This window comes from Dryas octopetala, chromosome 8, assembly GCF_963921425.1.
Source record: "Dryas octopetala chromosome 8, drDryOcto1.1, whole genome shotgun sequence".
Taxonomy (NCBI): domain Eukaryota; kingdom Viridiplantae; phylum Streptophyta; class Magnoliopsida; order Rosales; family Rosaceae; genus Dryas; species Dryas octopetala.
In genome coordinates, this window is record NC_141373.1 from 11,483,253 (window position 1) to 11,625,020 (window position 141,768).

Sequence of the window (141,768 nt, forward strand, 5' to 3'; positions counted from 1 at the left end):
TATTGCAAGCCAACCAATATGACTCATATAAAAAGTTGGATGCTCATCACATGCATATGACTCACCCGAGGCAGCAATGAGAAGGAAAGCGATTAGCAAAGCAATTGTGGTAGTGAAGCCAGCAACAGATTTTGCCATCTTTGGGTTGTTATTATTTCAGGATAATGAAAATGAGGAATGACCCCCAATTTATAGGCAGAAGTTGTCCATTTATGACTTTATCTATTATTTTTTAGTTAACCCTCATTTCCATCTAGAATTGTTCTTAATGGATATCCTAGCTTTTTTATTTTATTTGCAGTTCTTTTATTTTAACTTATGAACATCCTAGTTAATTAAGGGTTTTATTCTTCACTGGATCGTTCAATATGTGACAGGTAGAAATTTGTATAGTACTATCTCTATTATTATAAAGTCAAGTCCACACTTTAATATTAGAGCCTTCATATTCGAAATTGGATTTACCTAAAATACATTTTCTTATCCTTTCAAAAAATACCTTTCCTTATCCTTTTGAAATATGAAGAAATTACAAAAATGGTCCACTTATTATTCGCTAAGTTTCATTTTGGTCGACAAATTTTTTTAAGATCTATATTGGTCTATAAATTGTCTGATGTGTTCTATTTTGGTCCAAATAGACAATTTTTTCCCTCAAAGTGAACTCATTGGTACAAAATTGAGGGGCAAAATTGTCCGATTTTGTCCAATTTGGACAAAAATGGAACACTTCAGACAATTTGTAGACCAATATAGCACTTAAAAAAATTTGTGGACCAAAACAAGACTTAGCGAATAATAAGGGCCCATCTGGTAATGTTTTACAAAACAATTTTCTAAAAACTGTATGGTAAAATGAAAATGACAAATTAAATTTTGCATTCTCAAAACATGAAAATGCTTCTGATAGCGTAATTGAAAAACAATTATATAAAACAAAAATAATGAAACACATTTGATATTAACCAATTATTACAACCAAATAATTATACTCACAAAAGATATTAATTATAAATTATTATTAACCAATTTCATAAAATATATAATTAAAAAAGAAAGAAGTTTCATAAAATCCTACCCACCTCGGCCGGCGCGACTACCTTGGAGGTGGAAGAGTTGTTGGTGGCCGTATTATTAATGGAGATAAGACTGCAAGCACATGTGATCTAGTTGAACGAATGTATTTTCTCTATGTAAGGGTTGTTAAGTCTCGTGAGCTTCCTACCATGAATGTTACGGAGAGTCTTGATCCGTTTATTGAAGCGAGAATTGGAAACTATAGAGGGATTAAAAAGTATATATTTTGAGAGATGGATAGAGAGAGAGAGAGAGAGAGAGAGAGAGAGAGAGAAAAAGAAAGAAAGAAAGAAAGAAAGAAATAAAGAAATAGAGGAGAGATGAAGAGATCGAGATAGGTGAGGTGGGCAACGGCGAGGGGTAGGGCTGCTGCCGGAGGTGGGTCTGGCTAGGTGGGGAGGAGGTGCATATCACATGTTTTTTCATTTTTTCAATTTCTTTTTCAGTTGTAAATTTTTTTTTTATTTGTATCTGTGTTCTCTATATTTTCTAAATTGACTGAAAACATCATTTAGTCGTTTTCTGAATTTACACTGTAAACTAGAAATTTTATTTTGTATTTTTCAAAAACTGTTTTCTCAATATGGCAACCAAACGCATTTTTGTCATTTTTTGAATTTGTAAAATGAAAATTCATTTTGTAAAACATTACCAAACACACCCTAAGTGGACCATTTCTGTAATTACCTCTTGAAATATATATTTTCTTAAGCAAATTATTAAAAGAAACAAAACATTCATATAAAAAAAATTAACATTATTATAGAGGTTTAAAGAGTAAAGTCATTTATGTGAAATTAAAAAATTAATTCAGCAACTAACTACAGTTTTATGATGTTATCCACCACTCTCTCTCTTTCCATGTCCCTCTCTCCTCTCTTTGACCATTACTCTCTTGTACTTTTGTTTCTATTAGTAAAAAAAAGGTTAAATAATAAATAATTTAGTTATATAATCATAATCAAATAAATAAAAATCACACTGTTTCTATTACACTGAAGTAGCTGTAATAAATGTTATATGACTAAATAATTTTATATCAATTGGCCGGGTCAATTTGTAAGAATGATCTTCGAAAAAGTACAAGTAGGAATAACTAAGCATTTAGATACTAAGCCATGACCTTGCACGATTCTGATACCTGTGGGGCATTCTAAATTGACCTTTCACGTCCTTAACAAGTGTCGAAGGTATATACCATATATTTAAATTTCATTTGACTTGTAAAGATTGGAAGAATATTTAGAGTTCTTAGATGTAATTTTTTACCAAAAATATTGTATTCGTTTATTTATTTGATCACAGTTAGATGACTAAATGAATTTTAATTTGGTTAATTTTTTTTCAAAAATGATCTTTAATTAAAGTGTTACTTAAAAACTAAACAATTTAATTAGATTATAAATTACATGATATGATATGGTGGTTCCAAAAGGTGATTAACTTAAATTACTATTGATCCCATTTGCTTTATATATATTAAAAGGGATTGATTTTTATAAGTTTGTTTGGAGGGGTGGGATTTGAACTTGAGATCTCAGAATTACCGATTTGATTGATTAATTTTGTGCCAAATGATTGATTTCATCCCAATATTTTGACCAATATTTCAATTTTCACCTTGTAGTTTCAATTTCAACAATCATACATGCACCTGTAGTTTGTGTTGCTCAATTCATGAAAGAATTTCATTTTCCATCAAATTTATTGACGTGCGAAATAGCCGCATATATATATAGTGCGAACGTGCCTTTAAGTGCATGACTAGGAAGCACCGATACGCCAATTTTTTGAGGTATGCCGTATCGGATACCTTGATAGCACCGATACTCACTAGATACGGGGATACGCGTATCCAAAGCATGCTATACGTATCTGTTGACTTTGACTACTCGATACGGCTACGATACTCCAGCGATACTTCTCTGATACGGTCAAGATACGGTCTCGATACGTCTAGGGTATTTTTTCAAATTTTTTTGTAAAAATGGGGGGTCTAATTAATCGCAATTTTAAAAATTTTACAAAGATCAGATCATTAGAGCCCTAATTCAAGTATTCAACGTAGCCATCACTATTCATGTGCGAAATAGAAAAGGAAGCAGAGAAACCTGTTTTCGAGCAGCCATCGTCGTTGCGATCTGTGTCGTTGTCGTGGAGGTTAGCTTGCTGCTTGCATAGTTGCGTTGAATAATCTGGTTAGCTTGCATAGTTGGGTTTGCTCTGTTTGTTTTTTTTATAACTCTGAAATCTGAATAGTATTGGGTTTAGATGATATTTGATTTATTTTTTTTTTAAGTTTAAATATGTATATATATATTATTTTAATATCCGTATCGGAGCCGTATCGGTACTCTTATTTTTTAGAAATTTGCCGTATTGCGTATCGGTGCCGTACCCGTATTCGATGCTTCCTTGCATGATAAAAAAAAGTTGGATATGATTAAGGATACTTCTAGGAACGTTCCCCTGCACTCTAAAGGCACCCTCGCAGCAGGTGACTGTTTGTCGACAAATTTGACAAAAAATAGAATTTGCCTGGAATTGCAAACGACACAAACTACATGGGTATGGTTGTTGTAATTGAAACCTATGGGAACAAAATTGAAATATTGGGTTTAGATGATACTCACAGTTAAGTTGCGCCTTAATTGAATTTTTTATAGAAAAATTATAAGACAATATAGTATAAATAGAGGTCAAAACAATATTTTTACTCAAAATAATACATAATATAGTAGTGTGAGTTGTCTATTTCAATTTACCAAGACAGTCAGTTAAGTTGTGACTGGATTGATTTTTTTTTTAATACAATATAATATAAATTAATGGACTATTTGTGATGTAATATTTTTTTATTTTTTTATTGTAGTGGCATGTGATGTAATATTTATAAATTCTAGTACCTTTTACTTGTTTATTTTGTTTGACTTTTCAACTAGTACCTAATCTAAAATGTTATTTAATTTTGGTACCTAAACTAAAAAGTTATTGAAATTTAGTAGTTAAAATCAATGGACCTTATAAATAAACCCCCAAAATAAATTAAAATAAAAATATAAAATAAAATAAAATTGTAGTTTTAAATCACTAATTAAAATTTCCAACAGATATAAGGCTGACTCTGGTAATTAAATTATAATATATAGAGCAGCCAAGTCATCTTGTGCCAATACAGGTGGGAGCAAAGCAAGAGCGGAGTGATCATACCAAGTAGTTGTTTCTGATCCATCCATTCATTCTCAAAATAAACATGTATAATACATATTAATTAATTAATTTATGTCATATATATTCAGCACTGCCTGTTCTCCTGCTTGATTAATTCCCTGGCCTGTAATTTTCAATTTAAAGTACTACGTACAAATCTATTGCTTTCTTTATTTTTTTTCTTTTAAGCAAAGGTTTGTATAGCCTCCAAAAAAGATTAATTGCAATATTGCACTCAGTCCTGCAACTGTATAATTAATGCATATACTATATACACATGTAAATAGCATGCACATTTCCTTCATTCCTTGGCTCGCTTTGTATAATTGAACCCCGCCCCTCTCTTTTATATTACAGTGTTTTCTCTTTTTGGGAATTCAAACTTTATAAAATAGAAGGAACCAAAACAACAAGCCTCCAAATTAACTAGGCTGAAAATTAAACAGAGTACAAGGGGAATGAAACAAGAAATTAACCAATTCAACACAAGCCACATGTGACAAGGCCAAACAAACTACAGTACGTACGTAGTACTTCTTGATGCACAAGAGTTCATTTTCGGCAGATAGATATAAATTAAGGAATATATATTTTTATATTTGATAAATTAAGAACAACAGAAAATAATATTTTCTTTTTAAAGATCTATTAGAAGCATAAGACAACGTGGTACGTTATTAATAAACGTCGAAAGCACCTAATGAAACATGCCTGCATTGAACTTGATGGTCATTGTCTCATTGAGTTTTGGATTAAAAAAAAAAAAAATCGCCTTTTTAATTCTTTTTGCTCCCCTTTGAAGATATACAATAGTTAATTACCTTTCACATGGTGGCAGCGTCTTTAAGCTTCTCTGTACGTAATAAATTATTTATTATTCTTGACTTGAACTAAGTTTGATTTAAAAAGAAAGTTTCTATCTTAGTTGACTTTTTGGATTATATAGATAATGAAGTTTTTTCTGTTTTTTCTTTCCATTTTTGGGTAATAGGGGATATCCGGCCCATTGAGGTAATCCTATACTCAAAAAAATTTAATTGTTAGGCAAAGAGACCTAATGGATTTGGAATTTTGGATATATGTTTTTCCATCCTTCAAAGTTCGAAATTAAGACGTCCTAGTTGATAATTTATCTCACGCTTAGTCTTGGCTAATTAAGTTTGAACTTATGATAATGTGACTTAATCTTGAGCTATATGTATATATAGTTATATACACTTGGTGCAGTACAGGTTCATTAATGAGAAAACAATCAATTTGAGTTAATCTGTTTTTGGAAAAAACAATTGTGCACCACAGAAATTAAAAGTTGAATAAAGTCAAACTCGGGAAATAAAAAATAATAATGTGAATGAACTTAATGTGAAAGAAATATTGTATATATTTTCTCATTGATTTATTGAAGAGAGGTGATATTTAAGAAAAGAGAGACCGAGACAGAGAGACAGAGAGAAATATATAATAATTAATTAAAGGTGAATTAATTGATGGTCTAAAAGTCATGAGAGGACCGTACAATTCACAAGTGGATAGAAGGAAAACCAGCTGCTACCCATGTTGGGTGTCTCAATTTTTAGGAGCATCAGGAGCAGTCACAGATTTAAGCAATTTGCAATCATTGAGCAACTCTTCTTGTTGGTGACTGTTGATGGCTTAATGTTGGGCGACTACTCCGCCAGATACTCCTCCGGGTTCCCTCCACGTGCAACGTGGCAGAATTTAAATAGAGAAATATTGCTTGGTGGCTAGCTAGTGTTGCTTGTTTGATGATCACATTGAGTGCAGAACAACATGAGAGTAACATTTAAGTTAAGCACCGACGCATATTAATTAGGCAAAGTACTGTCGATCCAAAATATGTAGTATAAATGATCTAGAGATGATGATATAGTTAGCTACATATGGTCCAATTGGTGAACCAACACACAATTATACGATCACAAATATATTAACTAATTAATCTCAAGTAGATATACGTACAATTAAGATGGCGCCTAAGCCTAATGTTGGTTTTGTTGATCTGATTTTGTTGATGCTGATGATAGCCTCCTGGTTTGAATCATCATCAGCTGCAGGTACATCTTACAATGTGGTGAGCTATGGTGCAAGAGGAGATGGGAAAACTGACTCCACCCAAGAATTCCTCAAGGCATGGTCATTGGCATGCATGTCAGTTAGGGCAGCCACCGTGTACGTTCCTCGGGGCACTTTCTTGCTCAAACCTGTGGTTTTTAGCGGGCCATGCAGAAGCAGCAGAGTTGTGTTTCAGATGGATGCAGGCACCACTCTGCTTGCCCCATCCAATTATTGGGAGCTTGGAAACTCCGGAAATTGGATTTTGTTCAATAAGGTCAATGGCCTTTCTGTCTACGGGGGACTTGTTGATGCTAGGGGAGCCGGATTTTGGCATTGCCGAAGATCCGGTGGCAGGTGCACAGCAGGAGCAAAAGTACGTATTAGTCTGTTTGTTCAATAGCAGTTACATGATTAAACGATTTTCGATTTGATTGATTTTTTACAGACATAATCTTTGAAGAGTAATATAAAAATTAAACGGTTCTGATCATAATCTTACACAGTAAAACGGCATAGTTTAATTCATTAGTATAAGATTAGCAGAGAATTCAATCCTACGTAGTACTATTACATATATATATAAGTTCAATATTGAATATTCTTCCTAAAAGTTTATATAATTAATCGATGAGTATGCATGTGTACGTGCAGTCAGTGTCGTTGTTTTGGTGTAATAACGTGGTGGTGAGTGGATTAAGAACCCTCAACAGCCAGACAATTCATATGGCGATTCACCATTGCAACAACATAGTGGTTAAAAACGTGAAGATCAGAGCCCCAAGCTCAAGCCCCAACACAGATGGCATCCTAGTGCACTCTTCCACTGGAGTTACCATCCGTGCCAGTACCATTATGACTGGTGATGACTGCATATCAATCGGCTCCGGCTCTAACAACGTGTGGATTGAACGCATTGCCTGTGGCCCTGGACATGGAATTAGGTAACAGTGTAACACCACCTTATTAACCGTTAATTTTATTCGTTTTACTCGGATTCAGATTTTTTACTTGTTTTTGAAAATATATGCAAATATAATTGATATATGATAGATATCTGCATGGATAGTGGTAGCTTTTAATTAATTTAAGTTAATGATCGATGAGCTTGGTGCGTACACATGCAGCATAGGTAGCCTTGGTGATTATGCGAATGAAGAAGGTGTGCAAAATGTGACAGTAACAAGTTGTGTGTTCACTAAAACTCAAAACGGGGTACGGATCAAGACATGGGCCAGACCTAGCAATGGTTTTGCAAGAAACATTGTTTATCGCAACCTTATCATGAAAAATGTCGATAACCCCATCATCATTGACCAAAAATACTGCCCTGGAAACCAAGGTTGTCCTCATCAGGTACGCGCGGGAGTATCTTAATTAACCAATTTTAATGTATTATAATTAACTTTAATTTTGTTTGGGCATTAAATTAAAATGAATATATAATTATACATATGATTGACTATATATTAATTTTAATTTTAAACTTTAATTTGTTGATTAAGCAGAGCTCTGGGGTGAAGATTAGCAGAGTGACATACAAGAACATAAGGGGAACATCAGGAACTCCAGTAGCCATGAATTTCTACTGCAGCTCTAGTAATCCCTGCTGGGGGATTAAACTCCAAGATATAAGGCTGACCTTTGGTAATAGAGCAGCCAAGTCATCTTGTGCCAATATAGGTGGGAGCAAGAGCGGAGTGATCATACCAAGGAGTTGTTTCTGATCCATCCATTCAATATTCTCAAAATAAACATGTATATATATAATACATATTAATTAATTAATTTATGTCATATATATTCAACATGCACTGCCTGTTCTTCTGCTTGATTAATTCCCTGTAATTTTCAATTTAAAGTACTACGTACAAATCTATTGCTTTATTTCTTTTTTCTTTTTAAGCAAAGGTTTGTATAGCCTCCAAAAAAGATTAATTGCAATATTGCACTCAGTCCTGCAATTGTATGTATACTATATATATATATATATATATATATATACACATATAAATAACATGCGCATTTCTTCATTCCTTGGCTCGCTTTGTATAGTTGAACCCCCCACCCCTCCTCTTTTATATTACATGCAGTACTACTTCTTGATGCACAAGTTAACTTTCGGCAGATTGTTATAAATTAAGGAATTGTTTTTTTTTTATATTTGATAAATTCCATGGGGCCTATAATTAACCTGTTTTTATTCATCTTTGCCTTCATGGAGGACAAGGAGCAGGTGATCGATAATATGTGATGCCAGCAGCAGACTTTGCCATCTTTGGATGTCCTCTTAATTATTTCCTTCTTGATATATATAATATTAATGCAAGTGATCCAAGACTAAGGGCCAGTTTGGTATTGATGTGAGAAAAAACAGTTGTGAAGTAAAACAACTGTCAAATAAAGTCAACTGTAAAGTAAAACAATTGAGTGTTTGGTAAACTATGTTTTTAAAAGTGTTGTGAGTGCAAAAAACAGTATCAAAATGTTTGGTAAATGTTAATATAAAAATGTTGTGACTGTAACATGATGTTGAAAGTGCATTTCACTTATTTGTTTGGTAAAAATAAAATATTTTTTTACTTGTTTTTGATATTTTTTACTACAAATTTGTATTAGCATTAATTTTTCTAAGAACAACATTATTAAATAAGTATGCCTATTATTTTTTTAGGTATATTATAATTTTAATCGTATAAATAAAATATCATAATTAATTATCACGATATAAAATATAACTAACAATGAACATATATATTTTTTAATTTAAAATAAACAAACAAAAATTATAGAAATCAATGAGGGTATTATAGGTAAAATAAAATATTTATTGTTGTTGTGAATCACTGTAGCTTTCAAAAGCACCTAGAAACCTACTTTATGTTTTTGTTGTGGGGAGTTGAGAATTGTGGAAACAAACAGTTTTTTATTTTTTTACCAAACACCAAAATTGTTATAGGTAATTGAGAATTGTCATGCACAGCAGCTTTTGGGTCCTCCACCGCAATTCCAAACGGGGCCTAACTACTATTTTATAGCCACAAATTGTCCCTTACTTTCTACTTAATATTATTTTTTATTACATATTAAGATTATTAATTAGGCGATATTCTTATTAATCATCTTGAAATTTAGAAATTTATATGCCGATATTTTAATACAACGACAACAATAAAAACTATAACGTACTATGGCTAAAAGTAGTACACACATATATAGTTTGTAGTTCTTAATATTTTGAATTGTAGAAACATAATATGCACATATATATTATTTTTTTGATAAAACATTCATTGCATTAGATCAGCCAAAAGGCAGAGTAAATACAAAGAATTAAAGAGCCCAAAGGCTTACAAGAAGGCAAAAAGCCTACAAAAGTGGAGTATCAAAGCCTACAAAAATTCTAAGATCTCATCACAGTAGTGTTGAGCAGACATTATAGTCACCAAACGGAGCCAGAGAGGCGCCAAAGGACTTAGTGAACTTGTCGCGTTAGAGTCCACGATCCTACCAATAACTCTAAATCGAGGCCGATAGTAGCTCATAATAGCATATCAAGCAATAGTAATTGTGGAAACATGACCGGTACCGATGAAAATAGCTAGTGTCAACCAAACAATTATGAGTATATTAAAAAAAAGTAGGAAAAAACTTACGCATTCCTATGTTGTAGTGATCTGGCATCCTTTGAAGAGAGAGATAGAGACAAGATTGATGAGAGAAAGAGAGAGAAAGAGAGTGAGAAAAGAGAGAGAGCCAATGAGAGAGGAGGAAATGTCATGTGATATTACATGAGGGATATAAAAGTTTTTTTCAAAAAAGTACTATGCCCTTATTAGTCGTTACCTCTTTTATTAACTAAACTTCTGCCCTTTTGCAAAATGATTGGAAAGGATATATGTAAACTTTAAAAAGAGGTTCTTTAAAATTAATAAATAAAAAATAAAAAATAAAACTAAAGATAAGATAAATGAAAATAATGCAGGCTTGTAAATACCTAGATTTTAAGAAAAATAATGATTTGTAAAATATAGGGAGCTTCAAGTAAGAATGTTCTTACTTTAAGAAAAGTAAAAACATCTTATCTATGTACCACCTATGTAATTAATGAAGTTTAATAATCAAAACTATTAATTTTTTAGGTCCCTCATCAAGGATTGTCTATGCAAAATATTTGATCTTCTATGTTGTGTAGACAAATACAGTCTGACAAATAAAATTGAAATACTGTTAACACTAATAAACTGTTGAATAGAGTCATAAATATTGATTAGATACATGTATGTATTTATGGGAATGTTGTAACAGCTCAAACCTGTATAATTATGAGTAATTAGGAGTAATTAGGTGTGTTTATGGGAATGTTATAACAGCTGTATAATTAGGAGTAATTAGGTGTATTTATGGGAATATTATAACAGCTGTATAATTAGGAGTAATTAAGAGTAATTAGGTGTAATTATGATTCTTTACGAAACCTACTTGTAATCACATTATATAAAGCCCCATAGAGGAAGAATAATAGATGAAGAAAAAAAAGAATTACTAAAAACACTTATACTGTTTATCATGGTATCAGAGCACAATCTCTGAACCTGTGGATTGTGATAAGCTTTACCATACCTTACCTATAATTTGTTATGGCCAACGAAGATATACCCAAAAATGATGCTTCAAACTCCAGCAATTCCGGAGGGTCCTCTACTTATGCCCGTGATTCATCTGCTCCAATCACCCCAATGAAGTTGAATGAATCCAATTATCTATCATGGTCCCGGAATGGCAGAATTTCCATTGTTGGCCGACGTATGGGTGGCTTCATCAATAATACCAAACCTGCTCCTGCCATCTCAAACCCTGAGTACAACCCCTGGGATGAAGATAACTGCCAAGTCCTATCATGGTTGCTCAACTCCATGACAGACTCGGTCCGCCCTCTCTTTGAGAACCTGGAAACTGCTCAAGGTGTGTGGCACTCTGCCAAAGAGACCTACACAGTCACTCAAAATAGCTCCAGACTCTTTCAACTCCGTCGTCAAGCCGTGACCACTATGCAGGGAAGTGATTATGTTCCCAAATTCTATGAAAAAATGACTTTGCTTTGGCATGAAATTGATCTGTTGAATCCTAATAAACATACATCTGCTATTGACATTGCCCTTCGCAAGACAGAAATTGACCGCGACCGTGTATTTGATTTTTTGGGAGGCCTGGAACCTCAATATGATAATGTTCGCAGCCGTGTCCTGGCAACAGATCCTATTCCTGATATTAAGATAGCCTATGCTCAGGTTATGGAAGAAGTAACTCGTCAGGATTCCATGCTTGGTGGTGCGAGTGCCATGGCAGTTAAGACTCATAAACCGCCCCACCGTACCGGCACCCGTCCTGTATCCTCGCTGCCCCACCGAACAGGCCCAACAAATCCCCGCAAAGACCTTGCACCAGGTGAAAAGTGCACTCATTGTGGTGGCAACCATTTGTTTGAAAAGTGCTTCCGTGAACATGGATACCCAGAATGGTGGGATGACTACAAGGCCCGTAATCATGTCCCAAAATCGTCATCCTCCACTCCTAAGGCCTCCTTAGCAGTTACTCCAAGAGATGACTTCATCCCTCCTGAGTCAGGTACCTTTAAAATTGCTTTGAGTACTCAAACTAATACTTGTGATAGATATGGATGGATTATTGACACAGGTGCATATGACCATATGACATGTAACTCTAGCTTGTTTAGTGATCTAAAACCCCATACCCGTGCTCCATATATTACAAGTGTCAATGGCATAACTTCTCCAGTTATCGAAGAAGGTACCATTTCAATATCCCATGATTTGCCCCTGTCTAGTGTATTGCATGTTCTTTCTCTCAATGGTAGCCTCCTATCTGTCGGAAAGTTTTTAGACCAGTTTTATTGTTTTGGTACTTTTTATCCTACTCATTGTTACTTTCAGGATCTCACAACCCGAGAGAAGATTGGGCATGGTAAACGGAGAGGGGGGTTGTACTACTGGACGTCACCACTTGATAAAGCTGGTAGTCATAGTTGTCAAGTCCAAAGTGGTGGTTCAAGTCAGGAGCAAGAAATTTGGTTATGGCATCGTCGTTTGGGACATGTCTCTTTCAGTTATTTGAAGAAATTGTTTCCTTCATTATTTACGGATTTATCAAACAATGATTTCTTTTGTGAAACTTGTGTGATGGCCAAAAGCCATCGTACCTCTTATCCGCTGCGTTATAATAAAGTTGCTCTCCCATTTGAGTTAATTCATTCTGACGTATGGGGTCCTACTAAGGTTGCTTCTCATGGTAACAGATGGTACATAACTTTTATTGATGATTGTACCCGAATGACTTGGGTATACCTCCTGAAGCACAAAAGTGATGTCAGTAAAGCCTTCAGGAATTTCCATGCCATGGTCTTCACTCAATTCCAGATCAAGATTAAAACATTGCGCTCTGATAATGGCACCGAGTTTGTCAACAATAGCATGTCTCAATTTTTTCAGGAACAAGGCATGATACATCAAACCTCATGCCCATATATCCCACAACAAAATGGGGTTGCTGAACGGAAGAATCGCCAACTCCTTGAAATGGCACGGGCTCTTATGCTTGACAAGAATGTTCCACACTATTTGTGGGGCGATGCCGTGCTAGCTGCAGCTTATTTGATCAATCGGATTCTTAACCGATCCCTCAAATTTGAAACACCACTTCAAGTTTTTTCTCAACATATCAATGTGTCGTCTGTATCCAAACTACCCCCAAAAATGTTTGGATGTGTTGCCTAAACTCATATCGATCTTACTCATAGGAGTAAATTGGATGCCTGCGCTACAAAGTGTGTGTTTATGGGGTACTCACCTACTCAAAAAGGCTACAAGTGTTTTCACCCACCTACCCAGAAGACCATCGTGACTCTTGATGTTCAGTTCCGGGAGGATGATGCATATTTCCATTCACACTCTCCGGATTCTCCACTTCAGGAGGAGAGGGGGAGTAAAGTGCCGAATCACGAAGTGGTTGAAAACTTAGACCAAGTGGTTGATTTTTTGGAAGATTCGCACTTTGCATCATCCGAGCGCCCTTTTGCCAGTATCGAATCTACACCCAATACATCCGAACCCAACACATCCCATATAGTTGATGAAGACATTACTGAAGCGCCATCTCATGTCATCGTTGATGAAGAAACTAACCCCTCTGCCCTGCCAATGCACCAATCGACACTCGAGAACGAGGTACTACTTAACTCTGATAATGAACATGTTGATTATGACCTAAATGATTATGTTGAGAATGTTGAGAATGATGAATCTGTGTCTAAATACCAATTACCACCTCGAACTACTCGAGGCAAACCAAAAACCCAATACTCACCTGACATACATGCAAAATCGAAATATCCCATTAGTAACCATGTGTCTACCCATAGATTGTCTGAGTCTCATGATGCATTTGTTCGTCATCTATCCTTTATATCTATTCCAAGTAAAGTACAGGATGCTCTAGCAGATGAAAAGTGGACCGAAGCCATGAACAAAGAGATGACTGCCCTAAAACAGAATGAAACTTGGGATATTGTGGCACTACCCAAGGGGAAGAAACCTGTTGGTTGCAAATGGATCTTCACCATTAAATACAAGTCAGACGGTTCTATTGAAAGGTACAAGGCACGACTTGTGGCTAAGGGGTACACCCAGACATACGACATTGATTATCAAGAAACTTTCGCCCCAGTCGCGAAGTTGAATACAGTTAGGGTACTACTATCACTTGCAGCAAACTATGATTGGCCTCTATTGCAATTTGATGTCAAGAATGCCTTCCTTCATGGTGAACTTAAGGAGGAAGTATAAATGGATTTCCCCCCTGGCATGATGACTATTTCAAACCAAGGGAAGGTATGTAAACTGAAGAAGTCTTTGTATGGGTTGAAACAGTCACCCCGAGCCTGGTTCGGGAGATTCACACTTGCCATGAAGAAATTTGGGTACAAACAGAGCAATTCTGATCATACTCTGTTCATCAAGAACAAGAGAGGAAAAATAACGGTCTTGATCATTTACGTCGATGATATGGTAGTGACCGGAGATGATAGTGAAGAAATTTGTCTACTAAAGAAATACCTATCTTCTGAGTTCGAGATGAAAGACTTGGGTGATCTGAAATATTTCCTTGGAATTGAGGTTGCCAGATCCAAACATGGCATCTCTTTATCTCAAAGGAAATATACTTTAGACCTACTTGCTGAGGTTGCCATGTTGGACTGCAAGACATGTGATACACCCATAGAGATGAACCATAAGTTGGGTATCTTTCCTGAACAAGTCCCAACAGACAAGGAGAAATACCAACAGTTGGTGGGAAAATTAATATACCTATCACATACGAGACCAGACATTATGTATGCAGTTGGAGTGGTTAGCCAGTTCACTCATAATCCCAGCAATGTTCATATGGATGCAGTTACCCGAATTCTGAGATACTTGAAGACGTCTCCAGGTATTGGTGTTATGTTTTGTAAGAATAATTCTGATGAGGTTATGGGGTATACAGATGCAGATTGGGCCGGATCAATTACTGATCGGCGATCCACGTCAGGATACTTTACATTTGTAAGGGGTAATATTGTTACGTGGCGTAGCAAGAAACAAAAAGTCGTGGCCCGATCTAGTGCAGAATCAGAATACAGGGGTATGGCACATGGAATTCAGGAACTATTGTGGCTGTGTAGTCTCTTGCGTGACCTGGGTCGTAAACCCAGGAAAGCTATGAAACTCTTTTGTGACAATAAAGCCGCTATAGACATTGCGCATAACCCGGTACAGCATGACCGTACTAAACATGTTGAGATAGACCGACACTTTATCAAGGAGAAATTGGAGAATGGTATCATTGAACTTCCTTTGGTGAAGACTGAAGATCAGCTTGCAGATGTTCTTACCAAAGCTGTCTCCAGCAGAATTTTCTATGACTCTATTGACAAGTTGGGCATGCGAGACATCTATGCACCAACTTGAGGGGGAGTGTTGAATAGAGTCATAAATATTGATTAGATACATGTATGTATTTATGGGAATGTTGTAACAGCTCAAACCTGTATAATTATGAGTAATTAGGAGTAATTAGGTGTGTTTATGAGAATGTTATAACAACTGTATAATTAGGAGTAATTAGGTGTATTTATGGGAATATTATAACAGCTGTATAATTAGGAGTAATTAAGAGTAATTAGGTGTAATTATGATTCCTTACGAAACCTACTTGTAATCACATTATATAAAGCCCCATAGAGGAAGAATAATAGATGAAGGAAAAAAAGAATTACTAAAAACACTTATACTGTTTATCATGGTATCAGAGCACAATCTCTGAACCTGTGGATTGTGATAAGCTTTACCATACCTTATCTCTAATTTGTTATGGCCAACGAAGATATACCCAAAAATGATGCTTCAAACTCCAGCAATTCCGGAGGGTCCTCTACTTATGCCCGTGATTCATCTGCTTCAATCACCCCAATGAAGTTGAATGAATCCAATTATCTATCATGGTCCCGGAATGCCAGAATTTTCATTGTTGGCCGACGTATGGGTGGCTTCATCAATAATACCAAACCTGCTCCTGCCATCTCAAACCCCGAGTACAACCCCTGGGATGAAGATAACTGCCAAGTCCTATATATCTATAAATTCGTTTATAGTGATTTGACTAAATCTAATTTTATTATGAGAACCAGAGAACTATTGCTACAACGGATTTTGGTTTTAGTTTAATTGTACTGTTACTCAAGTCTTCACTCAAACTGTTATGTGCACTTTTTCTATAATAAAGCCTAGTTGATTTGGGTAAAAGAACAAAACTCTGTTTTTACATCTATTTATTTATTTGTACACATATGGCAGTCACATTAGGTAGGTTAATTAACAAACCTCTCACAGATATGGCGAGTATTAACTGCAATAAAATACCAACAAAATAAACCAAGAATTAATTATGGGCCGACTGACCTCTCACAATTTAAGAAGATTCAAGCTTTGTCATTATTATCGTACAATAGAATTAATGCAGAAAACGTATACAGAATATGAAGAAGAAGATGATTAGAATATAATCTTATTCTCTGAAAGAAAACGATAGATGCACATAATGAACAAATTAATGATGCCTCTAGAGCTAGCCTTTTAATATTACAATTTACAAGCCATGCTTCAACCGAATGTCAAATGTATATATAACTACTAAAACTAATATGACTTCACTAAATAACTAGCTAGAAGCTTAATTATAACCATTAATTAATTATTTGTTACAACAATAATAATAAATATATATATAGTTAATGTTAAAAAAATACACAAAATACTTTACGACGTTAAGAAAACTCATATTTTGAGTCTGTACCAATGTGGTTCATTTCTAATCCAGCGCTCGAATGCTAATACTCACAAAGGGAATTTGAAGGTGGTTGTTCAAGCGTACATTCAGTCGCCTTCTTTTGAAAGTTCAAGCGCTCTTGTAGTTGTCTATCAATAACATTCAATGACTAAAATTACAATTTATATTTTAATGATTAGGAGTTTTTTTTTTCTTTGGATTTGTGTATTAATTTCTTATAGGTGTAGATCAACATTCCACAACTAAATAGAACAAAAAAATATCATGTAAATAATTATTATTTTGATGTAATTTTCAATTGTAACTGAGCAACAGTTACAAGTTAAGCGTTCATGAGCACTACACAAATCCATACGACACTCAAAAATGAATCGAATTGATTTCTTTTAGAGTGGTGGGTTGTTTTGTGCTTGATATATTGCTTCTATTTGGATTTTTTTTCTCAATAATCCTAATAAATAAAGAAGATTACGGTTGAATTAGTTATTTTACTATATAAAACAAAGAAATTGATTAGTCAAATTTGTTTTCCCATTTTTAAAAGGTCAATAAAATGTTTTGCAATAGGGAAAAGCAAAAATAAAAATTATTTCATATAAGATTTGGTCCAAAGTTGAAAAATCAAATAATTTAAATTAAATGACCAAACAGCTTAAGCCAACCATCCAACCATCCATCCTGATATATAGAGGTGTCAAACAGGCCGGCCTGGTCTAATCATATCCATTTAAGATGGACTTATTTGTGCTTTCGTGCAGCACTCGTGCTGGCCCATATAATTTTAACCTCGGCCCGACTAAGCCCATGCGTAGTCCATTCGTGCTTGTGCTGGGCCTTAAACGGGTCGGCCCATAGGCTTTTACTTTGTTTTGTTTTTTAGGGTGAAAAACTAGTCTTATAATATTTGTTTTTCTTTCTTATAATTAAATATTAACTTTTTTTGCTTGTAAAATTGAATTTCCTTGTTGAAAATGGAAAAAACAATGTCAAACGAGTCGTGCCTAGTTTGGGCCAATTTCGTGCTTGTGCTGTGCTTAGCCCATGTCGTACTTGTATCGTGCCATGTCTGATAGGCTAAAAACTTCTGCCCAGCACCCATTTACTTGTGTCATGATGTGTTGTGTATGTTTTAATCGAGTCATGCTTGTGCCTACCCAATTCGTTTGACACCTCTACATCTTGTACTCTGTTGGCCACCTGTCATTGGACGACCATCACTAGAAACTTGCAAGCTAGGTAATATTTAATTATAAAATGGTCATTTTGGTGAAACTTTCGAAAACCAAAAAATAACCTTTTTAAAATAAAATGCTAAATGAAAAACCATATCATTTTAAGTATGGTAAACTACATATATCCTTGGTCCCTGTACTTTAGTCGAAATCATATTTGATTCTCGTGGTTTAAATTTTTACTAATTTAGTCCTTGTGTTTATATCATTTGCACTCTTAGGACATTTTGCAGCAAGCATGAAAATTTATACTCTTTCAATCTTCTGAGAATGTGGAGTGTTGTCCCACATTGGAAAAGTATAACTTTGCCTAATAGCTTATAAGGGTTTGAGCTACTTCTCTCATATACTGCCAATTAATTTTGAGATGAATGTTTAGATTTTTTCATCCCCCAACAAAAATTTTCTCCAAAACAAACAGATAATTTATTTCCAAATTGAAATTTTAATTTTTGTTAAAATTTTTATTAAGATTAAAAATAACATAAAACACAAAGATTAAATTGGCAAAATTTAATTAGGAAGACTAAACGTGATTTCAAACCAAAAGATAGAGACTAAAAATATAGTTTACCTTTTTAAGTAGGCAAAACACCGAAGAAATATTGTAGAATAAAAATTAGAAAAGACAAAAGTAATTAAAAATGAGAAATTAGCCATTTTGAACTTTTTAGTGAGCCAGGTACTTGGTGCCCATAGCCCCCCTATTAATAAACCGAGTGTTTGGTGAGTTTCTTGCCTACCACTCTTTTTATGAACAGTAATGCTACACTTGTCACATTTTTATATCACAATTTTATATCATTTTACATGATATTCATACATTGAATACTAAAAATTAAAAATAAAACCTAGAAAAGAGAAATACTATGTTCAATAAAATAATAACACATAAAGTGGAATACAAATATTAAAAAAAAAAAAAAAAGAGACAATTAGCATTTTTGTTCTACGAAGTATTGGTGGAAAGACCTCATTCTTTGCTGGGTGAGTGGTTATTTTCTTTGACATCAATCATGTGACTTACTTGAGACTTTGAGAGGCAATATTTTTCTTTTGAGGTGAATGGATCGTCCTTTTAATTACTAAATAATCACTCGCTCCCTATTTTTAAATCAATTCATGGTTAACGCCTTAACCGGCGAATAAAGCAGCTATCAAAGCTATGCTTGTCAATCGAGAACGTAAGCAACTTATAGTTATAGGCGGCGTTTGGTTTTTTCTATAAAAAAAAAACTGAATATTGAACAGTTTTCCAAGAATAGAGGCAACTAAATTTTGTAATAATAAGGATAATTTTTGCACACATCACACAAGTGTGTTAGACGAATCTTATACCGTTAGTTGATCGGCGTAGGTACTAATTGATCAGCAATTGTAGCTGCAACTATAATTCTAGGCTTCTAGCTACAAATCTAGATCGATTTTGTTTCTTTATTTTCTATTTGAATATTAATATTAGTTAGGTTAATTAGAAATTTTTATAGTGTTTTTAAGTATGTTTTAGGAGATTTATTAGTTTAAGATTTAAAAGTTTAATGTTTTTTATTAAGGATATATAATATATATACAATATTATAATTGCAGTTGCAGTTGAAATTGATGTGAACCGAGACATTAAGCAGTGACCAATTGGTACTTTTTTTTGTCTTGAAATGTAAAGTTATAAGCACATGTACCTTTTGAGTAACAAAATTTGTGGTCTATCTTTTTTTTATTATTATTTGGGGAGAGGGAGAATAGAACTTGAGTACAGAGAGGCAAAATTTACGCCTCTTCCAATTGAGCTGCCCGGCCACCAACTACAATTTGTGGTCTATCACTTACAGTTAACTGACCCTAAAAATAAAACAAACTATATAATAAAAAGTTATTAATTCATTGCCATATGGATGCCTTAGAATTTTCTAATCATCCACAACATTTTTCCTTTTTTTTTTTTCCAGCCAGTGACATTTTTTTCCCTTTTATTCCGCCCTTGTCCGTGTTTTTGTTTCTTTTTTGGCTCATGATACAAATAAGACAGTTACACTTGAATCGTAACAGGTACTCATGCAAATTGTGGCACAATTACGCCATTAGGTTTTCATTTTTACTTATTTCTTTTTAGAATCTTGCATGTTCATCGCTTATTGTTTGAGATTATGCTCTCATATTTTAGGCTTCCTAAACAATAAGCTTTAAAAAGAGGATGCGATACACTTGATTATGTATAGTAAAATTATAATTCCTACTATTATATTAGATAGCAATAGTAAAATTATAAACCTAATTCTTGAAATAAGCCCAATCATCTAGCAATATAAAGAAATATGTTTATGTGTACGTACACAAGTCGAGGGGGCAAACCCAACCAAAAAAAAAACTATATATGATGGGTTAGACTTAAGAAAAAACCTATTTCATAGGGGTTAACCTAAATTTACTATAAAAAATATAATGATTCTTCTATTACTAGCTAATTGAGGCTATTATACATTTCGTATGACAATGGTGTTGCTCACCTTTTAGATCGTTTTGATTTACAAGTAGGTGTGACTATACTTGGTTTGAGGAACCCCTAATTTTACTCAAGATTCCCTCTTTGATGATTGTAACTCTCTTTGATTAATAAAATATCATTTTTCTTCAAAAAAAAAAAAAAAGGAATTATTAAAATAACATTTGTGCTTTTTCAAGTGTTAGTAAATACTTTATTGTCAACGACGATAGTACAAAAACAATTTACTTGACTATGTAGAAGGAACATATTATTTTTGGTAGATGCATAATTACAAAAGCCTTTACTTTTCAATTTGATACTCAAAAGCAAAGCATGAACATAAACTCTTAATTTATTAATTAAAGAAAAACTCTAGTGAGATGGTCATACTACATCATTATATTACTATCCGTATTTACAAATATAGCAAAAGCACGCAATTCCAGTGATCCCACTCTTGCAAAAACCGCGCTTTGCGCCCTCTTTCTTGCATTTGCTCCTACAATTGGGGGTTTGAGTGTAAGGCCAACACAACCCACTATATGTCTTGCTCGGCACAATGCATTCTTTTTTGGCTTCTGTCGGTGGCATTACTGTGGCACAAAAGAAAATGTATATACATGTCCTATTAGAATGCTTGCACAAAAATGTTGTTTCTTCTTTTCGCGTCGTCTTTGATCGTAAGACAACTGCTAGACCAAAAAATTTTTTTGTTAGATTACCTACTTTAAAGTCCATATATGCCAACACAGATTACATATTTTTGATAAGTCCCTAAGAACTTTTGAAAAGATTCAAAAGTATGTAATTGGTTTCGGCAGATATGGACTTTAGAGATCAAAGTATTTTAAGCATACCAAGTTTCTGAGATGGGTTGGAAGAGTAGAATTTATATTTTTTTAAGATTTAGTGGAGGTGAGAAAATAGAGATGAGATGTGGGAATCGTAGCACTCTTTTGGAATTGCATTTGTGAAAATCTTTATATTTAGAGTTTTTGTTTTTCAATTTTATTATTGTAGGGTGTATTGGCTTTTAATTAGAGCTTAAGATGTAGAGTTTAGCAGTAAAAATATGAGAGTAAATTTGAACCGGCGAGTTTTTAAAAAATATGGGCCTGGCTACCCCATCTGTACTCCTTATCTTCTTGGCAATTCTTAGTTTCTAATTTAAGTTGTCTACAAAAACTACAAGCATTCTACCATCTTGTTTATGGTTGATAGTAAAACTCAAATTAATTAAAATACATTAATATAGCCTTTTGAATTTCTAATATACAACTTAGGTTGAAAAGTAAGGAAGATTCTACACACACACAATTAAAAAGTAAGGATTGTCACGAAAATGAGAGGATAGGCACTTCAAGATACCTAACAGCACTTCTTATAGTGAGATGAAATAGGCAAAACTTCTCTTTGAGATTAAAGACTTCTGGAAAAACACTTGATATATAGGCAAAACACTTGCTTATCCACATTGTTCTCATTTGAACCTGCCTGAAACACTTGTGTCTTTCATGAAAATTATATTATGGGATTGTAATGAAAATGCTGCTAATAAAGTGTCGGACAAAAGTTCTTTATACATAAACACTTTCAAACATATATATCCTGAGAAAGATCTGAGATAGAGAAAGAGAGATAAAAATAATATATTTTTAGTGAAATTAAATTCTGATGATCATATGTATGAAAATTAGTTGTTGCAAGAAACGTTGAAACCATTTTGAGTTGATAAAAGTTGCATACTCACTCACCCAGGGAAGCAATGACATGGAAACAAATTAGGAGAGCAATTGTAGTGGAGAAGCCAGCAAAACCCTTTTCCATTGTTCTATATTAATAATTCAAGTGAAGACGAACCTGCTATTTATAGGCAGAAGTGCTTCCTTTTTATTTATTTTCAAATAATGTAAGATACTAAATAATGTGTCAGTTCAAATTTTAATAAATAATATTTAAAATAAGCTGAACTTCAAAAAAAAAAAAAAAAACTATCTGGTGAGTTACTTTATTTCATCCTGAGTTAGTTAGGTGTTAATGTGTTATGGCCTCAACAACTCAATACACAAAATAATTGAAATTAATTATTTGTTAGTAATATTAAGAAAGAGGGGAAATAATAAATTAATAATAATAAATTTAAAAAAAAGCTATCAAAAAGCGAAAAAGAAAGATGATACATCCGTTGTGACATTTTTGTTGCAGACGGCCTAGATTTAGATTTATAGGCTAAAGCTCGGCTGTATTTATTAATCATCTTGAAGTCTACGGTCTACCAAATCAAAACAATTGAATTCTAGAACTATTATATGCAAATTCATTTATAGGTTTATGCTTGTATGTGTTAATACAATATTAAATTCTAGTCGGTCCAACCCAAAAAGTTCCAGTTTGGACCATCCATTGATCAAGAGTCAAGTGTGATCAAGAGTCAAGATCAAGGAATTAAATTTTTCGAAGAAATATAAAATTAGACAAAAATTGTGAAATAAATAAAGAAATTTGAATGAAACTTTAAAGGATATTTATGTAATCAATTATCTACTGAATTGAAAAAAAAAAAAATCAAATAAAAACCCCAAATCCTTCCCATCTCCCCAAAAATGGTGAAATTAATGGAAATAAATTTCTCTGTTAATAATCAATTTTCTGCTCATCTTTTTTCAAGTTAAAAAACACCTTTCACGTTCTTATTTAAATACACATAAATTTAGCCAATACCTTTCATATTTTTCTTTAAATACATATAAATTTAGCTAATCTAATCATATCCATCAAACAAAACTATACATATTTGAGTCTCCTTAAGTTTGTAATAGACATGTCTACGTAGGGTTATCCAAGCATTCTAAAGCAACGCTAGTGTCAAATTTCACAAATTGACCCAAAAAAAAAAAAAAAATTTTTTAGTTACAAAAGGAGGCCAAGGAAAGATGCCTAGAGGGGGAAGGGGGGATCGAAACCAGCTCAACTGCTGTCTGCTCGGCCAACTGGCCTACCCAAGTCCAACCTCATACTCAACGAAGATTAAAAAAATAAAAAAAACCTACATGAGCTAGTATTGCCTCCATTGAGCAATTCAAGTTTAACATTGTGCACACAATACTACATTTTTCAGACAGGAACCTATTGGGAAACAATATAACCCTCAGCAGAAGAAAATAACAAAATCACATTTGTAAAATTATATATATTAATATATCGGCAAGAACACCATGCCTTAAATGGTCTGGCATCAAACATAAGACAAACCTATTTGATCAAGCGAACCAAAGAAATATATTCATGCATATATTTAAAATCTATCCAACTCTCTAAGATCACACCATCCACCACTTCAGGATTTAGACAATGAGAGGGAAATTTGCAGTAAACATCGACAAACTAGAAAGCTGAAATCATTCATATGCAGCTCGGGCAAAATGAATCAGTAAAGAAAATCGAGTCATCTTCAAATTAGCTTCCCTAAAAGCCTGCTTCAGAAGATAGAAATTGGAAAAATCACCAAGTGCCAGCGAAAAATATATAGGGTAGAAATGCCATCTTGAATGGCTTTTTAACACAATGGTGTCATTTATTAAATAGTAGCACTTGGGCACCTGCCCAAAACACATTAATCATTACTTAAAAGCAATCATTATTTAAAAAGTGTAATGGACATGGATACTTAAAAAAACCAAACACCAAGTTCGTTAATATAAGAGGTGAGCTACTTAATGCAGCATGTTTAGTACCGTCCAATAAAGATTAATCCTCTTCACCATAAATGAACTACAAATTGACCATCATGGGAATAATAGGAGCAGATACTTCATTGCAAAGCAAGGAGGTAGTGCTTAGGCATTCAACATGCCAGAGTTCTTCCTACACTCAGCCAACATGTCCATGTAGAACTGGCACTTGCTGATATCACTTCCAAAGTTGTTGACGCACTACAAGAAAAGCAAATAAACAAAATTTAGTAGTGAAGCCACTTTCATTTCAACACATGCTAATCCAAATGCATTGCAAAAAAAGACGCACGTATGTATATATTAGGCTTATTTGCGAATTTGCCCCTTGAAACTAACTTTTTTTCTCACTTTGCCCCCCGAACTTTACAAATGACTCTTTTCGTCAACTCCATCTATTAGTCCGTTAAAAAAGCTGACATGGCACCTACTATTGATGTGCCACATCAGCTCTTTTAACAGCAAAATGGATGGAGTTGGACGGAAATAGTCTAATGAGAGTCATTTGTAGAGTTCGGGGGGCAAAGTGAGAAGAATTAACTTTAAAGGGGCAAAGTGAGAAAAAAAGTTAGTTTCAGGGGGCTAATTAGTGAATAAGCCTATATAATATTAGAAGAGGAAAAAAAGGTCTTATGGCCAAATAACCCAAAATGTGAACCATATCAAAATTAACTCATTTGTTCAGAAGTTAGAAAACTAAACCTTATCCAAGGATTAAGACCATTAAACCCTCATCTTGCCTATGGAAAAAGGTATAATAGTCCTTCACCATTCTCAAAGGACTTGGTTTTTTAACTTCTGAAAGAGTTATCTTTGTAAAACAGTTTCCATTTTGGATTATCTCGCCACTAAAAACTTAGAAAAGAAAATCCATGCCAAACATCAGAGCACCCTTCTGAAAATAATTTGTAAACTAAACCTTATTGCACGGAGAAAGACTATTATACCCACACCTTGTCTATGCAGAAAAGGTATAATGGTTCTTCACCATGCCAAAAGGGCATAGTTTTCTAACTTCTGAAAGAATAATTTTTGTATAAGTCTCCGTTTTGGAAAATTTCACCATCGGAATAAAATGGAAAATCCATGCAAAACATCAGAGCACTATTTTGAAGAGAAATTGTTTTTAAAAAAAAAAGAACATTGAATGGAAATTCTAAAAGGGATTCTGTACTCAGATAATGGAGTAACAAATAGAAATTAATTCCAATTCCAAAAAGAACATTCAGTACTACAACATTTTAGAAATGGTTTAAAATAATTGCTAACTAGCCATTCAATTCCAAAAGCAGTATTCATGCCCTAAGAATACAGAAATTCAACAGAAAATATGTGACAACCAAGAGAGAATGAAGTAAACAAAATGTATATATGCAAGAGAGAGAGGAACGGGTCAATAAAAACTGGAAAATGTAGGAGTGATTTGTCTCCACTACTCACCCACATACAGAACAAAAAACTATATATTTAAGTTTAGTGTGCATGAAAGAGAAAGTAAATGAAAGTTAAAATAAACAGAATTTTGCGTACATCTTGGAATGCCTTGGAGTGGATATTGCATGCATCAGAGCCACCCATGCTGCTAGAGATGGGTGATCCAGAAGCAGCAGCCTCAGAGACTACAGTTTCATGTTGAATAGTGCGAGGACCCATCACAGCATCCACAGCCCTGTGTGCCACAGCACTTCCAGTTCCAAAAGCCATTCCTACAGCAGGGGAGGAGAAAAAATATGACTTCCAACACGAATTTGAATGATCATACATGCACCATCATTAAGAAACCAAAAGCAAATGTAAAAGCAAACACAACAAAACTAAATTTTTTTTATGTACCCTGAGCTATGGTTGATCCAATCCCTCCTAGCATAGATCCACCACTTCCACTCTGAGCAGGAGCTGGAGGAGGAGCCTGGCGAACTGCATCAAAACAGAGAAATAACATAATTAGAGGAGAAGAGGTCAATATCATATCAGCTCAGGGAAATCATCTTATTACAATATAAGCAAGCTTAACTATAACATGTGATATTAGTACCTGGCTGAGGAGGGTTACGTACTGGACGAGGAGCTGCACGAGCAGATCGACCTGAAAAAGGAGTCAAAGCATATTAAAACTGTGTATCCACCAACAATAAATTGAGAAGACGAGTGTATATCTGAATATAAGAAGAAATGAATACATCCAACATACACAGCTACTATTAACAGGAATCAGGTCTGAAATTGCTTGGCTAAATCAAGATAAACAAAAGACAAAAACAAATGAAAACTCTAAAAATATTTAGGATTTATCCGGTACATACAAGTGTCCAAATTTCATTACCATCAGATTAACTGTTACAAAATACTCATTAAACCCCCACCCCTTCTTCAATACATTACAAAAGAACTCAGCTAGCATAGCACATAATCAAATAACATAGGTTCATGTTGTGTTATTTCTCACATGGGTATTCCATTCCTGTGAACTTTGAAACAACAAGCAGAGTATACAAAGAAAACATTCAACACTAATGCCCAAAATATACAACTTATATGTACATAAATGAATATGCATTAGTATTTCCATGCCATATTATTAGACTACTCAACCTGAAAATTTAATCCCAAAAAAATGACAATAAATTGATCATAAGGAAACCAAATAAATCAGAATCGGATAGCTCATCACTAAACCCCTTGTTCAATTCTAAAAAAAATGTATAAAATAAATTACTTATGAAAAAAAAAAAAAAAAAATCAAACCCTAAAAAATTCCCATTCCCTTGGAAATTAAAAACCCAGAGAAAACTCTAATCGAATAACAAAACCCAATCAATCATATACAAGAAAGAGACTTAAAGTTCCTTCATTTCATGTCCTGACTTTTCAGGACAAATGCAAAACCCTAGAAATCAACGATACTGAATGGAAAGGATCTGAAGGAAGAGAACGGAGAGCACTGACCTCCTGCGCTTCGGCGAGCCATGGCGGTTGATTAGGGATTTGAGGCGGCGCGAGAAGAGAATGCGAGGATGAACAATAATATGAGGAAGAGACTGGAAAAAAGCTATCTAGGTTTCCCAAAAGTCCTCGAGATGCTAATTTTATACGCAAGAGATTCGAATCAGGTGCGGTCGAGGCTAGGGCGATTAGAAACGTGTCGGTTTCTTAGTGGTTGGAAGTTGAAGGTCTTCGCTTGGATTTTGACTTTTAAATACGATTATCAGCGCTAACTTGTTTTGACTGATTAGGAGATCCCGGCCGTGGTTGTGAGATTAGGTCGACCAAACGATTGGAACTATCTAGAGACAGAATCATAAAATTACTACGTATTAATAGGGGCATATTGGATATTCCTCAAGTTGGTGCTATACTATTAATAAAAATCCTTTTATTGAGGTATATCTCAACTTATTTATGTTGAAGTATATCTTATTGAAGCCCACACAAGTCATTTTGTGGCGATCCGAACCATTCATTTTTTACATCTCCATTGATAGATCATCCTTGCAAAAAATTAGTCAAATCGAAAATTATTTGCCTATCTAACTTTGATAAAACAAATGAACGGTTTCATCGAAAATATTTGGTTCGTCTATTATTTAATCAAAGTTTGATAGGCAAATGATTTCCGATTTGGCTAATTTTTTGCAAGGATGATCTATCAATGGAGATGTAAAAAATGAATGGTTCGGATCGCCACAAAACGACTCGTGTGGGCCCCAATAGGGTATACCTCAACATAAATAAGTTGAGATATACCTCAATAGAAGGAGCCTGTATATATACATATATACATATATTTTATCGGAAATAGGAAGTCTGAAAAGTTGAGACCTCTTCAGCATAAAAAAGAAAAGCGTCATTACACTAATAGCTAATTTGTATTACAAATATATAATCTTTAGTAAAATTCTACAATGCATAATTAGATGACATGCCAATGTTTCTTTGATTTTTCAATGTTAAAATTATATAAAATAAAATGCAAATAAATCGTAGTACTCTTTGGGTAAAATTGAATTACATTAACTTTTTTATTTATATTACACAGTTATGATTGAAAAAAAAAAAAAGACAAGTAAAAATCTAAGGTGGGTTTATTTAATTAGGATTTAAAATTTGGTGGTATTCAATCAAAACTTAAGAGTTTATAAAACTCTGGAGGTATTTAATTAAGATTTTTAAAAAGTCTATGGTATTCAATTAAGACTTTTAGAGAATCTATAAAAGTGACATGGTATTCAAAAACTTATTGACTTTATTAAATGATAGACTTTAAAAGACTTTTATGGACTTTGAAGTGTAAATTATGTTATCTCAAAGTCAATAATTTTCCAGCATTCCCCCTACATATTTCAAAGGATGTCAAATATTAAAAAACTATTAAAAAGTGGTTTTTTTTTTTTTTACAGAGTGATGCTAAACTCCTTAATCTTATTTATTCACCCGGCTTTCTCCCTTCTCGACCAGACGAAGGAGATATGAATTCAATTCAGGCGGGTAAGGGCTTGACTTGACCCTGTGTTCTCCCGGTCGGAGGCGAAGATTGGCAAAGTTCATCATTCAATGGTGGGGTGCTCATAGAAAAGAAGGCGTCACCCAACAAGTGGCAGATTTTGATGGAGTCTCGCTTTGACGCTGGGGAGATCCATAGATCTGGATAGAGTCTCGCCCATAGATAGAGGAAGAGTACGCGCGCTAGCGCGCACCTCTTAATTCATTTTTTATAATTACTATATCCTCTTATATTAATTTTTTTTTTCTCTTATATTAATTGACTCTTCATCTTGGGTTGAGACCAACAGCGTTGCCACAATGCAATGTAACAGCAAGATATTCAAACCAACCATTTTCCAGTCTTTAAGTACTCAACACAAGATTATATATGCATAATTTGAGAAATAATGTTACCACTGAAAGTTTAATTTAGGTGATCTGTTCACTTAATAAACTTGATTAATTTCACTTTCAGTGATCGGACCCCAATTTTTGGTTTATGTGATCACTCACGAACTAGTCAAACAAACACAACTCAGACGGTTCAGTAACGAAAATATGAAACTCCAGATTGACTTCTAAAAACCAAAAATCACTTCTGTAAACAACACAAATCAAACACACCAAGGATCAAGTGACATCCTATACACTCAGAGGACCCATCACAATAGGCATCCCAGTGTTATCCACAACTACAGTGGTGTGTGATTAGCTAGACAGTTATATAAGGCATATATCAATTTCAAGCATATAGCTACAGTACAGATTTGTGTTTAAAAGTTGAGTGAGTCAGTAAGCATAACAACACAAACAAGAAAGACAAATGCACACAAGATGTTCACCCAGAAAAACCACAAAGGGTAAAAACTGGGGATCTATCCAGCTGACCAGGCAATCCACTAAATAAGAAGTTCAATACAAAGGGAGCACACAGCACACAAGCTCAATCACTAAGTCCTAGACTAAGTGGCAGCTTTCTTACCCCTTTGTGCAACTTCCATAAGCAAGGCAATCGGTCATTCATGAAGAAGGCAGCTCCACTCCAAGCTCATCAACCCATGGCACCAATTCGCACCAAGCCCAGTAGATTCATCAATGCATGAACATGATATGCCAATGTGGGATTCTAAAACAAAGATCAACCTTCTCAAGGTATAGACGTGAAAAGGTTGATATTGAATCCTTCAACTAAAATCTAAAATGAATGTGTTTGAAGAATGTATGAAAAGATTTAAGCACTCAAGCTCATTTAGAATTTTAGATGAAACAAAAACAAGTTCAGAAAATCTCTTTTTGATTTTTCAAGAATTAAAAGACCATATTCTGAAAATGTTAAAGATGAGCATTTAACCTCAAAGATACCCAGGCATAAAACCCGAAAAATACACACCCAAAATGCTCATACGCCCACCCAAAAAGATCTGAGCAGAATGCACCTTATACCCGTACACACCCACGCAACTTTCATGTTTGCCCGAGCCACGTGGAAGCCAATGGCTGTCCACAAGAGACGAATGAGGGGCATATTCTCTTTGTCCTAGAGGGGTATCCTAGTATTACTAAGGATAGGAATGAGGAGCTGTAAAAAGGAATTTTGCATTATTTTGCAGAAATCAGAATTGTAGAAGATGATGAATAGTGCTGATGTGTGAAGGTGTGTGGCGTGAATGGCAAAGATGCAATCAGATCTGATTGCTACAGTAGGGGAACCAAGCCATGTGCAATGCACATGCATGTTTAGTAAAAAACAGAACATGGGCTTTCAATGAAATGGGCTTAAAAAGCAAAACCCGAAATGGACCCACTGTAGTGACTGTGACTTAAATATCAACCACTGTACGTGAAAAACATTGTTCTTTATGATCAGTGAATGACTAGTCAAATAGACAAAAAACTGTTAATTTCATGAAATGAATGAAGTGCAGTATACCTTGTGTCTTTGTTCATTCTTGACTTCTTCAATGCAGCTGAACTTGTCCTTAATCTAGCCTAAAGCTTGTGAGTGATTAAATACAAATTAATACAATTGTTTTGACAAGGAAAATAGCCAATATAACAAATCCTAGAAACTAACAATCTCCCCCTTTGGCTTTCCTTGACAAAACATCAACCCATTCACCTCACAAGACTCTCAACACTCAGCCCAACACTGTGTTATAATGTACCTGCAAGAAGAAGTACTTGCACAACACAAAGTATGATAGTACAACAACCAATGCAATTTAAACACAGCAAGCAATGTAGATTAAACAAATACATTCTCCCTCTTTTTGTCATGGAAAGACAAAAGGTCATACATAAAAGGAAAGTTCAGTTCAAAAGCACAGAAAGTTGGAGAGATATGCAAGAGAAAAATACATGCTGAAAGAGTAAATTCCATAAAAGTCTGACTCCCCCTAAATTCGAACTCCCCCTAAAGACTAACTCCCCCTAAAGTTGATAATCTGCAGTAGCCGCAACATCTCGATACCGGGCTTGCAGAATATAGACATGTAATATGAGGGACAGCTAGAGAAGAACATAGGTATGCAGAAAAGTCTGAAATGCCCTTTAATGAACAGTAACCCAAAGTGCAGACTGGCTCTGTGAAATTGACTGTATTTGACGATTGTTAGACTAGTCAAAATGAACAAACAGCGTACTGGAACATAAAACAGCCATGTGATTTGACAAAAAGATAGAGGAATCCTTAAAGAGTTGGAAGCAATGACACACAAAAAAAATCTATGAGTTAGATGTGCTTCAAGGATTTTATTTTTGACAAAACAACAAACACAATTAAAAAGAATTAACCACCAATGTCAACACTCTAATAGATATGGAAAATGAAGATTGCAAATTTTGTGCAAGTAAATAAGCATATTTGGGATATAGGGAGGTCAATGCTAGCATTCAAGACTTGTTCAAGATGGTAAAACAATGTCAAAGACAACCAAAGAGGTTAAATAAGTTTCATCCACAACAAGAGATTAGAATTTAACCACTCAAGAGAATTTCTAATTTGGGAACAAATTTTGAAAGCAAAGTTTTTCAACTCATGACAATGGCTATGAGAAAATTATTTTCATTTGTTTTGTTTAGGCACATCCCAAGTTAAGTGCAATGAATTTGTCCAATTTTGCGACTCTTTACCCTAGAACACCATAAAAACACCTTGTTTCTCCCTAGGGCCGTGACTTCTTTGGTCACACTTCTTTTTTTTTTTTGTTATTTTGTATGGTGCACATTTGTTCAAATGAGGAAAGTTTAGCTGAAGATGGGTCACAAATGAGAAATTATATTGAAGGGCTAAATTGCATCCTTAAACAAATTGTCTTTGAAAAGCATTTAACAAGTTTGATTGACTATGACAAAGTGTTAAATAGGAAAAAAAATCTCAAGGCTAACATTTGACAAGAAGGAGGGATTATGCTTATTGACATGACTCATGTTATGCAAGAACCTTTTTGAATATCAAAGAGAGTGTGACAAATAATGTTAAGACCTTTCAAAGTGGTTATTTTCTGTAAAAGAAAAACTACTTAACCAAATAAAAGAAACTTAAACAATGAAGCACATTTAACTACAAAGACTCATGCATGTGTACAAATGCCAATCGACTTCCGAAGACTAATGTGCTTTGGATTCTCTAGAGCTTTTGTAAAGATGTCTGCAAGTTGTTGTTCGGAAGGAACAAAAGTCAAAGTAAGAGTTCCACTCTCCACAAGATCGCGAATGAAATGATGTCTTATGTCAATATGCTTGGTTCTAGTATGTTGCACCGGGTTCTTGGAGATATCTATAGCACTCATGTTATCACAATAGATGAGAAAAGTTTTCTCATCAATTCCATAATCGGCTAACATTTGTCTCATCCAAATGAGTTGTGTACAACAACTCCCTGCTGCTATGTATTCAGCTTCAGCAGTCGACAAAGAGACAGAATTCTGCTCCTTGCTATGCCAAGACACTAAGTTATTCCCAACATAGAAAGCACCACCCGAGGTGCTCTTCAAATCATCACTACACCCAGCCCAATCGGAGTCACTAAATCCAACCAATTTAGTGTTGGTATCATGGGTATACCACAACCCATAGTCAAGAGTTCCACTTACATATTTGATGATTCTTTTTGTTGCAAACAAATGGGATTCTTTGGGATCACTTTGGAACCTAGCACACACTCCTACCGCAAACGATATGTCCGGTCTACTAGCTGTGAGGTAGAGGAGACTTCCTATCATGCTTCTATACAAGGTTTGGTCCACTTGCTTACCACTTGGATCCCTATGAAGTTTGGAGCTTTTACTCATTGGAGTAGTAGCCACTTTGGAAGACTCAAGCGCAAACTTTTTGACCAAGTTTCTAGCATACTTAGATTGGGAGATAAATATTCCACTATCTACTTGCTTAACTTGCAGCCCTAAAAAGAAATTCATTTCACTAACTAGACTCATTTCAAATTCACTGGACATTACATCAATGAATCTCTTAACATGAAAATCTGAAGTTGAACCAAAGACAATATCATCCACATAAACTTGAGCAATCAAGACATCATTTTTCAACCTTTTTACAAATAGGGTCTTGTCAACCGACCCTCTTTGATACCCATTGGACAACAAGTGATGAGAGAGTCTCTCATACCAAGCTCTTGGAGCTTGCTTCAGCCCATACAAGGCTTTCCTCAATTTATAAACACCATCTCTCATGTGAGGATCCTCAAAACCTTTTGGTTGTTCTACAAAAACTTCCTCATTCAAGTAACCATTTAAAAACGCTGTTTTAACATCCATTTGATACAATTTGAACCTAAGATGACATGCAATGGCACAAAGCAACCTAACGGACTCAAGTCTAGCAACGGGTGCAAAAGTCTCATCAAAATCAATACCCTCTAATTGAGAGTACCCTTGAGCAACAAGCCTAGCCTTGTTTCTAACAAAACTACATTCCCAAATTCATCAGATTTATTTTTGAAGATCCATTTGGTTCCAATGACATTTGTGTTGGCTGGTCTCTCTACAAGAGTCCATACTTGGTTTCTCTCAAATTGGTTCAATTCCTCATGCATTGCACTCACCCATTCCTCATGATTGAGTGCTTCTTTGACATTTTTAGGTTCAACAATGGACACATAGCACACATGAGCAAGTTCATTTGCCATTTGTTTTCTAGTCCTAACTGGCTGGTCTAAAGAACCTAGAATTACATCTTCACCATGGTTACACCTCACCCATCTTGGTTTTCAGATCTGTCACTCAAGGTTTTGTCATTTTGTTCGCTCTCTGACTTATCAAACTCAACAATTTTTGAGTCATCAGTAGGTTCATCACTACCTGACTTGGACTCTTCTTTAACCAAATTATCCTCTTTAGGATCAGATTGTGGGAACAATCCATCCTTATCTGCAGCCATTTCAATAGATGCATCATGATCATCTATTTTCACATTTATGGATTCCAACATAGAATTTGTTCGCAAATTGAAGACTCTAAAAGCTCTACTTTTGGATGAATAGCCTAAAAATAGACCCTCATCACTCTTAGAATCAAATTTCCCCAAATGTTCTCTATCCCTAAGGATGTAACATGCACTCCCAAACACTCTAAAGTGTGTAACCTTAGGTTTCCTACCCTTCCACAGTTCATAGGGAGTCTTTTTGGTTCCCGGCCTAAGGTAGACTCTATTTATGATGTAACATGCTGTGTTTACCGCCTCAGCCCAGAAATGTTTAGCAAGATTTTTGCTATTCAACATCACTCTAGCCATCTCAATCAAAACCCTATTCTTTCTCTCAACGATTCTATTTTGTTGGGGTGTTATTGGAGCTGAGAATTCATGTTTAATACTCATTTGACAACAAAACTCATCGAATTGAGAGTTTTCAAACTCAGTACCATGGTCTGATCTAATTCTGGACAGGGTTGACAGACTCGACATACCTTCACTTTTCAGCAGTTTCACAATCTTGACAAAATGATGAAATGTCTCCGACTTGTCCTTAAGAAATGACACCCAAGTGTACCTAGAAAAATCATCTACCATGACTAGAATGTATTTCTTTCCACCTATTGACAAGGTTTGGACAGGACCAACTAAATCCAAGTGAATTAGTTCAAGTGTCCTAGAGGTGCCTATGTCTTTGACTCTTTTGTGTGGTTCTTTGGTTTGTTTCCCCATTTGACATGGACCACAAATGAAAGTTTCGGGCTTTCCTATCTTTGGAAGACCTCTAACAACCTCATGCTTAGACAACTTGTAAAGATCATGAACATTAATGTGGTCTTTGATGCCAAAGGGAGCTAGTATCATCAATGGCTCTATTGCAAGTATTCTCAATTTTTCCAACATTGCCATCAAACACATAGCAATCATCCCTAGACCTAGGGGCATTCAAGATCTCCCTTCCTTGGGAGTCAACAATTCTACATCCACTCTTGGACATACACACTTCACCACCCCATTCATCACAAAGTTGGCTAATACTAAGCAAATTAGAATTCAGCCTATCAACAAATCTTACATTTTTTCAATTCGGGTATACCGGGAATGTGTACAACCCCTTTTCCACTCACATAGGACTTCTCTCCTCCTCCAAAAGTCACACTACCACCATCATAAGAAGCAAGTGAGGTAAAGACCTCCTTATCTCCCGTCATATGTTTGGAACACCCACTATCTAGGTACCAAATGTTCCTCTTGGTGGCTGAAAAAGCATTCAAGATTACTAGACATTTAGTGGAGCTCTTCACAACCCATCTTTGATGTGGACTTGGCTTATTTTTGGGAAGTGGGGTGACAAGTAAGGCAATTTTGGTTACCTCTTTGAGTAAATTGTTCACTTGCTCTTGTAGAGAAATATTTCTCTTTGGTTCACTTGATTTCTTTCCTCTAAGTTTGTTGCAATTTGGTCTAATGTGACCCTTGACATGACAATGATGACAAACCGGGACAAACTTTGGTTTTCTAAGTGAAGTAGAACAATAAATTTGTGTGACACTTGGTGTAGCTTGACTTGACTTAGAATGAGATGCATTTTGACCAATGTCAATGAAACCTAGACCCTTTTTGACACTATGATCAGATTCTGACTTGACAAAAATGGTCTTTGTGTTGGATACACTATGACTATTTTCACTAAAACCCAAACCGGTTTTGTCCCCATGATGCTTTCCAATCCTAAGTATCCTATCAACCTTTTCAGCTCCAATGGTGAGCTCAACAATGCTCTCATTTGCTTCATGTACTTCTTTTTGAAGTTTCTCATTCAAAGATTTAAAGTAGATGTTGCTCTCCTTGAGCACTTTGACTTGACTCTCAAAATTTTGTTTCAAGATAGCCACACTTTCTAATTCACTCTCTAATGACTCAATCTTCTCACACAATTTCAATTTAGCATTCTTTAGTTTCTGATTTTCTTCCTTTATGCTAAGAGTTTCGGTGAAAAGTAAGTCATACTTATCACAAAGTGCAGTGTAAGACTATCATCAGGAGCAGATTCTGAGTCAGACCCACCATCAACTTGTTCAATCTCCTTGATTGATGCAACAAATGCAACTTCATCACCCTCAACATCGGAAGAAGACTCACAATCATTTGAGTCATCACTCTCACTATCACTCCAAGTGATTTTCATGGCTTTATTCTTACTTGAAGGATTATTCTTTCTATTATTTGCACATTCAATTGCTATGTGACCTATTCCACCACAAGTGTAACATTTCACATCTCTCTTGGTTGTTCTTCCTTCTTTAAAGTTAGACTTCCTCTCTTGTTTTCTCTCAAATGAATTCTCTCCTTGAGGTTTGAATTTGAACTCCTTAAAGTTGTTACCACTAGTTCTAGCTTCTCTCCCTTTATTTCTAAGAATTCGTCTAAATCTTTTGACAAAAAGGGCAACCTCATCATCGGACATGGATGATTTTTCACTCAAGTTTTCACTCATCTCTTTGACACTTTGCAAAGCAATATCCTTTGACTTCTTGCTGTCCCTTTCATCCATTTCAAGTTCCATCTCAAAGGTTTTAAGTTTTCCTACCAATTTACCAATTTTGAGTTCATCCAAATTTTGGACTTCTTGTATTGCATGCTTCTTAGATTGAAATCTCTTAGGTAGAGATCTAAGAACCTTTTGGACAATGGTAGACTCCTCATAAGGTTTACCTAGGGACATGGCTTCATTTGTGAGGGCTTCCAACCTTTCATAGAACTCGGAAAATGACTCGGACTCTTTCATCCTAATTTCTTCAAATTTGGCATGTACCATTTGAAGCTTAAGTGACCTAACTTGTTTGTCCCCTTCATGAACAACCCTAAGTTTGTTCCAAGCTTGCCTAGCCGTGACACAATGTTGTATGTGTGCAAATTGTGAGGAAGACAGTGCAGTGACAATAGCATTTCTAGCTTTCTTGTTGGAGCTAGAGGCCGTGACTTCGGCAAAAGACCATTCGGACCTAGGCTTAGGAGTTTCAATCCCATCAACAATTCGTGTGGGAGGAATCCACTCAACAGTGAGATACTCATATGCCAACTCGTCATAGGCATCAAGAAAAATTTCAAATTTTTCTCTCCAAGCAGCGTAGTTGCTGCCATCAAAGAATGGAGGAGAGTTGCAAGATCCTGCAACGCGATCTCTTTCCATCTAGACACACCTAGAAAACAAACAACACCCTAGGATCTCTCTATTTGCTTTTAGAGTAGCGCTCTGATACCAATTGAAAGTTTAATTTAGGTGATCTGTTCACTTAATAAACTTGATTAATTTCACTTTCAGTGATCGGACCCCAATTTTTGGTTTATGTGATCACTCACGAACTAGTCAAACAAACACAACTCAGACGGTTCAGTAACGAAAATATGAAACTCCAGATTGACTTCTAAAAACCAAAAATCACTTCTGTAAACAACACAAATCAAACACACCAAGGATCAAGTGACATCCTATACACTCAGAGGACCCATCACAATAGGCATCCCAGTGTTATCCACAACTACAGTGGTGTGTGATTAGCTAGACAGTTATATAAGGCATATATCAATTTCAAGCATATAGCTACAGTACAGATTTGTGTTTAAAAGTTGAGTGAGTCAGTAAGCATAACAACACAAACAAGAAAGACAAATGCACACAAGATGTTCACCCAGAAAAACCACAAAGGGTAAAAACTGGGGGTCTATCCAGCTGACCAGGCAATCCACTAAATAAGAAGTTCAATACAAAGGGAGCACACAGCACACAAGCTCAATCACTAAGTCCTAGACTAAGTGGCAGCTTTCTTACCCCTTTGTACAACTTCCATAAGCAAGGCAATCAGTCATTCATGAAGAAGGCAGCTCCACTCCAAGCTCATCAACCTATGGCACCAATTCGCACCAAGCCCAGTAGATTCATCAATGCATGAACATGATATGCCAATGTGAGATTCTAAAACAAAGATCAACCTTCTCAAGCTATAGACGTGAAAAGGTTGATATTGAATCCTTCAACTAAAATCTAAAATGAATGTGTTTGAAGAATGTATGAAAAGATTTAAGCACTCAAGCCCATTTAGAATTTTAGATGAAACAAAAACAAGTTCAGAAAATCTCTTTTTGATTTTTCAAGAATTAAAAGACCATATTCTGAAAATGTTAAAGATGAGCATTTAACCTCAAAGATACCCAGGCATAAAACCCGAAAAATACACACCCAAAATGCTCATACGCCCACCCAAAAAGATCTGAGCATAATGCACCTTATACCCGTACACACCCACGCAACTTTCATGTTTGCCCGAGCCACGTGGAAGCCAATCAATGGCTGTCCACAAGAGACGAATGAGGGGCATATTCTCTTTGTCCTAGAGGGGTATCATAGTATTACTAAGGATAGGAATGAGGAGCTGTAAAAAGGAATTTTGCATTATTTTGTAGAAATCAGAATTGTAGAAGATGATGAATAGTGCTGATGTGTGAAGGTGTGTGGCGTGAATGGCAAAGATGCAATCAGATCTGATTGCTACAGTAGGGGAACCAAGCCATGTGCAATGCACATGCATGTTTAGTAAAAAACAGAACATGGGCTTTCAATGAAATGGGCTTAAAAAGCAAAACCCGAAATGGACCCACTGTAGTGACTGTGACTTAAATATCAACCACTGTACGTGAAAAACATTGTTCTTTATGATCAGTGAATGACTAGTCAAATAGACAAAAAACTGTTAATTTCATGAAATGAATGAAGTGCAGTATACCTTGTGTCTTTGTTCATTCTTGACTTCTTCAATGCAGCTGAACTTGTCCTTAATCTAGCCTAGAGCTTGTGAGTGATTAAATACAAATTAATACAATTGTTTTGACAAGGAAAATAGCCAATATAACAAATCCTAGAAACTAACAACCACCATATCATATAATGTTCTCAACCTGTCAATTCAATTAGACAAATTCTAACAACTCATTAAAACATAATATTTGACAGTTTAACAACATAAAAATATAAAGTTCATAACACTTATAATAAATTATGGAACAAAACAATTTTCGTCTCTACGTTTTACCCCGAAAACATATTTAGTCCCAACGTTTTATATTGTTTCCAATATTAGGACTATAACACATGCATCTCAGTCTTGAAGGTTATCCCTATTCCACACACTCACAGAGGACAAAAAAATAAAAAACATATTGGAGATATCCTAAAATAAACAATAAAAAATTATATCAAAGTTATTAGAAGTCTATAAAAATCCATCAAAATCTATGAGAAAAGTCAAGGAAACTCTAAATAGAATTATGTCAAAGTCTATGTGAAGTTTATGAAAGTTATTAAAAATTCATCAACTCTACCAAAGTCAATGACTTTTAAAACTCTACAAAAATTCATTAAAATTCTAATTGAATACACCCCCTTAAATCTTTTAAATTTTCTACCATTACATATGTTTGTATGACATACAAATAAGATAACAAAACAAAACAAACTCAAAGCGCTTCCAGTTATGGGCTTATTGGCTTATGTGCTTCTAGTAAAAATGTTATTAAGTAAAAATGCTTGGAAATGTGTTATGTGGGGCATTAATATATTTTTTATCCCCTTTTGGTCCTAATTTTCAATTTGCAAAAGAAAGGATAAAATTCCGAAGGTTCAAATTTTTGTTAGTTTTTCAAAAATTTCCTTTCTTCCCATTCTAAGAGGGTAAATGATGTCTTAACCAAAGTGTTATTTTTACGGGCTTTTCTTTTCTCTCCTAAGCCTTACAAAATGTTTTAACAATCTTGAATCGATTAACTTAAAAAATTGTCGTGGAAGAAAGTTGAGGGTAATTGGGAAAATAGGAAAGAGGAGGAAGAAGTCATTGAGGTTAGACTAAGTGGTGTGGGGTTATTGGTTAGATTAGGCTAAGTCCACGATTCAATTCCTTTTAATGTAACAAAAAAACTGGAGGACGCTCAAGAAGGAAAGGGTAGGTTCAGTTAATTGAATTGGTAGGGTCAAATTGATAACCAAATTAGTGGATCGGTATGGCATATTTGCAATTGTATTCTATCCAATGGGTTCGTTTAATCAAAATTCTCAATTTGGATTGTTTTGGTTTCGATTTTAACTAGTCCTATTAACTTTTAAAAAATCCTAATGTATATGACCCAAATTTCAAAAGATTTAAGGCCCAAAATTTTAAAAAACTGGATTTTGGCAAAATTTAGTTCTAATCTAAACAAAGTCCCAAGTTTATAGGCTTTAACATACAATTAAAGGTCAACCTAATAGCAATATAACATGATTAATAAACTAAAATTTGGGTCGATTTGGATCACGATCTGGAGTTTTGAAATTAAATCATTTAGTTTGGTAAGTATTTAGCCGAAACAAATAAAATAAAATAAAAACCAAACAGGATCCTAAGGCTTGATTTGGTCAATTTTTCAATGTTTCCGGTTAGGAATGCTTACCCTACAACTCTACAAGGAGAGGGAGAGGGGAGATCGAGTGTGAAAAAAATGTCTATGAAAAAGTTGTGTCCTCGTTACAACTTCTAGGTTTTTTAGTAGTGTCCTCATTAATCACAACTTCTAGGCTTTTTAGTTGTGTCCTCATTAATCACATTCTAAAATTAAAGACAAACTTGTAAGAGCATGTGCATTGGTTAGCTATAAGCAATAGCTAAAGCTAAAATTTAGCTAAAGGTCATAAAAATCTTCTATATTGGTTGGCATTTAGTTAAGCTAAAATTGCAAAAGATATTGCAAGCTCAAAAGTCAAGAAAAAACAAGGATGTGACGCACGCTGATTGGAGAATGTCCTGCAACTGAGTCTCATGCTGAAAACTAAAGCTAAAAGCTAAATATATTGATCTTAGTTATAACATTTATCAATATACATTATACAAGTTTGTGATTTTAGCTGAAAGCTATAGTTAAATATTATTTTTAGCTACAGATATAGCTACAACCAATGCGCTTAAACTTTGTAAAGTTTAAGAACCAAAAGTGTAGTAATTCCTAAAATGCAAGACCATTATTGTAATTAACCCAAAAAATTCCGCCTCCTCTCGTCCCCTCACAGTACGTGCCTTCTAACTAATTCTATTGGACTAAAACAGCTAAAACTCGAAGGCTCCAGGCCTCCAGTCACACGAAAATCAAATCAAACTCTCTCTCTCTCTCTTGACCAAAAAAAAAAAAAACTCTCTATTTCTCTCTCTCTCCAAGAAATTTCGAAAACCCTAGGACTTCACCGTCCAGTTCGATCCAGTCCAACCATGGCTGAAGAGCCCTCAGTGGCGCCACCTCAACCACCTTCTTCTTCTTCCTCGTCTTCAGCTTCGCCCCTCGGGAACTCCGTGATCCCAATAGTGAACAAGCTGCAGGACATCTTCGCGCAGCTCGGTTCCCAATCCACCATCGAGCTCCCTCAGGTGGCCGTGGTCGGCAGCCAGAGTAGCGGCAAGTCGAGCGTGCTCGAGGCCCTAGTCGGCCGCGACTTCCTGCCGCGGGGTTCCGAAATTTGCACGCGCCGCCCGCTCGTGCTCCAGCTCTTGCAGACTAAGCGCAACCCCGATGGCACCGACGAGGAGTACGGCGAGTTCCTGCACGTGCCCGGAAAGCGCTTCCACGACTTCTCGGATATTCGGAGGGAAATTCAGGTGCCCTTTATTCCTTCACAGTGTTCTTTTTTTTTTTTTTTTTTCAATTTTGATGTTTGGTTGCCGATACAGTGCAGACAATTATGCATTGCGATTTGAATTTGAATATTGTAAGAATTAACTTCATTCGGTTTCTCAGTGTATATGGTTGGTTTATTTATCTGTTTCTTTGTGAAACTTTTTGAGGAAGTATAGAGAAACTTTTTGCCGTAAGATATAGTATAGTTTAGTATGTTAATATTGTGCAGATAAAAATTCAATGGTTTGCTAAGTAAGTGCAATAATCTGGACATAACAGTATGTCTTCCTGGTAAGGAGTCTACACAATGCTATTTTGACTTCACATTTGCCTCTACTATTCAGTTGTTGAGTGTTAAACCTGCCACTATAGCTTTGGCATTTTGGGTGGTTAAATGTAGCTACTTCGATTTGAAGTCTTTATCAGAACCTTGGCTTCCTTTTCTAACTCCCACGATGACTTTCATTCTGCTTCTGCTACCAAGATTTTATCTTTCTACTTTTGACCTTAGGAAAGAGTGATGAAACTAAGTTATTTTTATAATTCATTATAGAAATTTGAACACTCTCATTTACCTCTAGACAACCAAGTATGACGAAAAATAATTGACTTTATTTTTTCGTTTCTCTTATTTATTCCTGATGTTCTCATGTAGAAAACGGACTAAAAGAAGTGTAAATATATATAGATCCAATTGTTAGCTGAAGCTATAAGTGTTATATATATATATTCATTATTCCTTTTCTTAATAAACACCTATTTGACATAGGCCGAGACAGAGAGAGAAGCAGGGGGAAATAAAGGTGTCACAGACAAGCAGATTCGTTTGAAGATATTTTCACCTAATGTTCTTGATATTACTCTGGTAGATCTACCTGGTATAACAAAGGTTCCTGTTGGTGACCAGCCCTCTGATATTGAAGCAAGAATTAGGACGATGATCATGTCTTACATTAAAGTTCCAAGCTGTTTAATTCTGGCTGTGACAGCAGCAAATTCAGATTTAGCAAACTCGGATGCTCTTCAGATTGCAGGAAATGCTGATCCTGATGGTAGATTCTGAACTTCTGATATTAGCATTCCTGGTTGAATTGATATATATTTATCTGACGAGGGTGAGTCAATTTCCTATCAACAGGTCTGCGAACCATAGGAGTTATCACAAAGGTGCAACTTTTTTGGACTTAGGATTTCTTTTGCAGTTCTAATTCATTGAAAAAGTTTCAAGATTTTTACTTTATGCTGATTATGTTTCATCTTATTTTTTTAATGACCTCAGTTGGATATTATGGATAGAGGTACTGATGCCCGTAATCTGTTGCTTGGAAAAGTGATTCCCCTGCGACTTGGTTATGTAGGTGTTGTGAATCGTAGTCAGGAGGTAATCTATCTTAAACCAGAAGATGCTTGACCCTCTGCTATATGTGAGATGATGGTCATAAACCAGTGATACTTTTGTGGAAAATAAGTATGAATTTGTTGAAAATCTATCTCTGTTTTTTTTTTCCTGCCCTTTTCGTACCTTCCAAACTCGTGTTTAATATTGTTTTGAATGTGGTGTTGCCTTTTTCTTACCCAAATATGGATAATTAATGTCAAGCAGCTGATAATGGAAAGCTGCTTTTCTTTCCTTTTGATTTTCTCAAATTGTATACAAAGTCCTGTTTTCCTAGGATGCTTCTTCTTGTAAAACTACATGTCTCTTCTTGTTGCATTGTTTATTTGGTGAATTCCCCCCTTTCTTCTTTTTCTTTTTTCCCGTATTTCACATTATGTACATGCATATCTAGGAGTGTTTTGTTTGGCGTACATTTCATAGAATTGTTCTAACTGATGTGTTGGGTTTCCTCGTAATAGTGGTTATCAAAATAGGAAGTCTATAGGAAAGGTTTCCTCAGATTCTGATAAGGCTGCTCAATCTTATCCTTTAAACAGGATATCATGCTGAACCGGAGTATCAAGGACGCACTTGTGGCTGAAGAGAAGTTTTTCCGCAGCCGTCCAGTATGATCACTTTTCCTTTAATTATTAATATATTATACATCTCTTGGCATGTATTTAGCAAATATTTTATATTATATTTTCTCTGATGGTGTTATATAGGTATATAATGGTCTAGCTGATCGCTGTGGCGTTCCTCAGTTGGCGAAGAAGTTGAACCAGGTATACAATTTGTGGAACTGAATCCCTAATTCAGTAAACAACTCTTACAAATTTTGTCTCATGGTAACAAGATGTCCCATTGTTCCATATGGACTATATGTGTGTGTATATATATATTCCATTTTAATTTTGCTTAGATTATTGTGATTGTATGGCATTTTCTTGGTAATTTGGCTCATCAGTTGGAAGATAGTTATATGAATCCAGATAGCCAATGAAGTTAACCCTTGGAATTCATTTACAGATTCTAGTGCAACACATTAAGGCAGTACTTCCGGGGCTCAAATCACGCATTAGCTCTGCACTAGTTTCTGTTGCCAAGGAACATGCAAGTTATGGGGAAATCACAGAATCAAAGGTGTGCTTATTTGTGGTGAAAACTGTCTTGATTTTTATGGTTGATATTATTGGGCAATGAAATGTTATATTGTATTGAGCCTTGAGGTTATTGTTTTTGTTCTATTCACAATAGAGGATGTGTGGCATTTAATTTCTGTTTGTCTTTTAGTCCTGAATGGTGATTTCTTAATGTTAATCTAAATATTTGTCTGAATTTTTGTTACCAATAGGCTGGACAGGGAGCCCTTCTCCTTAACATTCTTTCAAAGTACTCTGAAGGTAAATATGTTTTATCTGCTCTCTCTCTTCTTTGTCTTTCCTGAGGAATGTTAAAAATCATGTCTTTTACTTGTATGTTTCTGAGTTATGTACATGTTTAGGCTGATCAATGGTATTCCAAATTTCTTGTTGAAAACAGCATTTTCTACAATGGTTGAGGGGAAGAATGAAGAAATGTCAACATCTGAGCTTTCTGGTGGAGCAAGAATTCACTATATTTTTCAAAATATCTTCGTGAAAAGTTTAGAGGTTTGAACTCTGCGATAACTATGCACTCTTTCTGGGAGAGATTTATATAGTGAACGTTTGTGGCATTTATTCATTTGTGGCACATTATACCCTTAACATATACGTTTAGCTTTGTATCTCATCAAATAAATTGCAATTGTTTGATTCCATCTTTAAGGGTTCCTTATTATTTCTTCATTTTCCCAGTAAGATTACAGTATGCTATATTCTAATTTTATGTATCATTATCACTTACCAAAAAACTGTTCTATATTTTAATTTTTCTGCCATTATAGGCTAATCGCTCATTTGAAGGCTGGAAGAACTGCATATTGTAATGTTGATACATTAAAAAAAAAAAAAAAAAAAAAAAAAACAGAGATTGTAATATTGATATTTTACAACTCTTCTTCACTTCATCAATTAAATGGATTTTTTTTTTTTGTGTGAAATGATAATATTTGAACCCTTGGAAAACAAATGCAGCTTTTTGTACATGGATATTGCTGTGACAGTCAAATGTTACATGGATATATTGGTGCTATGAGTTCAATTTAATATAATTGTGCTCTTTTAAGGAAGTGTATCTAAATGTTTAAAATTAAGGTTCTTTATGATGAAAAATATGACCTTTGTACTTTGCTACATATTTTTGAAGTATTTTGGGGTTTACATTTCTTTAAATTTTAAGTTGTCAGACATTGTTCTTGTTTGTAGATTTAAATTTTCATGTGTGAGATCCTAGCCCTTTACAGGAAAAAGTAGCTAAAAGAAATTTATATGGAGAAATGAATAATGAGGTCTAAATACTTAAATCAATGGGTTATCCTGCCTAAGTTCTCTCTCCCTCCAGCTATGATATTTTGTGGTTTCTTTGGTAGAAACATCTGTAGACTAACCGTCTGTTTTCATATTATATTATATGATGTGATTTGATTTGTTGTGTAGGAGGTGGATCCGTGTGAGGACCTGACAGATGATGACATTCGAACTGCCATTCAAAATGCCACTGGTCCTAAATCTGCATTATTTGTACCAGAAGTAGGTCTTATTGCACTCTTTTCAGTTTCTGATTTCTTTTGTTTTCTCTTACATTGTTATGTCATTTGTTTTCTTTTACATTGTTATGTCATTTGTTTTCTTTTACATTGTCATGTCATTTGTTTTCTTTTACATTGTCATGTCATTTGTTTTCTTTATTATTCAATCAAGAGCATGTCATTTTAACTTTCGTGCATATAGGTGCCTTTTGAAAATCTTGTCCGGAGGCAAATAGCTCGTTTGTTAGATCCAAGCCTTCAGTGTGCTAGGTTCATATACGACGAGTTGATGAAGGTAGGAAAAATGCTACTTGTATTTTTCTCTTTCCCGGTACTGCTCAGTGCTCATATTCCTGATTGATTTCCAAACAAAATTGGTCTGTGTTCAGATTAGCCATCGCTGCCTAGTAAATGAATTGCAGCGATTCCCTGTTCTGAGAAAGCGGATGGACGAAGTCATAGGGAACTTCTTACGAGAAGGCCTTGAACCATCTGAGACAATGATTGGACACATTATTGAGATGGAGGTATGATGATGAAGTACTTTGCATTATATTTCTATTGCATTATGTGAATGAAATTGAAACATAAATCATTTCAGGACCTGCATCCCACTCTACAAACCAGCATGAATTTTTCTAACTCCAGTTACTTTCTACTCTTTTTTTTTTCTTTTTTTCCTTTGTTGAATCTCTTTCTTTGGTGTTGCTGGGTGTACTCCCTATTATATTCTGAATGCTCTAGTTGGTAATGCTAATTGTTTTTTTTTTTTTTTTTAAGCTGCGGCCTTTATCTTTATTTGTTAACATCTTTGATGAATCATGTGTTCCTCTGTACTTGTTACTTGTTCTTTTGTACTGTTCTGGCTTGAGTTGGGAACTGGCTTTGCTTTATCTTCTGCATTGGGCTAGTTTTGGTCCTTATGTTTTATGTTTTTTCTGGCCTTGCCTGCTGTATTATTTTCATTGGGTGCATGTACAGTCATGCCGTTGGTTGGCATGGGTGTTAATGCCTTGATTTTAGTTATAATTTTCACCCGGGAGCAAATATGATTTTGAACAATCCCCTTATTGCAATAATAATTCAGTGTCACTTTCCATAATTGCTAGAACAATATTATTTATATTGTATTGCTTTAATTTTTTCTCATAAATGTTTTTGAATATATTTGGATCTTATTCTAATTAAATTGTGCAGATGGACTACATAAATACTTCACATGCAAATTTCATTGGTGGGAGTAAGGCTGTGGAGATTGCATTGCAACAGGTGAAGTCCACTCGGATTCCTCTGCCTCTTTCCAGGCAAAAGGTATGCTGTACCAAGGGTCATCATTATATGTATATTAGTTCACTGCAATCTGTTAGCCATTCTTATCTTATTATGTCTTTTTTTTTTCTTATCAATTAGGACAGTGTAGAACCTGATAAGGTACCAACATCTGAAAGAAGTTTGAAATCCAGAGCTATTCTTGCCAGACCAGTAAACGGTATTGTGCATGAACAGGTATGGGAAAGTTGTTCCTTTTCTGGGGTTCAATATTTTTCCGCAAACAACTCATGCTGAGTTGCTGACACTATGCCTTTAGTTTTAGCTGTAATAGCTATAGCTTTGAGAGAACAATGTTAAAATTTGCTATTTTTAGTCACTATTAAGCTGGTTTTGTTGTATTAATGATTTTGTTTGGATGACTGGCAGGGTGTTCGGCCCATGGTAGAAAGTGAAAAAGTTGCACCCGCTGGTAATATATTACCTAAAATATCATTTTCAACTTTTTTTCTTTTTTTGGGATCTAAAATAAAATGATGGTACTTCAGAATTTGAGGTCAACAATATCTATATGATAGATTTGTATCTCCTGGTGAGATGATAGGATCTTGTGTGCGTGCATGTGCGTGCATGTGTATTATTGCATGATTCCACGTAGGAACTGGCATGCAGCATTGGAATTTAATTCATTTTATTTTGTCGCCCTTTGTAATTGATTAGGAGGCACCAGTGGTTCAACTTGGGGGATTTCATCAATTTTTGGTGGGGGTGATAACCGTACGCCTGCCAAAGAGAGCATAATAAACAAGTCATATAATGAAACTATTCACAACATGGAACAAGCCATCTCTATGATCCATTTAAGAGAGGTATTTTCTAGTTTCTAGTATTGACTTCGGCTACGTGCTTCTATCCGAAATTTTCTATTTTAAATATCTTTTATAATATTTATTTCTGTTTTTACCCTAATGTATGGTTTTCTTTAGCCCCCGACTGTCTTGAGGCCCACAGAGAATCACTCAGAGCAGGAGACAATTGAAATTTCTGTCACAAAACTCCTGTTAAGATCATACTATGACATTGTTAGGAAGAATATAGAGGATTCTGTACCAAAAGCAATAATGCACTTCCTGGTAATATTGACTTTCTTAAATGTGCCCAGTTATTTTTGTTGTTTCTTACACTGTTTTCCCTTTTCTTTTCCTCTTTTACTTTTCTTTCAATGATTTCTGTACCATATACTTAGAACTCTAATGATTATTAAGTATTGTGTTAAACTAGGACCTATTTGAGGTACAAGCGGAGAAAATAAATTTAAATTAGGTCAAATATAAACCTTGTTAAATGATGAAACTTCAACTATTCCCTTGTGACCTCTTAAGTCTGAGGGCTTCCTCTATCATACACACAAAATTCATATTTAAATTGAACAAGTTCATTGGTTTGAAACAATTATGGATATTATGAATGTTGGTTCCTGAGACCATTTTAAGCCTTGTGAATGAAAGAACTTCTCTCTCTATATATTTGAGCTATGAAGCATCATAGCTTTCTTGTCTGCCTTGCATATTCTTATGTAATTCTTATTATACAAAAGCATATGTCATTAGTGCTTTATTTGTGGTCAGAGTTTTATGTAATGTGTTTCCAAGATTGATATTATATTATTATATTCAGTTCGTGTTGTTGTGTGATGGATATATTGGTGTTAATCTGAACTCTTAGCATGTCATAGATTTTATTAACTATTTGTCTTTCATCAACATGTACTCAGGTAAATCATACAAAGCGTGAGCTGCACAATGTTTTCATTATGAAGCTTTACAGGTAACAAAGAAACTGTCTTGTCAGTTGTCAAGTTTACATATAATGCTGTTGTATGTACTAGTTTACTAGTTTGCCTGTATTGACTGTTGATTGTGCTATCTCTTGGTTTTTTATGATTTCAAACAGAGAGAACCTGTTTGAAGAGATGCTGCAGGAACCTGATGAAGTATCAATGAAGAGAAAGCGCACCCGGGAAACCCTCCGAGTCCTGCAACAGGCTTTCCGGGTTGGTTTTTCCTAATTTCTTATGCTCTAGAGTTTCAAGGATCAACGATGGCTCAAGATATATCTTAATTTATACACAACTGCACTTGGATTTCCATAAAAGTATTGGCTCTGTATGTATTTATGCACACATGTCATACATGCTGTTGTGTACATCTTACCCTTTGTTTACATGTCATATGTATGTAATTTTGACGCATGGTTAATTAGCACCTGAGTACTAAAAAGGGAAGTCACTGAATGCCCATAGGTTCCAAATTTGCACTATTTGCAATTACTGTTTTTAGATTTGCAAAGAAGATACAGTGGGAGATCTTCGGTTATATACTTGTATTAACTACTGTTTTTCTTTGTTGGCAGACATTGGATGAACTGCCTTTGGAAGCCGAGACAGTAGAGAAAGGTTACAGTTTGGGTGCTGATCCGACGGGGTTGCCAAAGATCCATGGATTGCCGACATCATCGATGTACAATACAAGCAGTAACAATGATTCCTACTCAGCTTCACCAAAGAACCCAAAGTCAAGAAAATCATCTCACTCAGGGGAGCTTCACTCACCATTTTATGCTAATGCCGATTCTAATGGAAGTGGACGCATGTACATGCCTGGTCTCTATCCAACTGTTGATCTATAAGCCATTCAAGACTTAAAGTAACTCCATGTCTTTCAAAATGGTGTCGAAGCGTCATTATATTCATTTGATTTTTCTGTCCAACTCTGGATGTGAATGGAATTTCACCTTCCATTGCCAGCTTGTTGGGGAGTTGGTATTTTGTTCCAACCGATTAGTGCAAGTCGCGTATCTGGCATTGCTATTTCCTCTGCTACTTTTTCTTTTTGCCCCTCTTATATAGTATAGGTTGATAATTGTATTTTTTGTACGAGGCTCCAAGAATAACAGGGAACAGAATCACTTATTACCATCTTTCCCTTTTACCTGTCTTAACTATTTTTGTCAGAATCAGATGGCTCTCAGATATGCATATATCTTTTGTTTTACATTCGAGACTGTTCAGAACTTGGTAATGAAATTATGCACGTTGCAACCATTTGCCAATTGTAATTAGCATCTAGTGTATCTAAACAAAGTTTGAATGGATGTGTCGTGCTCCATTGTTAATCGATAATGCAATAACAACGAATGTGTTGCATGTTTTGTTCCTCCAGAAGTATTTGCCTCCATAGGTTTAAAGCTTTCTAATATGCTGCATTTCCAAAATTTGCATGGACTTTCATTAGGGTTTAATATTTTAGTACATAACCCCTTACCCTTTCAAATTAATAAAAAGTCTAAAATACGTGTTATATGAAACATACGTGTATGACATAAACAAATAAATGAATATATCAAACGTCTAAACTTTAAAAGTTCTAAGCCAAGTTTTAAAACTTTTTAAAAATATTTTTTAAACAAAAAACCTCCACACTCCCCTTCCTGATTTTTGATGGGAGGACCAGACTAGAGGTGTCAATTTATGTTAGTGGAATCGTGTTTGTGTTTGTGTCAAAAGGCTCACTATAACTCAACACATTTATAATCTTGTTGTGTTCAGGTTGACTCGATGTATCTTGTGATTTAAAAACTTAATAAAATTTCTTTTATGCTTTAAACAAAAACTCACTTGTGGATCACTTGAAAAACAAAAATCTAGTTAATTATGATACTATCGAAGGCACAAAAAAATAATTCTCAAATCATTAAGCTATTTATGGTATTTTGCTTATTAGTATAAATGATGTTAAGGGTTGTCCACTTGAGCCCAATGGTGGTTCCAGTTATGGGGGAAGCTAGTGAATTTGCAAACATGATATTTTGGCTGGACTTGTTTGGATGCAAGTCTTTTACTTGCAAAATTGAAGGCATTTGGAATTTTCATCAAAACGTGGGACAACTGGAGGAGTTTATTCCATTGGATTGACTCACCCCTCATAAATTATAGTCATACTTAATTATTTAATACTTTGCAGAGATGATTTTTGAATAGTGATTTAAAAAACGAATGGTTCTGATTATGAATTTACACAGTAAAATAATGTAATTTTAATTGATTAATATAAAATTAGCACATAAGAAATTAACAACGGATTCAGATCCGTACAGCTCCAACCATCAAGACTTTACCTCTAAATTTTCTATTAACCCTGGGCAGGAATATTGGTTTTGTTTAGTACGGATTGAGTGTTGGCTTCTTGTTGTGGAATTTTTGCTTTGTTCCGCTTTATAGACATTGTGGATTTTCTCTAAGTGCCATGACTTTGTTGCTGGTATCACCATTGGAACTGAGATGAAGTACAATTTGGGATTTTTTTTCTAATGAAAGACCAAATGGCGATGGAGGAGAGCTATCATCAGATAAATAAAAAATTATGAACAGTATAACACGTTTTTTAAAGAGTCCACATTCTGTCATCCATTTGCCAAAAATATTGTCTTCAGTCATTACTTTATATAAAAAGAAAAATTAAATATAGAAGTGTCAAACAAGACGAGCTAACGTACCATAACAGGAGCATAACATGATTAATAGAGGCATAACATGTGCATGAAACAAGTTAGACCGACAAAAGCACGACGCAAGTAAATGGGCTAGACCGGATCAAAGTTCTTAGCCCATAAGGCACGGCACGGCAGAAATATGACGGGAGCTAAGCACAAAGATGTGGCGGGGCTTATGGATGAGAATCAGCTTCCTAGATATGAGCAACCCTTGATCGAGAGCTGAGGCTAATCGCGTTAGCATCCAAGCTCGTCATGGGCAAAAGTCCTTGGACCTCTGTGGGACCCGAATTTACCTAGCAGATTATGGGGCAATGAAATTGGGCCATAGTGAAGATAAAAAGGAATGGGCCCCGAGTTCAGCCCAACAAGCAAGGATGTAAAGTCCAAGCCCATGTTAAGTAATTAACACACGTGGAAGCAACAACAATGTTCTTATCAATAAATAATAAATAATAAGAATGTTTGTAATCAGAATTAAAAGGCCATTCAAGATCATTCTTCTCATGCAGGACGTGGGAATGGAAATGTGACGCCCTCTACTTTCATTGCCGAGAGGAGATCATCATTTTGCTCTCATCAACCTTTGGGTCTGGTTATTCAACCATTTCTTTAATTGTGGGCTAATTAATTCTTTTTGAGAATTTTTGTTCCAACAACCTCTACTGAATCTGAACATGGAAATATGGCTTTTGCTTTGGTAGTACACCACATGCATTTTCCTTTGATTTCTAATAAAGTTGGACTAGAGTTATTGGCTATTTTTAGATTAAAATATTGTGATATTGAAACGGTTAACCTCACTATGCATGCTTCCCTCAGGACCGGGGTTGTACTTATTATTTTTTCGAAATTAGACATTTTTAAGGTCTCGCTGGCCTGCAAAGTCTTCTCTCAACTACTAGGAAGGGGTTGCGAAGTTGATCGATGTAGTAATAAACTAATTTATACCAATACTTGGGGCACAAGAGATGCAGACCCATTGTCAATACTAACGATTTATTATTCATTTATTATAAAATGTAGACATAATAATTCTTTGCAGTCGTTATCAAAAAGCAAAAGTATTTGAAGTGAAACTGTGACCATAGTTTCACTTCAAATACTTTTATCTGAGTGGATCAATTCTCTTTCACTGTCAGGTTAGCAGCGCTTCACATTTCAACTGGATTCAATATGGATAGCTCTGTAACTCTCAGTTTTCATATTTGCAGGAATATATCAACATTATTATTCACAACTTTGATGTATTTAGAAGGGACAGTTGTGAGGTTAGTTTCTTTAATTCCGAGGACACAGTTGTGCATCATAGATTCATAAGTAAGCTTGAGTTATGGAGAACTCCGAAGAGACAGTTGTGAGGTTCGTTTCTTTGATTCTTTTATTTATTATTATTTTTTTTTTTAGAAATAATTTTTGTATCAAGCAATAGGACTAGCTTGCAGCTGCAATGATGGTCTTTTAAGATAATTCATCAAAAGTAGTGGTCAGCTCAGCATCATATAACTGATAAACATATTTCAGGTTTTTATGTATGGCTGTAACTGTAAGGCCCCCTTGCAGAACCTTTACTTGGTATTAGAACAAATTAAAGTCATTGTGTTGCAATCTGACTGTAGTATTTCAAAGGCCTAATATCTAATTTTGGCATATGCAAGTTTAGTATGACTCAAATAAACAATACAGTGGAATGCTTTTCTGTGTGAAAGCTAGCTGGAGTGGCATAAGTGTACTACTTACACCATACATAGTTTGAATGGTCCTTTTCCATGTTTCTTCTTTCTGATGTGGGCAACTTATTGTTTGTTTGTTGTGTCTTTTTCAGTATGGTAGAACATTGGACAGCCGAGGCTGAAATAGGGAAGCCATTCCTTCTAGTATGGAAGAGGATATTTGTAATATCATGTGTGTTTGCTGTCTTAATGGATCCTTTGTTCTTGTACATTCCTATCATTAATGAGGATATGAAGTGTCTCCAATTGGACCTAAAGATGAAGAAAACAACTTTTGTTTTGAGATCAGTGACAGATCTCTTTTATATAGTGAACATAATCATTCAAATTTCTATTGCACTTAAAGCTCAGACATTTCGGTTCAAGGGGGAATCATATCGTAGTAAGATAGTGTTGACAAAAGGTGCAATATTAGTTGAGGATGCTTTGGATTTGGCTAAGTGGATTTGGCGTTCACACATCCTAATTGACACCTTAGCCGTCCTTCCAATTCCACATGTATGCAGATCCTTTAACCTCTCTATCTGTTTAACATTCACATAGGGTTCTGATTCTGCTATGTTAGGATATAAATTTCATTATATATATATATAATAGCATAAGATATTTGCTTTATAGCGGCTGAAAATTACCACTAGGCCAAGATCTGCTTATTACATGTGACTTCGCACTATAATTAGCTTTAACTGCTAATTAGGCCTTTGTAATGTGTGCAGGTAGTAATTTTCATTTTCTTTACAAAGTTGAGGGGCTCGAGATCAAGAATATTTCTCAACTCTCTTGTCCTGTTTCAATATGTACCACGGGTTCTTCGCATCTACCTCTCATGTGAAGAACTTAAGAATTCTATCCAGTCTGCATTCAAATTCTTTACGTTCATCCTTGCAAGTCATGTAAGGTTCAATCTTAATTAGTTCATTTTAACTACTCCATAAGTTTGCTTTAATTTCACATCAAGTTAACTCAAAATATTCTATATATATATAAATATTTTCTCTATGTGGGTTTAAACATGAAAATTCACTGCTCTTCTGCATGTCTTCTGCATGTCCACTTAATCCATAAGTAATATTAAAGCACTTCAATGTTGTCCTCTTTTGTGAATTTTGGCCCATGATGGAAACTGTTCTCATACCAAATATAATGGTCCAAAAATAAAACTTGTGCTTGCAAAAATTAGCTTGGTGGAGAATGGTGCTCAAGATATAGCTAATACTAGTATTCATAATATTCTATTTTTTTGATATAGGACATTTGGGATTTGGGGTATGACACACTCAGTAATGTTTGATTGGACTTCTTCATAAAAGTTTAGGTTAATTTTTAATTGAATTAACCTTGATGAATAATAAACATACATGGTGCATAATGAAGAGGCAGTAGGCACATCCTCTGTATCCATGAAATGTACTTGCAGATATCTTAAGCATCATGTATTATCATTAATTGCAAGTGTTAGACGAGGCAATGTCACTCTCTTCTTTCAATCCTCAATGCCTAACCGTGAGAATCTAATGCTATTGTGCAATGGTCTCAGAGCTGCCAAAAGTCTCAGCCTTCTTTGTTTTCTGTTTTGTTTTTGGTTTTTGGCTATCAAAATTTGACAGGCTTCATTTAATACTTTTTGAAGCTCTTTTTTATGAAAACTTACCTTATTTTCCACGCTTCAGAGCAGTTACATTTTTCCTTTCTTCTCCTTATTTTTCTTCTTCAGAATTTTCTTTAAAGTCCAATTGTTAACTAATTTGTTGGTCCTTTAGGTAGTTGGAGCCCTTGGTACTTTTTCTCTATTCAACGAGAGACAGATTGTTGGCAATATGCCTGTCGAAGTAAGAATGGGTGTGAAGCTAGTGCTTTTGACTGTGATGATGATTACACATTCAGAAATATTGCACTTCTAAAGGATTTATGTCCTATAAATCCACCTAATGCAACACTTTTCAACTTTGGTATATTTCTTGATGCCCTTCAATCTGGTATGTTGGGATCAACAGATTTTCCACAAAAGTTCTTGCACTGTTTCTGGTGGGGTTTGCGAAATCTAAGGTTTGCGCATATAAGACTATTTGATCTTGCTAGCTTATTGAGCTATATATGTTTAGTGAAGAAAAAAAAATTTAAAATCAACTTAACTAATGCTTTTAACATAGAGAAATGGTTGTAGATTTGCTTATGTGAGCAAATTGAATTAATTTATAACTTGAGATATTGCAACTTATATATTGCTACTACATTTTTGCAGTTCTTTTGGCCAAAATCTCCAGACCAGTACCTATGCATGGGAGGACCTCTTTGCAGTTTTTATTTCTATAATTGGAATGCTACTATTTTTAATATATCTCAATGGAATTTTGCAGGTTGGTTCTGAATCCTTATACAAAAAAATTTGTTCAATATTAAAGCTCCTCATAATTCACTTTATTTTGAACAGTATCTATGCATGTCGACTTAATATTTCTGATTAGGAGTGACAAATCATTTACTTGCTAATGATCACTGGATCTATTCAGTAGGCCAACTGTGAAACCAATAAAATTTCATCTTGTATTATTCACCCTATAGGATGATCATGCATTCTTTGAATGCTCAGAGATTAATTGTTTTCAGCTTCATTTGGTGTAACAAGATGCATGATAGGTCGATTCTAGAAAGTTTATGAAGTTTTCCCCAATATGGTCATTGTTTAGTGCATTGGTGTTATAGTTTCTGTGTTTTACAGTGGTGAATGAATCAAATGCATAAAAATTTATTGGTTGTGATGCGCGGTCAATATCTTGGAACGACCATTTCCTGATATTGATAATCTTTTGTTTGATGGTTTAGACTGTAAGATCAATCTCAGTATTGGGGTTGAAACTACTCTTATAGTTATACACACACACACACACACACACATAGGATTTAATGAATTAAAGCTACTTGTTCTACAAAGACATATATGCAGTTGGAAACTACAAGATCAAAGGAGCAAAGAAAGTTGATGAAAATGGAGAGGCAGAGAGGTCCAGAGATAGTATCGTGGTTATATAGCAATGACATCCCTCTGCATATGGAGAAGATGATCATGACATGTGTACTACACGAACTTGAAGCAAACAAAGATGTCAATATCAAGAATATCCTCTCTACACTTCCCTTGGAATGTTTAAAATTTATCAAGCGACATCTCTGCTTGGAAACACTAAAGAGAGTAAGCTTTTCTGTCCATCAAGAAAGTACGCATCTTCTCGGATTTAGTCACTTTATGTTTCTTAAATGTATCTATATATCCTTAGGTGCCAGTACTTCAAGCTATGGATGAGCAAGTACTGTTGACAGAAGTCTGTGATAGTTATCTTAAGCCAGTGATCTATAATGAGAACAGCTATATTATTCAGGAGAGGGAACCAATTGATAAGATGCTCTTCATCACTCAAGGCACAGTACGAACCTACACAACTAGTAATGTTGGAAGTGGTTTCTCAAGGACTAAGTGTCTTGAGAAAGGTGATTTTTATGGAGAAGAGCTTTTGAATTGGGCATTGAATAATGTTACCTCCTCTTCTGATGACTTACCCATCTCCACCAGAATTGTAAAGTGCAGCACAAAAGTTGAAGCATTTACTCTCATGGCCAACGACTTGAAGAGCCTAGTCTCTGAATTTTGGACCGACCTCATTGATGAGGAGAACCACCACCCAACTAATTCTCATCAGTTGGACTTGAGGGAGGATTTGACATCTTCTTCATTACAAGCAAGGAGGCCGGCTTAGGAATGACTTGAAAAGTGCAGTCTCTAATTCTGAAATCAGGTGCTTAAGACACTCTGAACTCTTCAAGACAATCGGATTGAAGAGTGCAAGTGGGTCTCAATGTCTCATCTTTGTAAGAATCTTTGTAAGAAATGTAATTAATAATGTAGTATATATATATAAATATGTATATATAAGTATGATACATGTATTATTATTCTATATATGACAGTGTCACATTTTTGCTAATGTCAGATGCCTGGAAAATGTGGTAGGTTTCACTGTTATGTATTGAATGCCATTTCATTTTGATTGTTCCAACTTATAATTTTGAAGCTTGATGTATCTGCTGACACTGGTTTGCCCAAGATTAGAACCCACACCTGTTTCCACATCACTCAAAATAGGAGCAAAATATATATGGGTCAATAACTAATAATTCACGCAAAAAATCAAACCCAGCACCTAATTCTTCATATTTGTAAGGAAAATGGAAAGTCTGCTGAAATCATCTGCTACTCGGTTCAAGGCACCAGATTTGTGCTTGATGACAAAAGTGAACTTCTGCAAATTAATAAGCTGCTCATTTAGCCTGTCGGGCTAAGATACGTAATTCTGAGCGATGCAGGCCACATCAGACTGTACCTAAATCAAATTTGTTAATTTACCCATATCCCTGAAAAACAAATAGCTAGTTACATTGAAAAATTTAATATAATGACTCCTAAAAATTATGAACATAAAAATAAAAACGATTTTTTTAAAAAAAATTTCTCTTAACAAGCTAGGCGGACAACAACAACATCAAATAAAATAAGAATTTTATAAGGATTGATATTACCCTTTCATATATCATCATCCTAATTAACATGAGTTATTCTCTATCTAGTAATGTCCTTCAATTAGGTCATCTTATGAGAACAATGTTTGTCAACTAAAATTACTAGACATGCGCACAATAAAGCTTCCTAGAGTACTTCATCTCACGATCAATAATCAGGATCATAAAAAAGTTTAATTTCTAAACCTTCCCACCTTAGTCAACCAGAGTTGAGACTTATACTGTAAGATTAACGATTAACGATTAAATGTCAACCGTTAAATTAGAATTTTGTATGTCTCTTTTTAAGGGGCAAGCTAGGTTCATTAGTATTTCTTCAATTAGGTGTGCACGCGTAGAATATTTTGCCCTTTTTAGTAACTTTTCTTGCAAGAATTCATGTAAAATTTTTTTTAACAGTAAGTATATGCTTACAAGTTACAACAAACGAGTAACGGTCAACCATCAACCTAGGGTTTTTTATATAAATATCTATTCAGGGTCAAGTTTATTAATCTATCCACTTTTTTCCTTCATGGTATTCTTTTGTTGAGATTCGTATTTAAAAAATTGTTGACGATTAGCAATTTAAAAGGGGAAATATTTGTCAACATTAAATAAGACCGAGAAACTAACATTGAATGTGCATTAATAAACTATACTACAAAATCTGTTAGCTTTTGGTTGGAACTTCTCAATTTAAAGGTGAATTAGTGAGATATATATATATATATATAGGTCTATTTAGGTGTGAACGTTTGTACGTTCGCATATAGCGCGCGTTTGATGACCATTGCCGAGCGCTCTATAATTTTTATGTATCAAGCGTTCGGATCTTATTTGTCAGCGTTTATGTTAAGTTTAAGTTTAACTCTAAGATTTTGGGCATAACTCTAGGTTTCTGTGTTGAGATTTTGCCCAGCGCTAGAGTACCTGTACCATCCTTAACAAACCAAATTGGAAGAACTTTACTGCAACCTCTAAATTCTAAAATAATGATTAAGAGACTCTACAACAAGAAGCAATAAAGCAATATAGTTAAAAGTTAACCACAATTAGGTTTGGAAGCTGAAGTTTCGATAGGAACCTCCACTTCCAATATAGCTACAGTACCCTCTCTATCAATTCATTTAGAGAGGGTACTGTAGCTACAGTAAAACTGTTTGATTATACCTCTAAATGAATTAATAGAATTAATAGAATTAAAAGGATTTAAAGAGAGTAAACAAAAAAGATTAAGATATTTTACGTACAATTGACGAATTATTTGTAAATATAAAGTTGTAGCGAGCATTAATCGATCAACAAATAAAGAATGAAGTTTACCTCTCATTCCTCCTTTTCGACAACTTTAGAGTTCATGAGGTTGTTCAAAAACTCCTCCACTGTAGCTTGTGTCGCATGCAAATTAGATTCATATGACAACCCTATAGTAGACTCCTTTTGTACTTTAGAATCACCATCACAATTACCTCGTGATATATATATATATATATATTCAAATTCTAATATTTACAAAAATGTTCTAAAGTTAACTGTATGATCGAACTCACTGGTTATTCTTCTGACGATCTTTCCTTTGTTCATTGCTCATTTCACTGGATATATCTCTTATAATATAAAATTAACCACCTCTATAATGTTGAGAGTAATGTGGAGCAATGTCCCACATCGGAAAACTAAGACTTAGCATATGTGCTTATAAGTCTTGGGCCTCTCCACCCATTGCCAATTGGTTTTGGGTTGGATGCTCTAATAAGGCTCAACGGCCACACGTGCTCCCACGTCACCTAATACAATTTGTTCACGTGTAAGGCTCAAAAATCTCGTCACACGTGCGGGGGCGTGTTGGGTTGGATGCTCTAATTCTATCATGGTATCAAAGCTTGGTTATTCGCGTGTAAGGCCCAACAGCCACACGTGCTCCCACATCACCCAATACAATTTGTTCACGTATAAGGCTCAAAATCTCGCCACACGTGCGAGGGCGTGTTGAGAGTAATGTGAAGCAATGTCCCACATCGGAAAACTAAGACTTAGCATATGTGCTTATAAGTCTTGGGCCTCTCCACCCATTGCCAATTGGTTTTGGATTGGATGCTCTAATTCTATCATATAATTGATCGGAAACATGTATTTGATCTTTCATGGCAATTGTACTGCATGAATCATTTCATTTTTAGAAAATACTATTACAAAACTATTTTACTTTTAAGCCATAATGGTGTAGAAATATATTACATATACAATATGAGAAGTACCCTTCAGAGTACCATAGAAAGAAATGGATGGTTACAATATGAGAAAAAACTTGATTATTAAAGCTTAATTAATACTTTGGCAGCTAAAAATGGGAGACTAGTAATATTTTACTGATGCCTTGATGTAATTATAAAAATTTTGGTTTTTTATTTTGATATGTTACAATCTTGATTATGAATTTTTATGATAGCTTTTGTAGGTATTTATCGATGTGAATATACATGAAGAGATAAAGTGCTCAATTTTTATGGTTCGCCTCAAACCCCAAAATCTCAGGGATACTAATCAAACAGACGAATTGGCTTTAAATTTTTAATACATTATTCACCAAGACACAATCAAAGGCCCTGGTAAACTGGAGCAGGTTGTTGGACAAATGTGCACTCATTGGTACAGAAGGTATGCAATCTGATTTTAAGCCCAATACTACAAAGTACAAACCGAATCGTGAACAATGCCTCCCCACATTTCCATGTTTGAAGCATTTCATAGCTTGGCCCCTTCTTCCTTGGGACATTTGCAGTCGGCTATTGCTCTACTTTCTGGTTTGGGCTTAATCAAAGCAGGTTGTTTTGCTCTCTGCTCATGCAGTCTTGTCCGTTGCTTTTTTTTTTTTTTTTTTTCATAATTATTAGTTGTTTTCTTTGGGCTCTGCCATCGTTTAATAGATTTACTTATCTATTTACCAACAAAAATAGAATGCTATTTATGAATATAAAAAATTGTAACGCAAGTAGGTAGCGGTGCATAAACAATGTCCTTCAAGACTGTTTGGTTATGGAAAAATTTGTAAGAATGCAACTCACTGTTACTGAACCAACTAGTCTAGACACTAACGTTTTCTAACAAAATCCAACCAAAGATAAGAACAGAGTCAAAAGGGCTAGCAACACGAGAAAGAAGAACAAAAACCATAAACTTAATTCACATTATATAACTGAGCTCCAAAACGAGTCTAGCTTCTAACATACACATGAGATTACTGTGTAAGATTTCTGCTGTCTATAAACATAAACCTAGGGCATGAGAATCCAATGTTAGTAGGGGGGCCACCAGCACTGCACCTTCATTCTGGCCAACAAGAAACCATGTCCTCTTTAAGGGTCTGTAGCCACAGGCACAGGGCATTATCTCAAGTTCCTGGCCAGCGAGTCTCGATGTTGCAGTCATAAAAATCAACAACCTGTATGTTTGTATTCATAAAACTTGCAGCTGTAGCATTTAAGGTTTAAACCCATTTCAAGCATATGGTTAGTCTCTTATATGTGATGTCAAGCTGCTAAAGACCGATACCTGCTCATCAAAGTTCGCAGGAATCTCAAATTCTGTCCCTGCGGCATTGGCAAATTCATCCAGATTCTCCTGCTGCAAGTACGTAAATAAGACAAATAAAGTTGAGTAGGGTAATTGCAACACTCTACATTACATTTTGGTTTACATTAGCCAAGATTTATGCTCACAAAAAAAATGCAGGAAATCTACTGAAAATATGAGACTTGCTATAGGAAGATGTAACTACCAGCTATATCAAAACGGATCAGGTCTCCCTCACACAGAGGGTTGCCCAACTATAATTACTGTATAACCTTATATTTTCCCCAGATCCAATTTATTTTAAGAGTGGTCTATTTATACAATTATTTACCTATGCAAATAACACCATGTAGCCTTACACATAACAGTCTATCAACATAACATGTCAAATATCTAGCAATAAAACACTGCCAGAATATACATATATATAAATGAAAACGGTGCAACCTAAAAAGAAAACTACCCAAAACTAACAAATGGAATCTTATCTAAGAATACTAGGCCACGACCTGGTTCAAGTTGAACCTCGAAACAGTACCTGCTCATCAAGGTTGACGGATGAATTCTCCATTTGGATGGATACGAGATCTGTAGCAGCTTCAGCTGTTTCCAGCATATCCTGCACATCAGATGACTAAATCTGATTAACAACTTAATTTGCAATAACTTGGAACAAACTATTACTTAATATTTTATTAGCATAATAACACAGAATGACCCCACACTTTCCAAACTTAAGCAATAGAACTCCATTGGTATACATATAGATTCAAGATCGTAATTAGCATTCTTAAAGAACTCTTCTTCTTGTTTAGCTATTGAAAGATGGATGATGGAAACATAAGAAACCAAATAGATTCTAGTGTATAATATTAAATCTGATAAACCCATGTAACCGATGTACTAATAGCTTTAGCTACATGGAAAAAAGTGCTACCTTGTCACCCAGCCTCAGAGGAGGGTTTTCAGTATCCAATGCAATAGGCTTAGTCTCCTCTGGGGTTTCCTGATGATACAAATTAGTAAGCATCAGTAAGTTATGCAACTACAGAGCATTCAAATTGTGCATCATGATTTAAACTATGCAGCTAGTATGTTTGTGTGGAACCAATCGCATAAATTTTCACTTCCACCAAATACACAAATTGAAAGAAGAAGCATTTTTACTCAAACAAGAAAATAACCCACACATACAAACCACAAAGAATAAGCTAATTTCACCCTTTCCAAAAACAAAAAAGGCTTAATTTGCACACTCATACAAGTATCACCAGAACACAAGAATTCTCAATTCTGTTGCCTGTTGACCAGAAGAAGACCTCTAGAAGATTCTTCAAGAACACAACATTAGGCAAAAGAAATTAACTGTATATCTAAGTGTCAGAAACTTCAGAACTGGTACTAATTAGTTCCATTTAACATTCACAATACCATTCTAAGAAATCATACCTGTTCATCCTGGTCCAGAAACATATTCTCCGGTTCTACCATTGAAGGCTTAATGTCAGCTGGAGTTTCCTTAAGAAAACATGTACACCATCATAAATGATTCCGAGTTAGATTTTCTCATAAGAAAGTATGAAATGTGAGATAACAAATGTAGAGGCAAAAAGTGACCATCAGTGATAATTCCGATTCATGATTACATTGACCAATACTCCAAGATAATATCTGACCCTAAATTAGAACTGCTCCAAATTAAAGAAACAGATTATTATCATTAGCTATAAATCTGTCACATTGACTTGGGCATGGATCTGGACAGTATTTTTGAAAGGCAAGGAGGAGGCTGTGGAGGCAAGGCAATGGTGAAATGCCACAGGCATCCGTGTTTATGGGTGGTCCAAATAGCGTAAGCCTCATACCCAGTAGGCGCGTTAAATGCACTATATCTGACAAGGCACACATTTTTGACACTTTAATTTGTTTTAAGAAATCTGCTAGACAAGACTTCAACCCCCATTTACCTGACATCCCACCAGATAGAAGCCCAAAAGAGTAAAAATAATAAATAAAAAAACCTAGCCCATGCGTTTCTTTCGACAGCCTCTAACACCCATGACCCATGCGGCCATGCCTGTATTATATGTTTTGGGTTCGACTATTATGCTTGCATGACAAGTAATACTTTTTTTAAGCCTTTTATATTTTTAAACTTATAATAATTCAGATACCGAAAAGCAGCCTCAATGCCTCCAGGCTTAGGCCTCGCCTTATGAGACATAAATGCCTTGCATCAAGCCTTTGCCTTCCAAGACATTGGTGTTGCGTGCGTGCATGTCATGTTTCAGGTGTCAGAAACACCTGTTATCATGGAATTTCCCTTATCTTAAAATGTCTCAAAGTCATGCAAATCCCCATGAATATAATTTTCAACATAATTTTCTGATTTGGCCACCTGTAGAGGCAACATAGTTTAAAATACATACCAGCTCATTATGGTCGAAAGGTACAGCCCTCCCTGCTTTCGTAAGATCTCTCAAAGTTCCCTTAAAGCCCAACAGAATCACGAGAAAAGGATAAGAAAAACATACGACAGACAAGAATCTTAAAGCAAATAAAGTTGTCAAAATGCTCACTACAGAAGAAAGTTAAAAGCAAAAATTGAGTACTATCATGATTGATGACTGCCAATGCACCACCATTTTAACAAGTTTGAGCAACAATATAGGTTGCTCTGAAGATAAAGGATGTACATGTAAAAGGTGATTACTGACATTTATGATTTATCCCTGCAGGACTCCACATAAACAGTTTCACACATGCAGTTTTGTATATACGGGGTAAGAAAACAAAATTTCCATGGACTTCAATCAAGTACTGAAATAATTCATAGTTGCTTTGATGAGAAAATTCTGACCAAAAGAAAAGATTTGATGAGAAATAGCAGAACATAAACCACTACCAGGAATAGCAATGGGAGAGTTCTACGGAGCAGCAAGTCAAGACAAACTGTTTCAAGTGAGCATCAACACTCCAGCAGTGGATTCAGCAATCTATTCCACTTACGAATTCAAATGCTACAGGACGTAAGTATTAGAAACAGCAGAATATTGTGTCAAGACAAAGGACTGCTGAAAGCCAAGTGGCTGTTTTCTTTTTTATTATTATTGTTGAAGCTGTTTCCTAAAGATTGGGCAATCTAGCAAATCAGATATCAAATATAACACATTTGAAGTCTCATAGATTGACAATAAGGTCAAACCTTCGCAAATGGCAATCACGTGATGCCAACTACCATTTAACATAAAATATCGACATACACAAAGCTTTCTGGATGTTGTTTCTTTCCTCCTAATTTTGGAAGTTCAAATTGAAAAGAAAATATTCACGCATTTGCAAACAGTAGAATTTTTAAATATATATGTCTAATTAGAATCACATTCATCATGACAAATGATTCCACATAAAATCCAGCACCAACTGAAAGCATGCATAAATACATGTTTATCATAAATAGTTACTACCCAGAACAGATAACACCTACCTTGTTTGCCCACATGAGACCACAAGCGTTACAGAGAGATCTTGGACCAGCTGGCCCTCGACGCATTGCTGGCGTAGACTTTTCACTGATACCACAGTGCTGACATCTACGTAAACTTTAGAATTGCAGACACCAGAAACGGAAGAAGTAGCATGTCAGCATTAACATGTGACAGAATAAGAACAGCAATCAAGCAGCATGAGGTCCTTACAAAAAAGTGGCAAAAGAAAGAAAGAATGAATGAATTATGCTACAAAAATTTCATATGTTAAGACTTAAGGGAAGAGTAGAAACTCACACAGATTCTGGACAAGAAGCGCCATCACTTGAATCACAGTTTCCAGCAGACATTTTGGAAGAGTCCTTTAATGATGCAAACTGTCCATTCTTGCGATACATCCTAGAAAGCAAGTAACATTATGAAAATAAAGAAATAAATAAGTAACTAGTACCAAATTCCAGAAGACCTTCCCTTTTTTCCAAAATATATTGCATAAATCAATATCTGTTCTCAGCTGTTGAAAAGTTAAAGATTATAATACACACAAAAAAAAAAACCAAACACATGCCTACACATGCATATACAAATATTGTACAAATGCCAGTGTATTATCAGAAAGTGGGACAGAATCCAAGAATTTCACTATCCAATTTTTGTCTGGGGTATGTATGAGTGAGAGGGAGAGAGCACCTCAAAACAACATTCAGTTATTGCATTATTATCATTGCTATTATAGAATGGCAATTCAAATCGCCTCTAAACTTATAATTTGAGTATAATTTCCTCATTAAAACTTGAAAAGCAATATTATAGAAGGTTGAAAAGTCACTTTTTTTTTTTGTCAAAAGGTTAAAAAGTCACTTAAATAATTTCAAATTGTTCTTATCAAGAAAACAATTTCCAGTTGTATACCTTCCCCTCCCTCTCAAAACCACCTTACAAGTTACACTAACTCCAAAACTACTACCATCCTCTCCATGTGTAACTTCCTTTTACGGATTAACTATCATTTTTTTAGTTTATACAAGTCAATGCATATACAATTTGGTCAAAAACCAGTGTTAACCAAGTTGTAAATATCACCAGATCTGGCACTAACGTATGTTGTGTTTATTAATAAAAGAACAAAGACAACCTGAGCATGTTAATGAAGGCAGTGGTTACACTCCCATAGAGCTTTGTTATACGCAAATAATATTACATTTGCGTGTGTATGTGTGTGAAAGATGAAGATCTTTTCTATAATCTCCAAGGTCACTACTGTACGAAAGATTAGGCATTGTTATGTTTCATAGGCTAAACTCTCTTGGAAAGAAAAAATGATGCTGATGCATTTACAAAAAGAGTTTCTCCCCTAGTCTGGCCTACAAGAAATTTTAAGCAAAAAATTAGAAGGATGAAAATAATAAAGAAACCCAGTCAATATAAATCGGATTTCTTAAGCAATTAAAAAAGGGAAAGAAGGCAAGTCTCTACAAAGGGCCTTCAGAGTTGCTTCAAAATGAACTTTTTCACTACTGTATTCCCAGAGCAAATAGATACATATAAGCTGTTGGGTACTCTACCTCAGTAATAACTAGATCTTCTAATTAGAAACTATAAAATTCTGAAATTTAGAATGGTAGAATGACGCTAGGCCATCATGACAGATAAGCCAACGTACTAAACAGGTAATGTACAGAAAATATGCCAAAATTAACTTTAAATTGGCAGGTTAATAAAATAAAGCTACATACAAATTCAGTACCAAAGAGACTAGACCACAGAGGTCCCCAGAAGCAACCCCCTGGCCCTGCATGAACAAAATCCATGTAATTTGATTTATTTGGTCACAAATATCAAATCATTTCTTTATCAACCAAATGAAGTAGAAATGATCAATGGGAGGCAAAGGGGCAAGGATCAACAAAAATATTGTATTTTAAAATCCAATAATTCACCAGGATCTCTGAGGAAATAATTTTTTTTTTTTTTTGGAGAAAAAAAAAATGGTGATAGAGGTTATGCATTCACACTAAAAAAGAAAAGAAAAAACAACTGTTTGTTGGGTAATGCAGGAGATGACAAAAACCTACTTCCTAAAAACACATTGTTTCTCACCATGAAATATTAAAGCGTGGGTCCACAGCTGTATTGTTCAAACCATAATTTTGGAGAAACATTCTGATAAAACCATCAAAATATTTTCAACAAGGAGCTACATTCAGTCACTATAACATCAGCCAGAAAAATAATATACTCCTTGTATTATGACGGAATTTATTAAGACAGGCTGAATTACCTTTGAGCAACCTCTTTTCGACAAGTGTATCGAATTTTCTTTTCAAAGCATCTCTCTTTCCGTTTTTCACGGAACCTAACAAGAGACGCAAATCTTCGCGAAAGTTTTGAGTTTCGTGAGATGTCACCAATACCCTAGAGTGTAATTTTAAAAAGACAAAAAAATTAGAGAAATATTAACTCCCGCAAAAGGGAAAACAAAGAGAAAGGTGACTTAATAGAGGAATACCCTGCTATTCTGTTGTGGCAGAGACTCGGAGCTAGGGACACTGCTGGGTATATCACGCTCTCCCAATAGAAATAGCACCGCTTGCACCTGTCATTGATATTCCCTAAAATAAGGCATTATTTACCCCAAAAGAAATCCAAGCAGCAGATTTATACAGCGTGATGGAATAGTGAACACTTTACATGCACTAGAGCTTGCATTATGCTTAAACCATTCCTCCATGCAAGTCACATATGCATAGCCAAAAAGCAAATCAAATTGAACCAAAAACTATTTAAGTCAACCACTATGCTTAACCATCGCATTTTTGCTGAGAGAAAATGCAAGTCTTACAAAAAGAAAACATAAAGTATATATTTTTCAGATCTAATTAAAATGGTGCCTTTCCACTGCCTGAGAGGAACAAGTTTATCTTCATTTACCACTTACTTGAGCATTTAAGAAATGTGTATTTTTTAAGCATTTAAGAAACTTATATTATAGTAATTAAAATAAATAATTGCCGTTATGGACTATTTTTTAGGTCCCCTAAAGATGGTGTCTTGCTCATGGATAACTCCTGGTAGCCTAAAGCTATGCTTTCCAGTCACAGGACATTAATACATTGCATGCAACTCGTTGAAGACAAATCCTAAATTATTTAGGACAAAAATATAGCTCCAAACACACAGATAAATTAGATAAACATATTTGTACCCACAGGCTAGATAATAATGAAGTCGTGATTCATTTGGTAAAGGCTCTCTATGTAAAATGTGATATTTGATAAAGAGAATATAACATCTTTAAATAAAATTATTTAATATTTAAGATGACCTTTAGAGACGAAAAATCAATACATATTAGCTCTATGAATGCATGGACTCAGCTTAACAAAAATCATATAACCAGGAGAACTGAAGAATGATGGAGAATTTTCATGGCTACAACAATGAGCTCGCCAGCCAAAGTTTAACCTATTATGTTTACTTCTTTTTTTCTTGGAGCTTATATTCTGCTTTTGTTACAGTGTATTGATCTCTTTCCAGAACTAATTAGTGTTCTTCTGTACACCTCAAAATTGAACCCACAAAAAAGGAGGCATAATACCTAGTTAAGCTGATACTAGACTATCAATGGTTGCTGAGTTTTTCAGTCAAAATCAACTCTCTGCTAAATGACAAATGAAACCTTACAATAATTCATCAAAGAATTCAAAATCTTGTTTTATGGAGAAAGGTATTTCTTTTCCAGCTGCAACTTTTTTCACTAAAGACTCAAATTTTGAAATATTTTGGCAATGTCTATATCAAGGCAAAGGAAGAACCAAAAAGTCCACTCCCTTGCAAGATCATAAGAAATAACACATATGTTTTTGAGAAATGAAGCACCCATTAAGCAAAACAAAATAGAACAATATAAAACAAAAAACTTCATTATGAAAACTTAAATGCAATACAAGCAACCATATGATTTTGTATGATATTTAAGATACCAAAATTTCACAATAAAAATGCATGACAAGGGATACAAAACAACTAATGATAAGTGTCTTAACAACAGATTACATGACTTGATATAATATATGATATGAAGAACATCATAAGTTCACATTTCTTATTTTGTTTACAGACTTGAGCAGATAAATTTTAAAGTGAAAAACTAACATTTCTCATCATACAAGGAACAAATGCATTAATTTTTTTAAAAACGAATAAATTATACTTTTTAGAAATTTTGAGAAAAACAGATTTCCTCTAATACAGCTAACATAGCAAGTTTGTTATTTTTCAAAAATTACTACAAAATGTTTGAGACTATACATTTAAATTTTTCTTCTTCTTAACAAGGCTTTTATTTATTGATATACGCACGGGTGACCATAGATAAACCATAGGAGCCAACCTCATAAAACATCTGCATTGTTTTTTTATTTTTTTATTTTTTTTTAAAGAAGACATCTGAATTCTAAAACTGTAATTATCCCAGAAACAATCCAAATTGGATAATCCAATAATCCGTTACCATTATTCCCCCCCCCCCCACGGTGACTAAGTCAAACTATCCAGTGCCAGCTCTACTAGCAAATATAAACTCAAGAAAATGTCTCACTGAATTGGTCCAATTGGAGGGTATCAAATAATAAGTAAATAGTTAAAATGTACGAACGCAGAATAGTAAGACTATATAATATATAATTAAGATCATAAAAAACGAGTCTCAAATTCGATTTTCCTCAGGTTTCTCGGAAACCAAACAGAGCCAAATGAACCAAACGCACTCAAAATGCAATTAATAAACAAAGGAAAGCTAACCTTCTGGGGAGTAACCGCGGGAAAAACGTAGACCTCGCCCTCGAAGGCAACGGTGAGCTCACTGGTCCGAGAAGGCAGGGCCGAATTGCAGCGACTCATAGTCATTTCAGAGCTTCTCCGAGCTTGGTTCCCTCCGTTCATGGCCGCCTCAGAAGCACTACCTCCTCGACCAAACTCCCCTTCCAACTCCACCGGTATCTGCACCAGTTGATCTTCTCCCTCGTAAGGCCTCGCTTGCAGTGGCTGCGCTTTCACCATCTCCATTTCTCAAGCATCACTCTTTCACTCTGCAAATTTTCTCGCTCTCCAAACAGAAACGAGAAAAACTTTAAACCCCTAAGAAAACGTGTTTTGGGTGACAGAGAGTGTGGACTGTATATACAGTGTTTGAGTGTATGTATACTTAAACGGTCTTAGAAAGTCATTATCATAATGAATTTATTTATGACGCCAAAAATAGCAAAAAATTGAAACCCGTGATTTTTGTGATTCTAGAATTGACTCCATTGATCCATTCAACCTTTTACAAGGAAGAAAACAGACCAAGAAAATTTTTCTATTTTTGTTTTTTGGTTTTGAGCGTGTGTGAAAGGATAAGATCGGAGCCATTGAGTCTGTCGATGGTGAGATTGGAGGCCACGTAAGGTTGAGTGAGGGTGGATCACGTGCTGTGGAGGGCGCGTGTCAGGTTATGTGACACGAGGGGAAGTGTAGGGAAGCCCACGCTGCATCACCGTTGATGAAGATCCAACGGTGGGTCCAATGGAAGGATGTGACACTTTGAAAATGGATGTACAATTGAATTCTCGTGGATAATAATGGGTTTAAAAGTTAGGAAACTTCGTTAGCAAATTTCATTTAAATTCATAAAATATTTCAATATTACATAATGACTATTATATAATTTTTTTTTTTTATAAAGGTTAAAGAATTTTTGAAATTATATCTCATTTTAGTCACTAAACTCAATCTACTTGATGATATCATGTATTTTAGTGCATTGAAGAATATTAATTTGCTCATCTCTTTTTTTCTTACTTATGGGCATAAAATTATGATGTTGTATTTAATTTAGTTTATGGTATAGAAATAAGGTGCATGGTATATAAATAAAATTTAGGGTTTAGAATTAGAGTTATGAAGTTTATGGTTGAGGATTTAGGTCTAGGATTTTGAGCTCTAAGTCATTTTGTTGTGTAACAATTAAATACAAACTTAATACAAATCTAAATCTGAATAGTAATTTATGTTTATTAATCTATTATAATTTATCTTTTTTCATTTTGATCAATAGTGACTAAAATAAAATTATGAAAAAGGACATTGATTAAAATGTAATTGTAAAAAATTTTATTAATTTATTTGTAATTAGCCATTGTCTTCCATTGTAATTTTAATAATTACTCTTTTTATCTAGCTTTTTAAAGATTTATAGTTTTAACCTCTTTTGTCCTGTACTGGTTAAATTATTAAACTAAATATCGGCATGCCACACATTTGTCGTACATGTAGTGCAATTTGACCATAAGACAATTTTGGTGGATTGGCATGTCACACATTTGTCACACATGTAGTGCAACTTGACCACATGTGACAGTTATGGTGGATTGTTCATTTGTGCTTGACCGTGTGTTAAACACATGTTCTGAGGTAAGTCAAAAGAGATTATGAATAAGTTTTTGTATTTAATAGGAATAGTCCATCCTAACAAAAAGAAATTGATGGGCCGGTTATAAACTTGTTGAAAGAGATTCACAATGTTCTTTTTTTTTTTTTTTTTGGGGTAAGAATTCACAATGTTCATCTTTAATTTGTTGAAAAGGTTCCTAAACACTTGTTTATTCTATGGCATAAAATTTAAATCCTATCACAATTAATTAAAAGATTATAAAAAGGGTGACCTAAGAGCACCGGTGGATTCAAGGTGGGGTTAATGGGGTCAAATCTCCCTCTAGATGAAAAATTTTGACCCCATGGTTCATGGCTTCTCCTTGAAGTTACTGGGATAAGAAATGGTGGAAGGTGTTTGTGAAAATGTTTGAAAGAGACAATGAGAAGAATAAGAGAGTGGATCACGTGTTTAGGAGGTGTGAATTTTTTTTTTTTTTAACTTAGACTTGTCAAAATGACGTCGTTTTGACAATTTTATTTAAAAAACAAAAATTGAAAGACTTAATATTCAGACAACACATATGTCGACAATCCTTTTTTGTCTTTCATATTAAAAATGAATAGGGCCCTAAATCCAAACCCAATTTGACTCTAGTCTCACCCAAACTCAATTCAACTCTTACGCATATGGTGAAACTTACCATCACAAAATGTGTCATTGTCATTGACTTTCACGCACTTGACTTGAATCTTGACCCTATAAACAATGATTCCTAGATCATCGCTACCTAAGAGCCGAACTAACCAGATCCTTCTAAGAGAAACCCCAATGTGGGTTTCAATTCAAGTCACTAAAATATATTAAAGTTGCAATATTGTAAGTAACTCATTTTAATTTTTAGTTGAACCCAATCCAATGGAGGGTTGCAACTCTATAGTTGAAAATGACACGTGGCACGATCCCATTGGATGTTTGACTGCCTATGTGGGTCGTACGTCCAAAATTAGAATAGGTAGGTGCTGCCTTGTGTAGGTCCTACGTCCAAAAGCAATTGCCAGGTCCTTTCTTTGCCTCTGCATTAGAAATCCAATTTTCAGCAAAGTAGCATCTTCTGCACCTGATCCAGTTATTAAGTGGGTCGAATCGGGCGGGTTGACCCGATTTTGGCACGAGCACAACTCATTTAAAGTCGGCTCTATCCGTTATTAAGTGGGTCGAATCGGACCAAGGTTTTCTATCTCATTGGGTCGGCTCAGCATGAACCTGTCTTGGATTGGATCAACCCATTTATATTAGTTTTTCAAATTTTTTTTTAAATTTAAAGACTAATTTTTAGTTTCATAAATAAAAATATTTTCAAAAAAGCTAAATACAATTATATATTAAATTACTAACTTATTTCATTAATTGCTATTTTTAAAAATTTATATTGATATTGTTAATTAATTTTAAAACTTAAGTTTTTTATTTATTAAATAATAATATAAATTAAAATAATTAATCGGCTCGAACCCGAGCCTAGCACAACATGTTATGGGATGGGCTGTGAGCCGGGTTGAGTTTAAGGTTTAAAATAATTAGGCCAAATTGGTCTAATTATTAAATGAATTGGCCCGAATACGGCACGAAGCACGAATAAATCGACTGATGTACACCTCTAGACCCAGTGCATTATGCTCTATCCACTTTCTCCACCAAAAAATAAGAAACCACTCATGTTCTTCAAAAAAAATGTTTAGTACAAGTGCACAACTAAAGGCAAATTTTGCTAGATAGTGTTAGACCCCATTGCATTCCTTGACTTGACTGAAGTGAAGCTTCGAACCACATAGCTTCAAAGGTATGTGAAGGGAGATTTTACCATAATATATTAGAACTCACAATAGGGAGATTTTTCAAAACTGGCTCTGGGTAATAGCACTGTACAATATTTCGAACATCAAAGTATGATCTTTATGTAAATTAGACCCAATAATTATTCCATAGCAAGTAAAAGAGATAAAATTATTCAAATACAGAAAAAGACTCAAGTAACATAGGAGAAAATAAAGTACCATTTCCACCTTCCTTCTCATCTAAGTCAAAACAATGAATTAATAACTAAAGAATTTTTTGCTTTAACTAATGAATATTTGGCTTTGGGTTAATCAAGAAAAGTTATTATATGTGACAATCGCAATCATACGTGACTATTCTCTCACAATATATATATATATATATATATAGAATTTATAAACTTTTATATGATGTAATCCATACGTAAATTATGAGAAAAAAGTTATATTGTGTTAAAATTCTATTGTGTGTGAGGAAAAGGTGTTTCAATCCAAAATTAGCAAATTTGGCATTGCTTATTGTCACGCACCAACTTGTGGGAAGTGTTAGAACTGAATTCAAACTTTCAAATTCCAATAATTTTTTGTTAACAGAAATCAGAATAACCCATTTTAATATTCTACTACCAATGTTTTAACAACTGTAAACCAGATAACTACAGTAGATCAGACAACCAACAACACTGGATGAGCCAAAATTGTAGCAAAAATTGATTCAGTTTTGGTAGAAATGGATATATGGTTGCAGCAAACAGCCAATGGATTGTACTATTGTAGATAGTAACTAAATCACAAGAGTACCTTCAATCAATTTTCTTTGTATTAATTATAGCTAATGATGGAATCTCTACTTCAGGTGCCAGCCAAAGCAGAACTTGGAATATGATGGAATACAGATCTCTCTAGAATTGTCTGGAAAGATGAGAGCCTACACCATTCAAACAACAAATTTAGAAGGGAAATCAACAATTGCACAACATGGAATAACAATTGTATACATAGAATGAAAATTGATTTAAAGTTATATACCTTTTCACAATCATGAATATGTAGGAATATTTTCTTGGAGCAATCAAGATTTTCAAGACATTCACTCAGAGCAGTAAAATGTTCCCATCTGTTGTTGAAGGTGTATTGTTCTGCATCCCAAAGTACTACTTTGGACTTGGATAGATTTGAAGCTTTCATAGAAATTACCCAGGACTTCAAATAACCACCGAAATCGAAAGAACACAGACTTGGAGTATGAATTGTGCCCTTGACACTACTAACTTGGCATGTTTCACACAATCCAAACTCTTTCAGGTTGATACCAAAGATGTTGATATACTTCAAGTTGCAGCATTCATCCAAGGTCAACCTCTCAATAAGGTCAAATTTCGAAACGAATGTGAAAGATTCAAGATTCACAGCTTCGACTTCAATAACAATACAACTGAGATACATAACTTCCAAGGACTTGAGACTCAAACTTGAGACCTTAATGTCATGCATGAAGCCAAAAGAGCACGAACTCATTGACAAGGACTCAAGAGAAGGGCAACCCGAAATCAAGCGGTTGAAATCAGAGTGACCCAATTGCACGAATTTGAGGGACATTGATTTCAAAGAGGGGAGGCTAATTTTTATAGGATCAGTCCTACTGTTGCTATTTATTCTCACATACTGCAAATTCATTGTAGTTATAGATTTTGCAGTGAGAAGGGTCTGTGGTAAGCAGTAGTAATCTAAGTAAAACTTTCTGTGAACAAGAGTCATGCCTAATTCTTTAACGTTTCTCTCAACTGCAAAATTCAACCACTCGTCTACCTCGAATTTGGCTCCGTAGTATCTCATGCGAAGCCTGAATGCGTCCAAGTGTTTGTCATTCTCGTGGCGTTTCAAACAGCTTCTCAAGAAGTCGATGAACAACTTTCTACGTTGATGGAACTCGAGTTTGTTGCTGTTGAATGATTTTATGCCCTCGTCGAAGTCCAAGACGGGGACCAAAGGCCATACGTCTGCCCATTGCTTGGAAGCAATGCTGGCGCGCACGGCGAGTTTAGTGGGAAGGAACCGGAGGATTTGGTGGATCGCAAGGTCTGGTAATTGAGGTATTTTGTTGTTCACAGCTTTTGTGTTTTGGTCATCATGCTCTTCCTTGGCTTCATCATCTTGCCTTCTCAGCTTTTTGTTCATCATATATTATTCGATTTTTGGTAGCTGCGGGTTGAATGTGGAAGAATGAGAAACTGAGAAACCTCTTCCCTCTTCTCACTTTTTAACGCTCGCTAGAAACCTTAACTAGGACTTGGGAGCTAGAAGTCTAGAGACAGTAGGAAGCAAGCATAATTGGGAAAAAAAAAAAAGGGGGACAAACCATAAACTATCCAAATTTTATAGTAAATTGAAAGAGTAATTTTTAATTTTTTCAATTTTGTCCTTATAATTGATTAACACTTGCAATTAATTGATGAAAATTTTAATTGGGGTTCCCTATAAAAATAACCCAAATTACACGTTTTGTACTTGAAAGTCACCAATATCAAGCCGCAATGCTCTTCCTAGATATTCATTTTGCGTCAATGCAAATTTACCACGTACTGGTCATACCTCTGAAAATAGGCTTCAACCCTCACCATGGATTTGGGGCCGGGGTGTTTGGGAACCCACAGAATTTCACAATAACAAGATTCCATAATTTCCATTTATCACTAAAAGCTTTGTAGATCATATTGTACAGAAGGAAAGAACTGGCAACAGCAGTGCTGCCTCTTTCAACCAGGATGATACAATGCAAATGCTACAATGACATGGGATTCTAAATTTGGTCCTCATACTTACATTACAAATAACAATAAGTTTTCAAGTTTTTTTATTTATTGCTCTAAGTCCCTAAACCATATGTACACTCAATACATACTACAGTCTATTTGACATCCTCTACAATGCAGAAAATGGCATACAATCTGGCTGCAAGGGACTTCATAATCTCCCTTCTGCAGCCATGGCTGAATTATCACTAATCTTAGCATCCATTGTTACTGCAGCCGAGTCATTAGCTTTGCCGTCATTCTGAAATAAACACCCGTGAGGAAAATTCCGTGTCTAAAAAAGGCCAAATTACACTTTTTGTCCCTTGTAGTTTGCTCCAGTTTTCACTTTCGCCCTTAAGTTCTAACTTTGGCAACTTTATTCCTGTAGTTACCAAACATTTGCAATTTTGGTACAAATCATTAAATCCTTCAATTCCGTCAATTTTAGGGCATGCGTTTATCATGTGTGGGGCATTTTAGTCAATAACCATCCAAATTTGCTAAAATTTTAACAATCTGTACCAAAATTGCAAATGTTTGGTAACTAAAGAGATAACTATATGGATAAAACTGAAAACCAAATCAAACTACAAGGACTAATAGTGTAATTTGGCCTATAAAAAATAACAAAGAATTTGTTTTCTTTTTCTTTTCTTTTTTTTGGTTGTATGAGGTGGTGTACCTGTTCAATCTCCTTTACAGAAGGATCATGGATACCTACATTTGAAACCTTAGGAATTTCTCTTAGAACTCCCTGCAAAATTTCGAGCATACATAGTAAGATGACTAAAAGAATCACCAGAAGAGGTTAGAAAATGAGAATGTCTAGTATAGTGTGCAGGAAATTAATGATCCCAATACAAGGATAAAGGAAGTCTTTTCTTCTCAAATGTGGTTTTTTTGTAGCCCAACAGGACTAATATGAATATAGGAAAAAAGAAAAAAAGACATAATGTTATGTATTTTAATAGGACATATATCATTTCTAAATTGTAGGATTAAAATCAAACAAGTAAAATAACAAAGATTTAGAGCATGCAAATAAATGGTATGTTTTTATACCACTGTTGAATCCAACGATTTAAAACATCATTCATACCTCCTGAACCACTCCTACACACACAAAGCCTCTATTAAAGTAAATAAAATAAGTGGCTAAAATAAGTACTCAATCCTGAACTAATAGATCCAGGATTAAAATGCACCCATTTTAAGTGTTTTAATCATAATTGTCAAAGGAGATGTAACAGCTCATAATGGGTTACTTATTTTACTTAACTTTTTTTGTTGCTAAAACCTTTATATATTTATCTCTCTTATCTCAATTTGGACGGATTACGTGGATTCTAGTTTCAATGTGAGGTTCAGATTAACTGTCTGGCAACATAATGTGTCATATACTTGGCAAGACAGTATTACCCTATACATATATACATATATGCATATTAGGGCCCTTCCGTTAAAGGATCTCTTAAATAAGTTTATTTAAGGGATCCCTCATGGGGCCCACTCCATAGAGTATTTTTATAATCGGAATCATCTATTTTTTTGGTCTCTATTGAATGATCATCCTTGCAAAAAATTAGAAAAATCGGAAACTATTTGACCGTTAATCAAATGGTCACAATTTCAAGTGTTTATATATAAGAGATTTATTCTAGGTTCTTAAATAAGGCACTACATTAGATATGGACGACTGAAATGCATTAAGATGTCAACCCACTGTACATCTTAGCCATCCATATCAAATCTGCCAACCAAGAAACAAGTCTTTATTTAAGTACCTTATTGGAGAATAATTATATGCATACATACAAGATCTATGACACTTTTTATGAATAAATGAAAATTTAATAATGGCATAGTGTGGGTGAAGGAAAACTATTAAAGCGCCAAGTTAAGGTTGAGAAGAATTTAATAATCTTATGATTATAACCTGAAAACCTCTGAAAAACACTTGTAATTAATTCACATAGGAAAAGTGAAATTAAAAGGAGCAGAAGCGGAGATCATGAACATGGTCAATTGCTTATTTTAACAATCCTTGTTCATTCAAATAACTACATTTCAATATGCATACTAGTAACTATTAAGACCAAATGCTTAGAAAAAATATTTATGAACTTTTGTTTTTGGTACACATTATTTATAAAGTCAAATACATCATCTTGTAAAGCCTTGCAAACAGAGAAATATTCATTCAAAAATTTCATCACCATTAAAAGATGAGGAGTCTCACCTCAAACAATAAATGAATGCAGTTTTAATTTCATTCAAAGTTTATTTGTTAATTTATTTATTGCAAGAGGGGTACTGTGGCTATTCTGAGCAGCCATGGATGTAAACATCAAAACTTATGGACCTTGTAGTTAATACATTTTGGAAAAGTGTAGTGTAGCTTTCATACAAGTCCTTCGAACAGATTGAGCTATCAGTTTTTTCAGTACTTGGTTAATTTCTCGTCTTAAATGATGTTTCCTCTAACATTTGACCTCGTGCATTCATCACTCAATCTTTCCTATGTGCTACAGGTCTATCATTCTTGGATGGATATGTTGTCGCTCATCTACGTGACAACCCAGCATCCCATATCATGATGCACTTTGCCTCTTACCCACCCAACACCTAAAACCATGACATACTGTTGGAATCTTAGTTTCGTTATCAGGATTTCCCTTTAAATTTAAGAGTCATGCTTTACCATCCCCAAACTGCTCTGTCCATCCCACTTAAGAAGATAATTACATTTAAATCATCCTATAAAATTAAGTAAAAGGACAAACTGGAGTTAAGAAAACCTAAGGCTAACATTGGTGCCCATGGCGGCCATGAGTCCATGACAGCTGCTATTCAAAGCTAACAAAAGAAAATTATGGTTAAGGTTTAGGGGTATTTCGGGAATATTGGTGGGTGGATTAAGTGATATGATATTTTTTTTAAATGGGTGGACAGAGCAGTTTGAGGAATGATAATATCATCACTCTAATTGAATTAGGTAAATCACATTGCACTCTGATCTACATATGATTTAAATATCACCTTAGATCAAGAGGAGTACGCCTTTTTCTATACATCGAATTCCACCATAACCTGCTAAACTCCTACAATTGAGAAACTGTGTACATTCTGCAGTTATATACTTCATATTCTATATCATTTCTCCTGTTTAAGTACCCTCCTCTAGTTTGTGACCTAATGTTTTTCAGAAAACAACATAAGCCTCAGGACTTTTCTCGAACATGTACCACTTTGATCATAACTACTATCTCCAATCCAAGATAGGGTACCTAAACTTATTTCAAAAGAAACATACACATTACATAGGAGGAGTAGGAGCAGTGCAGAGTTGCTTTTAACGATAATGTTTGATTGGCACAAACCCCAATGAAGCCCATTAAGATTGTAGTCTCGGTCAAAGAATCCTTAATCACCATTAAACCCAACCAAAATCATTGAAAATGATCAACAAGACAATTATGACAATGCAAACAATATAATGTATCATTGGCACTCAATATATAAATATTTTAGATATGCAGACATTTCAGTGCAGCGGACATAAAATATCAAATAACTAAGTACTTATAATTACTCAAACCTTGTTGGCCCACTTAAGCCCGCACGCATTACATAGAGTCCTTGGACCAGCTGGCCCACGACGCATCATTGGAGTTGACTTTGAACTTATTCCACAGTGTGTACACCTGGACAGACATTAAGCAAAGAATTTTAGCAAACAGAGAAAATCAGTATTTCTCTTGATATAGCAAAAAAATCTCAAGTACAAAACTTGTATAGAACATCAGGATGTCAGTGCAACATAAAGCATTACAGATTGCCTTCAAGGAGAAAGAATAGACAGGAAATTGGAAGACTCAATCTAATGGTCCTCATAATATAAAGGGAGTAACAAAGATTGGAAGATGGATTGACACTCACGAAGATTCCTGAATGCTCTCATCTTGTCCAGATCCCTGTGCTGCATTCCAACCAGATGAATCCGGGCCCACATCATCAGAACTAGCTTTGGATGATGTAAACTGACCCTTCTTACGCTGCATCCTAAAATATCCACACATGATATATTAAAAGACGGCTAGAACGAAAAGGATTCTGGTACAGCAAAAACGCCAATGAATAAACAAAAAGAATATAAAAGGCTGAGAAAATAAGTGCTCTTCCACTAATATTATCATAATAAATCAAAAGAGCTATGCCTTTGTTTCTTTACTTCAGAAGTCCACTATCAAAACCAGTAACTAGTAACTAAGAAGTACAAAGATGCTCTGGTAGTAACTAGTGGTCTTCTTTCCTCTTATCATATCAATAGTTCCTTGTGTATTCTTTGAGATAGCCTAGTGAATTGTTTCGTGCTTAGTACACTTTAGGCTATCGACCCCTTACATTCATTCATCCTTCAGATTTTGGATTTGTGCCTAGGGTGCTCAAGAAGACAAGTGAATTGGTTGTGTGGAGAATTGTAGATTCGTGCCTTGGATGTGATTGACGAGCATGGAGTGTTTGTCCCATGGTCTAAGAAGACAAATTGGCAAACCAGTGCGGTGTTCACAAAGTTGATCCTTGAAGACAGGAGTTGCAGACTAGCAGCAGTATGATTGTGCAAAAAACATGGCTATCACTGTGAGTCAAGGGAAAGTAAGTCCAGTCCAGTCTTAGTAGATTCGTTTCAACTGGACTAGATCCCATGATTTTCTCAAGGGTTCTCCATTAAAAAATCCTTTGTGCATTGGTTTGTATTTGTGATTTGACTTTGTGAGAATTAAGTAACTCTTTATTATATGTATATGCTCTGATAAACATAGCATTGGGTTGATAATATGCTAAGTTGTTCAATTTGATTGTGTCATGACTGTAGGCTGCTAATCAGCCAATTTCTTAAATTAAGACATCTAATTGTTTGTAATTACCAATTAGCTTACATTAAAAGTGTTGATTGTTTGCAATCACAAATTAACTTAAATTAAGGGCACAACATTAGGACAGAATTGAGGGAAAGTTTAAGTACTGGTGCTCGATAGAAACCACTGTATTGTACCCCATTTAAAATGCAATATGTAGACTTCCCTCTTCCTTCAAATTTTCTTTCAACATGGTATCAGATCCTCCTAAGGAAAAATTATCAATGTTCTAAAAATCGCTAGGCTGTAGGCGGGCGGCGGGAGGGGGCCTAGCATCTAGGAGCCTAGGCGGGGCTAAGCAGTTTTTTTATTAGTACTAGTATTAGCCTAGGGGGGCCTTACTAACTTCATACAAGAGAGAAATTGTTACTTGTTATTAGTACTTTGTGCTTAAAAATGCTTGAAAAATAATTAATAATTAAAAAACGCCTAGGTGTTAATCGGGGCGGCTGGCCAACGCGTAGTGCCTAGGCGCCGCCTAGAGGGATTTTTAGAACACTGAAAATTATTGGGTATAACCGATATACAGCCACGTAGTATAACTAATCCAATATGTAAGGATATTATTGGACAATGTGTTTATATTTGTAAGGTATAGTATTAATAACATCCACTCATATTATAACACATAAACTGGTTATACCACGCGGCAATGTATCGGTTATACAGAAAAATTTCTTCATCTTAAGACCTAAGCCCATGGCTACCCTTACCCTACTTTGACCACACAAAAGGTTAAAATACAAATTAAAAAGAAGAAGAAGAAGAATAAGAAGAAAAAGTGCTTATCTCTCGCTACTATGCGATAGATATCATTAAATATTCTCGTCTCAATTCCTCGTCCAGTTTTGTGTCTCCCTTGGTTCTCATCTTGCTCGGATCGCGTCTCGATTCTCGTATCTCTATCTTGTGGTCCAATGTTTTCTTAAAGCTCATACACATGCTTCCAACTCTATTTGAGTATTTGCAGGAAGCTGGGAGTATTGATATCTACTCTCCAACTTGACGGGGAGTGTAGGCTGCTAACAAGCCAATTTCTAAACTTAAACTTAAGATATCTGATTGTTTGTAATACCAATTAGCTTAAATTAAGAGAGTTGATTGTTTGTAATTACAAATTAGCTTAATGATTTTTTTTATTGATGAAGAAAAAAGTCAATGATCTTCCAATACCTGAGCGCAACTTCTTTCCGCACATTGTAACGAATTTTCTTATCAAAACAACGTTCTTTTCTCTTCTCGCGGAACCGACTTAAAGATGCAGCTCTCTGGGGTTGAATTGGCTTTGCAGATAAGTCATTCATACCCTGGAAGAGATGTAATTATAGCACTGAAATGAAGAAATAGAGAAAGAGTAACACCAACTGAAAGACAACAAATTACGAGAGAACTTGCATGATTTATATAGATAACTACATACTTGCTGGTTAAGAGGAACTGGCCCCGTGGCAGGAATGCCAGAAGGGATTTCATATCCGCCCAAAAGTAGCAGTACCGCCTGCACCTGTGAAAATCAACCACAGAAGCAACAAAGGAAAAAAATTAACCACATAAAAAGCCCAACTCTCTCATGTCACTCCCTCACATTCACACCTAAAGCACCAAATTCAATTCATAGGACAGATTGCCCATTCTTAAAAAAATAAACAACCCACTTTATGATGTTCAGCAAACATTGAACCCCTGAAAGAACTTCTTTGTTACATAATGCAATCAAACAGAAAATTGCTTTATTAGTTGAAAATTTAACAGACTAATTAATTTTTATTTACAAGCTCATAGCTCCACAATGACATGTTTTCTTCAACGTAACAAGTTCAAAATAAAAAATAAATGTAGTTCTCACACAATCAACTGCTAATGAACTACCTTATCGCACAGAACACACGGAACACTTAAAACCTATAATTGACGAAGGTACAATGGAAAAACTCATCCTGATACCGCAGCCACATAAACAATATAGTATGATTCACAGAACTAATGAAGAGGCTTTTTCTAAGGGAAAGTAAGCCATTTCTGGCAGAGAGCCAAGAACAAAACAACAACCCATGAGACTAAACAGCATTATAACACAGAAAAACAAAGCGGAAATTCCAAAAGCATATGGGAATGCCAAACCGCTACAAGTGAATCACTACCAGAGCACAATTCACCCAAATTGAACACTACCCAGAAGCGAAAAAACTCACCTTATCTGGCGAAACGGCATCGAAGACGTAAACCTCGCCCTGAAACGACAGGGTCAGCTGGTCAGAGACATTGTTTGCGGCCACAGGAGGAGGGTATTCGCAGTTGGGAAGGTAGAGTGCATTGGAAGGAACGACTGTACTATCTTCTTCGAAGCGTATGTTGGGGTTGTCTATGGACTCTTCAACGTCGTCGTCTTGGTCATCGACTTGGTTACTCTGCATGACGACGACTGCTCCTGTGCCGTACATTGAAGCCTGGTGATTGGATTCTGACATTTCTATAGCTTTACATTACAGCTCAAGATCCAACTCACCAAAAATTTCACAAACGATAAAAAGTCCAGCACCCAAATTAGAAATGAGAATTTATAGCAAAAATTGAAAAATTAAAACCCTAGAATTGAAACAAAGGAAGAAAACCCACGACCCCACCTCCACGCCCAATTCAAAAGCGCTTCAGAGATTTAAAAATAAAAATTAAAATATCTAAGAACTGACATTTAATTGGGAATTCAAAACCCTAATATTATTAGATTTGATTGCAAAAAAGAAAAGTTGTCTGGGAGCAAAGAATGAGGGGATGAATTTGGGAATTCAATCTGCTTTGGGAGGTGAAGAGAAGGTGGTGGGATGGGGAAGGAGTTGAGGATGAAGGGGTTGGGAAAAATGACCCTACAGGATTCGCGTATTTACGGAATATGCCAGTGGAGTTGGCCACTTGTCAGTTGGTAGTTGTACTTTGTTAGTTTAGTTGTTACAGTTACTGTTTACTGGCGAGTGATACTGTGATAGAGTTTGACTGGTGAGCTAGGAGAAGTGCATGTATCATGTATGTGACGTATGTCATTGTCATTAAAGTTAAGTCCTTGTTAAAAAGGATTATTATATAAAATTGCCTTAAAAAACACTCCTTTATTCTTCTCAAAAACACAAAAAACGTTTTGTTTGGCAGCCCATTTTTATTTTTTTAAAATGAGTTTTCAGAAGCAAATCTCAAAAAGACCCTTTTCCAAAAACGATAAACATCGTTTTTTTTCTGATCTCTCTCTGCTCGGACGATGCTATCGTTCTGTATTCGCCGATCTTGCTAAGCTCTTTCTCTCTGCTTGTGTCTCTTCCAGTTAAAATCTCAAGGTAAATAGATTTTTTTTCAAGCTGCACTAACAAAGTTTGGTTAATGTGTTTTCTTCTTTTAGTTTGTTGATTTTGGTTTTAATTGTCTGATTTAGTTCTTAATTATTTGATTACACACAGTGAATTGGTGGGTTTTTCTGTGCTTTTTTCTTAGGGTTCTCAGTGAAAAGCTGAACTGAAGCATCGTTATGGATTTTGAGCTTCTTGGGTCCTTTCCTAAAGCTTCTTTAGGTATGTGATTTCAGTTCACTTTAATGAAAATATGCAATTTTCTGGTTCTTGAGTTGGGCTCTGATTTCTTCCTTATAGAACCCAAATGAGCTTCTCCATCTCTGAGTCTTTTTACCGATTTCATTTCTTTCAAGATAAAAGATAGGCCTTTATTTTTGCTGATTTGGTTTCCTACAACCAGCCCAAGTGCAATGTGTTTGCTGGCTTTGCATTTTTCTTCAAAGTTGGGCTGTTTTTATTTTTACTTTGGGTGGGTTTTGTTTTTGCTATATTTGATATTTTGCCATTTGTGCTGTTGTATAAAAATATCTGATTTATTTCAGTTTATGGTTCCTCAGCATTGAGTTTCTGTTAACTGAGTTTAGTTTTGATTCTACCTTTGCCCCTACCATTTCTAGGAATTGAGCATTTTAGTGCTGGTCTTTATGTATGATGAAATTATAAGTTTAAATGGTCATGCTTCAGGCTGCTGAAGGAGCTAGGATTTCTGGGGCTTCAAGAATTATAAGTGTTGAATTTAATTTCAGAAGATCTGAAGGTGAGATATACAATTCTTAGATGGTTCGGTGATGTTTTATGTATTAGAATTTGGTATTTAGGCAGAATATATGTTTTAATGTTTAGTGATTGATTCATACACATTAATATACTCTGCTCCTTAGTTAATGCTATTTGTTTCTGTACCCAAAAAAATGCTATTTGTTCTATTTGGCCTAACCTTGAAGACCCTCCATATGAATTGGGAAATGTTACTTTTTAAACTGTTTGTCATGGAGGTGCTATTTTGGTTAACTTGATGCCTCTACTTTGTGTTTGGATGTACAGGCCCCTAGTGACGAATGCACGTTGTGGGCTGCATGGGCTGCAGCCCATGCTCTTTTTCTGGTTTTTTAGCTTACCTAGGTAGCTTAGCCCATCCAATTTCCATCCCAAGCACAGTAGCCCACTACCTACAGTTTAAGTATTTTTTTTGTTTATGCTGAGGAACAACTTCTCACGTGCTGCAGCTACTGCCTCTTTGTTTAATGAAAAAAAATTACTTTTACTTACTTCCACTCCCCCCAAAAACAGCCCATAGATCCGCACTTGCTCCAACTTCTTTCCTCTGCAGCTCCAAAACTTATCTCCCCGGCCCCACACAAATAGCTCAACCCTCCAATCTCCAAGGGGTGCCAAGCCGCCAAGGTATTATATATGTATTTGCACCCAATCTCTATACTCTTTTTTTTTGGCTCAACTATCTATTAAAATTAGAAATTTTTGCAATTTTAAAATTAGAGCTTTGATTATTTTTTATAATTAAATTAGGGTTTGATTCTTTTTTTGATTAAACTATAGCTTGATTATTGTGATGGTTAAATTACAAATTGATTGGGAACATATAAAACAATATAAAATTCAAAATTGGGAACCTATCAAGTTGGGATTTGAAAAATTGGGAACATATAAACAATAGACATGCAATTCTAAATTTAAGTTGTATATCTTTTATGTGCAGATATTCATTTTCAAGGTATTAATTAAGTGACTCATACTTATAGGTCTACAAGTTATTATTGTATGATCATCCACATTAAAAGAAAATTTTCTAATAGTATCGATACTTAATGATTTTTGCTATTTGAAGAAACTATGACCCAACTTAGATAGTATTATATTGTATTTGCATTGCATGTTTAATTGTTGTATTGCTATCTTTTTTTTTGTGCGATTTTTTTCATTTGTTTAGATATGCATTTTTAGGGTAAGGCTCATTATGTTTCCCCTAACTAGGTGTAACTTTTTTTTTGGCTAATGAAATTCATTTATACGGTCGAGTTTCACTCGTAAGCTAAGTTTAGCCCACCCCATTTTAAAATCCTGGATTCGTCCCTGCAGGCCCCTATGTGTTATATAGCCTTTAGATGTGAAAGGGGATCTATCTATTTTTTAAATGAATTGATGCAATGGACTATTGTTTTAAGGCTCCTATGCAACCTGCCATCCAATTTCACCAGCCTACTATTGTTTTAATCTCTTTGAGATTTATTTCTCCATTTAACTTATTCAGATTCTTCGAAATTTACTTTCCACTTAGGATGTAAATCATGTAATTGGAAAAAGGGTTTTGGTTACTTTATTTCTTTTATAGGCTGCATCTTTCAAGGTTTCCAAGTACCTGTGTGTTTTGAGTAGTGCTGATGGGTTGGGAATTATTACTGAGTTGTTGATTCTGGATTTTGCATGTTCTGATTTTGACTTTCATATGTGTTTGGAATAGAAAATAGCGTTGCATGACAGTAAACTTGCCATTGAAAGACAATGATGACATGTAAATTTTAGATGCGTGTAGTCAATCACTATGTTTATGTAGTACCTTAGGCAATTGCACTAACTTGATTTTGGTGCTCATGTGGATGATGAACTACTTAGGTGCTTCTACTGCTTGTACAGTTATTTAATCTAAACCTTAATGGTGGTCGAACTTAATGATGTTGCAAGTTGTTGGTATCTAAGGAAATTGCACTATTGCATGAGTGCAAGATTCATTAACATTTCTTATTGGTAAAAAGAAGATGTAGCTAGAGGAGCATTATAAATGTGTAAGTCACTGCTGGAGTCTAGACTTAGTTCATGTTTAATATCCATCTTTGACATACTTTACGTTTGTTTTTATTTCATCGTTCTCTGTTTATGTTTTCAGTTTCCTTGATTTTTTGAATTAGAGATCTATTTGTGTTGGACCTGCTTGACTGTCTGAAATTAGAGTTCTATTAATAGGGTGTATTTGATTCCAAATTAGAGGATCTGGTTTAGAAGGTAAAACTACATGTTAATTGAGGGTAAAACTCAAGCAAACCAGCCTATCCTCCATGGGGGACTTGCACGGTGGTTGGAACAGAGATTGAGGGTAAAACTACTGCAGCTAGATCATATATATAATCTCTCTGTGTGTGTGTATGTATTAAGGTCTATTAGAGACCATGTTTTGGCCATAGTCTGTTAGATTTATTCAATGAAGTTGCATTATTGCAGAGAACATTTTTACTCAAAAAAAATGGAAAACAGTATATGGTTGATTAATAATTATCAGCATGTGAAGTAACTTTTTTTTTTTTTTTTTTCATCTTTATACTACATAGTGTACGAAATGACGTCAAAAAAGGACTTTGAAAATGACTTTGACAACGTTGCCCAATGGCCAATTCCCATTGAGGAACATTTCATTTACCTATTGCATGAAGCGATAGAAAAAGGCTCACAAACCTCAACTTTGGATAAGAATGAATGGGCTGCAATAGAAAAGGCTCTTTTTAGTAAATTTGGTAAGAGATACAATCGTGAGAAATTGAAGGCAAAATATAATCGATTGCGTAAGATACATCGCGAGTTTGCAAAGCTTGTGGCTTATACGGGGATGAGTTTGGACCCTAACAACAACACGGTTCAGGCATCCGAAGAAGTTTGGACAGCCTACATTAAGGTATGCCGTATGCGTTGTGTTGTATAATTAACTACTGAAATGTTTGGGAGTCCTATAATTGGCTATGCATATTGTTTGTTCTCATGTGCCTTGTTTTGGTTTTACAGAAAAACAAGTTTGCAAGCCGTTTTCGTAAAAAGGGATGTCCTCATTATCATTTGCTTAGTGAAATTTTCAACAACACAGCTGCTACTGGACAAATGCATTATGCATCTACTCATTCTCCTCCAAATTCCAATGACGAGAGAGATTTAGAGACCGAAAGTGGCACAAAAGCTTATAGTGAGGGACATGAAGGTACTAGCAACACACATAAACGCTCTCCTTTAATCCCCTCAGTTGATCTTCACTCAAAATCAAAGACATCTAAGTTAGCCAAAATGGATGATGCACTTGAAGTCTGGACAAAAGCTGGAAGTGGTAAGACTGAAACTTCACTGGCAAAAATCAAAAGTAAGAAGAATAAGGAAGTTTCCTCTCCTTTTAGAGAATTAGGCTCCATTGAAGATTGCATGGAAGTATTGGAGGCTATGGAAGGCGTGAACGATGTTGCCTATGTTAGAGCTTGTGAGAAATTTACTAGTTTGGATTGGAGGAGGATGTTTATGAAGATGTCTGATGCAAGGAAAAGAGCATGGCTCCATAGCCTAAAATGAATGTTCGTTATTATGTTAGGATAAACCTAACATTCACCTTTCTTAGGTTATAAACTTATAACTTCGTGTGTTAGTGAATTAGTTGTGCCTTGGAACTTTGAAGTTGCTGTAGCAAGTATCATCACTTATATTTTCTATTTAGTTACTTGATCACGTTTGCACATGAATGGTGTCTTATATAGTTTTGTTTTGACAATTATGCTGGGGTGAACATGTGTTTTCTGGTACATTATAGTTTTGTCTGTACTTTTATTCTTTTTTTGTTGAAGGGTATTAACGAATTAAACGTGCTATTTTAATCCAATTAATTACTCAATAAACCTTCCATAAAAAGAAAAGTGAAAATATGATTTAAATACTAAACTAAAACACTTATTTTAAGCAAAAACCCACAAAACAATTCCATGTTTTATTTATAAAATCGTGTAAAAGATTTTTTTAATTTTTAGGTCACATGGAGTATTGGAGGGGCATAGAACTGTATCTCTTTTCCTAACGTTGTATACTTGTATATGACTTTTACAGAGTAACATTTTATTTTTAATTTTTTCTTTAGGGGATTTATATAAGCAGCAAAAAAAAAACCATCCTCTATTCACTAGAGTGACAAATTGTTGTGGAAGGACATTTTCATGACAAAATGCTACAAAGGTTAATAAAGTAATTTCTATTTTCTACATGCCCTTGGAAAATGCTCTAAATAAATATTAAACTACAGGAACTTAATTAAAAAAAAAAAAAATTAGAGTTCCAAATAATTGAAGAAAATTCTAATTTCTCCAGACCCAAAAAAAAAAAAATCTAATTGATAAAGGTGGGTCCTTGGTCAGCCTATCTTCTGGCTTTGGTTTCTCTTTTTTTCTTGGAAAGTTATTTTCTTTTTCCACACTCTAACAAATAGAAGGCTCTACTTCTCCGAAGACAGACAATAGGAAAGTGAAACCATGAATGTGGACGAAGAGGTTGAGCGTCTCAAAGAAGAAATCCAAAGGCTTGGCAAGGTCCAAGACGATGGTTCTTACAAGGTAATCTCACATGCAGTCACACACAATCACGCAAACACACTCTTTCCAACTCTGTTTTACATTAAATCTATTCTGTTCTTTTTCAATTTAGTGATAATATGTTAGACAACTCAGTGTTAATATTTGATTCTGCTTTTGTGCTCGACCCAGATTGAGAAATGCAAGTATAAAGGCTCTGACAATTACTGTGATTTTTTTTTTTTTTCTGGATCTGAAAGTAGTTTGGACCATTTCTATGGTGGATCTGTAATGTTTTAGTTGACTTTTGGATATTTTATAGAGGGAAAATCTAGCCATGTTGATGGGGTTGTTCTACTAAAGGTTCTGCGTTTTTCTTTTCTCAAGTTTCTGATCTTGTGATTGTATGGTGAATCTAGGCTGACTAACTCATCATTACCAACAAAGTTCATTGAAAACTATAATTGTAGAAAAGACTCAAATCATTTGGTATTGATTTGTATGTAAATCTAGAATTCATTACTTATTTCTCATTGGATTTTGTTTGATCTGATTGTTCATTAATAGAATTCCTTGAGATTCATTTCGAGATGTTTGGTTCTTGTGATGGGATTTGTAGATGTAGTTCATCCTTTAAGTTGAAGGTGGCATTTTTCACCCTATTTCTTTCAGGACTAACATTGCAATTTAGGAGTGGTTTTGCAATTTTGATTGTTTTGATTTTTTTTTCTTTTGTTGGGGCTTCTTTTGGAAGTATAATACTAGAAACAAAGTCAATATCACTGTAGTGGTCATTTCTTTGGGATTAGAGTGTTGATATGTGAAAAACCTGGTTTTCCGGGTATGAGTTCAATACAAAGTTTTCATATGACAATATGTGACAGATAAGCATAAATGAAATTTTGCACTCCGTGATGAACAGAAGCATCTAACCGACTGTGTTAGAATGTTCTGCATCTTGCATCTCCCCTGTGTCCTACAATTGCAAATTATTCCCATTTAAAATTTTTTAATCACTCAAGAGAGAGAAAGAGAGAAAAAGAAATAGTCCTGATCCGAATTGAATCAAGCAATGAATGCATGCATTTCGTTATACTCAAAGCTACTCTGCACCTCCAAAAGAGCTGAACCACCATTTGGTGTTTGATATGTTGGAAAATCATTGTGTGATAATTCAGCTCATTCAGAGTTTCAGAAATCTTTAGGCTTCTGATATCTACTCTGCTGTTTGGGCTATGACTTTGAATTTCTAGCCTTCTGATGTGAATGTTATATCAAGGAAACGAAGATGAAAAAGCTGGCGGAAGGAGCTGTGCATAAGAATTCTAATTTTCTCCCTCCTACATTTATCAGAAAATATTATTGTTTTTTCAAGTGAATGAGTATGGAAGCCCAAACACAAGCTTTTTTGTTTTTATTTGTTTTTTCTGCCAAATGAAGATTTATTTGTTCAATGGCTCAAGAAGGAAAAAACAAAAGAAAATTAATATCAAATGTGTGTACAAAAGTTCATTCAGGCATGCATATGGATGTGGCACACACACACACACACAAATCACAAACACTTTGTGAAAAATGGAGTAAGTAAGTTGGACAATATACTTTGCTATGCTTAATAACCTTTTTTGTATTCTTTGGTTGCATTCATAAGGTCAGTGAGAGGTTTCTATTTCTGTAGTGACATTATCTGAGGTGTGGTAGTACCTTAAGCTTCACTATTTCTACATCTCAACTTTGTTTTCCTACTATATATGAAACTTGGTTTAATTTCTGTAGGTCACGTTTGGGGTGCTTTTTCATGATGATAGATGCGCAAACATATTTGAAGCATTGGTTGGGACACTAAGAGCAGCAAAGAAGCGGAAATTTCTAACATATGACGGTGAGCTACTCCTGCAAGGAGTTCATGACAATGTGGAAATCATACTCAAACCCACTCCAGCAGCAGTGACCGAGGCCAAATGATTCAGGTGGGAAGAGTTTGAAGGATTATGCAGTTGTTTCAATTACATGTCCTGTTATATTCATATATCATGCTTTCTGTGTGAAAAAAGACTATAAATTTGAGACCCATGCTTGCCCAGTTGCCCCCCTTTTACTCATTTACTGTACTTAACCTGAAAGTGTTCATTTCAATAAGTTGAGCCAAAGTGAAACAAGAGTAAAAGGGCACCAGGTCACTTCCCCCTTACCAATGTGTACACAAAACCAAGAATGAAAATATCGTTAGCGATGCAAATTTCGGAAAATTTACAGAGAACCAAAATTGATTTAAAAACACAAATTTTGTATGAAAATTTAGGAAATACTACATTAATTAATAATGTATGACTTAAACATGTAAATTTCATTCTGCCACTCCCACTTTACACAGTATGTTCTTGAAATTTGAATTCTAATGTGCAAAAACTTCTTATTCTCCTTAATCCTGATTGGTATAAGCAGCTAATACAAATCCTTTTTATCTTTTGAACACATCACCCAACATATTAATTTATCAAATTACCCAAGTGCCAATAGCTAATATTCGTATTACCAAATTCTTTTATCAAGAGTGTGTGTGTGTTCTGAAAACCTATTCATTTAGCCATGAAATTAACATGGGATGATGCCCACCAAAAAAAGCTTTTGTAAATATCCTCACGATTCACACTAATGCTAAAATCCATCAGTATGGCGATGGCATATTGCCTAGATATCAGTAATATCTTTCCACTCATTGATTTCAGTGAGTTCAAAGACAAAAATTTTTATGGAAATATCGGTATGAACATTTTTCTCCTTGGTTGAACCCTTTTTAAGCATTGAAAATTCAAGCAGTACACAAGCAATATCATTCCTTCTTTAAGAGTAGAATTTTGAGGTCCATTCACCTCCAATGCAACAAAATTTATTCACAGTAATTTTTTCTTTAATTCAGTTCAAATTTATGAAGAATGAACCCTCTTGTGTATTGTACATTTTATCTTCCACCATTACTTTTGGAAATTCCAAGTCCTGATTCCAGTTAAAGGTGATACCACGAAGAGTATTAAACATGAATTGGAGTAGAGAACAAAAGGAACAATTTCTTTGGTTTCATGACTTGCAGACTCATTTTTCTTTCCCTTGGATTTAACACACAAGAACAATAAAAACCAAATAAAGATCCCCTAATGTAGGAAAATAAGGTAAAAACATGGCAATGCTATGAAGATGATGCCACGAAGAGTATTAACCATAGATTGGAGAACAAAAGGAACAATTTCTTTGGTTTCATGACTTGCTGACTCAATTGATTCTTTTCCCTTGGATTTAACACAAGAACAATAGAAACCAAATAAATATCCCGGTAAAAACATGGCAATGCTGTGAAGATGATGCCATGAAGAGTATTAAACATAAATTGGAGAACAAAAAGAACAATTTCTTTGGTTTCATGACTTGCAGATTCAAATCATTCTTTCCCTTGGATTTAACACAATAACAATAGAAACCAAATAAATATCCCCCTAATGTAGGAAAAGAAGGTAAAAACCTAGCAATGCTACTGTCTATGTAACTTGTGATCTATGATTGTTTTGAATTGTAGAGAAGTAAAGAACAACAAGACAATGTAACCCAAGAGAAGAAAATATTAACATCAAATATTCCAAGATCACTACTAGACATTAGCTTCACACTCAGTACCGTTTGTTTTGCCTCATGTTTGATAAGTGCAAATATGAGAATGAACGGGTGAGTTTCGCATTCCCATTGGTATCCAAAACCCAAAAAATGAGGGTCTTGCATTCCCACAGTATCATGTCATAATTTTAACTTTACAATAAAAGATAATGACAAATTATCCTTATATTTATACTTTCAAATAATAAAATTCCATTGTATCATGATAACATTATCTTCATTCTCAACCTTTCCAATTAAGGGCTGTGCATTATCTATGAAAGTTCACAGAATCACATTCAACCACAAAAAGAAAAGCTTACAAACCTAACTTCGCCTAACGGGCAGTCACTCCAAGAGCTACACGCTAAAAGATCACTAGCCAACGAAGAGAAAGACTATTGCAGGAAGTTAGTTTCCATGTGATTATTGAAAATGAAATATAATTGGGTTGCACTTGCAGAAAATGACTGACAATGACAATGTCCATGTGAGATGCTAAAGGAATTTTGTAAAAAGAAAAAAGAACAAAAAGAGAAACACCAAGTCCTAGAAGGTGAAAAGGCAATGAAGGTACTTTGAAAATTTCATCGAAGTGTAGGTGTACAGAGTACAAACTATCCCCTTCCATGTATTTAATTGAAAATACCAAAGAAAACTACTACTCTAAAATCTCCTGTTTTCATTTTAAATTTTAAATCTAATTTTACCCTTTAAAGAAAAATTGAAACATTGTTAAAAGAAAAAAAAAAAAAAAAAAAAAAAAAAACTTCAATGCCCCTTTCCTTCCCTCCGACCCATAGCTAATGACCATTGCAGTTAGTCATGACATATTTTCTAATTTTAAAAATTTGATAACAAAAAAAATTGATAAGGAATAAAAATTGATGAATGACGAAAGTGTAATTTCATTAAAAAAAAATCTAGGAGTTAACCAAGCAATTCCGTTGTCACCCAAAACTGATTCTGAGATTTAAAACAAGGTTGTGAAAACGGTAGCAAGACTCTTGTCAAACTTTCCACTTCTTTCTGAAGAATACATGATAAATCAATCAGGGCACAGTGAATCTTAACACACTATTGACAGATTGGCGAATGGCTGAATGTTCCTACTTTTAGTGTACAATATTTGACATAACAAAAACCAATTACCAAGTGATCACCCACCACCCGGATTGTTCTCCTGCAAGTATGTCTCTCAAGACCAAGTATTTGTCATGATGGTCCAGTAAGAATGAATGCATGGAGGAGGCTCTGTGCTGCCTGGGTTTCATCAGGTGTCCCAGATATGACAATAATCCTGTCAGTTGTCCCTGGACGGGGTTCGTGCACTATTACCTTGGCACCTGAAATCTGATTTACGAAGGAAACATAAAAAAGAGAGGGTAAGTTTAAGTTGATATACAATGAGACATTTTAGAGAGATCAAAACAGTAGCAACTTTGATGCCCTAAGTTTGGCTTTGGGGTGCACTACAAAAATACTCAAGCTCAAAGGCCTGCCTCCCCTTCTCTGACAATCCATATAATACCCCAACTACCCCTTCCCTCAAACAGGGGAGGGAGATCTGGGTGAGGAAAAGGAGAGAATTCTTCTCTGGAGAAGTAACTATGTTCTTCCCAGCTGTTCCAGCCACTTCAATGTGCTCCTCCCTAATTTTACATAATTCTTTCTCAAGAATAATATACTGATTAGAAATTTTAGTACACATGGGCAGCTCTCAAAAATAATAAAGACAAAGTTGTTATCTTGAGGTTTGAAATCCAACAATCAGGGCGCTTGCTAGTCTTGCTAGCTATAGATGATGAGCACATTTTGATTAAAATAATACCAAAGAACCAATACTACGAAAAATTATGAAATTCAAGTTTGGAATACCTGTCTTAATCGAGCTAAATTGGAACCGTTCTCTCCGTACACAGAGCCAACAACATTTTCAGGAACTATGATCTCTACAGTTGTATTTGTCACAATAGCAGATTTGCTTCCGCTGCTGATACCAAGGGAAAGGTTAAAAATTAGGTAATAATGCAGCCTATTAGAAACTTAGAATACATAATTCTTCACCTTTCCAATAGTAACCAAATAAGGTGGATATTTTATTTAAGTGACACACTGAGATGTCAGATGGAATACTACATGAGAGGTAACTAGTTTATGATCACTTTTTAAGTGACAGTTCAGTATTTCAATTTAGTATGAAATTAGGGCTGCAGATGATATGAGCAATCAACTAGCACAATGAGCTGTGTAATGTCCCAGAAAGAGGTAAAACTGTGCGAATGTCTTTAATTCCTACATATCATCAGTTGATATCTAACTGCAAGAGCTAAAAGAGTCGGTTGGAAATCACAAAACGGGATGTCTGATTTGACTACTGGTCCACCTTAATCCCTATATCTTATTCAAATTTCAATTTCACTTGAAATCCATAAATTTAGATGCACCCCAATGGCAGCTTAACCCCCGAAAACATCATGATGAGTTGATCCCAAATTTATTAAATGTTTCTTCAAACCAACCTACTCAAATCTCAAGATCTGATGCTATCTACTCATGCTTTATCAAGGCATCTATTTTTTTTGAGACCCATTTATAGCTTAGTTTAATCTGATAATTTTCTAGGCATTGTGCTGGGTTACCAACCTGCCAAGTTCTGAGCCACTTTTAAGAGACGTTAAACCCCTGCCATCTGTGAGGCCCCTTGAAGCTACCATCTGCAATTCAATCAATAAATCAACCGAGAAAAATAAAAATAAAAAGAGTAAACCACATGCGTGCACAAGAATGAGAGAGATAAAGAGGCTTACCTGTGATGCCCATGGCCTTGGTGAGGAAGGATGGTCTAAACTATGGGAAAGTCCAAGATGATCCATACTTTGAGTTAGAGTTGTATGTCGACTAAGACCATGAGAAACACCAACTGATGGTGATGGCTGATATCCAATAGGAGCAGGATCCCTGAGTCTTCCATAAGGACTGGTATCAGTTAGCATGGATGAACTGCTCCTCCTTCCAGAATTATTTACCGTGCTGGAGAAAAGGTTATCTCGTAATCTACCAGTAACATTGTACAAGGCATCTTGCACATTTGAAAAATCTCCTGAAATCTGTAAAACCGATGACAACTAAATATATGAGAAGCTTGCGAGTTAATATTATCAAATTTATGTCACCAAATATAACAAATTTCACTAAATGGGACTAAATGGGGCTTGCTTAGAGATTGTCATACCACCGCACCTGTACAACTTCATCATTCTCTAAGGCACACTTCGGGACCTGGTCACCCCCTATTATTCGTATACCAGCACCAGTTACCTTCCGGATCTCTGAAACTATTACACCCCCTTTTCCCAGCAAACAACCAACTTGGCTTGATGGGACTACAAGCCGTGCAGTAAGGGGTGACCCTTTATTTGAGCTTGGGTCTTGCCCCTTTTCAATGCCCGCCTCTACAGACCTTGAGAAAATAAGAACAATAGCCTTTTGTGCTGGCGAGTATCGTGATTCAGGACTCTAGAAGATGAAGCCAATATAAAACAAATTACTAACAAATATGCCTGTACATATATTGAAATTAGAAAAAGAAAAGAAACAACAAGAAAAATAACTTAATGACAAACCTCTGTTGCAGTAACAGTAACTAATCGTTCATCACACTCAGGCACAGCTGCTGCAACACTTATAGCAGCACCTGTCTCATTCTGAAGAGCCCTGACAATGGCACCCCCCTTTCCAATTACACCCCCAACCCTATCATTGGCACAAAGAATCTTAAAAGTAACTTCCTGCTGTAGTGTTCTTGTCTCCTGTGTCGGGATCCTTTCAGCCTCAATTGATGGCGGACGAACTCCTGAAGCATAACTCATGGAGCTGCTCGGCATTGTGTTCCTCTGTGAAAGATGATCTAGACGCAGGTCAGGTAAAGTCTCACGGGGAACTGCCTCGAAAGGCCTGCTTCCAATCATCCTTGTCTTGTCTACTGATGGACAATCTTGAATGCGGCCAGAGACAGCAACAAGTGCTTTCTTTACAGCAAAAATATCCCCTTCTATCTGCCACACCATTGAATCATTTTCAAGCAGAGAAAGAAATAAAGCTTTTTTATATTACTGAAATGCAATCAAATGGAGGCAAACAACCATATTACATGCAAACAGTCACTCAAGAAGCTTTACTATGACACAATACAAGGAATAAGCTTTTTATATTTTCTGTTACAACAGACCTGAAAGGCAAGCGAAGTCAGAAGTAGAAGTTAACAAAACTGATAAATTTAGCTCCTGAAAGGAAAGAAAAAGGATGACCTTATATCACCTACCAAATTCTTTCCTCCTAAATGTTAACTAATTTGATCAAATGACTTCTACAAATGCAAACAAGAGACTTAAGAATTTATATTAATCATCAGGCTATGGTTCAGGTCAAAATCAAGTATGCAAATGGCACAAGCCCAACTAGCCCAACTTAGCAGAGTGGCAGGCAGGAGATCAAAACAATTGTCTAAAACTGCCAAACTTTGTATCAGTAACTCACAGATATTGTTTTCCATTTCAAGTTAAGAGTTTATAAGGGTTGTTATAATATTCCTCCTTTATATTTTTTTTTATTTTTTTGAGAAGCAGTCCTAATTATAAGAAGACACGGTACAACCTTAAAACCTTCTGAATATAATCATAACCATATATTCTAAAGATCCACCTCCTCATCAGTCATCACCAATTCTGATACATGTTATCCGCATTCTTTATGATAAAATCAGAGAAATACAGTAATTCTTATCTCCTATATTCCCAAATAAACATTATAATTCTCAATATCCATGGACCTCAAATGCCAATGGCATCACTTACTCCAAATTGCTTTAATATTTGTGTGCCAATATGAATGTTGCCCCCATGAAGATCTCCAAATGAATTTTTGTTTAAAATTTTATTTCTAGAATTTGCATTACCTACACGAAGGTCTTGCTATCACTGGAATGACAAAACAGAGTATTCTACTAAATGGTCTTTACCTTGTCTCTAAACAAGGTTTAATAAGATTATACAAAATATCTCAATATCAAGGGGATGTTAAGCTTAGCCCGGTATTCAAGAACAATGATGGTCTTTTCGAAAGCTTAAAGAATTATACTTGCTGTCTTCTTTGTTTCAAGTCCTACTTCAAAGCATTTCTTCACTGGAAATAAGCTTCCTCAATGCAATTCCTTACTAGCTTCTAGAATTATCACCGAGGACATCTAGTACGGTTTCTTACAATCTGACAACATAAGCATTTGTCTAGTAAGAGAACATTATCCCTGTTTCTTATAGAATTTCCTTATTAATAAAATTCTCTCATTTCTACTGAAAACCTGAGAATAAGCCAAAAACTACAATGTAAGAACCAGTAAAATCCCGACAAATTAAAGTAATCCAGCATAACCACAGACCATCCTACTCAACAATTTGGTCCTATTGGAAAAGAAATCAAGCACATTTAAACTACAATAACCCTAGACTAATAAAGTTAGTTCAAAAGTCCACACTAAAGTTTGAATTTTTACATAACCTAAACAGAATTTACCAAATTCAATTCAATAGTCCATACTCATCTCATCAATTTGGGATATTCACATAAGCTAGAAATGATTAATTCACTCCATCACACACAAAGAAAATGCAGGCCTTTTGAAGTAAAACCCAAACTCAAACTTACACGCAACGGCAAAATTTCAATTCAATCTCCAAAAAAGCAAGGACACAACCTCACCTCGACCATCTCGTCCGTGGCAGCAGCACAAGCCGGCAATTTCTCATTCAAAACCCTAATCTTACAACCAGTCTCCTTCCTAATCTTCTCCACCACCTTCCCGCCCTTCCCTATCACGGACCCAATCTGCGCCGTCTCGGCGAGAAACCGGCACGACACGATTCCAACCCCGGCCGCTATCGCGCCGCTCTCGGCCGCCACCTCGAGAATCCTCTCGAACACTCTCAGCAGCGCGTCCTGCGCCTTGGACACCTCAATCTCCTCCTCCTCTCCACCGCCATTGTTGTTGACCGGAGTCCTCAGCAAAATCCTGGACCGGATTGCGCTCGGGGCTATCACCACCACGACCCGGTCGGGCGACTCGACCAGGGCCTCCTCGATTCGGATCTTGGCCCCGGTGGCCTGCTGGAGCTGCTTGATCACGCTCCCGGACTTTCCGATGACGCCGCCGATGCGCGACGCGTGGCAGAGCATGCGGAAGGCCACGTGGCCCGGAGGGACGCTGAGCGGAGGCGGCGGCGGCCTGGAGCGCTTGGAGGATCCGTTTTCGAAATTGGGCTCGGAGGACATTATCGATATCGAACGCTTCGCTGGTAGAGAGAGAAAGGTGCTTCCCATACTACTTTCTCTCACTAAAATTGTTTCTCTCTCTCTCTCTCTCTCTCACTGTTTATATATGGAAAGATTCACCTATCAATTCCCCTCTCTCTCTCTAGAATAAATTGTTTCTCTCTCTAGGATTTTTTGGTCCCTAAGGCCGGAGACTTGTGTTGCAGACAGTGGGGTTTTGGGGGCTAAGCTGCGCTGAGGGATTCATGATAGGGTGCGCAGTGCGCATTGGGCATTGCTGCATTGGGGAAATTGGGTGTGTGCGTGTGCACCTGACTGGCACGCACTAAAATTAGCAAAGCTTGCTTGAATAATTACCATTAAAGAAAATTTAATCACGCCAAACAAAATCTAAATGGAAGAATTTTTTCTTTTTTTGAGAGTCAAATCATTATGGGTTTTTTTCAGTTTTGGTACTCAAATTTTGAGCCATGTCTTAATATGGTACTCAAACTTTTATTTGAACCAATTGAGTATCTAAACTTTTATTTTGTATGTAATAAGTATCTCATGAAATTTCCGTTATAATGGTTAACAAAATCTAGGGGTAATATTGTCACTCCAGAAAACTTATATTTATTTCATTTCATTGTTATATTTAAAAGTGAAAAAATTAAAAAAATCAAATGTTTCAAAAGTTAAACATAAAAATAAAAAATTTGCTGCATCGTCCACCCAAACCCAGGCACATTGAACCCCCATTCCCCTCCAACCTAGCACCACCCAGAACCATCTCCCTCACCGGCCGGCAACCAATCCTCTCTCTCTCTCTCTCTCTCTCTCTCTCTCTCTCTCTCTCTCTCACTCAAACCCAGCACCACTGCACCATCATCCCCTTCTGCCTTTCACCGTAACTGAACCAATTGCACACCCATCACCAAACACCCAAATACCCAAACTCGCCACCCCAATTGCAGACCTATTACCCACCCCACCCGATTCAGGCGCCGGTAGCCCCTCCCTCTCTCTTGACGCAGGCGCCACCTCTCACCGACGTCGGCCCCCCTAGTCTCCATCATCTTTTTGTTTTCTTTTTCTTTTTTGCATTTTTTTCTCTCTGTTTCGCAAGTCTCTGAAACGATACGAACTCGCACCTTCTTTTTCGCTGGGTAAGATGTTGCATTTCTTCTCTGGTTACTTGATTCACACCTTCTTCTCCGCTAGTTGCCCCAGGAAGATCAAACCATCTGCATTAATTTACAAATTGAACCCAATTTTTCTTGTGTCCAAAGTTCAATTCATAGCAATAAAATGGTTTTTTGTTTCTTCTACAAACTTCCAAAATGAATCAGATGCCTCAATAATTTTTCTTGGTTTTGCCCTGTTGAACCCAAATTTATCCATAAATCCCACTTAAAATATAAAAATTGAAAAGATGACAATGATTATTTGGCAATCTAGCATTGTGTATGAGTTACAATTGTCCTTTTGGAAGTGAATCATTTAGAGAGAGGCAGAGGAGTGGTTCATTTTGGGTGAAAGAGAGGGGGATGATGGTTCAATGTGCTGGGTTTGGGTGGACGATGCAGCAAATTTTTTATTTTTTATGTTTAACTTTTGAAACATTTGATTTTTTTAATTTTTTCACTTTTAAATATATCAATGAAATGAAATAAAATATAAGTTTTCTAGAGTGACAATATTATCCCTAGATTTTGTTAACCATTATAACAGAAATTTCATGAGGTACTTATTACATACAAAATAAAAGTTTAGGTACTCAATTGGCTCAAATAAAAGTTTAGGTACCACATTAAGACATGACTCAAAGTTTGGATACCAAAACTGAAAAAAAAAACCAATCATTATCGTTAAATTATGAAATCAATTTGCTTACAATTGAATCATTTGTAGAATTCATGAGCCAAGGAGGTCCATTCTCAAACTAAATAGAAGCGGAGAGACGGAAACGATCGAAGTAGTGCCTCGACGCTCGGAGCCAATTAACATGATAACTGTTGAAGAGGGTAACGAAGATTGGCGGGAACCCTTCTAAATGCATGAAAGGCTACTTAAAGACTAAGCTAAACATGCTAAAGTACCCCCGAACTTGAACACGAAAGCGTGCAATTTCATTAGCAACCTTGTTGCAATTTTGCGAACAATGCAGCACCGCCGTTAGACCCTCCATGCACCTCATCCACAAAACACCCTTCAAGCGCCAAGTACACATTCGCCGAATTAATAAGATTCTTTGCTTCCAAAGAATCTATCTCCACCACCAAGGGAAAGTAGCCATGCGTCAAGAGCAAACTCGACATTTATCTTAAGAGTAAATAAGTTTGTAGTAAGGACCGATAATCCACTATGGGCTTGAATTTCTACAGCTCTTGTTAAAAATCCGACATCATCCCTCTCAACACACCAAACACCACGCCACCCATTCATTAATTAAATAAAAGGAAGTTTAATCAGGTCAAAAAAAAAGTTAAATAAAAACTAATTTAATAACAGATTAATATATTAGCTTTGCCAAAGGTTAACATTCAATCATTCATATGTTCAAGTGAATAATAAACAGTGGATCCAGATCCTCTACTAATTCAGATTTGGATCCTCTACTAATTTGGATTTGGATTATCTACTAATTTTTTATGTGTTATTCTCATACTAATAAATTAAAACTTACAATGTAGTCTCATAATCCGAACCGTTTATTTTTTAGATTTTCCTTTAATGATCATTTATACAAAAAAAAAATTAATCAAATCATAAATAGTTTAATCATATAACTGTTAATAAAATAAACATAAGATTTTGATAACAATTAATTAAGTTAAGTAATCAATTCTTTTACAACCAAATCATCAAAAATAGAATCCTTGAGCCAAGAAGGTCCATCCTCAAGACAAATAGACACCCTCGAGTTTAAACACTAAAGCGTGCAATCTCATGAGCAACCTTGTCATAGTTTCACAACAATGCAGCACCTCTTTGGGACCCGTACGAGTCAACAAAGAACGCACCTCATCCACAAGACACCCTTTAGGCGCCAAGCACACCTCCTACAAATGAGATTCTTTGGAAGTCTCTACCACCAAGGGAGTAACCACACTTCAAGAGCAAACTTTATACCCGTCTTATTAACAAATAATGTCATAGTAACCCACTATGGACTTGCGTTGCTACAACCTCCGTTAATAATCCAACATCATCTCTCACTACACATTTCTGACACTATATCGTCTATTCATTAATTAAATAAAAAAAAGTAAATTACTTGACTAAAAATTTAAATAAAAGGAATTTTTGAGAATCAAATTATTATCATTAAGAAATCATTTCATTTACAACTGAATTATTATAATAGAATCCATGAGCCAATTAGGTCCATCCTCAAGAAATTAATGAGATTATTTGCTTCGCTTTCAAAGAATCTGTCTATACAACTGGGGGTACAGCCACGTGTCAAGAGTAAACCCTATACCTTTCTTATTAGCACAGAAGTCCGTAGTAAGGACCAATAATCCACTCTGGGCCTGCATTGCCACAATTCTCATTAAGAACCCAACATCATCCCTCACTTCACATCCAATGCTACGCGCCTACGCCTTCCATTCGTTAATTAAATAAAAAGAAATTTAATCTAGTAAAAAAATTAAACAAAAACTAATTTAATAACTAATTAATATATCAGTTTTTTTTTTTTTTTTTAACAGTTTATTATTCAGATATGTTCCGGTAAATAGTTATTGCTCAAATAGGGCTATTTGATCACATGAGGAGATTACACTCAATATCATACAGAGCATTATTTACATGATACACAGAAGAGACTCATGTCACCTGGTTTTCACACCTAAACTCTTCATGCTATATTTAGTTGCCGAGAAGATGGGGGAATCAAACAACTATTAGGTTTGAAATGGTTAAGAAACACACAGGGCTTTAGAATTCTTAATTTTGATGACCCAGAACAGAAACCAAACCCAGGTTTATTCATATAAAATATCCACTGAATTTTGGGGGATCAAGCATACTATCAAACATTCAAACCTCATACCCAGGGTTCACTTTCTGTTGTACATCTCCATAACTCTCCAACTCTTCCATGTCCTCTAAGCTTCCCAAAAACAGAGGCAGCCTTTGATGCAGCTTGACTGGCTGAATTGAAAGAATTCTATTTTTACCGTCAGAACCTCTCCCCCCAGCTTGCTCCACAAGAAAGCTAAGAGGGTTGGCTTCATAAACCAGACGAAGATGGTCCCTTGGGTTCATTGCAACTCCACCATACAGTAGAGTTCGATGAAAATCAGCTACCAGAGAACAGATATAACGGGCTGAGTACTTCTTGGGGTATCTGCCTTTCCCTTGTCTCACGGTGTCTATGTATTGCCTTAATCCACTGGGCCAGTCAAAGTATCGAGCATCATTTACAGAATATATTTGCCCTGGAAAATAAAGAGCAATGGTAAGTGGAATCTAAATGCTTCTATGTTGCATTTCTCAATCTCTCTTCTCTCAAACAAACATGCAGAGCCCTCGTATAAAATTGAATCCTCGGGCTATTTTATCATAAATCATAGAAGGTATAATTTAGGAGATGCTTATTCTGATAAAAATAACAATCACCATGCAATCTCTTTTCTAGGTGTTATAGTCATTGTACCGTTTAGATGATTTTTTGATTCTACTGAATAAATCTGTTTTTTTTTTTTTTTCTCTTTACAATCAGAAATGTATATAGATGACCAAATCAAATCTACTATATTGAAGTAAATATTACCGCGAGGAGGAATTTTTAAGCTTGGGTGTGTGAGAATGAAATCTCCTGTTGAATGATCGAGCGTAAATGCATGTGTTCCTGAACCAAAGCTGGTGCAGAATATTGTGGCTGATGAATAAAGAACATAGCCAGCAGCTACAAGCCTAGTTCCAGTCTGGAGTGAATTCAGCAAAGCCTTCTCCTCCTTTGGTAGATGATCCAGTTCCACAAGGCGCTTATAAATCCCAAAAATGGTTCCAGTGGGGATGGATGCATCAATATTTCGAGAACCATCTAGTGGATCCGTTACCACCACAAATGGACCATCATCACTTATCCAAATTGGAGCATCATCTTCTTCTGAAGCCATGACAGCTACTTTACCAGAATTTCTAAGAGATGACAAGATGATTTCATTCTATAAACAAGAAAGTTCAGTTAATCAGAAATGTTCTTTTTTCACCATCATTTAGTGGAAGGAAAATCCAGGTTGCTCCAGACAAGAAGGCAAGCTAATATGAGAAATTACAAAGGCAGACAAGATCAGTGCAATATTACTTTCTTTCTTAGTTACCCCTTAACTCCACCCTACCCTAAAGAAGGAAAATTCCAGATCTCCCAAAACCTCTTTGAAGAAGGGTTTCAATCCTAGACCTCTTGTTCGGCAACAAGACAAATTACTAGATGATGCATTCTTTTTAAATTTATATATAATAATATGTATGCATTCATCAGCAAGACAAATCTTAAATCAATTAGCATGTTCAAAGTAAATCCTATTCTTCCAAAGGGGGTAAGCGCAAGAGAAGTTAAACATTATATAAACAATTTTTTTTTTTTTTTAAATTTAAAGAACGGCCTTAACTAACAACACCCAGATAAAAAAGTTACAGTCAAATAAAGCCTGATTGGGTTGAACCTCCCTCAGAAAGTGAAAAGACATCACTAGAATAACTGCTTGATTTATTGCTTGTGAAGAAATAATTCTTTCTGAAATTCTAAAGTCATACTATACACACCTTTACTAAACTGTCCTCACATATTGGATCCCTCTGCTGCTTAGTTACCAAGTTCTATCATGCAAAGAGAAAAACTCTCTTATCTCTTCACATACAGGTTTGAGGATCATCATCATCTAATTTAGGCGATTTCACCAAATGGTATTATTTTCAACTTAAGCAATTTGAGTCGCATTCTCTGAAATTAGAGCTATATTACAATCAGTCCTAAAGTGGCGTCTTCCATGTATTCAATTAAAAGCTTCATAACAAGCATTATAAACACCATAATTTCCTTCCCAATTTACTACCAAGCATTATAAACTACATACAAACATAGCATATTGTAAAGACTACACAAACTTAGCCTGAACAATCCTAAAACAACAACAAAGAAAATTTTATCTTCTGGGTTTCAATGAAAGCAACCTAAACTCACCGAAACGATATCGAGTGGCTTCGGTGCATCCCGGTCCGACCCACTAGCCGCACCGGTACCACCGGAAAGACCCATATTCTTCCCAAGGCTAGAATTGAAAGGAGAGGCCACAAGAGCTGAGATTCTCTTGCAGGCATACTGTAAATGATGGAACAAAAGCACCAGATCATCTCCCACATTGACACCTCCCTCGCGGGTCTCGCCCACAAACTCTATCAGTGTACGGACCCCATTATCACCACCACCATCACTAACTGAAGAATCCACTAGCTGTGACCCAACAGCGAGCCCAGAAAGAGTTGCCATTCTTGGTCTGTGGAAGATGGTTCTCAGAGAAAACTGATTGCTTGGCGGGTTATGGAAATGCTTTGGTGGGAAAATTGGAGTTGGGCATAAGGATGGTGTTGTTATAGTTGCGGGAGAAGGCATATTATATAAGTACAGAGCTTGGAGGTTGATTAGAATAGTGTCATCTTTGGAGATGATTTGGGTTTTCAAGGAAAAGAGAGTTTTGCTGTGGTGGATAAGGGGCTCTTGGTTTGAATACTTTGTTTCTAAGAGAAACTTACTGAATCAGTATCTCAATTTAATAATTCTTCAATTTCAAAATATAAGTTATCTTTTTTATACTAACTTACTAAGTCAGCTTCTATAATAGATACCTATTATTATAGGTAAGTTTTTTTCCTATATTTCTAGTGCGTGAGTTGAGACTTTGAAAAAGGTGAGCTGTGAGTCTGTAAGGATTGGCTCGATTTTATAAATAATGAAATTTTACATTTGGTCTATGTAGTTTGGAAGAACTTTTACTTTCATTATTATAATTTCAATTGTTTTTATTTTAGCAACTCAAGAATACTCTATTATTACCCTTCATTACATCGTAAATTCGGAGACAAACTTTGGTTGGAGCTTTCCCTGCCACCTCATCCTTCGGAGTGGCACAACCATCTATTTAAAACTTGCCACATTTTCAATTTTGATAATACTGGGGCTAAGAACTTTTACATATGATATATAAAAGCCCAAGGCCCGAAGCCCACCCGAAGCCCGCCCGGCCCATTAGGCCCGAAGCCCGATTTGGCCCGAAAATTGGGCCGGCCCGGCCCGAAAGTCTCTTGGGTTGGGCTTGGGCCATCCCCTTGAAGCCCATGGGTCGCCCGAAGCCCGGCCCGTTTAGGCCCGCCCAAATCCCGACCCAAAGCCCAATTTGGAAATCATAACATATTTAATAGGTTTTTTGTTTGTTTACTATAATAAATTATTAATATGCTTATTAAGTTATTATATAATACTATAATGTTAGTAAATAGTAATAGTGTAAACTATGTAATACCATAAATAATAAAGTAATAAACTTTTAAAATTATATACAACATTACAAGTATAATAAAATATAAATGTATATGTGTACATACAACTTTTATAATACAAGTATAATTAAAATTATTAAACCACAATCGTCATTTCATTAATTCAACGATCTGAACCGTTCATTTTCTATTTTCATAGTCAAAGATCATCCTTACAAAAAATCGGCTAAATCGGAATTCATCTACCCATTCGATTATCATTAGAAAAACCACGATCGTTCATTAATTCGACCACCGTTACATTTAGAAAAATCACTTTTACATCTTCGATTAAGCTAATTTTTTGCAAGAATTCTCTTTGAGTGGAGAACTAAAAATTGAACGGTTCGGATCGTTGAAAACAAGATCGATATGTGAGCTTCTACATATAAATACACTTGAAGAGTATAATTCTAATAACTTTCCCGTTGAAACCTTATTGTTTCCATAATTATGAAGACCACAACGTGATTTCAACAATCTGACCTGTTCATTTTCTATGTTCATAGTCAAAGATCATCCGTACAAAAAATCGGCTAAATCGAAATTCATCTACCCATTCGATGATCATTAGAAAAACCACGATCGTTCATTAATTTGACCATCATTATGTCACTTTTACATCTCCGATTGAGCTAATTTTTTGCACAAATTATCTTTGAGTGAGGAACTAAAATTTGAACGGTTTGAATCGTTGACAACACAATTGCATCGTTTGTTTATAAAAATATGTAATAAAATATATAATAATACATATGTACATTTATGTTTTATTATAGTTGTAATGTTGTATATAATTTTAAAAGTTTATTATTTATGGTATTACACTATTACTAACATAATAGTATTATATAATAACTTAATAAGTATATTAATAATTTATTGAAGTAAATAAACGAAAGAGCTATTAAATATGTTATGATTCACAAACTTGACAAATAAACTAGTCAGCTCAGTTGGTTGAGAGTTGAAGCTTGTTATGTGAGGTCTCATATTCAAATCAAAATATAGCCAAAATCCTTTTTTTTTTTTTTGAAGATATATATGTGTCTAAATAGGCTTTGGGCCCATTTTGGGCCGCCCGTTCGGGCCTAGCCCGGGCCGGCCCTCCAAGCCCGCAAGCCAAAGCCCGATGGGCGGGCCTTGGGCTTGTGTATTAAAGCCCAAGCCCGGCCCGGCCCGGCCCAAAAGCCCTATTGGGCTTCTATAATTCAAGCCCAAGCCCGGCCCGAACCCAAAACATTTGGGCCGGGCTAGCCCGGCCCGGCCCATTGCCGACCCCAACATATAAGTAAAGGATTTAAGGTCGATCGTCTGAAGTAGTTGCCATCTCTTGTGTTGCTGAAATGGTGACGGCCATTGTCAAAGAGAGAAGCATGAAGAAGTCGGACCCAATGTACCAGGCGGGGAAGTGAAACCTGCAGGGTTTAGGGACACGAAGCAACGAAAATGAGGAAGATAAAGGATGAGAAAAAGTTAAAGAAGAACTTACTGAATCAATGTGAAGAACCGGATCAGTAGAACACATTTCCATGGAAGAGAACTTGAGCTCTAAAAATGGAAATGATTGCTCATCGAGTAATACATGACGAGAAAGAAACACACGCCCATGTTTTGATCGAAAATTCAACTTATTAGTATTATAGGGGCGCAAATAAAGAAAACAGGCACGTTCAAATACTTTTAAAAATTGATAATTAGGTTTTCTTTTGAAAAACTTTTCATAAGGATAAAGAAATCCAAGAACACGTGATGACATTCGATTGACTAAATACGCTGCAGTTTGAAAAGTCTCCAGCCAAAACTGAGTAGGTAGTTGAGCTTGGGCCAAAATCGTAAGCCCAATATCACATAAGTGACGGTGCTTACGTTCGGCAAGGCCATTTTGTTCCGGATGTTTAGGACAAGCAAACCGATGTTGGATTTCATTTTTATTTAAGTACTCTTGAAAAGAAAATTTGGTGTACTCACCTCCTTCATGTGTTTGCAAGGCCCTTAATTTTACAGGAAAATAATTTTTCAACATGGGTACGAAATTGAATAAATAGGGAATGCACTTCATGTTTAAAACTCATAGGAAATATCCATAAATACCTTGAAAAATCATCCACAAACAATCAATAATAAGCAAAACCTTTAACTGATTTATTGGAAGCACACCATACATATCAACTTTAATTTTAAGAACTCATGTATGAAAATTAATTTACATTATGTCAGACAAGAGTTGTCCATTATAATGTCATAAATAATATATACTTTAGCTGGAGGCATCATATATTAGTTCATCTTATTAAAAGCATACCTTCAAAATTACATATTAAAGAAAAAATAATGAATTAGGACTATGATGTGCATGTCTAATATTCAATTCGTAACAAAAAAAAAGAAACTAAAATTTTATTTTGCAACTTTCGTAGCAGGTTGTCATGTAGCCTTCAACTTCATTAACATCTGTAGCAATAAATAAAAGCCCAATAATGTTATAAATAAAACCAGTACTTTTCTTTATATAAAAATTCAAATTGAAAAAAACTTCTGTTGTTTTCTTTTTGTTTGTGGTAGAGAGAGAGAGAGAGATAAGAAGCTGTTACCAAAAGCAAGATGGGTGCTTATGGACTTTGTACAATCAGTAGTACATCCATTAATTGCATTAGCCAGGCCAATTGCACATCCTAAAGCTCCTCCAGCAGCACAAGTTATATATGCTGGCGTGTTCCCCAGTACAGGAGTGCATACCACACCAGACACACATAGACATGTAGGAAGTTTGGATTTCCAGGGTACATGAATACCAAAAATATCAGAAGAAGAAGAAGGGGAAGAGAGAAGGTGATGATGAGAGAAAAGTAGTGTTGTAAGTAGTTGAGGGAGAGATAATGAATGAGAAGGAGGCTCATTATTAATGGCATTCACTGCAATATTAATTGACAATGCCATAATCATCACAACCATAAATCTCATCCTCACACCAATTCTACCATCCATAATATATAAAAATTAACTTTCTATAATTGCAAATCTTGCACACATAATCATGCTTAAATAGAACCCAAAAGCATTTAGTGATTTAGGTGGGTGCCTTTTTTCTTTTTGGTAAATGTATAGGTGGGTGCCTTTTCATGCATGCATAGGTTGTACAAAAATATATACTCTCTCTCTCTCTCTCTCTCTCTCTCTCTCTCTCTCTCTCTCTCTCTCTCTGTTTTAATTTTCTTGTTATTAAACTGTAACAACTAGTCTTTTTGTTGTTTTAATATTACTATTTGACCTTTTAATTAAACTAGTGTGCCTTTTGGTGGTGAGCAATACTCTTCTGAAAATGAAAGAATATGTTTTTGAATACACTATGGCGCCTTTTCGTGATGGTATAACCGTATAAGTGAAAGAATACACTGTTCTTAACATCCTTCACTGATGACTAAAATGAAAATGAAGGAATATGCATGCATGCTTTTTATTTTTTCAATAAAAGAGAGCTTTAATTGACTGATTACATACAGCAAATTAATGGAATTAAAAAATTGGATGATAAGAAAATATGGTACGTATGTACTTCGAGTTGGACTTGGAGTTGAGCTAGCTATACCATGATAGAATTAGAGCATCTAACCCAAAACCAATTGGCAATAGGTGGAGAGGCCCAAGACTTATAAGCACATATACTAAGCTTTAGTTTTCCAATGTGGGACATTGCTCCACATTACTCTCAACACGCCTCCGCACGTGTGGTGATATTTTGAGCCTTACACGTGAACAAATTGTATTGGGTGACGTGGGAGCACGTGTGACCATTAGGCCTTACACGCGGATAACCAAGCTCTGATACTATGATAGAATTAGAGCATCTAACCCAAAACCAATTGGCAATGGGTGGAGAGGTCCAAGACTTATAAGCATATATGCTAAACCTTAGTTTTCCGATGTGGGACATTGCTCCACATTACTCTCAACACGCCCCCGCACGTGTGGCGAGATTTTTGAGCCTTACACGTGAACAAATTGTATTGGATGACGTGGGAGCACGTGTGGCCGTTGGGCCTTACACGCAAATAACCAAGCTCTGATACCATGATAGAATTAGAGCATCCAACCCAAAACCAATTGGCAATGGGTGGAGAGGCCCAAGACTTATAAGCACATATACTAAGCTTTAGTTTTCCAATGTAGAACATTGCTCCACATTACTCTCAACATCTTGTACGTACCAAAATTACATTTGATCGGACTATAAATGGAAGGTGAACCAAGATTTTTCCCGTGTGTTTAGGAATTTTCAATAAAGCAACTGTTATTCACACTCCCAAATGAGTACATGATAACAACCTGGGAGTGTGAATAATATTGTCCTTCAATAATATTCTAAAATTTTATATACGAGCAATATCCAACTCAAAATGAAGAGAGATCCAAAAATCTTATGTATTGACAGTATTGTTATGTAAAGCTTGGAATTTGCAATATGATATTATATAGTTTGCTTTATTATATGTTGATGCAAAAATCCGCTCGATGATGCAACAACTTAAAAATGGTGATGTGGATGATGATTCAGCCTTTTTAGAGGATGAACAAGGGTGATGATGATAAGCTAGTTTACTAATGATCTACAACAAAGATGCATGACTTGCATGAACAAGAATCAAAGGAAGTAGCATCAGTGTGGTACCAGCCAACTACGCTCCGATGATTAAGTCAGTGAAGAGCAAAATGAGGTGTTTGGGCAAGAACCAGCAAGAACAAAGTATGAACTTTAGATGAACTTGAGAGAATATGGAAGAACAAGGCAAAAACTTCTGGGTTATTCTCTCAAGAGTTTGTGTGAGTGTTTTGGGTTTTGTGTGAACCCCTTATAAGTGTGTACTTATAGGCAAAGAAGAAGTAAATAACACATTTACATGTAAGAGGATGAGCAGTGGAGAAGAGGCAACTTCGTTAGTTCATAATAGTGTCATGCACAACTACCCAATAAGCTTGCAATGAATGCAAAGGAGACTTTGGTGCCATGGGTAGCCCTAGCTGTCTTATCTCAAGCTAGAATGTCAGGTATAGTAGAGTGTCAAGTGATAGGCACTTGAGTATGGCTGACGATATTATCTAGACCTTCTAGAAAGACAGTGGATCGTAGTCCTCGAGCCGAGCCGAACACATGTCATCCGTGAATCTCCTATGTATGAAGCAGTCAAATGTGCTAAATTGGAAAGGTAGGGCATTTGGCCGAGCCTAGCCCAATGGTCGAGGCGATCCGGTGGTGGAAAGATTGTCCAAGTTAGTCTGATCATAATCGGGCATTGGGCCAAGTCGAGCTGAGCCCAATGGTCGAGGTGATCCAATGGTAGTAAGATTGCCCAAGCCAGTCTGATCATGATCGGGCATTAGGCCGAGCCAAGCCCAATGACAAGGTGATTTTATGGTGGCAAGATTGTCCAAATCAGTTTGATCATGATCGGGCATTGGGCCGGGTCGAGCCGAGCCGAATGGTCGAAGTGATCCAATGGTGGCAAAATTGCCCAAGCTAGTCTGATCATGATCGTGGATTGGGCCGAGCCGAAGTGATAAAGTGACTGGGGTGGCTAACTAAGTCAACCGTTGACTGGTCAAAGTGCCATGTAGGATTGCTAAGGCGGTAGACTAGAACATCTGAGCCGAGTCAAACATATGACTTTGTCCCTTCTTGAATAGCGGTGGACAAAAGAATCCGAGCCGAGCTGAACATATGACTGTAAATGTCTCAATTGTACAATGATCATCTTGTTTAGTTTGATCAGTATAATGATGTTCTGGCCCAAACAGAACCAAGTTGTACAATCATGATTATCGTCTAGCCAAGCCGAACCAAGATGTACAATCATGATCATTATATGGCTGAGCCGAACCAAGATGTACAATCATGATCCTCGTCTGGCTGAGTCGAGCCAAGATGTACAATCATGATCATCGTCTGGCCGAGCCGAGCCGAGCTGAAGACTTAGAGATAATGTTTCGGTATCATAGGATGTTTAATGGTTGAGATGTAATCAGCTCGGATAGTTGGTTTGTCTAAGTCAATGGTTGAAAAGTCAGAGTGCCACGTGTCATCATCTGATTTATCCATTGAATCCATATAGATTTATCCACAAACACTATATATATAAAAGTGGAGTGTACATGCATTAACTTAGAAACTTTGAGACGTATAGTTCTAATGATTCATGCATGAAAATTCATAAGAGTAGGACACATAATCTACCACCCTTTATACAGGAAAATGGCTTATGTGACAACTCCAATATATTTATTCAAGAGACTCTGATGAGAGCATTCAAGATATAATTTAGAAAATAGATTTTTCTAAGTCATGTTTATATGATGTACGTTATCAAATAAAATGTATACATAAATATGGGAATATAAGGACTTTAACAGTGGAGTATCGATCCATTCCCTGTTGTTAGTGTTTAAGTTACTATATGACAAAATGATATATTACGAATTATATTATAATCAAATAGTCATGATATGTTGTTAAGTGTCACTTTTGACTTATAAAGCTAGCTTATATATTAATTAATAACTTATCATTTAATTAATAGAAAATTAGGATTAAATACCAAATGTCAATAGTTTTTTAATAAAGCAGCAAGACACTAATTTTTTTTAGTTTAGGTACTAACCTAGAGTAAAACATTTTGGATTAGGTCACAAATCAGTTTGTTGTACAGTTGTGACTGTTGAACAGTTACAGTTGTAATTGTCAAACAGTCACAGTTGTGACTGTTTAAAATTTATAAAAAAATCCAAATTTTTAAAGGTTTCATACTTTTGATTTAGGTTTGGGGGATGAAATCTTATAACTCAAAAACTAAGTATTAAAGTTTAAGCCTTGCAAATATTGAAAAAACAACAAATCAATAAAAAAGTTATGACTGTTAGATAGTCACAGTTCGATATAACTATATTTTTTAAAGTTGGTACCTAAACTGAAATTTAGTACCTAAAGTGAAATGACATAAATGTTTTAGTAGTTGAAATGAAAAAACATTATAATTTGGTACCTAAAGTTAATGGACCTTTTAGTTAATTATTCTCCTTTATAGTTCATTACTCTCATGGGCTTAAGAGCTCATAAAATTATTCAAAAAGACGCAAGTTTGTTTTGCTATCTTTAAAGACATGGACAACTAACCTATGTAACAATAAGGATAATTTATGCCCACGTTTGGCGGAGTTTAAGGAGAAAGAGAAGGCTTGAGGACCCATTCAAGAAGGAGCTTGAGGAGAAGGGTGTGAGAATGTGGAGTATGTTATCCCACATTGAAAAAGTATAGTCTTGTATATATAAGTGCTTACGGATCTTGAGCCTCTCTCTCTATTGCTAATTAATTTTGGATTTGATACTCTAATTTCTTTTATAGTATCAAAGAAGGCTCCACGTCACCTAATATGAGTTGTCCATATATTTGATTAAGTGACCCCATATGGGGCGATCATGTGAAATATGTTGTCCCACTTTGGAAGAAAAGAATAAGATGATCAAATTTCTGGTCTAGTACGTTGTCGAATGAGCGGTCTATATAAGGTCGGGTATTTTATTGCAAAAGTAAATTCGACATTTCACAAGTAAAAGAGTTAGGAAAGTAAGTTTTGGGAGGGAAGGGTCAAAAAAGCTTATTACACATTAAAGGGTCTTAAAATTCTGGAATCTAGCCCAAGAAAAAATGATACCTGCTTCGAGTTGGACTTAAAGTAGAGGTACTAAAATTAGATCTAATTTGACTAAAAATGGAAGGTGAAGCAAAGCGTAGTTGCGTGTGTTTGTGAAATTTTCAACAAGGCACCTGCTATTCACACTATTCACACACGTGATTTGTTATCTTGCACTCCAAATTAATTCAATATGTTAGTAGTGTAAATTATACACAGAATGAGTGCAAGATTATAAATTGATAGTGTGAATAACATTGCCGTTCAATGATATTCCAAAATTTTATATTGAAACATCCATCCAATCTAATTTAATAGAAAATTAGAATAATTTATTACCCTCAAGGGTTTAAGAGCTCTTAAAATTACTTTAAATGATACAAGTTTGCTTTGTTACCTTCAAGGATATCCAACTAACTTACATAGTAATAAGCAATTGTTGTAGTAACTTGGTTGGAATAGTAATAGAATTACTTCGATTACACCCAAATTCGATCCTCTTTTCCTTCTTATAAAAAAAAAAAAGAAAAAAAAAAACTTACATAGTAATAAAAACAATCTCCGTTGACAAAATTTGAGTGGATAAGAGAGAGAAAGCACCCCCTTCGATGTGATCACCTTGGAAACCAAATCATTCTACGATTGTCCGAAGGTCCGAACCTATCCATATTCATTTTTTGTTGAGTACCATGCTAGTTGATAATGGCTGATTCGAATTATGTTCCAATCAAGAGACTTATTACATAATTAAGTTGGGAGTAGCACGGTACCTGGTCAAAATATATGGAATAAATGGGCATATTATTATCCATTTGTGAAGTGTTTTTTTCCTTGTCTACCTGATGAAGAAAAGGACATGTTTCTAACTTTTAACCTTGACTTGGTCATATAGAATAGGACATTCTGCACCGCTTTATATGAATGTACAATGATTTGTTATGCACAGTTTATTACTCTACTTTCATTTTCGTTGCTCTGTGAGTAGTGATTTTGGGTCACTGGAAAAAAGAAGATGGGGTCTCAAACGATTGATCTGTTGAAGAATGAGATTCCTCTTGAGCAGGAATCTGTGGATTTGCCTGAAGATGTTGTGACTGGTCTTGTTCTTGTGGACATAAATAATGGCTTCTGCACTGTTGGCGCCGGAAATCTGGTAACTCTTTTCTTATTAAACTTAAAGTTCTCTAATTGAACTTTTTGGGCAGATGAAAACATTTCAGCCTTAATTAGGATGGTTTTGGTTTGATTTTTAGACACGATTCAGTTGCTTCATCTCTCTCATCCTTGGCATATGGGTTAAAGCTAAAACTAACTTTAAAGGGTTATTGTATTAGTTCTTGGCTCTATTTCTAATTATCCTAGTTTCAGACCTTTTTGTTGTATAGTAAGTAACTAAGAAGTGAAAGAAATTATGGTCTTGTACTGATCAACAAGGTTACAATTTCTGAATTGCTGCTTATGTTTGCAGGCTCCAACGGAGCCTAACAGGCAGATCTCTGGAATGATCAATGAGTCAGCAAGAGTTGCCAGACTCTTCTGTGAGAAGAAATGGCCTATTATGGCATTCCTTGATTCTCATCATCCAGACAAACCTGAACACCCATATCCCCCTCACTGTATTCAGGGCACCGATGAATCCAACTTGGTTCCTGGTATATATATATATATATATTAGATCTCTTACTTTTCATTTCTCTTTTAATGCATGTCTTCAAATGTTACATAATTTTGTAATCTCCTTTTCTACTGAAATATGCAGCCTTAAGATGGTTGGAGAAAGAACCAAATGTAACAATCAGGCGCAAAGATTGCTTCGATGGTTTTTTGGGTTCAATTGAACCTGATGGTTCAAATGTTTTTGTAGATTGGGTGAAGAAAAATCAGATCAAGACTGTAAGTAGATCTTAGCAGGATGTTTTACAGCATACAGTTATTTTTATTTGTTTGATTCTTTACAACATTAAGGAAGTTTATTCCCTCCTCCCCTTTGGGCCTCCTTTGTACCAAAAAATATTGAGTTATCAACCAAACCCAAAACCTGCATCTTCATAAATAAAGGAATATAACTACTCACCAAGGACTGGTAATGGGGGCCTTCTAATTCAGAACTATAATTTTGATCAAATTCTATATTTGGTTATATAGCTTTGTATTGATCAAATTCTAGAACCAAGAATTTGACAAACATGTCTCCTGGTGTAGTTATTGGTTGTAGGAATATGTACGGACATCTGTGTGCTGGACTTTGTTTGCTCTACATTATCAGCAAGAAACCGTGATTTTCTTACCCCTTTGATGGACGTTGTGGTTTATTCGGGTGCCTGCGCTACATTTGATGTACCTCTTCAGGTTGCCAGAAACACCAAAGGAGCTTTGGCTCATCCCCAGGTAATCCAGGATATCTACACAATTCCCAGAACTAAACTTCATAACTGAACTTACAGAATTTCTTCTCAGTCTGATAGTAAAAAGAGAGAAAAAAAAAGTACTTATTTGTTGCAGAATGAAACAAAAATGAGAATGTTCATGAAAAAATTACCTATTTTAGCACATCAAAAGAACCTCCAAATGGAGACATTGTATGTATGCTCATTGGACTGTGCTGGTCTCTCACAGGACCGGGTATGAGACCTGTTTATGGTGAATCCTACAGCTTGTGTGTGACAGCCTGAGTGCACCAGATGCACACAAAAATCCCTCAATCCATAAGCTAGAACTGTAGATATAAGCTCAAAATTGTTAGTCTGAATATGCAGTAGAAACCTAATTATGTTTACTGGCATCCACAATGAAAATTAGAATCTTACCACAACTGTTTTTTTCCTTTATTTTTAAAATTTGGCAAAACAAATTTTGGCAGGCACTGATGCATCATATAGGGCTATACATGGCAAAAGAAAGAGGAGCCAAAATAGCAAGCCAAGTGTCGTTGGTTGCAGCTAAAAAGCCTTGACTCCATGCTGCAGCAGTACTACATAATTGAGGGTATTATCAGTTAAATAGAGGATGCTGCATGGTCATCTGAATAAGTTGTCTGAGAAGTAGATGTGAATAAGTTGTGAGAAAAGTAGATTTGAAGCTCTAATTAGTATTTCTATTAATATGTAACTGAACAGCCCTACCTTATGGTGTGTAATATACAAATAAGGAATCACTGAATCAGTAATGCATATCAGTATTGCTAGTAGCAAGCAAGTCTACTGGATCTTTAGTAGTTTATTAGTACTGTCTACAGTTTATCAGACTATTACTCTCTCTGTAGTCTTTTGGGTGGGTAATTAAATTTGTTGATAAAAACAAACACAGCCCAAAACGATAAGCAAAACATGGAAACAAAATGCTATTCAGCCCATTCTAGCCAAGAAAACCTGTAACAAGAATTAACCAAAATAAACCAGCACAACCTTTGCATTACGAAGTGGATGCTATTATGTAAGCAAGCCATAAATTTCATTTTTATGGCTACCCAAAAACATATGGTGGACTACGCCAAAAGGACATAACATCCTGCTCTCCATGCATCATCACAATATGTATGTAATTATGTAAGAATCATATTAGAATTTTCCACATATATATACATATATATGTATATGGTGCGGGGAGCAATCATCAGAATCATGTTAACTGTTCATTTTAGCAGGAACTGACAACATAGTCAACATTTTCTTTGAAACCACGTATTGAGCATGAACTTCCTTGGCTTATCATACTTTATGTTAGAACCTTAATGTTAAACAATTTCCTTTTCATGGGGTTTTCTTTTGACTTGCCTATCACTTTGGAGCATCCTTAGTTCCTAACATAGTGGAGTGGAATTTATGAAAATAAATATGGCACAGATATCTCTGCAATTGGCATGGATGGTCAAGCAACATGATGTTGCTTTCAACTGCATCGAAAAAGCAGTTCTGATAATCAGGCCTCTCTCAGAGTGTTTCCTGAGTGGAGAGCTAGGATACTGATTTCTCTTGAAATCATACAAGGATTTAGGGTCTCCAGACCAAAGAAGTCTTACAACTCACCAGAAACTCCCTACTTCAGTCAGTAACAGGCTTCTACTCCCACCATTTACCAGCAACATCCTTTGCCCAAATCTTTTCCCCAAAACCTTGAGAAAAAAAAAAAAAAAAAAAAGGAGGCGAAAGAAAAAGGGTCCCATCAATGCTTCATGATCAAATTCGACAGCTATTATCTTCCTCTGATTTAAAGGAAAAATAAACCAATATGAGAAACCAAAAAATTCAAATCAACCCAACATGAGCAAAGATATGATACTCTCACTACCGACCTGCATACTTCATATTTGGAAATCTTTTTTATCCCCAAGATGTTTACAAGCACACTCCGGTTAATTCAACAATGAAATGCAACAACAGACACTTGCAAATAGTACAAGGGGAAAATAAAAATCATCGAAATCTCCTTTGTTTTTTTCAAGTAATGATCATTGGAAACCATTATGCGCATTCTCACATACAATTCAATTAATGATTGTTTTCAACAGATATAAAGAACAAATTTTTCAGCAGCCACAATCTCCTGACTTAGTTTTTAAGTCACCAGAAAGAATGCATTCAACTAGCAGTTTTTTTTTTTTTTTTTTTTTTTCCCAAAGGATAACTTAATCAAAAGGCAACAAATGTCTCAAAATCATTGTCGGGTGATGTAATACCATCTTCATATCAGTTGTGCAACATTAAACACAATAATCAGATACATAATTGAGACTGCAGAGCAAGGCACGATTCATTCATGCAAAATGAATCAAATTCTGCTATAAATGTATCAATTTAACAGACAACACTTTACAACAGAAAGGTATATCATATTCTGATAATGACAGAGGTTTCAAAAAACATCACCCATGAATCTCTACTTCATAGAATAGGAAGCACATACAGGGCTGCAAAAGTAGACCATGTGAGAACAAATATAATATGAAAACACAATGTAGAAATCTCTGCAAATCGTTCTCTTATAATTCAAAGGAGAGAAAACGAGAGAATACATTACCAAACAAACCTGTGCTTATGCATGATTTTTCCATCTCAGAAAAGGTGACAGAATCCAGGAACATTTATCCCTTCCTTTTTACTTTCTCCTTTCTCCAGCATTGAATTGTATGAAAATAGTCTTGGTAAATTCATAGGTTTCAGTTAACATCATTCACTTTTATTCGGATGACCTTTTCTGTATATATAAATTTCACTCACAAAATACTGAAAACATCCATTATGGCCAAAACTATAATGCTTTATAAGCTAACAAAGTCAGCATTCACATCACCAATATAAACTCCAATAAAAAAAGTGTAAGCAAATATTTTAAATGTAATCCTTGCATTAAAAGGAGGGATCGAGATAGTTATATCGCACTTGATTTCGAATGATTTACAATGAATCAGCCCACCCAATATTTACAGGAATCAAACTACCACATCTGTAGTTTAGGTATTTCACAAGTCCTAACTGCATCTACAGATTATATTACTTAAGCAAAAGTTAGAGGAATAGACTACACAAAAGCATTAACTTCAGTGTATAATAATTTGAGGAAAAACATTGATGGTACGGAAGATTTTAAATACATACATCGACAGAAAAGAATTTTCCATGAACAGGATCAACAGAGAGACAAATAGACAATTATCTATTCTATTGCATTCCACGGCTTCAGTAATTGCTTTTGCGTCAACATGCTTGCAAGTGCAGCAGTCAGTTGAGTGAGCATTGGATATGTAGCCCATTAGTTATCTAGTAAATATCATCTAAACTGCAAAATAAAGACGGCAAAGGAAACCTTCATCAAAATAATTGCACCAGCTATCGTACAACTTTTTATTTAAGTACATTGTTTTTATTAAACAAATTACATTTTAAAGCAATAAAATCACAAAGGAAACCTTCCACAGAAATATCAACCGGGCAAGAACATATCTCCATACGAGAAAAACATATAAAGGCTCACCCCCATAAAAGGGCATGCCTAATTTTGTAGCTAGTAGGGTGGGAAGGCCACTAAATCAGGGCAGTACAGAATGCATCACCTTTTTAGAAACAGATCCTACAATTAACAAACAGCACATACAACTAATTGAATATATAGTCTAAGCCTCTCCCAAATATAATCAAGACATTCAGGGATTTTTTTGGTTTATTGAATATTTGAAAGTGTAAATTTATTTGCACCCACCTGTCTACTCATCACCCCCCCCCCCCCCCCCAAAATCAGTATACCCATTGTTTCCTTATTTATCCATTTCTTTTCTAAGAATATGAAAACAAAAACAAAGTTTTTTCCTCTCTTCCCTCCACCCTTCTACTGTCCTCGATGGCCATGGTTGGCCACGGGCCATGGCCACAGCACACGGCCATGGCCTCTGGCCAATGGAGTCTATTTCTTGTGAAGCAACTCAAACCTTGATAAATGAAAATCACGTTATGTTGAAAGGCATACTACCTTGAAGGCATGGTGTCTTGATATCCCCTTTTATAGTTTCTCATCTCTTTTCTCAATTTTTCTCTATCTCCATAATTTCTCTGCACTTACAGCAACCATAATTATTCTTCTTTTCCCTTAAGTTAATCTGATTACTATAAGTTTCTGACATCTACAACCCCACTATAATCATATCCAGCACCCACTTGATGTTATCCCACATCTGGTATCCAGAAGTTAATTTTAAACTCAAATTAGAATGATTCATTGTAGAAAAGTATTGCCACAGGAATTTAGCAAACTCCATATATATGCAAGCAACTTTTAGGAGAAGGGCCATTAGATCACCTTACCAAACAAGATATGTATGACCAAGTGGAGAGTAGAATGGCAGAAAATTTAATGGCAACATTTGCAAGATTACTCCAAAATTTCAATAAATATATCTCCCCGTAAATTTACATTATTTTGTACAATGTAAAATTTTAAATAGATATTTTTAAATGAGAAGCAACTTACCCTACAAAATTTCAAACAAAAAATATCAACAATCTTCAACATTATGTACAATGGGAATCTACTCTTCAAGCCTCAGTCGATTGAAGAACACCAAGAAATGATACTCAGGGGCCCAATAAACAAACCCAACAACAGGTCCACCTTTAATGTACTGCAAAATTTAAAAAAGGTATATATGGTAGTCACTATCCATTCTGGAGATGGTGAATGAAGTACTATTTGAGATTAAAACACAAGAAAGAAGTACAAAAAAAAAAGAAAAACGTAGAACCTTCCCATCAAGAATAACAAGTTCACCATCGACCCAGCGGGGATTGCGAAAACCTGGCTCAGCAAGCCTCCCCTGCCCTTTATATCGAGCAACCTTAGTTTCCAAAAAAGCACAAAAACCTCTTCAATAAAAGGGCAAGAAAAACGTGCCGGGTGGACACACAAATAAGAAAGTTGATACAAGTTGTCAGGAAAAATTCAATCTAACAAGTTAAGATATACCACTCCAAACTCTTCTGGTATGATCCCTTTATGAGGAAGCTGATATCTTTTCCCAACCTTTGCACGGAATGCCACCTGAAAAAACCAATTGATAAGGTACCATCAAGGTTTGAGAGAAACTAGGTAACTAGTTATTCATGGCAAAGTTGAGGGGGGCACTTTGGAAAAACAGAGAAATTTGGCTTCCAGTTGACCAAGTCTAAATAACATGTTTCAGAAACAATATCCTAAAAGGTGAAATTAGTATTACTAGCAGATCCCTTAAAATTCTCCATGAGGTTTTATTTCCATACAATGTTAAGAAGCTAGAAAATAATCAGATATCAAAAATTACCTGGCCAGCCGGTACATAAGGATCCCCAGTAAGCTTTAAGGCTTCTACATATTCATAAAACTCAAGTTGTGAAGGCTCCTGAGCCCCAACATCCTCTTTCCATTGACCAAATTTACGTCTCAGGTGAATGACTTCGGAGGTGTAGAGCCCATGTGCACCAATATAAAGTCCTGACAAATGAACCTATTCTCAGTACACTCAAGGGAAGCTGGCTTAAGGTCTCACATAGAATAAATCAAGTGCATTAAAGAATTCTAGAAACAAAACAGGATGATTAACCATGAGAAGCTAATGTATAGCATCAAAAAGTGATGTAAAGATAAGGCAAAATTTTGTGGAAAATGACCATTTAAAGGATCTGGAGAAGCTGGCATTTCAATGCGATTGAAAGTAGTTGATCCTGACAGTGGTTGATGGTTATGAACCTGGCTGAGAGCGAGATTTATTAATTCGCCAACATCTTTGAGTACCTGATATAAACCATAAAATTAAATAGCAATGTATGAACAGTGATAGATTTGGTAAAAGAAAGGTTGTTACCGTTGTTTGCATTCTACTGTGAAAATTCAGCTAACCTTTAATGGTATCTTCTCTTTACCAATGAACTTAGCGAGATCAAACATAACACTATCAACACTACGTTGACTTCCAACTTTAACTTTTTTATCTTCTAAAGACCGTTCCTTTCCACGGGTATCCAGTTGGCTAATATCTTTCTCAATAGTAAAGGAAAATGATAAACGTCCCTTCTTCTTTATTTTAGCAGGTACCCGGAGCAAATTTTTAGTAGGCAAGCTGCCTGACATTTTATGCCCAAGACCACCAACAACAAATTTAACAGCAATTTCTTGTCGCTCTGCACTTTGAATAATTCCAGGATCAGCATCTAGTTCAATCACATCTGCCTCTTGGTCACCTTCAACCTTATCGTCATCTTCAGCTTCTGAATTTTCTATTTCATTATCCTTGTCTTCATCATCTTCCTCAATGATCTGCTCAATCACTTTAGATATGAGATCTCTGTCTACCTTCCCTGGTGATGTCACTTTCAAAACTTTGACCCTCACGTGAGGAATCATATCTCTCAAGATACTCTGAAATCCAGAGTCTGCCTCAGCAAGATCAGAACCATCATCCCCATCATCAACATCTTCAGCATCTTCACTACCCGCAACAAATAAATCATCTTTTTCTTCAGTGGAATCTAAAGGATTCAAGCTGCTAGTTGCATCCAATGTTTTGGAGCTAACTTGTAGAGAATCCTTAGTCACTCCTCCACGCTTTAAATACACAACCTGAAAATTATGGCATAAAGAAAATGTGAAATACATGCTGTCGCATACCTTTAATGAAAGAGAATGGAAAAACAGGAAAGTCCTGAAAATGGGCTCACTATGCACATGCACATGTGCACATGACTCCAGGAGCCATTTGGAACTCACATGACTTGTCAAAACTAAACAAGGTTCACTAAACTGAAAAATAATTGAATGATATGAAAGGAAAAGCTTGCAGTCTAAACAAGAACTAGATATCAAACACTAATGAAAACACAATAAAATTCCTGCAACAACCAACTATATAGTTCCAAATATGAAGATCTCTTCTTGCAAATGATGCATTTAGGTATCTGCTTATGAAAAACAGGTTTCAGTGAATCAATACTACCAACAAAAATCTTTTCCCAGCAATAAATATCTCAATAAGAGTATAACTCTAAGCATGAAAACTAATAAACTTGTGTATCAAGCAAGTAATTACTGGAAAAATGCAAACCTATCACTGCTCATATTTAAAATTCAACCAGTAGGAAAGTTGATCTTGATGCATTAGACTATACTACAAAGTTAGATATAACGAAGATACCTGCTCTCTGTATTCACCCTTCTTATTCACTGTTACAAAAATTTCGAACAGTGGAACACCAGCTGCAGCTGTAGCAAGCTGCCTGAGAGAAGATCAAGATTCATAAAGAATGTTACCTCTGACAGGAAGCACAAGTAGCATGCAGAATGACAATATCCTTTTGAAGAACTGGGAGTCTATAAATGATAAAGGAGTCTTAACAACACACCAAATCACACAATGAAAATAAAACCAATAGTGCAATGGATCCCAAATGATATGTCATTACACGTGTAAGTGTCTTATTTGTTGTGAAATAAATGAACCTTAGAGTGGGTCCATGTATGAATAAAAAAAAAAACTACCACATGTAAAACATGATAAACATTCCTTATAAGATCTCTTTTATCGATGGAGAAATGATTATATTATGAACAGTGTGAACATTTCCCCATAATTGCTATGCAAAAGCTGTGGATAGAACAATAGACACTGATGTTTCAAACTATAAACAGGTCCTTAAGAAGCTCTTCCTTTATAATTATTCATAAATTTCATATATGACTAAAAAATCTAATTCCAAAAAAATAAAATTTATATATCTAGTTGCCAATATTGACACAGGAAGTCACTCAGTAACATCTCAATCCAAGGGACTGAGTAGTACGGATATAAATGGGACATGTTTAGAACAATACATGCTCCTACCATATCCAATTCAGGGCATATGTCTTTATTTAATTTTTTCTTCTCCTTTTTTTTTGCGAGCACATATACAAAGCAGCAGCTCAGACAAACTAAAATTTGAAGGCGAAGGCATAAGGTGAGGCATCTTGTTACTCACAAGGCAAAGCATAAGCCTCAATGCGTTGAGGCGTAAGCCTTTTGGGATTCGAATTATTATGATTAAGATATATATATATAATATAAAATTATAAATAGAGTATAAAATACCCTCCCTGTTTTTCTGTTGAACTCCCACTGCATTGTTGATTACTACACAGGGGACGAGGTGTCCCCTATGTTGCATTTTCCAGTTTCTTAATGAAAATGGTGTTTCTTATCAAAAAAAGAAAAAGAAACATCATTAGTATAAAATTGCAGACAAATGCGTGAGAACTCTAATTTTATTACAAGTCTTGTAGTATGAGAGTCATATTTTAGTTAGTATTAGGAGTCTTACTTTATTTAGTATAGGTAATCTCTCTCTATTATGTTTGTTAGTGGACCCTTTTAATTGTTTTTTTGGTCAAACTGAAGATGGCTTTCATTTTTTTTTTTCCAAGACGACTTTCATTGAAAATAACTTTTAAGTGTCAGTGGGCCCTTGCTATTTGTTAGAGGGCAGCATACTTCCCACTGCTTTAGTGCTGCATACATACTTAAGAAAGTATGCCAAAAGGAAAAAGCACTTCTCAAGGTGAAGTTAAACCCCAATAGACCAATCCCCCTTATTCAAAATTGAAGTACTTTCTACCTCCACAACTCTCTCTCCCTGCAAACCTCAAGGATTCTGTGTGAGATTCCCATTCCTTTCTCTCTCTTACCTCTGGAAAGTAGCAGGAGCTATACATACAGAGAGAGCGGAAAACAATTTTGGTGCTTTGGATCTTTCAGATTTTTGCTGAGGGATTCATTGAAGTGAGAAACAACCAGAGAAATTGAAGTACTTTCCCGCTCTACACTAGAGGGTGAGTTAGGTCTGCATGTGTAGGAGGTCCCGGAAATCCATCAAACTCAAGGAGCTGCCTATATGATGTAGAGAGATAATATTTCTGGGTGGAATATCAAGTAAAAGGGGCTGGGCGTTTTTTCTGTTTTAAAAAATTTCAAGATCCCAGCCAAAAGACACAGTTCAAGATGTGAGTTAAATGGGCTTAATTGGACTGAGGCTTCCACCTCTACAAATAGGCAAACGCCTTTCGGGATTTCCGCTTAATAAAGGAGCCCTGAGGCGTTCTTCTACTGCTCTGCATCAAATCACGCCTTGAGGCAGCCCTGGATATCGCCTTTCAAAACACCTGTTATAAGTAATAGACTAGACAGATTTTGTCTGCAGACAATTTTCTAGCCATCCCAGGTTAAGAAAAGAAAAAGGAAAAAGAGTTATCCCTGTCACCTATAAAACTCCACAAAGAATGAAGGACAAGAAGATGCTGAAAATACAATTTTATTAACCTTCTTCAGTTGGGATTCTCCTATGCTAATATGCATCAACTGTTTGCCTCCTCAGCCTATCATACGTCTTCCTATTTGTTTTGGTTAAACCATTAGGTCCTACAATGATAAAAACAAGTAACTAAACTCTTAAGTTTAAGCTTGTCCTATTCGTTCTTGGTTGAGAAGCTAGTGTTGCCAATAATCCAATAGTTTCCATCAGAAAACAAGAGGTTCAAACAGTACTCCCTATATTAGACTAACAATCAAAACAACTCACCGGGGACTATAACTCCTTGCAACATATCTTCCATGCTCTGCAGTTACTCGTATAATTAAGCCGTGAGGATCCTTCTTATCTTTTGAAATGCCAGCCCACCACCCCACCTAGCACCCACAATCAAAAGTCCACATGTAATTAAACCAATCACAGTTTCATCAGTACCAAGTCAAAATTCTATAAGCCAAACACACTTAAATGGCATGACCAAAAAAAAAATCAGTATTAATTCATATCCAAGAACAATTCACATTATTGATCAGAAACTTGTTTCTTTTTTTGAGTTGACTCACCAATCCAGCACTGGCATTATCTCGAAAAAATGCTGCGTCCTGGTATCGCTCTTCCTCTATAGCTCTCTGAAATTATTTATAATTAAAAAAAAAGAAAAAGAAAAGTGTTAGCGAAAGAGAGACGCTAATTTGTGAATTGTGATAAACATAGACGTAAGATAAAAGGAATCAGACATTGAGCTGAGAAATGACTCTGCCAACGACGTCGTTTGTAGCTGCAGCGGCAATTGCAACCTTGAGCCTAGCAGCGTCCTCAAAATCCTCTGCATATACAGCTCGACCCAACTGTGACTGTTCAACAACAAAAATTTACACATTTAAGAAAATAAAAATAAACATTTATAACTGTACATAAATACATACATATATATGTAAAGGCTCTACCTTGAGAAGGGAGAGAAGGCGGTCTTGTTCTTCGACCTCGAGGAAATGCTGACGCCAGCGATCCCAGTCCCAGTCAGGCTCTTTGTCCCTGTTGTGGCGCTGAAACGGTGCGTTTTGGGCGTCGTCTCCTTCGGGTTTTGCGGTAGAATTGACGTAGGAATCGAAGCGTTTGATGGCGGTTTTGATGAGGTCGTGGAGCGCGGAGTCCCACCGCCACTGGATTGAGTCCGAGGAAGAAGAAGAAGGGTTCTGGCATCGGCAGAGGGATGGAGAATCGGGGGACCTGAAGAGGGTTTGGGAGGAAGGGGAGGGGTAGGATGGTCTTTTTGCGACGGAGGAGGGGTATGGTTTGGGTTTGGGGAAGGTGAGCTTGTGAGGACTTGGGGTGGAAGCAGATATGGAAGCCATTGAAGGAGAAGAGCAGAGAGAGAGAGAGAGGTGTATGTTTGGAGTTGTGGTTGGAGATGAGAGAGTGAGAGTGAAACGCGTTGTTTTCAGAGAAAGACAGAGGATGTGACTGTGAAATGAATTGTTGGGTGTGTTGTGTTTGTATAAACGGCAGTGGCTGGCTGGTAACAGGCTTTGGCCAAACTTGACAATGGGATAAGGATCAAGGATCAATCTCATGAAATTCACTTCATTTCCATGCATTCTATATTTTTCCTGTTTTTTTTTTTTTATGAAAATCTAGATCAAAATATTACGAGACTTTTTTTGTTAACCGAGCAGAAGTATATACCTTTTTTTTTTTTTTTTTTGTATTCCAGCATTACTTTAGGTATTAAGCTAATGGTACACTAGGTAAAGGGACAAAATGAAATTTCTTTATAAGCGGCCAGTCGTTCGAATGCTTATTTTTTTTATTTATTATTTGATAGTTGTGACTACTCAATAGTCACATATTTTTTGTTACAATACAATTACATAAAAGTTTACTAAGATTTAAAATTTAGGATTTAAGTTCGACCCTTGGAGCTATGCAGTAAAGAAGGTAAAATCTCTTATGAATCCTCTAAGTCTAGCATGGATTGTCTACTTTTGACCGGCCTAAGAGATTAGTCTGATGCTCAAAAATTGACCCAAGACACCCAAGGTTACCAAAAAAAAAAATTTTACGAAGATTTAAGATTGGTAATGTCGAATGTAGGCCTTAAAGTTTAGAGTCTACATTGTAAACCTAAATGAAATTCAAACATTAATAAACAACAAAAGAAATAAATTAAATGTCACACGGTAACAAATATGTGATTTTCATGTAGTCATAATTTTGTTTTTGATAACTGATGGTGTCTTGGGCCAGCTTTGGCGCACTAGATTAATCCTTTAGGCCGATCAAAGACAGACAATTCACGTCGGGCCTAGAGGATTCATAAAGGATTTCATATAGTCATAATTTGTTAGTACATAAACTTAAAAAAACAATTTGTCAACTACTGGTATATAAAAAAAAAAAATTTATATTCGGTATTTAAACTCAACTTTTCTTTCTTCTGTAGGGACTTGGATTCCCTGCCTTGCTTCCCTGCAAAGCTGGTACCAGGCTCAAATCTGAGCCTTTGAAGACAATCTCTCTATTTCTACTCTTTCTCTCTCTATTTTGTCTTCAAAGGCTCAGATTTGAGCCTAGCACCAGCTTTGTAGGAAAGCAAGGCAGGGGATCCACTTCTCTTCTGTAGATGGGGTTAGATGATGGTCCGAATTGGCTCATGAACTTACTGTATGCAATTATTTTTTTTTTTTTTTGTAACTGTTGATGCTTAAAATCTCTGAAATCGATAATTAATCAACCAATAAATGAAATGAGCAATCTAACCTTCGGAACCGTGACAAATGTTATAAAAAAAAATTCAACTTTACCTTTCTTTTTTCCGAAAGGAAACTTATAGTGTGAGAGGGGAAAGGAGAACCAAATACAGAAATACAAAACCAGAAGACCCTATATCAAACAACAAGGAACAGCTATACCTAAGTAAAACGACATCACCAGAAAGACATCATCCAGTGAAAGAAGAAACAAAAAGCATAAAGAAGTAGATGCATGGAGAACCACCAAAATCAAAAAATAAAACCAACAGAGAGGAGACATGGCAATGGCAAGCCATCATGCCAACCAGAGAACATGGCTTGAGGACATTTTGTGCATTTATTGGGCTTGTGTGAGCTTCTCATCCATGAAGGCATGAACATCTAGAGAATCTTTGCATACATCCTAGATAGTCCATCGAGCATAAAATGGATAGTTTAAATGAATAAAATCTTGTGTTTTGACAAAAAAAAAAGTGTGCACTTTATTGTTACTGTGCTGCTTTGATTGCTTGAGTTTAACAATGTACTGTGTTGCTGGAATATATATATATAGGCAAGGAGTAAAATTTTGGTTTTGATGGAAATTTTGATTAAAATTTCGATTCGATAAAATTAGACAAAAAGACGGAAATTGCTATCAAAATACGAAAATTTTAAATGAAACTTGACCATATGTTTATTTAACATATTATCTACTATATTTATAAAAAATATTGAAGAAACCAAATTATATAGTAGATTTTATATGATATAAAGTTAATATAATGCGCGCTGGACAAATACTGTTAAATAAAATTAGCATAATGAATAAATAAAATTAGTATATTCTTTATACTCTATAATTTATAGACTAAATCCTAATACTAAACCCTATATACTCTATATACCTTAATACTCTTTATACTCTATAATTTATAGACTAAACCATATATACTCTATATTGTTTAGGATATGGTATAGCCGTATAGGATATTAGTGTTTAGGCCATTTAGGATATTTTTAATTATTTTTTATATATAAATATATTAGGGTTCAAAAACAACTAAACGAAACACCAAAACGGCCAAACGAAACCCGAAACTTTTTTTTTTCTTTCCAATTGCCCAAAGTCCCCAAACCTCAATCAACCCTAAACCTTTTTTTTTTTTCTTTCCTTTTCATTTGTTTTCCAACTTATTTGTTTTTATTTTATACTTAAAATTAAAGAAGGGCAATATCTTTTACCAAAAAAAAAAGAAAGACATTATCACTCACATTGCTATATTAATAATCAGGAGGAAGTTTATTGGGAACCATTATAAAAAAAAAAAACAATAAATATAAACAGAGGATTCAATCCTCCTAAAAAAAAAAAAAAACCCTCCAACCCTCCAACAATAAACATGTCTAACTCATCTGCGTAATAAGTCACACTAATTAATATAAAGAAGGACACGTGGTTTTGAATTTCTCACTTCTCTTTCTAAGTTTCTATTTCTCATCTTTTTCCCAAAAAGTCGGAATATGGTAGCCGTAGATAAGGGTTGACCACATCTGTAATTGTGGCAACTATGTGACCATTCAATAATTATATATTTTTAATAAAGTTTATAAATATTTATAATGGTTAATTTAGAGCTTAACATTTATGCTTAAAGTCTAAAGACTATGTTGTAAATGGAACTCAAGTATTATCAAAAATAAGTTGTAATTGGCATATAGTCACAATTGTGTAATTGTCATATACAATTTTTTTTTTTTTAACGAAAAATGAGTGAGCCTTCTCTTTTTTTGGCCAGGGAAAATGAGTGAGCCTTCAAATGAGCGTTTGATGGGTATCTGAATATTGGACAAGGCCCTAGACAAATTCCTTCCCTCCCCTTAATATATAAAACAAAAAAATTTGTGAATTAATATTGTATGGTTTCTTGAGGCCTCTAGGAAATTTTGCCAAGCATTGTGGTTTTGTGAGAAATATCTAGAGTTGTGGAACAAAGAAGATAATATTATGTTTACAAACATTATGCAGGCACAGCAGCTTCGTAGTCACTTCCGATTTGTATGGAAAAAATAAAGTTGTTTTGACTTGTAAAAGTAAAACTGCTCCAGGCCTCCAGCTCCCCCATTCCCCATTTCCCCTTTCTTTCCTTTTTTGTTTTCCACTTTTCCTTTCTCTCCACAGACTCCACCCCTTTCTTCTTTTCCTTTCTCTCCACAAACTCCACCCTATGCTTCTCTCTCTCTCTCTCTCTCTCTCTCTCTCTCTCTCTCTCTCTCACTCTCTCTCTCGGCATCCTCATCACCAGCCCACCATCACCCTCATCTCGCCCCTGCCGCCACCCCCCACCGCCGAAACCCACCGAAAACCCAACCCCTCTTCTCTTCCTCCCTTCTTTTCTTCCTCCCTCCATGGCCTCAACTCCCAAGTGAGAAAGAGATCTGAGTTTGGGGGAGATTTGGGGCTGATCTGAGTTTGGGGGAAAGATCTCAGTTTGTGGTTGCTAGTGTTAGTCACAGCAGATTTGGGTGAAATTTCAACGAAATTTGACAAAATTTTACAAAAACAAACATATTCCGAGTTTGAAATTTCGGGCGAAATTTAACCGAAATTTAACGAAATTTTGCCGAAATAATACCGAAAAATAATGGATACTTGATAAAATTTCGGAACCTCAAAAAAACGAAAATTTCGGCGAAATTTCGTCGAAATTTTTGAAATTTCATTCCTGGTGTTCTAATGAGGGATCCCTCTTGTGGGGTCTACACGAGTCGTTTTATATCGATCCGAATTGTTTATTTTTTACATCTCCATTAATAAATCATATTTGCAAAAAATCAGCCAAATCGAAAATCATTTGCGTATCTAACTTTGATTAAACAAATAAACAACTTTATCGAAAATATTTGGTTTATCTATTTGTTTGATCAAAGTTAGATAGACAAATGATTTCCGATTTGGCTGATTTTTTGCAAGGATAATCTATCAATAAAGATGTAAAAATGAACGGTTCGAATCCACCCAAGACAACTCGTGTGGGCCCCATAGGGGATCCCTTATTGGAAGGCCCCTGTATACAAATATATATATATATATGAAAATTTTCAAGTAAGGATGTCTTTACTTTAAAAAAAGTAAAAACATCCTCTTTGGACCTACAATTCAATGATCAGAACTATCTATATTTTAGAACATCATTTAAAGATTATCGTTGCAAAAAATCAGCCAGATCGGAAACTATTTAGCCAGTTTATTATATCAAACATCATTTCAATTTTATCTGATGGACTGTATTTGTTTGCACAGTTTAGGTGACCAAACAATTACCGATTTAGCTGATTTTTTACAGGGGTTTGAGAAGGGACCTAAAATATGAATGGTTCCGATTATGAAACTATATTGTCTGGTGGTACTAAGAGAGGATGTTCTTACTTTTCTTAAAGTAAGGACATCCTTATGTGAACCGGACTATATATATATAATTTTATTCAGGTGCGGACGTTTGTACCTGATTGAGCATGTATATATAGAGGAAATTACAGATTTAGTCAACTTATTTTATACCTAGTTAAATTTAGGTCTACAATATTTTTTAAGTTCTGTTTTAGTCTATTAATTGTTTCACTTATTCAATAAAGGTCCAGATTTGTTTTCTCAAATTTAGCTTGCCTTTTATCCTATCAAATCTCACCCAAATTCAGCAAACATATACTTGTTTAAAAGCTATGCATCTCTTCTTTACAATCATATAAAGATCATTCAAATTAAAATTATAAAACTTAAGATAATTGATCCTAAAGTAGGGTACCCGAAACTGCCAATTTTTCAAATTTCACTCAATTTCAATTCTCTTATATTATAATACTCCAAATTGGTTCCCATGACTAAGAAATGATGAAATATAACTTATACTTCAATTATAATTGAAGAAAATACAACCCAAAGGATTTAAAGTCATAAATCTAGACTTTTACTGAACAAGTGAAACAATTAGTGGACCAAAACAGAACTTAAAAACAAATCGTGGACTAAAATTGAACTGGGTATAAAATAAGTGGACCAAATCTGTAATTTCCTTTATATATATATATATGCCTATTTATAAGGAATCTCTTGTGGAGTCCGCTCCACATTGTATTTTGATGATCAGCATCTATTTTCTTGGTCTCCATTGAAGGATTATCTTTACAAAAAATTAAATTAATCAAAAACCATTTAACCGTTAATTAAATAGTTATGGTCATCATTTCAAGTGTTTATCGAAAATATTATGTATTAATGGTTGGTTTTGGTAATTGGGTTGATTGATAGAATTGAGTGGAACACTTTCAGTTTCAACCTATTATAGCTTAGGTTTGTGACCTATTAGGAAGAAACTTTATTATAGTATAGATAAACTACCAGAAAAATGAGCATTCTTACAAGAAAACATGCAGGTGTTTAACCTGTACATTCATGAAAATGCTGGTTCAATTTCCTTTATAAGTTTTTTTCTTACAATATTTACTGCATATTAAACAAATATCTACAAATATTAAAACCCCATGCTTATTTATCAACTGATGAGAAATTGTTGCACACAATTTTACTTTTTAACTGCATCTTTCAGGCTGCGATCTAACTTGTAACTAAAACTTAGGAAGACTTCTTATGTAACAGGGGATCAGAAATGACTTGGGGCTCAAAATCCGGCTTCAAGTAACCAGAAAGCACGTCTGCATACAACTCATAACGAGCAGTCATTCGGAATCCCCACTTGTCTTTTATCTGCCTACAGAGGTTGAGGTCCATGTCTGAGATCATCAACCCATCCCTATGGCGGGATAGAGAAGGAGTGCATGAGGCATCTGGGGCTGAAAAATGACTGGATCCATAGAAATGCCCAAAATCTGCATGTTGTGGCTTGCCATCACCTGAAGTGAATGGATTTGGGAAAACCTCTGTCCCTACACGGTTGATTGACCCAACAAAGTAATTATTTGCAATTGCAGCATTACGAGCCTGCAGAACAGAACAGTCCAATGGTGTTAATTGACTACTGGGAAGCAAAATAAGGAAATCTTCATCCAGGACTTGCATACAAAATGTCATACAATTTATTAGACGATTACATATATTTTGGTATATAGCTAGTATTAGATAATTCAAGCAGCATAACATAAAAGTTGTACATTCACCCATTTCATAAAGTTTGTGCAAATCGCCAAATGGCTCATGTCCAATAGACTGATAAATTTATAATCACAAGCCCAATTAAGATACCAAGGGAAATCTGCCTTGAAGAAAAAGACTTCTTTCCTAGTGTGGTAGAAAAACTTTAGTTCTTGGCTTCTGTTAAAGGTATTTCCTCTCCATATATGCCATGTCCGTTGCATCATAATTCATTTTGAAAGCAGAATTTTAAAGAATCAGAGAGAACTATATTGCACAAGAGTGGATTATAAAATGAAGATTGAGTAAAAAGTAATCTTACTGAGGCCACACAGGTTTGCAGAGTTATAAGAGAAAATATCTCAAAGCAGTAATCCGTGAAAATAAAAGAGATGGGTAACAGATCACCTCAATGGGCCACATCGGTTCGCTAAGTTCACCAACAGTGGCGGAAGGATTGAAAACAATCTCTGCGCCATTCAAGCCAAACACTAACCAATTCAAAGGATGGTGCCTTCCATAACATATATTAACAGCAATTTTTCCATAAGCTGTCTCAAACACCGGATGTCCAGTATTTCCTTCCATATAATACGTACTCTCGTTGAAGTCCCCAACTCTTGGTATATGGTTCTGTCCACTATCATTTGTCAATATGCCTTCAACAGAAAAGTATGCAACTAACAAATAATCTAACAGATATACTGATTTTACCTTTCGATGCTTGCCAATTATGTTGCCATTATTTCCAATTATGACAGCAGTGTTCCAGAGAGTCTCTCCATGATTGACATCCCTCTCAAGAATTGGACTTATAATGACCATGTTATATTTCCGTGCAAGATCCTGGAGAAATCGAGTTGATTCCCCATCTACAGGCTCTGCAAATTCACACCACCTCTTCTCCCGCGTACAAAAGGCAAATGGCATCGTCCATGCTTCCTGGATTAAATTTAAATGGATGTGCTTGAAATTATCAGACACCAGTATAAAGTCAACAAAAAAGAGTTTCATGCAGCATGGCAAGAGGGCATGACGAACCTGCAAGCATAATATGTTGACTCCTGAATCACCTGCAGCATCAATTATTGGCTTTAATTTATCAAAGATAGCCCTTTTCTGGTCCAAAAAGTGGGCAGTAGTCGGAAGAGCTATAGAGTTTTGAATGAGACCAACCCTAACTATTCGAGGTTCTCTCAACAACTCTTTCTCAGCAAGAAAGCAGAAAGCCTGAAAGAATATATAGATCAACAATTCAGAATAATCAATAGGATAGTAGCAATTGATTAAGGACATACAATAGGGAAGATACACAGGTGTAAAAAATGAAAGCTTCATTGTGTGGTATTTTGGAAATTATATAGTGGTTATACGGGTCACTAGAAGGTAGTTCAGAAATCAAATAAATCTGGAATGGACGAGTCTTATGGGGCTTTATTATGAAAATTTTATTTCTTTGTAATGGACTGGACTCGGAATTTTTATGTTGAGCTTAAAGTAAAATGTGTAAATAAATAAAATGGGAGTGAAGCATATATATGACATATAAACAGCTTCATAGTAGCACATGTTAGAGTTATCATGCTTTATGAGTTGTATCTATTTGATGTTTGGAATGCAAGCAAACCTTAGTGTTGCAAAGATCTCTTTAGAAACTAATTGAAACACAAAAAGATAAGGCATAGTATTGAATACTTCAAAGAGATTCTAAGACTAGGCTGTCAGAGGAACATGTAAAAGCTCTCAATTAGTGATCAATTAGTTAGTTTATAGTTATGCAGTTGTAACCTTCTTTGACTGAAGGGAGGGAAATCATGGGCTGGTTTGTGTTAAAAGCAATAACTGAACATCAGAAATTCATTTCAATAAGGCTTTATCTTTCAGAAAGATTTTTCATTTTTTCCTACAAACACTTTCTGTGACTGTCACAAACATCCAAGCCTACTAAAAAGGACTTTGATAGCCCTGTATCAGACCTCCCTTGATTGTGGACTGCTGGCTTGAGCTTGGTAGTGCAGATCATTGGACAACAGTTAAAAGTAAATGCCTACCTGGAGGTCAAAATCATGTTCTGAAGAGAGAGCTTTAGCATATTCTGGGACAGAAATTGTTTCAAGTGGCTTTCCGCGATTCAGACCCAAAAGAATACGGCTGACTTCCTGAAAAAGGTTAATTGTACCATAAAAAATGTCATAATACATCTGCATCTGATCAATGCAAATAAGAAATAACACCAATTAACAAGGTAGAAATATAATTGGTTTGGTATTCATGGAAATTGCAAGACTTTCAAATCAATCAGGTTTCAGTGCGAAGAAATTCAATTCCCAAACGAAAAATGAAACTGAGGTCGCAACTTTCAACATTTTACGGACCCTTTGAACTGAATCAGGCAAATCTGAAAAACATTTCATAAACAAATCTAACAGAAATGAGAAATAGATGATCTACATAGCTATTTTTACAAATTTCTTTCGTAGTTAGCAACCAGCCGAACTAGCATTCTATATTTTAAAATTACAGAGAAAGTTGTCAATTTAATCATGTGCCATATCTAAGAGTTGTCATATACAGAAACTTTCTATTATATATTCTAAAAAAAAAAAAAAAAATTGCAATTCAATGTAATTTTAGAATTTGAAAGAAGCTAAATTCTAATTGAAAGCAATAATCTTCTTGTTTTCCTAATTGGGTACAATCCGAATGTCCATTTGAATTACCTAATAAATCTGTAACCCAAATCCTCCAAACCCAAAATTACAAATTCGTTAAGAATTGTCATATTGCTATTATCAAATGAAAATAAACTCAGACCGAAAATCGTTGACTTCAGAGGACTCGAACCCCACGAAGAATCAATCAAATCGATGAAAATCGGTGACCAAAAGCACCAAAATCAGAACCCAACAGAGAGAAAATTAAGAAATGTGACCTGGAAGAGATGGGGTTTTAGATTTTCGCGGAGGAGGTGGTCAAGCGAGTCGTACCCACAAACGGAACCATCACTGTAGGCCTTGGTTGATTCTTGAACACGCCCGTATTCTGAGTCGATTTTTTGGGCTGTTTTTTCCATTTCGGTTTCTTTGTTATTGTTCTTGGTTTGGAGGAGGAGGACAGTTGCTACTGTATGTGTTCATGTGCTGATGAGATGAGAGAGTGATTGCATGAAGACATTTCCCCCTACTCCCAATAATATGATTAACTTAATTATTATTAAATTAGAGTCAGATTAGGAATAATGATTAACAAATAAATCACCAAATTCATTAATCAAATTAATTAGAAGTTTTGTTTTTTTGCCAGAAAAATGAATTTGGCGCATCGGGTGAACTCTTATCTACTGCATGAACCAAATACCTGTTGTTTTTTTTTTTTAGTGCTGCTATTTGCACACCATTATTTTTCTTTTTGCATACTATTTTCTCATTTTTTCTTATTTCACACCTTTACACTCTTCTTAAAATTGAATTTTTTCATATACACACCCCTTTTAATTACCAAAATATCTCAACTTAATTAATCTTACCAAATTTCTCTTACACACCCCACCTAATCCATTCAAACAATACACACTCCACCCAACCCATTCAGACAACACACACCCCACCCTGCCTCTGCCCTTCCCCTTCCCCTTCCCCCTCTTACCCCGACCACCTCCATTTCCTCCCTTCCCTTGCCCTCTCTCTCTCTCTCATTCCCTCTCTCCTCTCTCTTTCTCTGTCTCTGTCTAGGTCCGGCAACCACCCCACCCCCTCTCTGCCCCTCCGGTGACCACCTCTCTCTCTCTCTCTCTCTCTCTCTCTCTCTCTCTCTCTCTCTCCCTCTCTCTGCCTCTGTCCAGCTCCGACGACCACCCCACCCTCTCCCTTTCCCTCTCCCTTTCTTTGCCTCTGTCCAACTCCGGCGACCACCCCACCATCTCCCTTTCCCTCTCCCTTTCTCTGCCTCTGTCCAGCTCCAGCTCTAGCGACCACCTTTCCCTATCCCCTTCCCTCTCCCTTTCTTTGTCTCTGTCCAGCTCCGGCAACCACCCCAGTTGTAACGCCCTGAACCTCGAGCCCATAAAAACACTGAAATATCAACCTTTTAAATTTGTTTTATCTTTCCTTTGAGCCATGCACATAAATATAAATAAATAAATTTCTTTCAAATAAAATATTTATGTAAAACCTCCGTATAAAAACATTTAATCAAAACAAAGTGTGTCCCACTGCCTCGACTTCTCATCACTGCCTCCTCAGCCTGCTTAACCTGCAAAACACAAATAACCACACTGCACCATATCCATGGTACACCGAGTCATTCAAACAAACAACCCGGTAAGCTCACTAGAGCTCGTATGAGTGAAAAGACTTAATTAACTAACCTCAATAATTTCCTCAATTTCCATACTCAATAAATTATCCATAATAACATCAAAGCATAAATAATAAATATCCAATCACATAATATTTCATTCACCAATGATCCAAGCATCAAGATAATCAAAATTCCCTGTATCCATATCAAATCCCACTGATAATAATAATAATCATTCTAGCCAATCAATTGCCTAATCGTCAACTATTAACCTCAACCTCAATATTCACATCCTAATTAATAACTTCAATGCATAATCATCCTCATTTCCATCCTCAAAGATTCAAGCCTAGACTTTACCAAGTCCTAGCCAAACAAATTCCTAGCAAACAAATGCATACACGCAAGCAAAGCAACAATTTAACTATCTAATTTCACTCACATCGCTCATTAAAATCCCCTTTTTTTAAAACTATTTCTCAAATTCATTTTTAAATCATCTCAAAACTGTAAATCGACCTTTGAAGAACAAATAATACTCTCAAACTGTAAAACTATTAAAATGTATGAAATAAAACGTAATGTCCTACTGGAACTATCATTTAAAATGTTTGCTGAATGAAATATCATTTCTCAAAATACTCCACAATTGAAACCTCACGCCACACTAGTACCCGGAGAACCGCTGGTCATACACTGCCGAGTCATCTCTAGGCAAGTGCAAAGCAATATGTGATGCTAGTCATACACCGCCGACTAGGCAAGTGCAGAGTAATATGTCATGCTGGTCATACACCGCCAACTAGGTAAGTGCAAAGCAAATGCTGATCATACACCGCTGAATTATCTCAAGGCGAGTGCAGAGCAATACATAATGCTGGTCATACACCGCCGACTGGGCAAGTGCAGAGCAAATGCTGGTCATACACAGCCGAGTCATCTCTAAGCGAGTGCAGAGCAATTCTATACATGCTGAGGGGGGTACTAATATGGCGGTTTGAAACTGCTTTTGGATATCTCAATAAACCATCTCAGGAATACTCATCCAGATAAAAACTGAAAATATAATTTTTCAATAAATCCGTTAAATAAAATCATTCTCAAATCATGAAAGCTGCTAGATTCAAATCATTTTCAAAGGACGAAAATTCAATAATAAAACTTCCCCAAAATAATGCCAAAAATCATTTTCAGAAACTATCTATACTCAATTAAATCAAGAAAAGAGTTGAATTCTAAAATGTGCAAAACAATTCGGAAACCAAAAGTCTACTCACAGTCTACTCCGAGCTATACCGAATCCTTTCCGAAATTGATTTCTACTCACGACCCCTCACTTGTTTGCCATTCAAATCATACTAATACTTCCTCAAAAATTAATTCGATCAATTCTGTATAATAATTGCCTAGTCATCATCCATTAACCTTGACAATAAGCATTTCTTCTCTAATTCAGCAACTATTCTCAGGGCAACTCTATAATTCCCAATTAATTCATTAGTCTCAAATCCTCATCAATTCATTCTCATGATCTAAATCCTACACTTAGCCTTCTCTAACATATAACAACAAACACACAAAACAGACAATTCACTGACGTTACTCTACATTAAAATCCTATAAGTTTCACTTACAGTGCAACCACGTGAAATGACCGAAATGCCCTTCACGGCGCCATTGCTCGGATATCAAATTCGGCAGCATAACGGCATTAAGAATGAGATTTCCCGAGCCCGTGTACCAGAAGGACCTATAAAGGTTCTTAGGACTTCAATTGAGCGGAATTGGGTCAAACAACCACTAACCCGCCGCCAAAAGTAGTGATGGTTCCGATGGTGGCAGCGGCGGCACGAACCTCAAGGATCAATTCTCGTAACTGGGTCAACGGTCAAAAGTCGCCGAAAACGGCGGCGGAAGCCGGCGGCTGGCTTGGCTTCCCGAGCTCATTGCTCTGTCGTGGAGCATCGTCTGGACGAACAGAGACCATGGTTGGACTCACCATGACGAGGGGAACAAAGCCCAGTAGGTCCGGTGTCATGTCTTGGCCAAAAAAAATCAAATCGTCGGTGGTGGCTCCGTTTCTGTTTTGCATTGTTGCGTTGTCGAGGAGTGGCGGCGAGGTACAAGACTGGGCTGGGGAGGACGGCCGGCACAAGGGCTGCACGCCGGCAACCTTGGGTCGCAGATAAACTGGCCGGAAAAATTAACCCAGCCTGCTGGTGTCGCGGGAGGGAGAGTGCAAAGATAGAGAGAGAGAGAGAGAGAGAGTGAACTCGGGGGAGGGTGGTTGGCGTCGGGGTGCTCGCCGGAGGTCGAGGTCGGCGGTGGCTGGCCGGCGATGGTGGCTGGGAGGGGGTGTGTGCGCGGGGAGGAAGGTTCGAGAGAGAGAGAGAGAGAGAGAGAGAGAGAGAGAGAGAGAGTGAAGTCGGGGAGAGAGAGAGAGAGAAAGAGAGAAAAAAAAATCAGAAAAGAGAGAGAGAGATGTGATTTGGGTTTTAAAAACCATTTAAGTGAAAATTACAAATATGCCCCCGACTTTGAACGTCCGTAAAACCCAAACCGTAACTCTGATTTACGTGTGCTTCGTGTCTACAAACTCGTGGACTCGAGACCTTCTCAACAAGCCCTAAGTCAAAAATGAAAGCCCACTAACTTTAAAAGTCAACTTTTGGGTCAAGCCCAATTTAAAACAAAAATTAAAATTAATTTCCAAATAAATTCTCAAAATCCTTAAAATAAATTCTCAAAATATTTAAAATAAATCTTTAAAAAATACGGGGTCTCACACCAGCTCCAGCGACCAACCGACCAAAATTGTTCTTTTAATTCGGCAGTCAGCTGCCGAACATGACTGAAAGTGTTCAGCGTTGTACTTCTGAACGGTTTCACACTTGTTCAGCACTATACTTCCGAACGGTTTCCTTGATATTCGGTATTGTACTTCCG

At 35.5% G+C, this 141,768-nt stretch overlaps 14 protein-coding genes across 19 annotated transcripts; 6 read left to right on the forward strand and 8 right to left on the reverse strand.

The window, feature by feature from the left end:
- Positions 1-6,313: 6,313 nt before the first annotated feature.
- LOC147277212 (polygalacturonase-like) lies at positions 6,314-8,087 on the forward strand. Its single transcript, XM_086255092.1, has 4 exons — positions 6,314-6,736; positions 7,015-7,304; positions 7,488-7,716; positions 7,869-8,087. The coding sequence occupies exons 1-4, from the start codon at positions 6,320-6,322 to the stop codon at positions 8,085-8,087; spliced, it is 1,155 nt and encodes a 384-aa protein (XP_086111218.1). The 5' UTR covers positions 6,314-6,319.
- Positions 8,088-24,004: 15,917 nt separating this feature from the next.
- LOC147277213 (CHCH domain protein) lies at positions 24,005-27,269 on the reverse strand. Its single transcript, XM_086253848.1, has 5 exons — positions 27,156-27,269; positions 26,245-26,295; positions 26,043-26,126; positions 25,740-25,915; positions 24,005-24,410 (listed from the first exon to the last, which is right to left on the reverse strand). Exons 1-5 carry the CDS (start codon positions 27,175-27,177, stop codon positions 24,315-24,317), a joined length of 429 nt encoding a protein of 142 aa, XP_086109974.1. The 5' UTR covers positions 27,178-27,269; the 3' UTR covers positions 24,005-24,314.
- A 14,008-nt stretch (positions 27,270-41,277) lies between these two features.
- Positions 41,278-50,229, forward strand: DRP3A (dynamin-related protein 3A). The gene is made up of 20 exons (XM_086253729.1): positions 41,278-41,797; positions 42,586-42,868; positions 42,955-42,983; positions 43,096-43,197; positions 43,752-43,820; positions 43,920-43,979; positions 44,224-44,337; positions 44,549-44,597; positions 44,737-44,846; positions 45,774-45,866; positions 46,068-46,160; positions 46,255-46,392; positions 47,063-47,176; positions 47,276-47,371; positions 47,564-47,606; positions 47,855-48,003; positions 48,121-48,267; positions 48,909-48,961; positions 49,088-49,187; positions 49,547-50,229. The coding sequence occupies exons 1-20, from the start codon at positions 41,414-41,416 to the stop codon at positions 49,820-49,822; spliced, it is 2,502 nt and encodes an 833-aa protein (XP_086109855.1). The 5' UTR covers positions 41,278-41,413; the 3' UTR covers positions 49,823-50,229.
- A 2,682-nt stretch (positions 50,230-52,911) lies between these two features.
- Positions 52,912-57,474, forward strand: LOC147277215 (cyclic nucleotide-gated ion channel 1-like). Its single transcript, XM_086254043.1, has 7 exons — positions 52,912-53,047; positions 53,511-53,916; positions 54,135-54,316; positions 55,183-55,464; positions 55,661-55,775; positions 56,351-56,608; positions 56,694-57,474. Exons 1-7 carry the CDS (start codon positions 53,019-53,021, stop codon positions 57,168-57,170), a joined length of 1,749 nt encoding a protein of 582 aa, XP_086110169.1. The 5' UTR covers positions 52,912-53,018; the 3' UTR covers positions 57,171-57,474.
- A 3,569-nt stretch (positions 57,475-61,043) lies between these two features.
- LOC147277216 (GATA transcription factor 28-like) lies at positions 61,044-70,219 on the reverse strand. Its single transcript, XM_086252897.1, has 11 exons — positions 69,837-70,219; positions 67,543-67,629; positions 67,315-67,448; positions 65,331-65,432; positions 65,033-65,147; positions 63,975-64,034; positions 62,995-63,063; positions 62,483-62,551; positions 62,084-62,164; positions 61,525-61,596; positions 61,044-61,414 (listed from the first exon to the last, which is right to left on the reverse strand). Exons 1-11 carry the CDS (start codon positions 70,098-70,100, stop codon positions 61,364-61,366), a joined length of 1,104 nt encoding a protein of 367 aa, XP_086109023.1. The 5' UTR covers positions 70,101-70,219; the 3' UTR covers positions 61,044-61,363.
- Positions 70,220-74,123: 3,904 nt separating this feature from the next.
- On the reverse strand, positions 74,124-75,517 carry LOC147277217 (F-box/LRR-repeat protein At3g58900-like). The gene is made up of 2 exons (XM_086255205.1): positions 74,313-75,517; positions 74,124-74,211 (listed from the first exon to the last, which is right to left on the reverse strand). The coding sequence occupies exons 1-2, from the start codon at positions 75,462-75,464 to the stop codon at positions 74,131-74,133; spliced, it is 1,233 nt and encodes a 410-aa protein (XP_086111331.1). The 5' UTR covers positions 75,465-75,517; the 3' UTR covers positions 74,124-74,130.
- A 422-nt stretch (positions 75,518-75,939) lies between these two features.
- On the reverse strand, positions 75,940-83,832 carry LOC147277218 (GATA transcription factor 24-like). Of its 2 annotated transcripts, none has more exons than XM_086252898.1 (7): positions 83,190-83,831; positions 82,418-82,501; positions 82,171-82,304; positions 80,018-80,140; positions 79,677-79,782; positions 76,761-76,832; positions 75,940-76,337 (listed from the first exon to the last, which is right to left on the reverse strand). In XM_086252898.1, exons 1-7 carry the CDS (start codon positions 83,463-83,465, stop codon positions 76,248-76,250), a joined length of 885 nt encoding a protein of 294 aa, XP_086109024.1. In that variant the 5' UTR covers positions 83,466-83,831; the 3' UTR covers positions 75,940-76,247. The 2 variants fall into 2 exon arrangements, with proteins under 2 accessions (XP_086109024.1, XP_086109025.1); XM_086252899.1 differs by having other exon boundaries at positions 76,324-76,460; positions 83,190-83,832.
- Positions 83,833-84,161: 329 nt separating this feature from the next.
- On the forward strand, positions 84,162-88,836 carry LOC147277219 (uncharacterized). 4 transcript variants are annotated; one of them, XM_086254461.1, is made up of 6 exons: positions 84,162-84,323; positions 84,478-84,554; positions 85,020-85,092; positions 85,380-85,739; positions 87,677-88,017; positions 88,125-88,836. In XM_086254461.1, exons 4-6 carry the CDS (start codon positions 85,580-85,582, stop codon positions 88,671-88,673), a joined length of 1,050 nt encoding a protein of 349 aa, XP_086110587.1. In that variant the 5' UTR covers positions 84,162-84,323; positions 84,478-84,554; positions 85,020-85,092; positions 85,380-85,579; the 3' UTR covers positions 88,674-88,836. The 4 variants fall into 4 exon arrangements, with proteins under 4 accessions (XP_086110587.1, XP_086110588.1, XP_086110590.1 ...); XM_086254462.1 differs by having other exon boundaries at positions 84,444-84,554; positions 85,020-85,739; XM_086254464.1 differs by lacking the exon at positions 85,380-85,739 and having other exon boundaries at positions 85,020-85,379; positions 86,433-88,017.
- A 679-nt stretch (positions 88,837-89,515) lies between these two features.
- LOC147277220 (costars family protein) lies at positions 89,516-91,739 on the forward strand. Its single transcript, XM_086253564.1, has 2 exons — positions 89,516-89,698; positions 91,433-91,739. Exons 1-2 carry the CDS (start codon positions 89,618-89,620, stop codon positions 91,619-91,621), a joined length of 270 nt encoding a protein of 89 aa, XP_086109690.1. The 5' UTR covers positions 89,516-89,617; the 3' UTR covers positions 91,622-91,739.
- A 2,569-nt stretch (positions 91,740-94,308) lies between these two features.
- Positions 94,309-99,899, reverse strand: HEN4 (RNA-binding KH domain-containing protein). Of its 2 annotated transcripts, none has more exons than XM_086253562.1 (7): positions 99,059-99,899; positions 96,928-97,359; positions 96,545-96,820; positions 96,112-96,411; positions 95,948-96,018; positions 95,180-95,294; positions 94,309-94,654 (listed from the first exon to the last, which is right to left on the reverse strand). In XM_086253562.1, the coding sequence occupies exons 1-7, from the start codon at positions 99,674-99,676 to the stop codon at positions 94,517-94,519; spliced, it is 1,950 nt and encodes a 649-aa protein (XP_086109688.1). In that variant the 5' UTR covers positions 99,677-99,899; the 3' UTR covers positions 94,309-94,516. The 2 variants fall into 2 exon arrangements, with proteins under 2 accessions (XP_086109688.1, XP_086109689.1); XM_086253563.1 differs by having other exon boundaries at positions 95,180-95,291; positions 99,059-99,898.
- Positions 99,900-103,386: 3,487 nt separating this feature from the next.
- Positions 103,387-106,378, reverse strand: LOC147277222 (Inositol monophosphatase family protein). The gene is made up of 3 exons (XM_086254345.1): positions 105,810-106,378; positions 104,394-104,790; positions 103,387-104,058 (listed from the first exon to the last, which is right to left on the reverse strand). Exons 1-3 carry the CDS (start codon positions 106,236-106,238, stop codon positions 103,658-103,660), a joined length of 1,227 nt encoding a protein of 408 aa, XP_086110471.1. The 5' UTR covers positions 106,239-106,378; the 3' UTR covers positions 103,387-103,657.
- Positions 106,379-115,775: 9,397 nt separating this feature from the next.
- On the forward strand, positions 115,776-118,063 carry LOC147277223 (nicotinamidase 1-like). The gene is made up of 5 exons (XM_086253974.1): positions 115,776-115,997; positions 116,313-116,496; positions 116,604-116,737; positions 117,047-117,232; positions 117,705-118,063. Exons 1-5 carry the CDS (start codon positions 115,857-115,859, stop codon positions 117,795-117,797), a joined length of 738 nt encoding a protein of 245 aa, XP_086110100.1. The 5' UTR covers positions 115,776-115,856; the 3' UTR covers positions 117,798-118,063.
- Positions 118,064-121,705: 3,642 nt separating this feature from the next.
- On the reverse strand, positions 121,706-128,180 carry EX1 (UvrB/UvrC domain protein (DUF3506)). Its single transcript, XM_086254885.1, has 11 exons — positions 127,590-128,180; positions 127,380-127,496; positions 127,206-127,271; positions 126,913-127,019; positions 124,497-124,578; positions 123,206-123,925; positions 122,977-123,100; positions 122,631-122,800; positions 122,297-122,371; positions 122,076-122,168; positions 121,706-121,955 (listed from the first exon to the last, which is right to left on the reverse strand). The coding sequence occupies exons 1-11, from the start codon at positions 127,995-127,997 to the stop codon at positions 121,863-121,865; spliced, it is 2,055 nt and encodes a 684-aa protein (XP_086111011.1). The 5' UTR covers positions 127,998-128,180; the 3' UTR covers positions 121,706-121,862.
- A 5,644-nt stretch (positions 128,181-133,824) lies between these two features.
- Positions 133,825-137,676, reverse strand: BETA-UP (beta-ureidopropionase). Its single transcript, XM_086253795.1, has 6 exons — positions 137,456-137,676; positions 136,575-136,682; positions 135,565-135,753; positions 135,238-135,465; positions 134,932-135,156; positions 133,825-134,373 (listed from the first exon to the last, which is right to left on the reverse strand). Exons 1-6 carry the CDS (start codon positions 137,594-137,596, stop codon positions 134,008-134,010), a joined length of 1,257 nt encoding a protein of 418 aa, XP_086109921.1. The 5' UTR covers positions 137,597-137,676; the 3' UTR covers positions 133,825-134,007.
- Positions 137,677-141,768: the final 4,092 nt, after the last annotated feature.

Excerpts from the sequence above, each read along its gene's own strand:
- LOC147277212 (XM_086255092.1), top strand. The coding sequence starts at position 6,320 with ATGCTGATGATAGCCTCCTGGTTTGAATCATCATCAGCTGCAGGTACA. Across the intron at positions 6,737-7,014 it reads GGTGCACAGCAGGAGCAAAA|TCAGTGTCGTTGTTTTGGTG; the intron begins GTACGTATTAGT and ends GTGTACGTGCAG. Across the intron at positions 7,305-7,487 it reads GGCCCTGGACATGGAATTAG|CATAGGTAGCCTTGGTGATT; the intron begins GTAACAGTGTAA and ends GTACACATGCAG.
- LOC147277213 (XM_086253848.1), bottom strand. The coding sequence starts at position 27,177 with ATGGCTCGCCGAAGCGCAGGAG. Across the intron at positions 26,127-26,244 it reads ACGTAACCCTCCTCAGCCAG|TTCGCCAGGCTCCTCCTCCA; the intron begins GTACTAATATCA and ends GTTTTGATGCAG. Across the intron at positions 24,411-25,739 it reads ACTCCAAGGCATTCCAAGAT|TGCGTCAACAACTTTGGAAG; the intron begins GTACGCAAAATT and ends CTTTTCTTGTAG.
- DRP3A (XM_086253729.1), top strand. The coding sequence starts at position 41,414 with ATGGCTGAAGAGCCCTCAGTGGCGCCACCTCAACCACCTTCTTCTTCT. Across the intron at positions 44,598-44,736 it reads TCTTTCAAAGTACTCTGAAG|CATTTTCTACAATGGTTGAG; the intron begins GTAAATATGTTT and ends TGTTGAAAACAG. Across the intron at positions 48,962-49,087 it reads TTCATTATGAAGCTTTACAG|AGAGAACCTGTTTGAAGAGA; the intron begins GTAACAAAGAAA and ends GATTTCAAACAG.
- LOC147277215 (XM_086254043.1), top strand. The coding sequence starts at position 53,019 with ATGGAGAACTCCGAAGAGACAGTTGTGAG. Across the intron at positions 55,465-55,660 it reads TGGGGTTTGCGAAATCTAAG|TTCTTTTGGCCAAAATCTCC; the intron begins GTTTGCGCATAT and ends ACATTTTTGCAG. Across the intron at positions 55,776-56,350 it reads ATCTCAATGGAATTTTGCAG|ACATATATGCAGTTGGAAAC; the intron begins GTTGGTTCTGAA and ends TGTTCTACAAAG.
- LOC147277216 (XM_086252897.1), bottom strand. The coding sequence starts at position 70,100 with ATGGAGATGGTGAAAGCGCAGCCACTGCAAGCGAGGCCTTACGAGGGA. Across the intron at positions 67,449-67,542 it reads TGCCACAACAGAATAGCAGG|GGTATTGGTGACATCTCACG; the intron begins GTATTCCTCTAT and ends ATTACACTCTAG. Across the intron at positions 61,597-62,083 it reads CCGTCAACCTTGATGAGCAG|CAGGAGAATCTGGATGAATT; the intron begins GTACTGTTTCGA and ends ACGTACTTGCAG.
- LOC147277217 (XM_086255205.1), bottom strand. The coding sequence starts at position 75,464 with ATGATGAACAAAAAGCTGAGAAGGCAAGATGATGAAGCCAAGGAAGAG. Across the intron at positions 74,212-74,312 it reads ATATTCATGATTGTGAAAAG|GCTCTCATCTTTCCAGACAA; the intron begins GTATATAACTTT and ends TGAATGGTGTAG.
- LOC147277218 (XM_086252898.1), bottom strand. The coding sequence starts at position 83,465 with ATGTCAGAATCCAATCACCAGGCTTCAATGTACGGCACAGGAGCAGTC. Across the intron at positions 82,305-82,417 it reads CAGTTCCTCTTAACCAGCAA|GGTATGAATGACTTATCTGC; the intron begins GTATGTAGTTAT and ends CATCTCTTCCAG. Across the intron at positions 76,833-79,676 it reads GGCTTAAGTGGGCCAACAAG|GGAGTTCTAAGAGAAATTCC; the intron begins GTTTGAGTAATT and ends GAAATTTTGCAG.
- LOC147277219 (XM_086254462.1), top strand. The coding sequence starts at position 85,580 with ATGAAAAAAAATTACTTTTACTTACTTCCACTCCCCCCAAAAACAGCC. Across the intron at positions 85,740-87,676 it reads AGGGGTGCCAAGCCGCCAAG|TGTACGAAATGACGTCAAAA; the intron begins GTATTATATATG and ends TATACTACATAG. Across the intron at positions 88,018-88,124 it reads TTTGGACAGCCTACATTAAG|AAAAACAAGTTTGCAAGCCG; the intron begins GTATGCCGTATG and ends TTGGTTTTACAG.
- LOC147277220 (XM_086253564.1), top strand. The coding sequence starts at position 89,618 with ATGAATGTGGACGAAGAGGTTGAGCGTCTCAAAGAAGAAATCCAAAGG. Across the intron at positions 89,699-91,432 it reads AAGACGATGGTTCTTACAAG|GTCACGTTTGGGGTGCTTTT; the intron begins GTAATCTCACAT and ends TAATTTCTGTAG.
- HEN4 (XM_086253562.1), bottom strand. The coding sequence starts at position 99,676 with ATGGGAAGCACCTTTCTCTCTCTACCAGCGAAGCGTTCGATATCGATA. Across the intron at positions 96,019-96,111 it reads CAAGGCCATGGGCATCACAG|ATGGTAGCTTCAAGGGGCCT; the intron begins GTAAGCCTCTTT and ends ATTGAATTGCAG. Across the intron at positions 94,655-95,179 it reads ATTTAGCTCGATTAAGACAG|ATTTCAGGTGCCAAGGTAAT; the intron begins GTATTCCAAACT and ends TTCGTAAATCAG.
- LOC147277222 (XM_086254345.1), bottom strand. The coding sequence starts at position 106,238 with ATGCCTTCTCCCGCAACTATAACAACACCATCCTTATGCCCAACTCCA. Across the intron at positions 104,791-105,809 it reads AGCCACTCGATATCGTTTCG|AATGAAATCATCTTGTCATC; the intron begins GTGAGTTTAGGT and ends TCTTGTTTATAG. Across the intron at positions 104,059-104,393 it reads CTTAAAAATTCCTCCTCGCG|GGCAAATATATTCTGTAAAT; the intron begins GTAATATTTACT and ends TTTATTTTCCAG.
- LOC147277223 (XM_086253974.1), top strand. The coding sequence starts at position 115,857 with ATGGGGTCTCAAACGATTGATCTGTTGAAGAATGAGATTCCTCTTGAG. Across the intron at positions 115,998-116,312 it reads CTGTTGGCGCCGGAAATCTG|GCTCCAACGGAGCCTAACAG; the intron begins GTAACTCTTTTC and ends TTATGTTTGCAG. Across the intron at positions 117,233-117,704 it reads GAGCTTTGGCTCATCCCCAG|GCACTGATGCATCATATAGG; the intron begins GTAATCCAGGAT and ends AAATTTTGGCAG.
- EX1 (XM_086254885.1), bottom strand. The coding sequence starts at position 127,997 with ATGGCTTCCATATCTGCTTCCACCCCAAGTCCTCACAAGCTCACCTTC. Across the intron at positions 127,020-127,205 it reads ATAATGCCAGTGCTGGATTG|GTGGGGTGGTGGGCTGGCAT; the intron begins GTGAGTCAACTC and ends TGTGGGTGCTAG. Across the intron at positions 121,956-122,075 it reads TTGTTATTCTTGATGGGAAG|TACATTAAAGGTGGACCTGT; the intron begins GTTCTACGTTTT and ends TAAATTTTGCAG.
- BETA-UP (XM_086253795.1), bottom strand. The coding sequence starts at position 137,596 with ATGGAAAAAACAGCCCAAAAAATCGACTCAGAATACGGGCGTGTTCAA. Across the intron at positions 136,683-137,455 it reads TAAAACCCCATCTCTTCCAG|GAAGTCAGCCGTATTCTTTT; the intron begins GTCACATTTCTT and ends AACCTTTTTCAG. Across the intron at positions 135,157-135,237 it reads TAATTGGCAAGCATCGAAAG|AACCATATACCAAGAGTTGG; the intron begins GTAAAATCAGTA and ends GATAGTGGACAG.